The 133,421-nt window shown below is 33.7% G+C and overlaps 27 protein-coding genes, 4 long non-coding RNA genes and 2 pseudogenes across 36 annotated transcripts in view; 16 read left to right on the top strand and 17 right to left on the bottom strand.

The window, feature by feature from the left end:
* Positions 1 to 48, bottom strand: part of LOC106415361 (probable inactive purple acid phosphatase 2) — a 2,805-nt gene extending 2,757 nt beyond the window's left edge. The window contains exon 1 of the mRNA XM_013856039.3: positions 1 to 48. This exon is cut by the window's left edge and continues 755 nt beyond it. The gene's annotated coding sequence lies outside the window, so the exon portion shown is untranslated.
* A 279-nt stretch (positions 49 to 327) lies between these two features.
* LOC106414017 lies at positions 328 to 1,460 on the bottom strand. Its single transcript, XM_013854735.3, has 2 exons — positions 1,301 to 1,460; positions 328 to 1,210 (listed from the first exon to the last, which is right to left on the bottom strand). The coding sequence occupies exons 1-2, from the start codon at positions 1,333 to 1,335 to the stop codon at positions 400 to 402; spliced, it is 846 nt and encodes a 281-aa protein (XP_013710189.2). The 5' UTR covers positions 1,336 to 1,460; the 3' UTR covers positions 328 to 399.
* Positions 1,461 to 1,704: 244 nt separating this feature from the next.
* LOC106416326 lies at positions 1,705 to 5,316 on the bottom strand. Its single transcript, XM_022708914.2, has 3 exons — positions 4,837 to 5,316; positions 4,186 to 4,385; positions 1,705 to 4,093 (listed from the first exon to the last, which is right to left on the bottom strand). The coding sequence occupies exons 2-3, from the start codon at positions 4,381 to 4,383 to the stop codon at positions 1,811 to 1,813; spliced, it is 2,481 nt and encodes an 826-aa protein (XP_022564635.2). The 5' UTR covers positions 4,384 to 4,385; positions 4,837 to 5,316; the 3' UTR covers positions 1,705 to 1,810.
* Positions 5,317 to 12,838: 7,522 nt separating this feature from the next.
* On the top strand, positions 12,839 to 15,353 carry LOC106411583 (probable WRKY transcription factor 4). The gene is made up of 3 exons (XM_013852372.3): positions 12,839 to 13,462; positions 13,932 to 14,716; positions 14,787 to 15,353. The coding sequence occupies exons 1-3, from the start codon at positions 13,037 to 13,039 to the stop codon at positions 15,031 to 15,033; spliced, it is 1,458 nt and encodes a 485-aa protein (XP_013707826.1). The 5' UTR covers positions 12,839 to 13,036; the 3' UTR covers positions 15,034 to 15,353.
* Positions 15,354 to 15,460: 107 nt separating this feature from the next.
* Positions 15,461 to 18,339, bottom strand: LOC106414029. The gene is made up of 9 exons (XM_013854747.3): positions 18,233 to 18,339; positions 17,965 to 18,039; positions 17,497 to 17,851; positions 17,339 to 17,425; positions 17,004 to 17,273; positions 16,793 to 16,910; positions 16,032 to 16,527; positions 15,814 to 15,936; positions 15,461 to 15,732 (listed from the first exon to the last, which is right to left on the bottom strand). The coding sequence occupies exons 3-9, from the start codon at positions 17,768 to 17,770 to the stop codon at positions 15,622 to 15,624; spliced, it is 1,479 nt and encodes a 492-aa protein (XP_013710201.2). The 5' UTR covers positions 17,771 to 17,851; positions 17,965 to 18,039; positions 18,233 to 18,339; the 3' UTR covers positions 15,461 to 15,621.
* A 7,538-nt stretch (positions 18,340 to 25,877) lies between these two features.
* LOC106415597 (integrin-linked protein kinase 1-like) lies at positions 25,878 to 28,737 on the top strand. Its single transcript, XM_048765280.1, has 11 exons — positions 25,878 to 26,461; positions 26,552 to 26,626; positions 26,880 to 26,996; positions 27,143 to 27,237; positions 27,359 to 27,479; positions 27,573 to 27,652; positions 27,729 to 27,788; positions 27,871 to 27,992; positions 28,076 to 28,161; positions 28,243 to 28,358; positions 28,444 to 28,737. Exons 1-11 carry the CDS (start codon positions 26,144 to 26,146, stop codon positions 28,568 to 28,570), a joined length of 1,317 nt encoding a protein of 438 aa, XP_048621237.1. The 5' UTR covers positions 25,878 to 26,143; the 3' UTR covers positions 28,571 to 28,737.
* Positions 28,706 to 29,770, bottom strand: LOC106415596 (transmembrane emp24 domain-containing protein p24delta7). Its single transcript, XM_013856348.3, has 4 exons — positions 29,490 to 29,770; positions 29,199 to 29,408; positions 29,049 to 29,125; positions 28,706 to 28,979 (listed from the first exon to the last, which is right to left on the bottom strand). The coding sequence occupies exons 1-4, from the start codon at positions 29,694 to 29,696 to the stop codon at positions 28,835 to 28,837; spliced, it is 639 nt and encodes a 212-aa protein (XP_013711802.1). The 5' UTR covers positions 29,697 to 29,770; the 3' UTR covers positions 28,706 to 28,834.
* A 254-nt stretch (positions 29,771 to 30,024) lies between these two features.
* Positions 30,025 to 32,191, bottom strand: LOC106415812 (fructose-bisphosphate aldolase-lysine N-methyltransferase, chloroplastic). Its single transcript, XM_013856611.3, has 6 exons — positions 31,669 to 32,191; positions 31,556 to 31,584; positions 31,199 to 31,410; positions 30,996 to 31,118; positions 30,516 to 30,920; positions 30,025 to 30,418 (listed from the first exon to the last, which is right to left on the bottom strand). The coding sequence occupies exons 1-6, from the start codon at positions 32,145 to 32,147 to the stop codon at positions 30,209 to 30,211; spliced, it is 1,458 nt and encodes a 485-aa protein (XP_013712065.1). The 5' UTR covers positions 32,148 to 32,191; the 3' UTR covers positions 30,025 to 30,208.
* A 6,202-nt stretch (positions 32,192 to 38,393) lies between these two features.
* LOC106413920 lies at positions 38,394 to 39,516 on the top strand. Its single transcript, XR_001282707.3, has 3 exons — positions 38,394 to 38,558; positions 38,708 to 38,858; positions 38,951 to 39,516. It is a non-coding gene; the product is annotated as an uncharacterized LOC106413920 (long non-coding RNA).
* A 2,568-nt stretch (positions 39,517 to 42,084) lies between these two features.
* On the top strand, positions 42,085 to 47,644 carry LOC106415613 (phosphate transporter PHO1 homolog 3-like). The gene is made up of 12 exons (XM_013856367.3): positions 42,085 to 42,808; positions 43,418 to 43,787; positions 43,865 to 43,913; positions 44,002 to 44,073; positions 44,170 to 44,299; positions 44,390 to 44,510; positions 44,632 to 44,890; positions 46,274 to 46,378; positions 46,480 to 46,671; positions 46,753 to 47,034; positions 47,115 to 47,251; positions 47,361 to 47,644. Exons 1-12 carry the CDS (start codon positions 42,187 to 42,189, stop codon positions 47,458 to 47,460), a joined length of 2,439 nt encoding a protein of 812 aa, XP_013711821.2. The 5' UTR covers positions 42,085 to 42,186; the 3' UTR covers positions 47,461 to 47,644.
* Positions 47,645 to 51,547: 3,903 nt separating this feature from the next.
* On the top strand, positions 51,548 to 55,875 carry LOC106380931 (phosphate transporter PHO1 homolog 3-like). The gene is made up of 11 exons (XM_013820779.3): positions 51,548 to 52,288; positions 52,871 to 53,228; positions 53,307 to 53,355; positions 53,701 to 53,772; positions 53,860 to 53,989; positions 54,067 to 54,187; positions 54,286 to 54,544; positions 54,619 to 54,915; positions 54,988 to 55,269; positions 55,362 to 55,498; positions 55,590 to 55,875. Exons 1-11 carry the CDS (start codon positions 51,658 to 51,660, stop codon positions 55,687 to 55,689), a joined length of 2,436 nt encoding a protein of 811 aa, XP_013676233.1. The 5' UTR covers positions 51,548 to 51,657; the 3' UTR covers positions 55,690 to 55,875.
* Positions 55,876 to 56,619: 744 nt separating this feature from the next.
* On the bottom strand, positions 56,620 to 57,402 carry LOC106379271. The gene has a single exon (XM_013819276.3). It carries the CDS (start codon positions 57,286 to 57,288, stop codon positions 56,845 to 56,847), a length of 444 nt encoding a protein of 147 aa, XP_013674730.1. The 5' UTR covers positions 57,289 to 57,402; the 3' UTR covers positions 56,620 to 56,844.
* Positions 57,403 to 62,862: 5,460 nt separating this feature from the next.
* LOC106414634 lies at positions 62,863 to 65,095 on the top strand (annotated as a pseudogene).
* A 3,770-nt stretch (positions 65,096 to 68,865) lies between these two features.
* LOC106377871 (fucosyltransferase 6-like) lies at positions 68,866 to 70,775 on the top strand. The gene is made up of 2 exons (XM_022711930.2): positions 68,866 to 69,110; positions 69,197 to 70,775. The coding sequence occupies exons 1-2, from the start codon at positions 68,948 to 68,950 to the stop codon at positions 70,642 to 70,644; spliced, it is 1,611 nt and encodes a 536-aa protein (XP_022567651.2). The 5' UTR covers positions 68,866 to 68,947; the 3' UTR covers positions 70,645 to 70,775.
* A 6,048-nt stretch (positions 70,776 to 76,823) lies between these two features.
* Positions 76,824 to 78,875, bottom strand: LOC125591303. 2 transcript variants are annotated; one of them, XR_007327254.1, is made up of 6 exons: positions 78,219 to 78,875; positions 77,991 to 78,125; positions 77,831 to 77,916; positions 77,645 to 77,702; positions 77,172 to 77,265; positions 76,824 to 77,081 (listed from the first exon to the last, which is right to left on the bottom strand). It is a non-coding gene; the product is annotated as an uncharacterized LOC125591303 (long non-coding RNA). The 2 variants fall into 2 exon arrangements; XR_007327253.1 differs by having other exon boundaries at positions 77,831 to 77,925; positions 78,219 to 78,377.
* A 1,465-nt stretch (positions 78,876 to 80,340) lies between these two features.
* On the top strand, positions 80,341 to 82,304 carry LOC106414827 (probable fucosyltransferase 8). The gene is made up of 2 exons (XM_013855410.3): positions 80,341 to 80,649; positions 80,715 to 82,304. The coding sequence occupies exons 1-2, from the start codon at positions 80,559 to 80,561 to the stop codon at positions 82,151 to 82,153; spliced, it is 1,530 nt and encodes a 509-aa protein (XP_013710864.1). The 5' UTR covers positions 80,341 to 80,558; the 3' UTR covers positions 82,154 to 82,304.
* A 381-nt stretch (positions 82,305 to 82,685) lies between these two features.
* On the top strand, positions 82,686 to 84,221 carry LOC106414518 (annotated as a pseudogene).
* A 291-nt stretch (positions 84,222 to 84,512) lies between these two features.
* LOC106414697 (2-oxoglutarate-dependent dioxygenase DAO-like) lies at positions 84,513 to 85,666 on the bottom strand. The gene is made up of 2 exons (XM_013855302.3): positions 85,275 to 85,666; positions 84,513 to 85,110 (listed from the first exon to the last, which is right to left on the bottom strand). The coding sequence occupies exons 1-2, from the start codon at positions 85,664 to 85,666 to the stop codon at positions 84,537 to 84,539; spliced, it is 966 nt and encodes a 321-aa protein (XP_013710756.1). The 3' UTR covers positions 84,513 to 84,536.
* A 1,198-nt stretch (positions 85,667 to 86,864) lies between these two features.
* LOC106414671 (2-oxoglutarate-dependent dioxygenase DAO-like) lies at positions 86,865 to 88,716 on the bottom strand. Of its 2 annotated transcripts, XM_048765278.1 has the most exons (3): positions 88,610 to 88,716; positions 87,728 to 88,098; positions 86,865 to 87,645 (listed from the first exon to the last, which is right to left on the bottom strand). In XM_048765278.1, exons 2-3 carry the CDS (start codon positions 88,072 to 88,074, stop codon positions 87,078 to 87,080), a joined length of 915 nt encoding a protein of 304 aa, XP_048621235.1. In that variant the 5' UTR covers positions 88,075 to 88,098; positions 88,610 to 88,716; the 3' UTR covers positions 86,865 to 87,077. The 2 variants fall into 2 exon arrangements, with proteins under 2 accessions (XP_048621235.1, XP_013710739.1); XM_013855285.3 differs by lacking the exon at positions 88,610 to 88,716 and having other exon boundaries at positions 86,866 to 87,645; positions 87,728 to 88,200.
* Positions 88,717 to 89,515: 799 nt separating this feature from the next.
* LOC106413778 (mitochondrial uncoupling protein 3-like) lies at positions 89,516 to 91,188 on the bottom strand. The gene is made up of 2 exons (XM_013854520.3): positions 90,706 to 91,188; positions 89,516 to 90,370 (listed from the first exon to the last, which is right to left on the bottom strand). Exons 1-2 carry the CDS (start codon positions 91,096 to 91,098, stop codon positions 89,837 to 89,839), a joined length of 927 nt encoding a protein of 308 aa, XP_013709974.1. The 5' UTR covers positions 91,099 to 91,188; the 3' UTR covers positions 89,516 to 89,836.
* Positions 91,189 to 91,822: 634 nt separating this feature from the next.
* On the top strand, positions 91,823 to 92,982 carry LOC106380909 (photosynthetic NDH subunit of lumenal location 2, chloroplastic). Its single transcript, XM_013820748.3, has 2 exons — positions 91,823 to 92,476; positions 92,795 to 92,982. Exons 1-2 carry the CDS (start codon positions 91,997 to 91,999, stop codon positions 92,891 to 92,893), a joined length of 579 nt encoding a protein of 192 aa, XP_013676202.2. The 5' UTR covers positions 91,823 to 91,996; the 3' UTR covers positions 92,894 to 92,982.
* LOC106416344 (casparian strip membrane protein 6) lies at positions 92,897 to 94,047 on the bottom strand. The gene is made up of 3 exons (XM_013857206.3): positions 93,732 to 94,047; positions 93,530 to 93,653; positions 92,897 to 93,255 (listed from the first exon to the last, which is right to left on the bottom strand). Exons 1-3 carry the CDS (start codon positions 93,977 to 93,979, stop codon positions 93,040 to 93,042), a joined length of 588 nt encoding a protein of 195 aa, XP_013712660.1. The 5' UTR covers positions 93,980 to 94,047; the 3' UTR covers positions 92,897 to 93,039.
* Positions 94,048 to 94,707: 660 nt separating this feature from the next.
* LOC106411694 (KH domain-containing protein HEN4) lies at positions 94,708 to 97,297 on the bottom strand. Of its 2 annotated transcripts, XM_013852501.3 has the most exons (7): positions 97,144 to 97,297; positions 96,761 to 96,830; positions 96,189 to 96,682; positions 95,735 to 96,097; positions 95,413 to 95,667; positions 95,135 to 95,332; positions 94,708 to 95,048 (listed from the first exon to the last, which is right to left on the bottom strand). In XM_013852501.3, the coding sequence occupies exons 2-7, from the start codon at positions 96,786 to 96,788 to the stop codon at positions 95,013 to 95,015; spliced, it is 1,374 nt and encodes a 457-aa protein (XP_013707955.1). In that variant the 5' UTR covers positions 96,789 to 96,830; positions 97,144 to 97,297; the 3' UTR covers positions 94,708 to 95,012. The 2 variants fall into 2 exon arrangements, with proteins under 2 accessions (XP_013707955.1, XP_013707954.1); XM_013852500.3 differs by having other exon boundaries at positions 96,189 to 96,830.
* A 1,338-nt stretch (positions 97,298 to 98,635) lies between these two features.
* On the top strand, positions 98,636 to 100,503 carry LOC106413900. Of its 2 annotated transcripts, XM_048765277.1 has the most exons (4): positions 98,660 to 98,819; positions 98,923 to 98,976; positions 99,142 to 99,559; positions 99,622 to 100,503. In XM_048765277.1, exons 3-4 carry the CDS (start codon positions 99,295 to 99,297, stop codon positions 100,299 to 100,301), a joined length of 945 nt encoding a protein of 314 aa, XP_048621234.1. In that variant the 5' UTR covers positions 98,660 to 98,819; positions 98,923 to 98,976; positions 99,142 to 99,294; the 3' UTR covers positions 100,302 to 100,503. The 2 variants fall into 2 exon arrangements, with proteins under 2 accessions (XP_013710086.1, XP_048621234.1); XM_013854632.3 differs by lacking the exon at positions 98,923 to 98,976 and having other exon boundaries at positions 98,636 to 98,819.
* A 337-nt stretch (positions 100,504 to 100,840) lies between these two features.
* Positions 100,841 to 102,675, top strand: LOC106415883 (protein HOTHEAD). The gene has a single exon (XM_013856697.3). The coding sequence runs from the start codon at positions 100,970 to 100,972 to the stop codon at positions 102,545 to 102,547; it is 1,578 nt and encodes a 525-aa protein (XP_013712151.1). The 5' UTR covers positions 100,841 to 100,969; the 3' UTR covers positions 102,548 to 102,675.
* Positions 102,648 to 103,532, bottom strand: LOC106415885 (E3 ubiquitin-protein ligase MPSR1-like). The gene has a single exon (XM_013856699.2). The coding sequence runs from the start codon at positions 103,367 to 103,369 to the stop codon at positions 102,788 to 102,790; it is 582 nt and encodes a 193-aa protein (XP_013712153.1). The 5' UTR covers positions 103,370 to 103,532; the 3' UTR covers positions 102,648 to 102,787.
* A 32-nt stretch (positions 103,533 to 103,564) lies between these two features.
* LOC106415886 (50S ribosomal protein L18) lies at positions 103,565 to 105,216 on the top strand. The gene is made up of 5 exons (XM_013856700.3): positions 103,565 to 103,915; positions 104,000 to 104,088; positions 104,166 to 104,318; positions 104,626 to 104,784; positions 104,860 to 105,216. Exons 1-4 carry the CDS (start codon positions 103,804 to 103,806, stop codon positions 104,776 to 104,778), a joined length of 507 nt encoding a protein of 168 aa, XP_013712154.1. The 5' UTR covers positions 103,565 to 103,803; the 3' UTR covers positions 104,779 to 104,784; positions 104,860 to 105,216.
* Positions 104,740 to 105,972, bottom strand: LOC106415884 (ribonuclease 1-like). Its single transcript, XM_013856698.3, has 4 exons — positions 105,729 to 105,972; positions 105,486 to 105,641; positions 105,202 to 105,406; positions 104,740 to 105,136 (listed from the first exon to the last, which is right to left on the bottom strand). The coding sequence occupies exons 1-4, from the start codon at positions 105,828 to 105,830 to the stop codon at positions 104,865 to 104,867; spliced, it is 735 nt and encodes a 244-aa protein (XP_013712152.1). The 5' UTR covers positions 105,831 to 105,972; the 3' UTR covers positions 104,740 to 104,864.
* A 1,225-nt stretch (positions 105,973 to 107,197) lies between these two features.
* Positions 107,198 to 108,620, bottom strand: LOC106414419 (ribonuclease 3-like). Its single transcript, XM_013855077.3, has 4 exons — positions 108,257 to 108,620; positions 107,964 to 108,119; positions 107,678 to 107,876; positions 107,198 to 107,556 (listed from the first exon to the last, which is right to left on the bottom strand). Exons 1-4 carry the CDS (start codon positions 108,359 to 108,361, stop codon positions 107,333 to 107,335), a joined length of 684 nt encoding a protein of 227 aa, XP_013710531.1. The 5' UTR covers positions 108,362 to 108,620; the 3' UTR covers positions 107,198 to 107,332.
* Positions 108,621 to 119,239: 10,619 nt separating this feature from the next.
* Positions 119,240 to 122,193, top strand: LOC106377868 (probable apyrase 5). 2 transcript variants are annotated; one of them, XM_048765274.1, is made up of 9 exons: positions 119,240 to 119,387; positions 119,580 to 120,180; positions 120,405 to 120,517; positions 120,602 to 120,709; positions 120,933 to 120,975; positions 121,137 to 121,316; positions 121,409 to 121,506; positions 121,592 to 121,788; positions 121,892 to 122,193. In XM_048765274.1, exons 2-9 carry the CDS (start codon positions 119,592 to 119,594, stop codon positions 122,016 to 122,018), a joined length of 1,455 nt encoding a protein of 484 aa, XP_048621231.1. In that variant the 5' UTR covers positions 119,240 to 119,387; positions 119,580 to 119,591; the 3' UTR covers positions 122,019 to 122,193. The 2 variants fall into 2 exon arrangements, with proteins under 2 accessions (XP_048621231.1, XP_048621232.1); XM_048765275.1 differs by having other exon boundaries at positions 119,261 to 119,382.
* Positions 122,194 to 122,330: 137 nt separating this feature from the next.
* Positions 122,331 to 124,547, top strand: LOC125591302 (dual specificity protein phosphatase 12-like). The gene is made up of 6 exons (XM_048765276.1): positions 122,331 to 123,270; positions 123,370 to 123,422; positions 123,503 to 123,564; positions 123,655 to 123,733; positions 123,823 to 124,098; positions 124,174 to 124,547. The coding sequence occupies exons 1-6, from the start codon at positions 122,843 to 122,845 to the stop codon at positions 124,383 to 124,385; spliced, it is 1,110 nt and encodes a 369-aa protein (XP_048621233.1). The 5' UTR covers positions 122,331 to 122,842; the 3' UTR covers positions 124,386 to 124,547.
* On the bottom strand, positions 124,120 to 128,848 carry LOC111200398. Its single transcript, XR_007327252.1, has 8 exons — positions 128,437 to 128,848; positions 128,223 to 128,366; positions 127,969 to 128,139; positions 127,749 to 127,874; positions 127,515 to 127,665; positions 125,115 to 127,444; positions 124,821 to 124,963; positions 124,120 to 124,332 (listed from the first exon to the last, which is right to left on the bottom strand). It is a non-coding gene; the product is annotated as an uncharacterized LOC111200398 (long non-coding RNA).
* Positions 128,849 to 131,806: 2,958 nt separating this feature from the next.
* LOC125591301 lies at positions 131,807 to 133,038 on the top strand. Its single transcript, XR_007327251.1, has 2 exons — positions 131,807 to 132,649; positions 132,736 to 133,038. It is a non-coding gene; the product is annotated as an uncharacterized LOC125591301 (long non-coding RNA).
* The last annotated feature ends 383 nt before the right edge of the window (positions 133,039 to 133,421 follow it).

The following is a 133,421-nucleotide window of genomic DNA, read 5'->3' as shown; positions in this document are numbered from 1 at the left end:
AGACGAAGATATAAACACAATAGTACGACAGCGTTTTATCGTTCGATGTGTTTGTTGGATAGGATTAATGACGTATCACCTTCTCTCTATATGGGCCTGTTCAACTACCTTAAGCCCATACAAATGGGAAAATCTTAAAATTCATCTTTCGTATTCAACCACATATACATGTAGGAAAATAATAATAATAATAAGTAGGTATGTTAGAAACTATGTCGTATCGGTTAAGTATGAGCAGTGACTGTAACAACTTTCAAAGATCATGTATACTGTCAACAAAATAAAAGAATCTATTTTTTTTGTGTCTGATTATGCTAAACATTTAAGTGTTTATAAAACAAATTAAAATGATTAGTGAATGAAATACACGAAAACAGTTCAGAGAGAGTTTGGCTAGTATCAATCTAAGATTTGACCATTAATTTCATAAAACAGACGCTTACAAGAGTTATCCATAACCCTCTCAGTCCCACGCAAAATCTGATTACACCGTTCATGTCTAGATTCAGGCACAAACTCCACCAGCTCCACCAAAGGATCTGTTATCACAAGAGAGCTATCACAAAACCTGTCTCTCCCAGGAACAACATGCCTCTCCCAAAAATCAACAAGCGTCGGTTTCATCTCTCCCCAAAACACAGAATCTCTCTCGATCCTAAACAGACTACTCCCGTTAACAGTCCAACAATACAAATCCAACCAATCTCTCCCCACAATCTCCATCAAACCCTGAGCCTGCGGCACGTAATGCCACGGCACTTTCTTCCACGGACAACCCTCTCCGTACGGACACTTCACTTCGAGCATACCTTTCGACCCCTCGCTGACCAAACCGTACATGTCTCCGTCGGGAGAAGCTCCTAACCAGTTTTCGTCTTCTGTTAAAGTAACGAACTCGGGAAAGACGAAGTCGTGTCCCGTTAGAACGTGGTATCGATTGAGCGCTTCTAGCTCTTTGATCTTGGTCCAGCACGTGGCTGCGTTGCCTGAGAACGGCTCTATCGCTCCGATTTTCTCTAACCAGAGCTGGACTCTACGGTTTGGCCAGAACCCGATGGCTTGAGCGAAGGTGCTCGATGTTAATCGGTTCTTTCTTTGGGGGTCCCAGTTTTTACGCCAATGTTGCATACAAGACGCCTCTGTAAATGAATAGCTCGAGCTCGTGCTCATCGTCTCCTCCAACTTGCTGCTGAATCTTCTTTTTCCCCAACTGCAAATTTGATTAATTCAATTAAGAAATTTCGAAAATTAAAATCTTTACGAATTAAAGTTAGAAGAAAGGTGAGACTGAAAATTTGACCGTGAAAGCCGCCTGCAGGGGGTACGACGAAACATGGTTGTTCCGGAACGAAAGGAGACGGAGGACGATGCCTACGGTTTAGGGGTTTTCGAAGCGACTGAGAATTTACAGGCACTTATTACTATTATTGATCAATTGGAGGACGCAAAAGCAAAAAGGTAACTAAGAGATGACTTGACCCTATGCTACGCGACGCAACAACGTTGGGCCTTCTATTTGCAAAGTTATCCAAATAGGCCTATACATTGTTTGTTTACATTGGCCCATACATTATATACGTGAACCGAACCAAACCGAATTGGAAATTTTTTTGTATATAAACCAATTTAGAACTTGGTTTGACCTTAAAAATAATAAAAAAGTGATTATTTGAATAAAATATCTTCATCTAATATCACCAACCGGAAATTAAAAAACTCCCCTATGAAAATCACAGTCTTAGATATTATATCTCTCTATAGGAAAAAAAAAAAAATGGGACAGGAATGATATATTATGGTTACAAATACATCACGTGAAAGGCGCGTGACGTTGGTTACTAGTAGTAGTTACAGTAGAAGAAGGACAACGTTGTCTCCTCGGCCTTCTTGTCATTTTACCCCAACCTGCAAAGCTTCTATCTTCAATCTCACCATTGTTGTTCCCCACATGCTGTTGAACCGAAGGATAATAAACCGGTTCGGGGATTGTAACGACCCGTCTCGGTCTACCTCTTGACCCGGTTTTCTTCCTCGCTAAACCGGCTGGAGTCCAGGAGCTTCCCGTTGCTGCTCTCATGAACCCGTCAAACATGTGAATGTCTTCTGTCACTTCGTGTTTCGAAAGAGACACGAGTCCGGGGAGGATGTCTCTTTGGAAGTCTCGTCTTTGCTTTCCCTTTCTAGCGTTTCCTCTTCTTGGTCTTTGGCTCGTGATGACCGTAGAGGTTTCCTCTAATATGAGGTCTTCAGGGACTAATGGCTTAGGCGTGTACTCTTCTTCTGTGGTCTCAGGTAGTTGCAGGATCATTGACTCGAAGTAATCTATCTCTTCTATAGAACGCGCTTGGTTCCTTGAGACAGAAGCGAGCTTTTGGTCCAGGTTCTCTACTGTTTCTGCAAACCAGTGAAGGATCATTGTTTCTGGAGCAACAACAACTTCAACCTCTCTATCTAGGCAAGCTAAAGAGATGGCAACTATTGTTTCTGCTGCTGTTGTTTCTGTTTCTGACTCTTCTGGAGGTTTTTCTCCAGAGACATTGTCGTCTTCTTCAACATCAGACGCAGGAACAGTTTCCAAATCTATCATGATTCTCTTTGAGCTCAGTCTTGAACTGGTGGGAGGAACAGACCAGTTTTCATCTTCTTCGCTGACCGACATGTTCAAATCAATATGACACTTGTTACTAACCGAAACCTTTGTCCCTGTTTGTTCCTCCTCCGTTTGCTGATCTTCATCTGAAAGTGGCTCACAAGGTTCGTTGATGTCTAGCATCATCCTAACGTTATGGACTTTATCTCTTTCTGCATTGCATTCATCTCTAGGAATGTTGGAGTTAATGTTGATCTTCTCAGTCTCCACAGCATCATTACTCTTCAGATTCCATCTCCCATCAGCCACATCAGTGTTAGAAGCAGACTTGGGGGGTTTAACAAGCCATGGTAAAGTAGCTTCATCCTTTCTAACTTCAACAACACAAGTGTTTGATGGAAGTGTCACATTCAAGTTCAAATCTCTCACAAACTTCACCTCTGAGCCATTTGAATCCAATAATCTATTCCCCGGCTTGTAATCACTTCTTCCTCCGTTAGGATAACTATATCCACTCCCAGAGAATTTCGATTTCGACGAAGAAGAAGAACACTCATTGTAAACCATGTTGTGGTTGCTATATCTAGCGTTGCTTTCAAACTGTAATCTATCTCCCAGACACCCTTGTTTCTGCTCTGAAGCAACAACTCTCTGAGGGAAGCCAAAGCCAGGGTTTTGCCAAGAGGAATGCATATGGTTCCAAGGGACAGCAGAAGCTGGAGTGTTATATGGATACAAGTGGCGTTGCGGTTGATGAGAAGCAACTTCATGGCTAGTGTTAGTATCAGTATCAGCTTCTAGGTCAATAAACGTCCTTTCTCTCCACAAGACTGCCTTGCTTGGAGGAGGACCAGAGTTAGGTAAACCCATTCCTCTTTGTGAACTGTTCGCAAACACTTGCATAGCCTGAGATGATGAAACAAATGGCTTGGACGGTTGAAGGGATGGAGTAGCAAACTTATGTGTGTCACTGTAATGATCATTTGTTTCTTGAGCCTGCTTAAATGGTTCATTCAAATCAGCCAAGCCATTGCTTCTACTACTTGACCCATACCCAACTCTCAAACTCTCTCCACGAGTTTCAGTCCTCACATCTCCATTAGGAAGCTTTCCACAAACTCTATGATCTTTCAACTCAACAACTTCCTCATTGTCGTCAGCAGGAAGGCAAAGATCTATCATCCTTCTCCTGATTTTCGTCGGTCTAACCTCCAACGTTTCAACATTTTTAGAACTAGCTCCGTTTTGCCATGGAACCGGACCAACAACACCTTGAGAATAGCTTCCTTTCATGGGAGAATGGCCATTATCATCCACTACCGACATGGATGGTCTATCGTAAACCGAGTTTGCCAAAGGGAAACTAGGCATTTTCCATTTACGGAGATCATCATTGGTAGGTTGAGATGAGCATGATGCCTCGAATTCTTTGTTAAACTGTTTCCTTTTCAGTTCATCCATCATATCTCTCTGTATCCTGTATACCCGGTGAAGTTCCATAACCTGTAGTTTAAAGATGAAAAATTCACAAACATATTAAATCAACCAAAAGCTCAAAAGTCTAGAGAAAATTAATCATCTACTAAATAGCTAACCTGAGCCTTAAAAACAGCTTCGTGTTCGAGCATTGTCCTTCTCACCACATCTTTGTCATTGTAGAATTGATCATTCGCAGAGGCTTTATTGTCAGCATAGAACAATGGCCATCTACAACCGTTGGATTCGTTGTTGGGATCTCTCATAGAGTGATGATGTCCAGGGAATAAGCCTTCACAGTGAATCTTTGTTCCCATTCCTGCTCACACACAAAACAATTAAAAATAAACTTTTAGCATTGAAACATCCCCAAATCCAAAATCATCACAACTAGCATTAACCACCACATTTTACTCAGTAAAAACAAAAACTTTACAACTCCATGAGCTCAATCAGATTAGCCTTTTTCAGACAGTAGCTCAAAAGTCAAACACATATACATCAGAAGAAACAAGTGATGATGAGACTTTTCAGACAAGGGTCTTGACTCGGTGATAACTAAAGGTCGTTGATAGATAGTTCTTACGCAGACGAGTCAATTATAGGATCTCGAAACAAATAAAACAAAAATAACCAAGACAAAGAATCTGCAAAAAAAAAAATATAAGGACATTGATTGTACTAAATTGAGAATTGAGCAGATTCTAAATTGAACATCTCCAAATCATCAGACAAAAGTAAAAAAAAAAAAAGAGTATTTTTTTTTTTACCTCAAACGCACATCCTCTTATCGCCAACTCGTCTTCAGAAGATCAAAAAATGAAGACTTTACGAGGTTTCAACAAAGTGAAATTAGAAGGAAAATAAAGGCTCTGAATCAAAAGGCAAAGTAAGAAAATTTTGGAGTCTATATATTCTCTGTGTATATAATGGTTATAGCGAAAACACTATTAATGGAAGAAAATAAAATAGATCATCGTCATCTTCGATCTACTGGGCCACTCTTCTCTCTCTCCCTGTCTCACCAAACAAAAAAAAAAAAAAGAACTCTCCTTTGTTTTTCTTCTTCTTCTTCTTCGTCTGCTTCTTTTGGTTGTGTTTATAGAGAGAAAAGGAAAGATCCGAAAAATCACATAAACAAACGAGACCTGAATTTATTTGTCAACATCCCCCTCTTCTCTTCTCTTCCCTTACCTTTTTATTCTCTCTGCTTTTTCGTTCTCCTTTTTATTTTTATTTTTCTTGTATACTTTGTTTATAAATTATAATATGTAATAACTCTCGTCCTTTTTTAACATAATCTATACATTTAAGGAAATAAAAAAGAAATGGGTTTATGGTGACATATGTCTAGAATAAGTGATCTAGTTGGTTTCGACTTTTGAAAACTATATAAATTTTATATTTTTATGTATGTTGTATTTAAATGCTGTTTACCATATGGTATAATAAAATAGGTAAATACTAAATTGTAAATCCAAAACGGACATGTCGTCGTGGATAAATTTTCTAAATCCTTGGTCCATTAATTACGCAATCCTTTGTTTTTCTATTTTGTTGTTAGCGTCAATATTTTTCAAATATATGCTAATATAAAAAGCTGTAATTAATACTATACTATTGACAGCAAACAAATCGTAGGTCCCACCTAAAATCTGTACCTCTACTCGCGTTGGCTACTGTGGAATCAATTTTTGATTTACATACCAGAAGTTTTATTAGATTATCAGAAGTTTTATTAGATTATCAGAAGTTTTTTTTTTACCAAAAGAAGAAGTTTTATTGGTGATCGGAATTAATTTTTGATTATAAGAATTCGAAAGGGAGGCCGGGATACTGATGGAATCCAGGAGCATCGCTCTGGAGTTTCAAAGAATTATAAGGGAATAAAGATTTGTTTATTTTATTTCTAGAGTAATATTGCAACGAATACCCATACATTAGTTTATATATTTACAGAATAGAGATATCAAAATTATGTTGCTCTCACATATTGAATTTATAGCATAGATTCTTGTGTATTTTAACATATAGGAGTGTCATTTTATTTTTACTCCATTATAAGCTATTTTTATAATGTCATGTTATCTACTCAAAATTAAAACACAAAGCTTTGATAAAAAAACTCAAAATAAATACATAAATTATTCATAATATTTTTACAATTATATTTTGTTATCCATCTTAATTCTTAACTCATCATATAGTGATTAAGCAAAAACATGTTTTTAATCATGAGGCCCTTCGAGCATTAATTTCCATGGAATTCTGGGGGGTTTCCATAATTATTATATTAATATTTAAGAATTATTTAGCTATGTATTTTTTTTTTTGTAACACCATTTAGCTATGTATTTAAACTTGAATTTTTGGACTACCTAAAAAAAGATACATGATTTACGGGTCCATTGGTGTTATCTTAACCTTTTTAGTTTTTTTTTACGAGAACATGTTTTTATATTTTCTCATTCTTTTCCTTTTTATTATTTTATTCTTAAATTTCTTTTAGAAAATATACAACAAGGTTTATCTTTAGTTAAAAGGTCTTGTGATGTTGTTGCATATAAATTAGCTAATTTTGAGTGACAAAATCATTACACTTTTACGATCGACGTGACCGAACCTCTTTTAAAAAGGGTGTAAATATATGCAAGACAGTATAAATTCCTTATAATTTTCTTCCTCTCTTACAAAAAAAAAATGAAAATCTTCAAAAATATCTCTTCCGAAAAAAGTTCATTTGTGTTCGGCAAAAAAAAAAACTAAGCTACCCTCTTGGGCTCTTGTGTCTGAGGCATGGCATCATTTTGTTCTGTCTCTTATGTCACAAAATCACATGGTTAATTGCATATTTTCTTTTTTTTTGACAAACAATTGCATATTTTCCTCTCAATTAAAAGTTTTGGAATCCAAGAACAATACCAAACGCAAAAAAATAAAATAAATACAGGGATACAATATCATATGCTAGATCTATCTGTTTAAGTTAACAATATATAGTCAAACAAAAAATTAACTATATATTTATGAAAAGAAAAGAAAAAAGTTAACTATATTTTTTCTCAACAAGTTAATTAAGTATTACTTGATGATATCAGTATAATTCTTCTATTATAGTTTTTTTTTAAAATTGTTCTTTTAACTTTTTGCTATATTTTTTATTACTTTAAATAAATCTTAAACGCATAATTAAAGAATTACGAAAGAATAAACGAATTTAAATAGCATGATAATTAGTGGATTGTTAAAGATTCAACAACACGATACAAAATATCTATATATATAAAGTTACTAGGAGTCTTTCAAAAAAAAAAGTTACTAGATTAATTTTTTTTTTTAAACTCTTAATAATAATTCGAAGACTCAAATAGTAGACCAAGGCAATGTATTATTTTATTTGTAAGATATATATACATATATATAGTTATAATGCTTTTATTGGATTCAAGATAAGTTGGGAATAGACCTTAAAAGTGGTCCAAAGTATGCTTTCGGAAATGTCACTCTCATCAGAAAAATAAATTAAGATTTATTAGCTGAGTATTAGTCAAGGGTCCTATCATAGTTCTTCTGGTGTGTCCCACTAAATTGATCTCACTAAGAATCAGAGAGAAAACAAAATTCCATTAAAAAAAATACATATTTCTATTAAACTAAATTATATTTTCCTGTCAAAATAAATTTCTTACTATAGAAGTCTTTGAATTAAATTTAAGTGAGAACACTGGTGAATCGAAATTTAATATAAAGTGATATGAACCTTTATTTTTAAAATACAAAAATAATTCATAAAATATGATTTACAGAAATATGGTTTTTGAAACTTGAAACTATAAAATTATACTCCATGTTACTTTATCGTTGGTCATTACGCATATCATTAATCGGAAAATATTTGATCACTTGAATATTAAAAAAAAAAAAAGGTGTTTGAAAGGTAAATTATTTGCCACTCGTCTCCCACTAGCTCCTCTGCATCCCCTTTTACAAAAAAAAAAAAAAAAACTATTTAAAATCCGCTCTCGTCTTTAACGTCAATTTTTAGTCTACATTATTTTATTAGACGCTGGTTAAATAATTCCTTAGTTACATAAAGATAGTCCCTTTCGAAAAGTTTGCATCAATTTTTGAAAAGCATCTAGAACGTAGACAAACCATGCTTGTCCACACAAAGCAATGACCTAAACAATTAATTATCCTATTATAGCCTGAAAAAGTAAATTCCAATAAAATCTATAGCTAATCGAGATCCGTAACAATTTGTTTTTTCTTCTTTTATTATAGGCCAAATATTTGAGAAAATCAAACATGAGTCAATCAAAATGGGTTGTGCAATTGATAGTTGATATACAAACGTTTTCACAAAAGCCTATATTAAGGGTGAACTGATTCAAGGTGATCCATCTCAGAATGTTATGCGAACCATTAGTATTCAGTAGAACAAAAATATGCAATTAAACTGGACATAAATAACAACTGTACATGTAGTCTTTTTTTTTTTTTTTGGTAAAACATGTAGGCTAGTGACCAGTGTTCGAGTTTTCCAACCGTATTTTAGTATTGTGGATGTGTTATACAAAACTAATAATAATCAATGTTTCTTACATATTATTGTGGAATTAGTGTAAAATTTTAATTGATATGAAAAGCGTTGTTTACAAACAACAACAAAAATAAATCCAATCTAAAAATCATCTTGAATGCTTTCCAATCCCATGAAATGTAGAGTGAGTTATTGTTTTATTGATTATGTAGATGGTTATATAACAATTTTATTATTGATGGATTCTTGGTAAACTTCTTAGCATACAATCCACATGATTCTGTGTGTTTCTTTCCTTGACTTTTTTTTTTCCTTTTTCTTTTTCTCATTTGTAGTAAGATTGATGATAATAAGCCCATTGCCTAATATATATTCGGCCTTGATCACCGAAAAAACATTTGCTTTTTTAGCTTTCGATTTTTTGATAATGTTCGCATAATTATTTTTTTTTTTTATAACATCATACTTTATTAATCATAAATGTACGTTTACATAATCTTCATGTAGAAGATTTGTTATTGTTACAGGAACATAATTATGAAAAATAAAAGAAATTGTTTGTGAGCTTGTCTTTGCAAGCTTATCAGCCACCTTGTTTGCTTCTCTTGATATCCAACTAAATCGAACATCTTCAAATGTTCGCATAATTATATAGATACAAAATGTTCATACATAAACCAAAGAGACGTTGTTTAAGGAATAACCAGAGACGATGATGCATGGTGCTGGTGATTTATTTATGCTATATGCAACGCGAAATCATATTATATACAGTAATTTTTTTATAAATTAATAATATTGGAACTATATATTTTATTAATTTATAGAGTTATTAGTTTATAAAAAAAAATTATTTAAATTTTAATATTTTTGAATATTTTGTTTATAAAATAGAAAAATATTTATTTTACCATTTATACATTAATTAAAATTTAAGAATTTGAATTTTTGCTTTAATATATTATTTGGTGTAGATTTTTATGTTTCATAGAATCTAAATGTGGTTTTCGATTTAATTTTACTAAATATTATCAAAATATATTGAAATATTAAAAAAAATAGAGATATTTTCATTGTGAATATAAAACTAATAATATAATGTTTAGTTTGTATTTAAATAAAATGTATATCTAGATATATTATTAATTTATGATTTTATTGGGACCATATATTTGCATAAAAATTTCAAAAAAATATTATTTTAGTATTTTATCGATTTGTATCATATTTTGAACCAGCCCAACTCGAGACCGACAAATTTATTAATTTATAGTCTTTATTTATTTATCGAATATTAATTTATAGAATTTTTACTATATTTAATTAGTTTTTTCCCTAAATATTCTTAACGGCACAAGGTTTTGTCATGAAAACAAAAATATGTTTCGATAGTCTAAAATATATATTTAGAACCAAAGTTCATTTTGATCATTTTATAATAAACGTGATATTCATTTGGGTTCATTCTGTTTGAAATAGGCTAGTTCTGATTATTATATTCCATCGTTTTCACTGGCTCGTGTACGGCTTATTCGTGATGCTATTATTTCGAAATTGAAAGGACCAATCACCGAATGTTGTCGACAAAGACGAGTGAAAAGTGGAAAAGATGCTCTCATTCTCTCAGTAACCATGAGGAAAGATAATTTCGATCACTTAAATATCAGATGATGTAATTAACGTGTAAGTACGTGGTTTATTCCACATCACACATGTATTGAAGATTTGAAAGTGGGAGACGGAACCCTAGATTGTTAGTATGATATGAAAAGACATGAACGGTGGATGCGTCAAAGTTTTTTTCAACTTCAACGTGTGTGTTCGGTTGCGACTTGCGAGCTATGTTCAGAGTCGGTATAAGAGCAAAATCTCGTAGAAAAAAACCATCTAAACCGGAATGAAAAGCTTGAAGTGTATGGTTTCTACATGGTAGCAAACCTTAGGTTATATGCTTTTGATACAAAAATCCGTTAATAATTAACATACAATATCTTTTCTTATAACGTATGCGTATTGACAGAGAAGACTTATTATAATATCAAAAGTATTAGGATTAGATTAAATTTAGATTTACTAGAAGAAGTAATTAATCAAGTCAGATCATGTAATCCAACGGTAGAAAAAGAGCTCTGTTATCTCTAAGGCTTTAAGCCCATCTCAATCTCTATAAAGGCCTTCGTTATAAAAGCCCAGAAGAAAGCGCGCCGCCACCCTCGAGCCTTCTTGATCGTAGTAACTAGTAACTAACTTGGATCCGTTTCGATTGTGTTGCAGGTTGTTGAGGTTTCAACGTCAAAGACTGGGAAGCATGGTCATGTGAAATGTCGCTTTGTTGCTATTTGTCAGAATAAATGAAAAAGCTATCGAAGTCCCACATCGGATATTAGACAAGTCTAATATATATAACTGGTCCAATCTCACTTAATTTAAAGTTTTTTTGGGAGTAACGACCCAAAAACAAATCCGTGAGGGCTTACTCCCAAAGCGGAAAATATCATACTAAACAAGGGATTGGACATCTGGTGGCAGACATTTGCTCTAGTTGAGCGTCTGGCCTCCAGCACGGGCATCCGGTCTGGCTCTAGTAGAGCATCTGGCCCAGGAGTGCATCTGGTCCGTCACAACAGATTGGTATCAAAGCCAAGGTTCTGCGGTTCTTGGTTTGAGGGGAGGATTGTCAGAATAAATAAAAACGCAATCCAAGTCCCACATCGGATATTAGACAGAATAAAGTCTAATATATATAGCTGGTCCAATTCCACTTACTATGAGGCCTTTTGGGAGTAACGACCCAAAAACAAATTCGTGAGGGCTAGGCCCAAAGCGGACAATATCATACTAAACGAGGGATTGGACATCTGGTGACGGACATCTGCTCTAGTTGAGCGTCTGGCCTCCAGCACAGGCATCCGGTCTGGCTCTAGTAGAGCATCTGGCCCAGGAGTGCATCTGGTCCGTCACAACAGATTGGTATCAGAGCCAAGTTTTTGTGGTTCTTGGTTTGAGGGGAGGATTGTCAGAATAAATAAAAAGGCTATCCAAGTCCCTCATCGGATATTAGACAGAATAAAGTCTAGTATATATAGCTTGTCTAATCCCACTTAGTTTGAGGTCTTTTGAGAGTAACGACCCAAAAACAAATCCGTGAGGGCTTAGACCCAAAGCGGACAATATCATACTAAGCGAGGGATTAGACATCTGGTGACGGATATTTGCTCTAGTTGAGCGTTTGGCCTCCATCACGGACATCTGGTCTGGCTCTGGTAGAACATCTGGCCCAAGAATGCATCTGGTCTGTCACAACACTATTGACATCTTCACCAGCAAGAAGCTTCAAGATATTGTTCCTTCTTCTAACAGTTGTGATGTATGTTGTTGATAGCTTCTTTTTGATTCGAGGAAGTCACCTGTTTTATGAACCTTCTGTGTGACTGTTGTTTTGTGATTACTCTACTTTGGAAATTTGGAATTTAATACTTTTGTTACTAATGTCTCATCGAGTCATCGTCATCAACTTTTTCCTGAGACGTTTCTTCTTTTTGTTTGATTTTTTTGGCTCCTCAAATGTCAACCTCTCCCACCATGATTATTGTCTTTACGAGCGAAGTCGTGGCTCGTGCGTATAGTTTTAGAAACTTACGTAATGTATTGTATTGTGGTAAAAAATAAGAAAAGATTAGTACCTCTACGGCCTACGTGTGTCCCATATACTTCATAAGAATGTTTATAATAATATCTCTTGCTCTTCTAAAGTCAAATGTCGTCTATTCAAAAGTCATGTTGCTAGATTGCTTTATTTACTTTTACCTCACGTTTCCTCCTATTACAAACATATACCCAAAAGTCCACCTAAATAAAGTGATTTACAAAATCATTTGCTTTTCAAATGATTTTTTTAAAGAAATAATATGTAACCATCTATATTTGTATCGGCTAAAGAAATTAATTATAAGGTAATAATATTACTAGTATTATTACTTATCGCAGACATATCATATGATTAGTAGGCTTTTAAACGACAGCCCATTAAGACACAGAATGGGCTATCGAAACAGAATGCCAGCTGTCATTTCAGAGTTCAGACAACGTGGAGTAGCTGTGGCCTTGTCCTTTGCCTCTTCACTCCAGGTTCATCGTACAATCCAATACCGACGCTTTTGTAAAAAAGGCGTAACCTAAACTCAAATCAAAAGATCAATTTGGTAACTGGGACAACTTCGAAACTTGTTCTACATTTCTGCGCACTACTCAAATAAAGAAATCCATTTAATTAGTTTTAATTAAAAAATGAATTTCACTTTACACAAGTAAAAAGAAAAGAGTAGAGAGAGAGAGATTGTTTTACATATCTGCAGCGTGGACTTTTTTATACTGCGAGAAAACAAAAGTTTTAAACCTTTTTTTCTGTCTGATTATTTTGGGGATCGATGTCGGAGAAGGAAGAACTCCCGTCGACATCTAAGTCCACCGGAGCTCCGTCACGACCGACTTTATCTCTTCCTCCACGGCCGTTTAGTGAGATGTTCTTCAACGCTGGCGTTGGATTCAGCCCTGGTCCGATGACTCTGGTCTCAAACATGTTCCCCGAGTCCGATGAGTTTAGGTCTTTCTCTCAGCTCCTCGCCGGCGCCATGGCTTCTCCCGCGGCTGCAGCTGCTGCATCAGCCGGGGCGGCTAGTGAAGAAGGGAATAATAGCTCGAGCGGTGGTGATGTTGACCCGAGATTCAAGCAGAGCAGACCCACCGGTTTGATGATTTCTCAGTCACCGTCGATGTTCACCGTACCGCCAGGGCTAAGTCCGGCGATGCGGCTGGATTCACCGAGCTTCTTGGGTCTTTTCTCTCCCGTTCAGGTTCAAGATTCCATCAACATAAATTTTATTCTGTTTTTTTTTGGGGCTTCTTAAAAAGCTTAAAAATCTATTTATGGAAACTGAAAGTTTAGGGCTTTCTTTATTAAGCTGTTTTTGTTTGTTTGCATGTTTTTTTGTTAGCAAATCTATGCAAATTCCATTCCAACAGATCATAGACTTGTAATTACCATTTTGCTGGTAGATAGATATAGAGAGAAAAAACATTTAAATCAGATTATAAGTTTGAATTAAAAGGTTTATTAGAGACAGTTTGGAAACTTTGCAGCCCAACTGTATTAAAACGTATATAAACTTTCAGATAAGGAATCAAAATACTCATCAAGATTTTGACTTGCTCATAGGTTATATATATTTATATAAATCTTCATCAAGATTAATTGGTACCATATGTAAGAGGTTCTTCTTATTAGTAGGGTGATTTAGAATCTAACCGTGTTATAATGTGCAGGGATCATATGGAATGACACATCAGCAAGCTCTAGCCCAAGTAACAGCACAAGCAGTTCAAGCCAATGCTAATATGCAACCACAAACCGAGTACCCTTCTTCCTCTCAGGTTCAATCATTTTCATCTGGACCGACCACAGCTACAGATTCATCATTACCAGCTCCAAGAGAAACCTCAATTACAACCATCATTGAGCAGAGGTCACAACAACAGCCTCTAAACGTTGACAAACCAGCTGATGATGGCTATAACTGGCGAAAGTACGGACAAAAGCAAGTTAAAGGCAGCGAGTTTCCTCGAAGCTATTACAAGTGCACCAATCCAGGATGTCCTGTCAAGAAGAAGGTCGAGAGATCACTTGATGGACAAGTAACTGAAATCATCTACAAGGGCCAGCACAATCATGAGCCTCCTCAGAACACTAAGCGAGGCAACAACAACAACAAAGATAGTAATCTAAACGGGAGTTCGGTTAATAACAATAAGAGTAAGAGGGAACAACATGAAGCAGCGAGTCAAGCTACTACTACAGAGCAAATGTCTGAGGCTAGTGACAGCGAAGAAGTTGGTAATGGAGAAAGTGGTGTCAGAGAGAAAGCTGAAGACGAGCCTGACGCCAAGAAAGTTCGAGTTTCGGAACCAGCTGCTGTTGTTTCTACTTCACATAGAACTGTGACAGAGCCTAAGATCATCGTCCAAACGACAAGTGAAGTTGATCTGTTAGATGATGGGTATAGGTGGCGCAAGTATGGACAGAAAGTGGTCAAAGGGAATCCTTATCCGAGGTAATACACGAAAACGTTAGTTTTATTTCTTTAAAACATTCTTGTTAAATGTTTAATTTTTTATCCACAGGAGTTACTACAAGTGCACAACACAGGGATGTGGAGTGAGGAAACATGTAGAGAGAGCAGCAGCAGATCCAAAAGCTGTAGTGACAACATATGAAGGTAAACATAACCATGACCTTCCTGCGTCTAAATCAAGAAGCCATGCTGCTGCAGCAGCAGCAGCACAGTTAAGGCCAGAAAATCGACATGGCGGTTTGGCTAATCAGCAGCCTGTTGCGCGTCTAAGGCTCAAAGAAGAGCACATAGTTTAAGAGATGAGAACTCTGATCCTTTTTTTCATGAAAAAGCTTGCAACCTTAATGGAATCTTTTGGTTGAAGTTGAACAGGTCTCTTTCTGTTTACACTTGTCTGAGAAAATCTAGAAGTTTACATGAAAGAAAAAGAGTAAAACTTAAAAGCTTTTTAGGGTTTTTCAGATTTTCTGTAAGTGAATTCTTTTGTACATGAGGAAGCTTTTGTGTTATTGTAGTGCATAGGTTGTTATACAATTTGTGGATGAAATTTACCTGTTGTAACAACTAAACTGTTGTGTGTTTTTCTTTTGTTTATTATATTTACATTATTGATCTACTTGCTTTGGTTTATCTCTCATAGTCATTGCTTGAATGAAATTTACAAAGCAATCTCATTGTTATTTTCATGGGTTTTGAATTAATGGAGTAAGAACTTGTGACGTCTGTACAAATGAATATTTTTCATGAGATTAAAATATATCAGAGCAAATCTTGTTTCTATGGTTTCCAAAAAAAAAAAGACTGATTTGTATTTAATGTCTTTTTAATACAAATATGTGAAAGGTTCTTTGTTTTGCTTTTGTCTCTTTAGATGTGGAAACTCATCATTGTTTGTTAGTTAAAAGCGTTGGGATCTGTCCGTGATTCACGAAATCAATCTTGTTCAGCCTGACACAACATAGTACTTGCTCTGGAAGTTCCTCTGGTGATTGAGCCTGTGTCAGAAAAAAGGAACAAAAAGGTTTACTTGAGCAACACTCCAAAGCAAAAAGACCTAGAGATTGATTTCAATTTACCTGAATAGTTAAACCAAGATCAAGAACCCCATTCTTGATCCTATCCCTGAAAGATTCGAGTCCTTTCCTAGATATGTAACTGAACCTGTGTATATCCAAATCGATCTCAAAGTAGTTTGGTCCCTGTGTCCAAATAATAAACATACACACAAGAACATAACGTCACCACAAAGCTCTTGCAATGAAGTCTCAAAAATAGCTAAGATATGTGATTTAACCTTAAAGAAATCATGCTGGGGACGAGAAAGAACAGGTCTATCATTGTAAGCTGTGATAAGTTTTCTCTCGGTAGAACTTAGCTGAAGATCCTCAGGATTCACCAAACCGGCCATGATCTTCAACCTCTCTCTGAATGGCACTGTTGATTCTCTTGTGAATCCTTTGACTTTCTCCGTCTCATCATCCATAAATCTCTTGATGGTTTCTTGAAAGTGAGGTGAGATCTCTTTGTGATAATTCTCATTCAGTTTGAAGTATAAGACTAAGCTAAGTCCGTCACCATCATAGTCACCAAACATAGATGTTTGATACATTGGAAGCTGGATGTTCACAATCAAGAGATTAGGGACATCATATTCTTGTGATGACGCCAGTTTCAAGTTAGGTAGCTCAATGTGCTGAGCAATGTGGTTTATCTTCTTAGGACACGCGAAAAGATCGACTCCAATAGGAGTGTAAGGACTACAGTTTGGTGCTGGACTCTTTTGTTTGTCTCTGCACATGATATAAACAAAATATAATTACAATAGAAGCTATGTAAAATAATACTTTGTAAATTAATAGATTTATTTTGTTATTTTATAAAAGTAAATATTCTAAAATAGAGAAATTCTAAAACGATTGTTTTTGTAAATTAATAATTCTATAGATTAATAAAATATCATAGTCATAACATTATTAATTTGTAGAGTTTTTTTACTATAAATTGATCAAACAAAACTGTTTGTCTACTTTCTTTAACTGAACTTTGAATCCTAACCTGAAGAAGTTCAGTCCACGGAGCTTGAAACTCGATGGAGAAAGTTCTAACCAGCTTCCTTGGTTGGTCAGCTTCTCTCCCAAAGAACGTTGAATCACAGAACCAGCTTTTGGTCGGTCTGATGAAAAGTTATAAAGACATAAATAATCATGAGAAAGAAAACTTCAAAAAAAGGATGGAAACTTTAAGATAATTTGATCCTTTTTCTTACATAATTCAGATGATGTTGATTTTCTATCAATAGATGTTCTTCGAACCGAAACCATAACAACTTTTGATGATCTCTTATTGTGATCTTGATGTTCTTGACAAGTGGTAGTCTTGATGGTTTCTTGGTGAGATTCATCAGCAATTTGGTTTCTCTTTATGCTGACTTCATTCTTGCTTGAATATGTCTCAGCTTTGTTCCCATCTATTTTGAGGTAACTCTCGTAGAACTCTTCATACTGAATCACTTGTCCCATCGCAGAAGGGTTTGCATCTGCAAGAAAGATACATGTTACCATCTTCATTCACAAACCAATGTCTCAAGCTTTGATGTTTTACCTTCAAAAACACTACAGTTTGATCCATCATCAGACTCAGAGTCAATGTAACTAAAGGAATCATACCAAGCTTCCTCATGGGACACTCCTGGAAATAGAATCAGATTCAATAAAACATATTCAAGATCTTTGAGAGTTTTTTTTAAATGATGTTCTTACGGTTTCCATCAAATTGGCAGTTCCATTGAAGCTGAGTTAAATGGAAATTAGCATTTGTCATCTCAGCTCTCTTACACATCATCTTGGCTGCACCTTTTTCAAAATCAAGATGAACAAAATCCCTGACGCTAGCATTGCTCATGCGTTTCATGGGAACATCAGGCATTGAAGCCGAGATTTTGGACCGGCTTTTGCCAGGTCTGCCACCATGTTTATGCTTCTTCTGATGAAGCTTGTTGCTGATTTTTCTCTGTGAAGAAACGCACCCACCCATCTTTTTTTTTTGCTTTGGAGGGTTTCTACCACATTCACCGGCTAATAATAGCTCAAAGAAATCAAATTCTTTTTGAGGAATCTGAATCAAGACATGAAAAGAAAGAAATGATAAGACTATCACACACCAAATATGTATATATGTTCTTGTTCGAAATTAAAAAAAAAAAACAAATGCAAGAGAGAATCTTGTACCTTTTAAAAAAAAATCTTTTCAGAGAGGTCAACATTCATAACAATGGGATGTTGATTCATGTATATCTTCAAGACCTTCATCAAAGAGAAAAGGACAAAATCAAACCCTAAGAATGCAGCATTTGAGATTTGAAACGTGAAAGACAAGAAAATCTTGAATACAATATCATTTCTTAGGAGAGACGTGAATATACTTAGACCCAGTAAAAAGAATGAACCAATAATGTTTAAAAATGTAAAATTTATGTTTGAAATCAAGAAAACAAACCAGGAGAAGAATGAGAAGAACAGAGGAAGAAGAGGATCTTTGGAAAATCCTCTGTTCTGTTCGTCTTTCTTTCTTCTGTTGTTTCTCTGTCTTTTCGTGTCAAGAAAAAGTAAATATTTAATCTCATTAAATAAATAAGAGAGAGATCTTGACACCACTGATTCTTAAGTAACCCGTTTTCTTCGGATCCTTCCCAAGTCTTGTTCCTCGTTTCAATCTCTATCTGCTTTTTAATTCTTTTTTTTTGTATTTCTTGTACATTTTAATGATATTTTTATTACAGAGAAAGTGAGTCTGTTTTAGGGGTTGACCCCATGATCTTCTCGCGCGGGTAAGAAGCAACCGTTTTTAATTACAGAAGTCTTGAGTTATTTTACAGCATGTGTCTCCATTTAAGGCAAATTTCTTAACCTCGTTTGATATTTTTTGTCTTCTTTGTCATCGATGTCAACAAAACATCCACATCCATCTACAATTTTTTTTTTTTTTAATTTTCAAGTTTGGTTATTCTTGACGAGAAGACTGGAAAATGGTATGAGGAATAAAACGTATAAAGGCGAAAATATATTTGTATTCTAGTTCGTCAATGTGGAGTGTGGAAGTAAGGCATAATCTATTACATATGCAGTTATTGATAGAAAATGTCTAATCAAGATCGTCGAGACATTTGAAATAGCATAGTTTCAAAAGAGATTCGTATTATGTGAAGTTCTCGATGAGGACCACATGCTTTACTGTTATAAGCTGCATTCATCTATCATCGACCTATAATGCTTATTAATGCATGTTGATAATTAAATACACTGACCATATTTTTTTGGATCTTTTTTCAATTAGATGCACACTTCATACCTAGTACTATATATACACCATCAATTTGTATCTATAAGTAACTATGCACAGAGCTCTAGATCATATATACCTTCTCATTTTTACAATAAATATGGTGTGAATTAGTTTGCATAAAAGTGTCAAAATATTAATTAACGTTTGTATAATATATATACACATAACTTAGATATCCAAGGAACATTGTTTGTTTATAGAATCATGTCTTATGTCCAATTATTACGTACGTTGATAGGAAGTTGTATCATTATGTAATTTTACAATAATTTTTACTTTTGTCATTCATAGATTGTTTAGCTATCAAATCCGTCCAAGAATATAATAAACTACTTTCTTAAGAAGTATTATTGAGCTAAGAAGTGAATATAATCCTATTAGTTAGTTCAAAGTCCTTTTCGTAGGAGAGTATAATTTATTTTCTTACTTGTTAATCGTTACAGGCTCACAGCTGTTCATACCTGTAATCTTCCGGCTATACTGAATAGTAAGAAGCTACAAATGACTTAAAATTCCATTTGCACATATTCTCTTGCACCCATTCTTTTCATACATATAGTATAAGATCTTTTAGTTGTTAATGATATATGTCATTTAAAAGAAAAAGATATAACAATGGATTCTCCAATATATTTCATCTGTTCTATTAACGGCTCATATTATTTATTCTTAAAGGTTATGATTTTTCTTGATTTATAAGAATCTTTGGAGTCCAGTTAAGAGGCTTGAACAGCTGCAAGTGTGGTTGGCAGGGGCCGGCTCACTGGGGGACAAGCAGTGCGACCGTTCCGGACCCAAGTATGTGTCTCCCGTGTAATAATAATTAAGGGTCTAATTTTTTATAAATCTATATTTTTATATATAAAATTATAAATATAATAAATATTATTTATTCTTAAAGGTTATGATTTTTCTTGATTTATTAGAATCTTTGGAGTCCAGTTAAGAGGCTTGAACAGCTGCAAGTGTGGTTGGCAGGGGCCGGCTCACTGGGGGACAAGCGGTGCGACCGTCCCGGACCCAAGTATGTGTTTCCCGTGTAATAATAATTAGGGAGAATTTGCTCAGTAGCCAAATTCTGAATGAAAATTATGAAAATAACATTGATTTTGACGTTATTAAGTAACTAGCTTTTGTCTCATATTTTATCCGGTTATATCCTTTTCACTAGCAAGTCTCCGGTAAAAAAAAAGAGAGAGTGCATGACATCATCACTTGGTATTATGGATAAGAGTGAAACACCACTATTTCACCTTACATAAATCAGATACGTCAAACACTTTTTTACCTCGTATAAATAGAAATTTTTTTAATAAAGAGTGTATTCTATATCACTCATGTAATATATGAATCTAACCCCTATGTACTAAACTTTATCCCAACCACTAAATACTAAACCTAAAACCCTAATCAATAAACCATAAATCCAAATATAAGCCATAAACCCAAATATAAACTCTAAACCCAAATATAAACCATAAACTCACATATAAACCATAAACCCAAATAGAATAGAACAAAATAAATAGCATAGTACATATTGATAAAATTATGAAATGTCTATAATTCCATGAAATAAGTTAATGCTGACTCCAACCATACCCCCTCACCTTCTAAATACTAAAACCTAAACCCTAATCATTAAACCCTAAACCCACATATAAATCCTAAACCCAAATATCAACTTAAGAAAATTACGAACTATATTTATAAACAAATAGAACACTCTTTAGTAATCGTCAAGTGGAATGGAACATGCTAAAATAGTATTGTCAAATGGAATTGAACATGATAAAATCGTCAAATGGAATGGAAAAGAATTGCAACCGTGACGTACAGTAGTTAAGAGTATCTCTCGCAAAACGTACATGTGAAATCGAATCGGCAAGAGTTCAGTCATATCGGCGCCGCGCTTAGAATGATTCGTCGCATATGTAGATTTTCGAATCTTCGATGCTTCCCTTCCATCACCGCCAAAGACTTTGCAAACAATCTTCCCCTTCACAAAACTATAATGGATTTACCAAATAAAAATAATTTGCAAAACGTGCGTGAATGTTGAAGGCCACGAGTTACTTTTGTTGTTAATAATTATTAATGAAAACTGTTTTTGTTTGCAGATTTTGCCGGTAGAATAGAAGGACAAAATAACAATATTATATAAACGTCACATGGTATATCGATAAGTTAGGGTAATTAGTTATAGAGTGAATTATAAATTTTTTGTACGCTATACAATGCATTTACCCTAATAATTAAGGGTCCAATTTTTTATAAATCTATATTTTTATATAAAAAATTATAAATATAATAAATAAAATTGAAAAGGATCCAAAATTATTTGATATGTATATAGTTTTATTTTCATTACAAAATATATAAAATATTACTCATTAAATTTTAAGAATATTTTAAACATTATTTATCTATAAATTTTAGAGGATAATTTTTTTTTTTGGTCCTAGGATCCTTAGCACTGCTGAGTCGGTACTGCTTGCACGATGTCAATTTTTTTTTTGAATAATAGTAATATATGTACCTTTCTCTTGTATCGAGTTAGAAGCATAATCTACTTGAATGACTGGAATAAAAAGTTTGTTTGATGACAACTCGAACTGTACTAAACGGATTTACACTTAACTTCAATTTATTTGCTCTTTTATTCGTCTGGAAGAAAAACTGAAGTGAAATAGAATAAAAGTCAGGAAATTGCCACAAATACCACATTTATATTATCATTTTTATGTTTATACTAATCATTTTTATCCTCATTTTTAACGAAGAATAAAAAGCACTTATATCTATAGGGTTAACTAATCTAGACCGGTTTAGAGTTGAGGGGTGGGGTCGGGTTTTGGAATGTGAAATTTAGGATTTAATAAATATATAAATAAATACTTAAAAATATTTTTTTTTTTATGTTTATACTAATCATTTTTATCCTCATTTTTAATGAAGGGTAAAAAACACTTATATCTATAGGGTTAACTAATCTAGACCGGTTTAGAGTTGAGGGGTGGGGTCGGGTTTTGGAATGTGAAATTTAGGATTTAATAAATATATAAATAAATACTTAAAAATATTTTTTTTTAAAAAGTAGTTTCAAACATAATTTTCGATTTTCAAAAAGAAATTTTGAAAAAAATTAAAAAAAATCAAAAAAAAAATTATAAAAAATTCAAATTTAAAAAAATATAATTTGAAAACATAAAAAATGATTTTTTTTATTTTTATTTAAAAAGTGATTTATTATATATATAGAGAACACGGGCATAAGAGTTTTTTGCCACTTAATGAAGAAAATATTTTTGAAAATGTCATTTTAGTGGTGGTAAAGATGAAAAATGATACCATGAAAGTGGTAAACATGAAATTTTTTCATAAAAGTTCAGATAATTAATACTCCCTCTGTTTCAAAATAGATGATATTTTAGGAAGTTTTTGATGTTTCAAAATAGATGATGTTTTCATATATCAATGCACTTTTTTAATTTATCAAAAACTATGTAACCAATGATATTTTGTAATATGTTTTGTGATTGTTTGAATAACTTTTAATTTATATTTTAATGATATTTTAAATAAAAAATAAGTTTTTTAATAGTTGTGAACAATCTTAAAACTTTCATGTATTTTGAAAGAGAGGAAATATTAAATATGATTTAGATATTAATCATTTTTACCTCCTATACACGCGATTAACTTTAGACAGTAACAGTAACACAATAAGTATACTACAGTAGAGAAAACTAAACTATAAATCTCGATTATTGTCTAATTAGTTTACATAATATTCTGAATACTTCTTAAAACAGAAACGGTGCAGTTGGGTGGATACCAAATATATCATATAAGTTTCTGTATATAAAAATACAAGAGCAGATACGTTCCAGACAAATACTTGAACGTGTGTAGACCTCAGAGAACATTGCCATTTGCCAACTTTAGTCCACATTATTTAAATGTCTATAAATCTAGGGGTTGATGTCTAACGATTATTGGTTTGATATTGAATTTCATTTTCAAATACCAAATACCTAGATGTATGTCAAATGAAAACAAAAGTCTCTCTATACGAAGTTCTTTTACAGATCTGAATCATATGAATATCTAAATTACATAAATTTTGGTTTACAAAACTTTTCTCATTCGTTTTTCACCTGACTACATGATCACTTCTCATTAAACATTTACCCATTTCCACAACTCATATATCTAGCAAGTAGCTATGTAGTTATATCATGAATATTGTAAATCATAGACTGACAACTTTACATGCTATACTTTATTAAATGGTTCTTCAATTTTTTGACACTAATTAAACATGAAAGAGACATGTCATTCGGCTGCAAGAATACCTAATCAGACAAGCCAATATAAGTCATAATATATTATGATTATATAAATGTAGAGATATATAAAAAGTTCATTGTATACTATTTCCTTACATAGTTTATGTCGAAAAATTTCATATTAATTAAAATTTAATCATTATTTGGGATATAAGATTCAGGAAAGTATTGTCTCCCACTAACCGGAGGAGCGAAGGCAACCAACTCACTCAACAACAGCAAAGAAAAAAAAAATCATTCAACTAATCAACTGTGCCTGAATTTAAATGCATATATACTAAGTGTGTTCAAGTTGTCTGTGACTCTGTGACATACACTCTTTAATAGTAGAATTTAATACGATTTCCTTTTAGTTTTCCATAGGCATGGGCATAAAATCCGGAACCCGAAATCCGAACCGAACCCGAATCGAAAAACCCGACCCGTTATCCGACCCGAAACGTAAAAATATCCGAACGGGTCTTGTAGGATGGTACAAAAAATATCCGAACCCGAAGTGTTATTAACCGAAACCGAACGGATAACCCGAAAAATCCGAAATTAATAGTCAATATAAATATTTTGAAATATATATAAGTATTCCAATTATTAAATTCAATATTTGTGGTAATATTATATATAATAATAAATATAAAAATTCTAATAAATGATTTAAGTACACAATTAGTTATAAATAAGTATTTTATAATTTACTCATTGAAATAAAAAGTCTACTCTCTATAACACAATACATATTGTTTACAAATGATGTTTGTTTTCATGCTTGATTTAACATTTTATTGTTATTTTATTGTTATTTTATCAATTTTATATGTGATAGATTAATTTTTATTTAATTTAGATGTTTTTCTTTATGTTTTACTTCAAAAATTTTATTTTTTTATTTTGGTTATATCCGAACCGAACCGATATAACCCGAATCCGTACGATATATGATTACTTTATGGGTTTTATGATGCAATACAATTTTGAACCGAACCCGAAGTGTTATTATCCGAACCCAATCCGTACTAATAAAATTTTAGTATGAGACCTAGAAGCGTAAACCCGAAAATCTGATAACCCAAAAAACCTGACCCGAATACCGACGGGTATCCGAACGCCCGGGCCTAGTTTTCCATCTTGTTTGAAATGAGAAAAGTGTTATTATGAATACAAAGCAATTTATATAGTAAGGTAAGGACTGTGCGACAATTAATTACAAGCCTGCTACAGGCCCACTGAAATAGTGGCCCATATATCTACCAGCATTGCTTTCTCATCAATTTTCAAGATCCTAATTAGTGTGAATGTAGTTGGTCAAAATACTACAAATATTGAAGACGCCATGCACTTGGTAGTTGATTCTGTGACAATCTGCCGATTTGAGGTGACAAGTCTTGCATCAGAAGAGGTTGTGCTAATGAAGATACTTCAGGTCTTCTGGCATGCATGAAAAATAGAGCATCAGTTATGCTAATTAAGCAACCAGCTTGTATGCACTGTCGTCAACACTTGTTTTCGTGTTGTTCACCAAGCAGGAAAAAGGTGACTTATTGCAACGCGTTGCTCGCTAAACGATGCATGAACTAGTCATGGCTTCACGTTAATAACATTGAGCCTTGTACAGTTGTAGCTAGGCTGCTCGAGCTGTTCACTGGACAAGAATCTACACAGCTTGGTGATGACCAACCCGTCTTAAACCCTTGGAATGGCTTACCTTATCCCTAAGCTGGAGCAAACACAGTTGCTTAGTTAGTGTCAGTAACGATCATTAGGTGAGTTTTTGTATAATCTCTATACGTTTTTGCAATATATACGTGTTCCTAATTCAGGGATTAAAATTTAGTTGTTTTTCAAGACCTAGTTGGCCAAACATTTGCGAGTGTTTATAGTTGTCTATACATGATTAGTTGATTAAAACAAATTAAAAAGCTATATCTAGTGCATTGATTTTATATCAACATGAATGACTTTTTTAATCACATGAAAGTAGATGCTAAAGGCATATGCGTGTATATTTATAGCAGTCATGTGATAGATGTGATGCCATGTTATCCGGATCGTTGACTTAGTCCCCTTCACACCCAAGAACCATAACATTTATTAATATGATTCATATTGGCAATAATATAAAGCTTAACTTAGTTCTTCAAATATGACTAGTTCTTCAAATATATATGACTAGTTCTTCGTTTCAGTTTTAAGTGACTGTGACAAAATATGAATAGTTCTTTGTAAGTATTAACATCAGATTCTACTGTAGTTTGTAGGCAATAATATAAAGCTATAAGAAACTTAGATATGTATATTTTGAAACACAGATAATTTAAATATATATTGTTCATTTTTTTTATCAAATATATACTGTTCATAAAACTCAAAAAAATATCTCAACAAACATGAAAATCCAGTGGGAATAAATAAATGTGAAATGAGTCTGCCACTAAAATATAAAGACCAAAAGAAAAAGTCTGAGATAACGGTGACAGAGTTAACAAACTCACTAAAATAGACGGAGGAAAAAGTCTCCAACTTGACGGCTAAGTTAACGGCGACGTTCACACAAGAGAACAAGCTACAAGCTTCTTCATCGTCATCATCTCCACTGTAAAAGAATCGATTCCTCAATTACCCAAAGAAGCAAAATCCATTAAAAAAAATCCAGAATTCAAGCAATCAAGCCACTTTAATCGAAACCCTTTTTCCAAAAAATCTCATCTTTACGCTTCAGATGAGCTCCGATTCGTCGTCGGCGGCTGGAGACGGCGGCGAACAAGCCGTTTCCGCTGCGGGAACGAGCGCTGGGTACGACAAACAGAAGGAGAAGGCGCGCGTGAGCAGAACGTCTCTGATCCTGTGGCACGCGCACCAGAACGACGCGGCTGCAGTTCGGAAGTTACTGGAGGAGGATCCGTCTCTGGTTCACGCTAGAGACTACGACAAGCGGACGCCTCTCCACGTGGCGTCGCTTCATGGGTGGATCGATGTTGTTAACTGTCTGATTGAGTTTGGTGCTGATGTGAACGCTCAGGACAGGTGGAAGAACACTGTAAGTGTTTCTTTTTTCTTTTTTCTTTATTGTAATTCTTTGTTTTTGGGAACCTTTGATCTGAATGTTGTGTTGGTTGTTTGTTTGAAGCCTCTGGCTGATGCAGAAGGTGCTAGGAAGCAGAAAATGATTGAGCTGCTGAAGTCTCATGGCGGTTTATCTTATGTGAGTTCTTGAATTTCTCTGTGATCTTCTTTAGCTTCAGATTATTTAGAGGTTTTATTCTTAATGTACTAATTGGTATGGAATATTAAAAGATTACTGAATAATTTAGAAAATTTCATCTCTCTTTGAAATAGCTGTTTAAATGCAGTGTTGTTTGGTGTACTTGTGTTCAGAGATTTAAAGAGACATTTTCTGTGTGTGTGTGTGTGGATTTGTTAGTCTTTGAACGTGGCTGATTAAATTCTGTATGCAGGGTCAAAACGGGAGTCATTTTGAACCAAAGCCTGTGCAACCACCAATTCCAAAGAAATGTGACTGGGAAATTGAACCTGCTGAGCTGGATTTCTCTAATGCCGCCATGATTGGAAAGGTTTGTTTAATTTGAAACCAAGTTCTGATCTTAGTAATCAATAGTTTTGAGTTTAGTGTCATCCGTGTTTAGTTCAATGCAATGGAGCTCATGTAGTGGCTTTCTTTGGACTAATTGGGAGGTTGGTCACATTTTTTTTTTGTCAGGGTTCCTTTGGTGAGATTGTGAAAGCTTATTGGAGAGGAACACCAGTAGCTGTTAAACGTATTCTTCCGTCTCTATCAGATGATAGACTTGTTATGTAAGTTGTTATCTCTCTCTCTCTTTGCTATTAGCAGATGAGTTTCGTCAACGGATTTTAGCCCACACCATGGTAACAGTCTCTCCTAAGATTCTTGTGTTTCGTATTTGCTTTGATACAGTCAGGACTTCAGGCATGAGGTTGATTTGCTAGTTAAGCTTCGCCATCCCAATATAGTGCAGTTCTTAGGAGCTGTAACCGAAAGAAAGCCTCTTATGTTAATAACTGAATACTTACGCGGGGTAACTCTTTCCACTATCCTCTGTTTTTTTTATCTCTGCAATGTTTTCACCATGTTTAAAACTAGATATGATTAAAATCTATTTTTGTCACAGGGAGATCTTCATCAGTACCTCAAAGAAAAGGGTGGTCTTACTCCAGCTATTGCTGTCAACTTTGCCTTGGATATCGCTAGGTACTTTGAATCTTACCATTTGAGATATTATGTGAAAATTTGTATTTTTATTTTCTTTTTAATTTGTTGCTAACAGAGGAATGACATATCTTCACAATGAGCCTAATGTTATCATTCACCGAGATCTTAAACCAAGGTAACTAAAATTGCATAGCTCCTCGGTTGTATTTTAAATTTGCTAATTTGTAAAACCGGTTCTTGCATGTTATATTTTGCAGGAACGTTCTTCTGGTTAATTCGAGTGCAGACCACTTGAAAGTTGGAGACTTTGGTCTTAGTAAGCTCATAAAGGTTCAAAACTCTCATGATGTTTACAAAATGACTGGCGAAACCGGAAGCTGTAAGTGTTGTTCTATATTAAAACCTACATTGTCTTTCTTTTTTACTCTAGCTTCACCCCCTTTGTTACCTGCAACAAACCAGACCGGTATATGGCTCCTGAAGTATTCAAGCATAGAAAATACGACAAGAAAGTCGATGTCTTCTCCTTTGCTATGATACTCTACGAGGTACTAACATCTCTAACTACAAGAAAATCTCTGTCTCTCTACAAACTCTTAACCTTAATTTCATTACCACATTGTATCCAGATGCTTGAAGGAGAGCCACCGTTTGCGAACTACGAGCCGTATGAAGCAGCTAAACATGTATCAGATGGACACAGACCAACTTTCCGTTCCAAAGGATGCACACCTGATTTAAGAGAGTAAGCAAAACAACCTATGTGGCCCCCTATGCACACCGGTTATAGTCTTACCGATATAAACCTAACCAGTTAATTTTTCTGACAGGTTGATAGTGAAGTGCTGGGACGCAGACATGAACCAGAGACCATCGTTTCTGGACATCCTCAAGAGACTTGAAAAGATCAAGGAAACTCTTCCTTCTGATCACCACTGGGGCTTATTCACTTCATAAATACACACCAAATCCAAACATGAGATTAACATTATGTTTGCCTATTCCTATTCTATGTTTCTTGTCCCTTTTGTAAAGATTGTTTATTTGTTTTCCTCTTTTCATTTGTTTCACATTACACGACTAGAAAGGGTGTGACGAAAAAAAAAGGGCTTTGGTTTTTTCCATGGGCTGGATTGAGTTTGCAGGTCACTGAGATGTTAAGATCATATAATGCTTTAACGAAAATGAATATAGTTGTGTATATTAGATGGTAATGAGTCTTCAGATGAGCTTCTTCTTCTGGAAGAAAGTCTTCAAGTGCCAAAACTGAAGTCCAGCAACTGATAAACAAACTCCAAGCGACAGAAAACTAAACCATGCCATCTTCGTGTTTGTGGCTCTGTTCAGTTCCTGCATCTCTTCTTCCCTGCAAACATACCACAACACGATATGTCTTTGAGCCTTGAACCATTCTATTGGTTCGTGTAAAGTTTACCTGTCCCTGAGATAAAACATCTCATCATGGATGGATGTAACAGTGTCGAATAGCTTCTTAACCTCAAACTCCATCATCTACCCAAATAAAATCAAGATTAAAAGAAACAATCTTTAAGAACACTCTGTAATGAGTTTAGTTTGACTTTACTTCGACTTGGCTCTTCTTAGCCACATTAGACCAGTCCTTGGTATGAATCCCCGACCTCCAATCAAAATCAATGGTCATCATCGTCTCCGGTTTGTGATCAACGGCTGAGATGCAAGTTATGTAATCTCCCGTTTCAACAGCTGTTAACGAGAACTGTCCCGTACTCACTCCGTCCGCCTCGTGATACGCCGTTCCTTGCGGTGACGTCACCTATACACACACACACCAAACACATTTTGCATATAATACTTAAAATGACGATGAGATTATTCGGAATGTATTTGTTGTTACCCTGACGGTGATCTTGTGGGAATCGGGGAGAGGATGATCTTCGTTAGGGTTTACGATGCTGTACTTTCCCACGGACATTGCGTTGGCGTGAATCTCCTCGGAGATGCATTTCGTGTGGCCCGAGAGTAGCTCGTAGCGCATGGAGAGAGTCGCTGGAGATAGGATTGAGAGGATTAGTAGTACAATTGAGCTCCGACGATGATCCATGGCTGCTATGATGTTGAGAGACGGAGAGATCGATTTGACGAGTTTCTATGTGTTCGTTGTCTCTGGCTAATGAAGAAGACAAAGAAAGTCAACACGTGCAGTGCCACGCGTAAGTGTTTCATTCGTCGTAACACGTGGATTAGCTTTAGGCCTAAACAACAGTGGGCTTATAGAATTAAGGCCCAATAATAATGTTGGACTTTATCTTCAGATAAATTTTGTAATATTTTTTGCTAAATTCTTACTGCATAGTTGCTGATCTTGATTTATTTGTTTTTACTTCAAAAAAATTTTGATCAATTTTTTTTAACTTAAGTTAAGATGCAAGTAAAACAAGATTATGTCTCATCTTACGGAAATTTCCCAAAAAAAGGGCGGTTTTGGCAATAGCCTAACATACAGATGGTGGTCTCGTCTCTCTCAACTCTTCTGTCTCAATGCTGATTCAGTAAAGATTTTCTTTCTGTCCCTGAGTTTTGTTCTGTAAAGCTATACGAGCCATAAGCTAATTCTCATTCCCAGAAGATGATCTCCCCTTGCTCACCAACCAAACCAAGATCTTTGAGCCTTCTCTCTTGGTAATACTCTAGCACATCAAGCTCAAGCTCCCTATCCTTAAATATTTGGTCGATTTGCTGAAGCACCTTCTTCTCACCAATCCTTACCTTGATAGCCAGTTCCATCCTCGGATCAAGCTTCCCTTCTTCCAGAAGCTTCTCATCCTGCAAAAAGACAACAAAAGACAAATCATGAAAATGATGCTAAGTAGCTTACAAAGACATGAGAAGTTAAGAGTTCAAACATATATATATATACTACCTCTTCAATGGTGGTAGCAAAACCAGACAAGGCATACTTGCAGGCATCTCTGACAACACGGCATATAAGTTCCTCGTTGGAACGACTTACAGGCAACTCAAGATGGCCCCATATTGTGTTATTGAAGATAGATTCCAACAAGAAAGCATCTGAACCGCCAAGCGCCACAAGGCGAATGTACTGAAGCATCCCTGCAGGAAGAGACTGGCCTTCTACTATGTCAAAGTAACCGGTCTCAGCCATCCCGTTAGTCTCAGCGATATCCAACTTATCCCCAAAGAACGGGTCTGACTCTGGTATCTCGATTGTTAAAGTGTATGAGTTCCGGTTTGGGTTTGATTCCACAAAACCATAGTCCAGAGCAAGTTCTGCATTGCTTTTGTTCACATCATACTGAATGTATACCTGTGGAAAGAGATGGTCCAGATGGTACGCTCTTTGAGGGGTTAAAGTATATAAGTAAGAGTGGTTGAAGCTTACCTGCCCACCTGCTTTGACATAAACAGGGGATTTCAAGGAGAACAAGAGATCTCTAGAGAAGAGGCCAGCTCCTTTGATCTCATATGCATAATCTTCTGTAGTTATCTCAGGGTTATGGTTTATCTGTTGAAAAGAAAACATTATAGCAAGTGGATGAAGCATCATTGTCTTTGGTTAGTTGTATACAAGGTGGGAGGCTTTACCAAATCAGCAAGAGGGATCAAGACAAGGTCTTGGCCACGGAGGCGAGAAAAAGCTCTCGACCTGAGAATCCCAAACGCCCAGATAAAGTCATCAAGTGTTATGCCGGATGGGAACATATCTTTGTTGGGCTTTAGTATCTCTTGTTCCAGTTTCGAGATCTCATTCTCTAGATACTCTTTCGCACCCAGTGTGTTGCTCAACAGTTGAGTCCCTAAGCCAAACAAGAGAAACCACTCTTAGGGTTAACTTATCAGCCACTACTAGTGATACAACTGATCAGGCATTGCAGATTGAGAACTACACTCAAATGATCTAACTAAGGAAATGAGAAGAGCAAATGGGTAAAAAGATGGAACCTTTGAGCTCAGCAAGCTCCTCTTCTGACCTGTACTGGAGACATTTCATCAGACAAGTTTAGACAGCTATAAAGAAAGCTAATGATAATAGTGCAGACAAGGACAAAACCCACCAGAAGATGGTGGAGTCAGTAGACTCAGGAAGAACGTCGAGATAAACTCTCCATGCAGAATCTTCATCATACTTCTCTCTGATCAAAAACAGAGCAACCGAAACCCACGGCTTCAACCCGCCGCATAAAGCTCCGATCTTTGAAGCCGCCGCGGTCTCCGGGCTTATCCACAACCGCTTGGGAATCTCCAAAACGACCTCGTTTCTCCCGATATCGCGCCGGGCCACAAGTCCCAGACCTTCAGGCACCACCGCGGGCTCCGCGGCGGATTTGGCGGAGACGACTCCTTGGTCTCCGAGCCACTTCCAGAAGCTCCGAACGTTCTCCGGCAGCTCTGAGGTCGAAGCTGAAATGGGTCTCACCGAAGATTTCTTCGGCAGGAGGATTCTCTGACGAGTGAAGAGAAAGGAAGTGTTTTGAGACTTTGAGACTGACGGTGAACGGAGAAAACCCGTCGCGACGGTGACGGAGGCTGTCATGGTTGTTTTCTATTGGCGGGTAGAGAGTGTTGAGTGGATAATAATAATTATATCACAGATAGGAAAATCTAATATAAAAAGCCCATTAATGAGGCCCAATTTCTGTACAGATATTTTAAAGATGTACTCGACAAGTAAATACTATTGTTAATTGATTGACAAGTCCAAAATCCCAAGTCAACTTTAGTCATACAACTGGAAATTACAAACACATTTGAATTTTTTTTTTTTTTTTTTTTGAACACATACAAACACATTTGAATATTATCCCTTTTTCCAAGTGTGTTTGTTTGTGTGGTAATGTTGACAGTGGAAAATCAATACTTGTTTTCTTTATATTAAAAAAATCGTCAAATTTAGACAACGTGACTGTTTCACCTGTTAATTAGGCCATGACTTGGTTGCTGTTATAGTTTTCATTTTATTGTAGATTTTATTTGTTTATTGTAAAATTTAAGATGTAGTTTTTTGTGCTACAGATGTAGAAAGTTGACCATTGTGCACAATGATCGTAATTTTCAATATCCCAAGTAATAGAGATTTATTGATTTCGAAAGATACCAATCATCCCTTAGTTTCTTAAATTTATAATTTTGACTTAAAATTTTGGAAATACAAAACAACAAAAGATAAAGAAGACGTACGTGGGTAAAACATGATAACTGAGCGTATTTTTTTAAAATAAAAAATATTGTTATTAGAATATACGAAAAGAAGAAAAAAGAGACCATTCTCTTTTAGATGTTTTAAGAAGTATAACAAGTTAAATAACTTTTTATTATATAACTGATTTAGCTTCTATAATTAAAATTTAGTTAAACTGTTAGCATTATATGTCTAAGATACTTAGCTGAAAATTGTATTACTATTGACGTTATAATTGATAAGTGATAATTCAGTAATGCTCTAAAAGCAATGGCAAGTTATTAAAAACTGTAAGTTTATATAGTTCGATGCTGAATTTAAATATTTATGATTGACTTATACTCAGGGATGAAGGCAAGAAAAGTATAGTAAGATCACCTGATTCTTATGAATTTGATAAATAAATTATTTCTACTGTATGGTTGTTTAAAATTAACAAAATAATGGGTTTAAATCAGTTTTTGACCTCACTAGTTTGTGTTTAAATTTTCATAAACCCCGCTAATTCATATAATTTTTTTTGTTATAATACTATATACTGTATTATTTAATGAAAATATTAACTTTATATATGTGACCCCAATAAAGAAAATTCAATTTATACTTCTCAAAGTTCAAGAAGAAAAAATCTTAAGTACATGTTTTTGTTCCCCCCACATTATATGACTGAAATAAAAAAAAAGTCTGACAACTTTTCTCATGAAAACAACAAAATCCACCCAACACAACCTCAGGGATTGGTCAACAAAATCATGATTTTCCAATTAATTTTCTTACTTTTCTTCTTTTGCCAAATATATATGTATCTATTCATTATTATCTTTCTTCACAAACCCAAATTAAAAAGAGTATTTGCAGTACACACAAGTATTATACTATATTTAGGTATATACACATTTTAGTTGTTTCCCCACGGTTTTTTTAAGTTGCAATTACTATGTTGTTCCTATTGCTTAAATTAAATATGAAACACTAATTTCTCTCTCTCTTGCACAGTTGGAAAGCGGAAAAACCAAAAAACTATATAGTTTCCAGCCGCATGGACCACATCACAACTATTTTCAGCAACGTGTACTTATATGCACCATCATAAATCGCCTTCATTTTTTGGCTATGTAATCAATCTTCGTAAACAAAATCAAGTGGGTTAACACACAGATTCTAGCCGGATATATTTTAAATAAGTTTTACATTTCTTTAAAAAACGGAAATATATCTAATAGCATATAACAGTCTTTTTCAATTTTTAACCCGATAACATATTTAATATCATTTAACATTTTATATATTTTACATGTAATTTTGAATTAATTTTTAACTTCATTGTTATATGGCTAACATATTTAACTATATATAAAAAATATTTATCTGGCATATCTAATATTTTATAACAATTTATTTTTTGGTTTAGTCTTTTAAATTCAGTATTCAACGGCTAATATATATATATAATGTTGTATACTAATTAATTTATCCACCATATCTATTGTGAAATATTTTAAAAGATTGTAATGTAGTAACAATTAGTTTTTTTTGTATTTAAAAATTAACCGCTAAAATTTATTATTACACGACTAACATATTTAATAATATGTAACAATTTATTTATCCATTATATCTACTAATTTATAACAGTTTATTTTCGGTTTAGATTTGTAAATTCATTGTTAGACGGCTAATATATGTATAGTATTGTATACCAATTAATTTTTCCATGATATCATATCTGGAATTAATTCTAATATTTATTTCAATTTTATGGACATGTTTATCAAATACTGGGGATGTATTTAATCTAAAATTTGAGGTGATTTGACTTTTAATAAGGTTTTAGATGATTTTAAGGAATTGCAGAGAATAAAATGATTTTTGTTAAACCACTCTAGAATATCACCTAAAACCATGAGATTTGAGTTTTATTTTTTTTTAACTAAGAAACTCCACCCAAACACTGTAAAATCACTTGAAAACTTTAAAACTCCACAAATTCAAATATTTTCAATAATAGTGGATTTCAGAATATTTTATAAAATGTCAAGTTCAATAACACTGGATTTTAAATGAGTTTTTAAAATTCATGTTTCAATAACAGTGGATTTGTCATTTTGACACAAATCACTGAAACCGTCAATTGAATACAGCCCCTTAATATGAGTTCTACCTCGCGGAGTTCAACTTTTTCGTTCCTCTTTTGTTCGAAGATTCTTTGGGTCACTCCTTAAGACGATCAATACGACTCAGTCTCAGAACTAGTTTGCGCACAAACCGAGCAAAGATCCCGTGGCGTTTGTCCTGAAGAAAACTGTTTTTGTATTACATGAAAGTAAGTTCAGAATTTAGTGAATGTGTGTGTGTGTGACCAGTAATTATGTAGATCATTATCTGGAACACATCTTCTTCAATTTTTTAGATTCATCGGAAAAAAAAAGAAAAAAAACAAAGGAAGAAGATGGGAAAGAAGAAAACGATAATGAAAGAGAAAATGAAAATTTTATTTACTTTTAGAAATCGTACAATTCTTACCAGAGGGTTCTAAAAGTAATTGCACATATTATTTATGTACTGTAGTTCCTACGCATTTACTATTTTGGGTAGTTTTCAAATTTCTAACTTCTTTATAGATTTCTAGCTAATTGACTCAATTAAAAATGCTGATAAATTGATAACTGATGTTACTACTAAAACCGCGTAAAAAACCTTCAAAATGATAGTCACTTACACTTTAAACTCTGAAAATATTTCACAAGCATTTTAAATCTTTAAAGTGATACTTGCATCAAAACAAATCTTCAATCTCACTTACTTTTCAATCTCACTTACTTGTACATTAAGTCAAAATGATTATCGGTACTGTTCAAAATCGATGAAGTGTCGATTTCTAATTTTTTTTGATTTTTTATAAAACTATTTTATTAGTAAAATAAATATAAAAATACAGAAAATATAAAAATTCATAAAAAAATTCAAAACAACTCATAAAAATCACTAAAATTCACAAAAAATCAAAAAAAAATCACAAAAAATTAAAATTATCTTTTTTAATAAAATAAAAATAAAATACAGAAATTATGAAAAAATTCAAACAAATCATAAAAGTCACTAAAAATTTACAAAAATACCAAAAAATTAAATTATTTTATTAATAAATTAAATATAAAATCAAGAAAATATAAAAGTATTAAAAATTATAAAAAAATTATAAAAATTCAAAACAAATCATAATAATTATAATGTTTTTATTAAAAATTATTAAATTAGATACAAATTTTAAATTAATATTACAAATTATAAAACTTCAGTATTCATATTGGTAATCAAATTAAATTATAATATTTTGTTTCATAGTTTTATTTATGAGATGTGGATTTTAGATCATTTTTTCTATATTAATAATCAAATTAGGAAAGTTGAGTTTGAAATTAACATTTATTGTATTTGGACTGAAAAGACATCTAGTGGCATTGAAAGGATTATAAACAATTAGAACCCATAAAACGTCAACAAAATAACAATAGTGGAATGTTCTATCCGGTAAACTCGAACCATTTAAAACCGAACGAAACCGAAATAGAAAAAATAGTTTAGATTTGGTAGTATCAAATAAACTGAATGAATATTATTTTAAAAAAATACAGTATATGGATATGATTCAGTATATAAACTGAATGAACCGGAGAAACCGATTAATTAAAATAAATTAGTATACTTATATATAATTTTTAATTTTTATTTGGATCAATATTTTCAATAAGAATCAGAGAAACTGGTTATATTACTAGTCACTAAATATTAGATGATATTATCGGTATATATTGTTAATATCAATTGTTAATATTTATTTATTAATTGAATGTTCTAAATATCATGATGATTACATATTATTATTTTTTAAACAATAATATATAAATCTGTAGAATAGGTTAATATTTATTAATTATCTTAAATATCAAAATAAATATATATGTTAAAATAAAATTTTAAATAATAATATTAATTAAACTAGTAATTTATTCTAAAATCATATATAAGATGACAAGTAATAAAATTCACTAAAACTATGGAGAAGAAGACAAATAACCAAATTCAATTTATGGAAAAGATGACAAGTAAACAAATTCATTAAAGTTATAGAGAATATGACGAATATGAAAAAATACTTATAAAATAATGGTATATTTACTCCTACTAATTAGATATATCCCTCAACGAATTTTTAAATTCTTGAAGCTCTTTCTCAAAAAAAAAGGGGAATTTTGCATACGCTTGCGACGAGTTATTTAAGCCTAAATTGAGGCATTGTTCAGTTTCGTCCCCGAAGAAATGTAGTAAAAAATAACCAATATAAGAAGCATCTATTTATATTTGAAATTGTATAGAGTACTGAATAATATATAATTATAATTATTAGAATATAAAGCAATTGATTTTATTTGGGAAATTGCATCGTGTATCACGTTCAATAAAATTATAATTCACTCTATGGACAAAAATCCTATCTTTTCACTGTATCACATGCATTTTATATAATATTACCATATTATCCTTGTTCGTAACCGGCAAAACCTTCAAAGTAAAACAAATTAAATTATGTATCTATCTGAAGTTGTTGACGTCATCTCTTTTTCAACCACACAAATGTATTTAGTTCAGAAGCATATTCTTCTTTCCATTTTAGATAGTATAATTTAATAGTACAAAATATTATATACTATTTTCATATCTTAATTTTATTTAAAATATTATAACTATAAATCATATTTTACATTTGAGTTTGGATTTCAACTTTGGAGTTTAGGATTTAGTATCTAGGAGGACTCGAATACTGTTTAGTATTTAAGGATTATGTTAATTGTTATAATATTATACTACTTTGGATACATGAAATATAATATTTACTTATCACAAAATGGAATAGAACATTTGGGGTGAGTTTAGTATTATGGTTTAGTATTTAAAATTTGCGGTCGGTTTTTTATTAGAAAATTTTTCTAGGACAGAACCTAAAAATGTTTTTGTCATAAATATAGATTTTAAAAATAAAAATGACCAAAATAGACTTAAATGTTTTATCAAAAGAAGTAAATATACACTTATATCCATAGGATTAATTAATCTAGACATTAGGGTTTAGAGTTAAGGGGTGAAATTTAGGATTTAGGATTTAGGGTTTAGAGTTTAGGGTTTTGGGTTTAGAGTTGAGAAGCAGAGTTTAGGGGATAGGATTTCAAATTTTAAAAATAAAATAAAATTTAAAATTTTCAAAATAAAAAATGCTATTTTGGTCACTTTAGATTTTGAAATATATTTTTGTGACAAAAACTTAAAAAAATGTATGTGAGAGAATTGTCTTTTTTACTAAGGGGTCGTGGGTGGGTTAAACATTATAAATATATATTATAGTTTATATTTGGATTTGGGTTTAGTATTTAAAAGAATCTTATACTTTTTCGGTGATATGAAATACCTTTAAAAAAAGAAGGAAAATATGGAAATAAGGAACAAAAAAAACTTAGCTATTGTCCTTTTAGAATAATTTTACTAATCTTTGTCCTCTTAGTACAAACTATAAGGAAAACCCACTTTAGTCATTGGTGTTTACTATTTAGATTTATAAATATAATAAAAACATAAGTACTAATTAAATATAGTTATAATATGATATTAGTAAGTTTTAGAGTATAGTAGAAAGTAAATAAAGTTAAAAAGGTCCAAAATCCAATCGTCTCCAACACTTCTCCAACCCAGGCTCTCTGCGAACATCACCAGGTAAACCTAAACTCACTTATGTTGCTGATAGATTTGTCTTTGTGTTAGATTTAGTTGATCAATTGTTAACTAAAGGCTGAAGCTTTTAATCTTATAAAGCTCAACTCTTCCTCAATTACCTGATTTGAGTGCTTGATTCATGTGTTAAGGTTCAAGACAGAAGAGAAGGAGAAGATGTTGTACATCATAGGTTTAGGTTTAGGAGACGAAAGCGACATAACCCTGAGAGGACTCGAGGCCGTCAAGAAATCTCAGAAAATATCGCTTTTCTCGTTGTTGGTGAATCGGTGATCCCTTTGGGTAATGTTGAATCTAGTTAGACGGTGTCGTTTAGTTAGTTAGATACTGTCTGAATTGTTTTGTTTTTGTGTGTTTTTGTTTGTTTGTTGCAGAGCTACAACGCATAGCGATCTTGTTGTTAGAGCTAAGAAACGAGTGAAGGAGCCTACTTTCGAGTCTCTTTGCAGAGGAGGGAAGAAACAGTATGAGCAGCTGCTGGAAGTTGAGCAGAAGCGTGGAGATTCTGTGTACTCTGAAGAGACAGAGTGTGTGGGTTTTGCGAGGCTTGGCGCTGCGGACCAGAAGATACTTTCGGGGACGATTAAGCAATTGGAGAGTGTTGATTGTGGAGCACCGTTGCATTGTCTTGTGATAGTAGGCAAGACACATCCCGTGGAAGAAGAGATGTTGGATGGAGTTTTACAAATACGGAACTGCAAATTAAAAGACCACATGACTGAAGAAGGCTCAAGGGGGACGCAGGAACGATCAAGATGTCTCTCTGAGTAAGAGATTGAAACTAGGAACATTTTTATGAGCTATTTTTATATCTACTTTCAATAAAGCTCTAGTGAGCCCAATCTAGCTTGTTAAGGATTTGCTTTCAGACTGTATGTTTGTTTTCCCTTCAAACTGAGGAAAAAATATTATTATCCAACTTTGGTCTTGCTCAACACTACCACAAATTTTAAAACCTGACTTTTCAACAAGAGTATTCCTTTCCAAGTCATTTTCAAAATTTGAAAAAGAGAAAGAAACAAAGAAGACTAGGATAAGGCGTATGCGTACGTGATGCACATATAATGACGTATGGTTACTTGCGTAACGGAGGCTGATGGATTGTGAAATGCATCACAACCCGTCCACTATTCAGAAAAGACATGGAAGATTGTGTCTGGCTAAAACTCCCTTGGCTTTAAGCAGCTAAATATTAGCCATACTTATGCTAGTTTACATATGATCTTACAAAACAGCCAAAAACTAATGATAAACATTTAAAAAAGGAAATAAAAAAAGATTTAGGGAATATCTGGTAACCGTTTTTTTTCCTGAATTTTCGGATTTTGTTTACAAATCTAGTAGAACTTACATTCTACCAAAGTTAGAAAAGAGAAGAAGTGGTAGATGCAAAAAACTGAGATCGTAAATAAAGGAAAAGTGGGAAGAAAATATGTTCTGTCAGGGCAGATATGAGAACTTTTATTATGTCGTATAATCTACCAAATATACAGAACATAGGAAGAAATGTAGATTTGTTATTTTAGTAGGTCAAAATGTTTTAGGTGTATTGTGCCTTCTACGTATAGTAGATCATTTTGTCTTAGGTAGAATCCATATTCTAAGTCGTCGTAGATGGTAGATTTGATATTCTAACACATTTAGTCCATTTTTAAAGTTACTATTATAAATATTTTTTTAATCCAAAAATATTTTTCATATATGCACATGCTTGATAACTTCATGTTTTATTTTTTTATTTATTTTTTTGTATTGTAAATATATTAAATTAATCTTTATTTACAAGAAGGGTAGTGAAAGTCCAAAAATGAAAAATTTTGATTTTGTACTAAGGAGACAATAGCTAAGTTTTTTTGTTCCTTATTTCCAAATTTCCCACAAAAAAATTCTATGTTATCTATTTATTTTACTATTTATAGTGACTAAGTATGAGGTAAATAATATTGTGATGTTGGTTTTTTATGTGATGTGCTATTAAGTAATATACATTCATTTTTGTTCATAACAAAAATACATCAACGTCATCCACTCTATACATACGTAACCTTCTACTCGCTACTATTAAGGATATAACCGGATCAAAAATATATTAAATGTTAATTCTTACATTATGTCAAAATTAGTGATATTTACTTAATTTCTTTTTCAAATATGATTAATTCACAAATAAGACCTTTTTATTTTGTTATAAAATGTCTTTAATTAGCTGAATGAAAATGGAATATACATATATTACAGATTAACTTTACTTGTGGTTACATATAAAATTGGAGGAAATGATAAAAATGTAAATGAAATATGTAATTGTATGTTGAAGGCCTGTAGCTAAACCATCACATCAGCCGACAAAAAAAAACCCATCAGATCATTCTAATTAATAGTTATATAGATTTTTACAGATTTTAAAATAGTTCCAAATAACAGAAGTTCCCATGCAAGTTCCTGACTGGATGATTAATCCGGGTTCTTAAGATGTGGTTCTTATCGGAAGTTAAGAAACAGTTTCTTAACTTCCGCTAAGAATCTCACTCTAAAAACTCCGGGTTAGTCATGGTCTGATGACGAAATCCCAAACGTCGTTGAAACTGTGTGTGGACGTTCGGTTCGGTTCGTATCGGTTCTTTCGGTTCTCGAAGTTTGGTAACCATTAAGGAACCATGAAAATCTCGAGTCAGATCGGGTCGGTCCTTTCAGTTTTCGGTTCTTTCGGTTTCTGAAGTTTAGTAACCATATTAGAACCAGAAAAAGTTCCAATCGGATTCGGTTCTAAATAGTTACGTTGTAGCCATATTACCCAAATTAATCAGATGTAATTGCAAATAAATGAATCAAAACCAATACCAAAATAACATTCAAACGATTTCCTCATTAAGAAACCAAAATCCAAACTGTGAGAATAAAACATCCAAAAAACACGAGGTTCTCGTATAAGCTAAGTGTTGATCAATAAAAAAGGCAAGTGTATAAAGTATAAACTATAAAGATATAAATGTATACGGTAAGTGTATAAGAATTTTTCATCCGGTTCTATATGGGTTTTATTCGGTTCTCGGTTCAGTAGAGGTTCGGTTCCGGTTCTTCAAGTATAAAATTTCAGTATCCGGTTAGGTGATTCCTAAATTTGGTTTGGATCTGTTCGGTTTGGTACTTGGGTTCCGGTTTTTTTGTCCACCCTTAGCTGAAAGACATGAACATCCACGTATGATAGCATCTGCATCAGTGAACTCCATGGAGAGTTCACACAGTTTTCGAAAAAAAAATATTAAAATAAACAAAAGAAGTGAACCTGTTTCCTGCAGGGTCACTGCACTGAATCCGGGTCATCAATGTAGCGCGGGCCCCACGGTACGTGACGGCCCGCGATTGGTCCGATTAATTAATTTTTTTCTTTTTTAAAACAAAAATCAAACAAAAAAAATAATAAAAAAATACTCTGTGAAGTTCAGTGACGCAGATGCCCTTACATTTTCTATATTCTTAACTCGACCCACTGAACTGGTATCAACCAACTTACCCTTATAAATACGAGTCCTCTGGTCTCATTATGGAAACATAATATATAGAATCCAACAAAAATAAACAGAAACATTATTAGATATCAAGAACCGAAATGAAGTTCGGGAAGGAGTTCTCGTCTCAAATGGTGCCAGAGTGGCAACAAGCTTACATGAACTACGGTTCTCTCAAAAAGTGTCTCAAAGATATCATGGCATTCAAGCTCAGAAGCAAGCATGCAGCTCCTCGTGGTGGCGCCAAGAATCACCACGGCGGAGGATTAAGCCGCAAAATGACGTTGTACCGGACGTTTAGCGGCTTAGTCTCAACTCCGGGAAGACATAGACGCGGTAATTCTGACGACCTAGAGGAAGGTGTACCATTGACGGCGACGTCGGGTCCCATTCTAGTGAACACCACCGTGGATCACGGTTGCGTTACGACGTTTCTGATGACGACGGAGGAAGGAGGAGAGTACGAGCTGGTGTTTTTCCGGAGACTAGACGACGAGTTCAACAAAGTGAGTAAGTTTTACAAAGGGAAAGTGGCGGAAGTGCTGAAAGAAGCGGTGGTGCTCAACAAACAGATGGACGCTTTGATAGCGTTTCGTGTCAAAGTTGAGAATCCAGAAGGGTGGGAAGAGGATGAACGTGCGGTGGAGATCACTCAACTGGCTTCCGATATAGCTTCTTCTGCGGCGGCTATCTCCGCTTCTTCTCCCGCCGGAGCTAGATCTAGTAAGCAATCATACACATGCCTATCTACTTTAATTTCCTTCAATTTTTTTGTTAATCTATGAACTCATTATTTTATTAACAGGGCCCCTCATAAATTATTTTTGGACCCTGTTCAAAAAATATTATCGATATGTTTAATGAAACAATGATTACTTTTAAAAATTTACTGCTCAGTCTTTATATATTTAACATTTTTTGTAGTTATAAGCATAAAATTAAGAAGTATATAATAAGATTTTAAGTTGTAGTTATAAGCATAAAATTAAGAAGTATATTTTAAATTTCAAGTTGTAGATACTGTATTTATAAATCTAAATTTTTAAATTTCGATCATGTTCGACCACTCCATTTCCATATGCCAAAAGATGGCCAAGTTTATTAATCTGTGAACTTACTATTTACTAATTTTTAAAAAATGAAGAAATAAAATTGGAGTTGAAAAGGGTTACTTGGTCTCAAATTTTATTTTGCTATTAGACCTAGATTGAGCGTCAGATTCATGGACTAAATTTACTATAATACTAGGTGTTTTTAACGCGTGCATCACTTAATTTCTTTTATTCATAAATGTTTTCTTATTCTTACCAAACCGATATTTCAAATTTGTAGTAAACGTTAGTACAGCTCATCTGGAGGCTATACAGGAAGGAGGGTCAAGCAGAGCTGGACGAACGGAAGATGTTGTTCAAGAAGAAGAAGAACAAGAAGAAGAATCAAATGGAGCCTCGGCGTGTAACACAGCTAGAGACGTGAATACGACCAAGATGAGAGCAATGAGACCAGCTCCGCTATATATTCTTGATCGAGTGTGGTTAAACGACACCAAAGAGACGCCTCGTTCCACCATCAAAGGATTTCTCCAGATAACGAAGCAGACCGATTTAAAATTCAGCAGAGAAAATCTGATGATGGTCGAGGCGAAGCTGCGGCAAGCTTTATTCGTGTTTTATCAGAAGCTGAGGCTTCTCAAGAGCTACAGGTGCGTATGGTGTGTACTTGTAGGATTTTGATTTTCTTTTTAATATGTTTAATGAGTTTTAAATCATGTATATGCAGCTTTTTGAATGTATTGGCGTTCTCGAAGATATTGAAGAAGTACGATAAGGTAAAAAAAAAAGAAAGAAGATTATAGACTTTGACTTGGCGTTATATTTTATATAATTTATATGACTGAAAATGTGTGTTATGTATAGATAACTTCTAGGGATGCAATGAAGCCTTACATGAAAATGGTAGATACTTCACACCTTGGAAGCTCTGATGAAGTAAGATGTTTATTAAATTTTGATCCAATAGGAAAAAAAATCCTCTGTTTTTATTCTCTCCAGTATTGAACTTCTCTTGATTCTCTGTTGTGACAGGTTGTGCGACTCATGGAGCGTGTTGAAGCTACTTTCATAAAGCATTTTGCAAATGCTAATCGAACAAAAGGAATGAATATTTTAAGGCCTAAAGCGAAACGAGAGCGACACAGACTTACATTCTCCACTGGTATAAAATATACGGTCATTAACTCGCATCAGAAAAAGAAAAAAAATTGAAGTTCAAACTTTTTGGTGCTTATGAGGATATTGGTTCCAGGTTTCTTGGGTGGATGCATTTTCTCTCTTATCGTGGCTCTTGCAGCGATTATCCGCACTCGAGACCTCTTGCAGCAGGAAGACCAAGAGCAATACATGAATACTATGTTCCCTCTTTATAGGTAACAACTTAGTATTCTTGTCCATTCTTCTTAAGTATTTACATCGAGCATTTGTGTTGTTACAATGTTGCTTAGTTGTTGTTGTTGTTGTTGTTGTTGTCTTCTCTGATGTTTCTTGCAGCTTGTTTGGGTTTATAGTGCTGCACATAATAATGTATGCTGCTAATATATACTACTGGAAGAGATACAAAGTAAACTATTCCTTCATATTTGGGTTCAAGCAAGGAACTGAACTTGGATACAGACAAGTCCTGCTTGTGGGTTTCAGTATCGGAGTCCTTGCATTGCTCTGTGTTCTTGCTAATCTTGACATGGAGGCAGATCCCGAAACGAAAGACTATCAAGCATTAACCGAACTTCTTCCTCTTTTCCTATTTATTGTAAGTGTAAACCCCCTTTTATAATTTCATATAGGTTTGGTTTTATTTAACCATAATAATATATCTTTAAAAAAAAAGAAAAACTAACCTTGATCCAATGATCAAATCGGTTTGGTATTAGATCCATTCACCAATTGATTTTTCTCCCCTTATACCTTTAATTCCTTAGAAATGAATTTTGATGGAGAATATTACAAATTTTTATTTAACTATTTTATGTGGATGTTAGAATTTATTTTTGTTTTTTTCTCAGAGATGTTAATGATTCTTGTTTTTATTCTATAGAAGACATCACATTAACAATCACACCTTTTCTCATTTTGTAACCACCACTTCATATGCCTATATGGATTATATATTTTTTATAGTTATGTTTTTGTAGTTTTGTCCATAATTTTATTGAAGTAAATACTTTATTAAATGGCAAGGAAACATGGTTAATTATTGGAGAGAAGATACCACATCGAAAATATGAAAAGGACTCGAGTAATATATAAGGGACTTGGGTCAATCCACTAATTGCCAATAGGTTTTAAGTTGGAAGCCCAGGAAACTTATCATGGTATCAAAGTCGGTCCAATACCCTGACCCATTAATCCGGCCCGAACAGTGGCTCGATCATCCCATTAACTGATGGTCCATAGAAGGCTCAGTTCCGCCGAGATCGCTAGAAAATAAAGCATGATTTCGGAGGGGGTATGATGGATTCTGCGAGATTAATGGTTATACGTACCATTATCTCGAGGGAGGGTATTGGAGAGAAGATCCCAAATCGGAAATATGAAAGGGACTTGAGTAATATATAAGGGACTTGGGCCAATCCACTAATTGCCAATTGGTTTTAAGTTGGAAGCCCAGGAAACTTATCTTGGTATCAGAGCCGGCCCAATACCCTGACCCATTAATCCGGTCCGAACAGTGGCTCGATCATCCCATTAACTGATGGTCTATAGAAGGCTCAGTTCCGCCGAGATCGGTAGAAAATAAAGCATGATTTCGGAGGGGGTATGATGGATTCTGCGAGATTAATGGTTATACGTACCATTATCTCGAGGGAGGGTATTGGAGAGAAGATCCCACATCGGAAATATGAAAGGGACTTGAGTAATATATAAGGGACTTGAGCCAATCCACTAATTACCAATTGGTTTTAAGTTGGAAGCCCAGAAAATTATCATTAATAATACACTACAATTCTAATATATTAATCGAAACCGAGTCATTATGGTATCGGCTTTTATAGCAGAATCCTTAATTTTAGTGTGAACTTGATTCTTATAATTAAACCAAAAAGACATATATGTGATATAAATATAAAAAAATCAGTCATTAAACACAATGTCATAATAATAGCTGTGGTACATTTGTCTTCCACTTTTACAGGCTATGTTTGTGGTTCTTGTCCTGCCATTCAAGTTCTTTTACGGCTCAACTCGCCTTTTCTTTCTCACCAGTTTGTTTCATTGCCTAGCCGCTCCTCTTTACAAGGTAAAGATCGAAAAATGTCATTGACCAAAGAGACTGTTGTAAATTCCTATTGTAGTAGGGCTTCAACCAACCCTCCACTTCTCGTCTTTTTTCTCCTGCAGGTAACATTGCCTGATTTCTTCTTGGGAGATCAATTAACTAGCCAAGTTCAAGCTCTTAGAAGCATCGAGTTCTACATCTGTTACTATGGTTGGGGAGACTTCAGACACAGAAAGAACACTTGTAATACTGGTAGCTACAAGGCTTTCATCTTCATTGTTGCTGTTATCCCTTATCTCTCTCGCCTCCTTCAGGTACATAGTTTCTTCTCTCCAAAAGAAAAAGTTCAACATCTCTAAGCATTCATTCAATAACTAAACTTGTACTCAATGCAGTGCATGCGACGGCTGTTTGAGGAGAAAAATCCGGAGCAAGGGTGGAATGGACTCAAGTACTTCTTAACTATAGTGGCGGTTTGCTTGAGAACTGCTTACAGTATCCAGAAACATCAAGTCGCTTGGAGGGTCTTAGCCGCTATCTTCTCAGTTATAGCTGCAATATTCTCTACTTGGTGGGACTTTGTTCATGATTGGGGTCTTCTAAACCGAACATCCAAAAACCGCTGGCTTCGGGATAAACTTCTCATACCTCAAAAGAAAGTATACTTTATCGCCATGGTGAGTCTCAAAACCATTAAAAAAAATATTACATCAAAACATGTTTCATAGCAACTGATGTTTTAAGAACATGTATTCAGATCTTGAATGTCCTGCTGAGATTTGCGTGGATCCAAACGGTTCTGGATTTCAAATTCTCCTTCATGCATAGGGAGACGATGATTACCGTTGTTGCTAGTCTTGAGATCATTCGTCGTGGTATATGGAATTTTTTCAGGTAAAAAAAAATACTTCAAAACTCATATCATTTTTTTGGACAGGAGGCTGTCTTCTGTCTTTAGTGACTCTCTGTGGTTTTGTTTCTTGGTCTGGTTCGTGGAAAACAGATTAGAGAATGAGCATTTGAACAATGTTGGGAAATACAGAGCCTTCAAGTCTGTCCCATTACCATTCAACTACGATGAAGATGAAGATAAAGATGATTAGAGTTTCATTGAGTATACTCTTTAGCCACCAAAGTCCATCAAACTGTTTCATTTTTGTTGATGTTTTGGGATTTTAGTTGTTTATTAATTTAAGTGATGTTTTCAAAATTCTATGCAAATTTTTATGTTATTTGGTGGTTTCGACTATTTATATTCTATAATAAAAAAAATTGTTGGTTTGATTAGTTTTAGTTAATGTAATTTTAGGCAAAATGAATAAAAGTCAACAATTTTTAATGTGTGCATAAACCTTAAAGATCAACTAATTTGAAACAGAGGAATATTTTTTTTTTTTCTAAACATATAAACATAAGGTTCTACCTCTAGTCTGAGTATTGAGATCATTCGTCGTGGTAGTTCACATAGTCCACCCAATACTATGGGTGATCCTGGAATGGAATTAGTCAACAAAATTCCTGATTTTTCAGTTTTTCTTTCTTATTTTTTTCCCATGAACATATGCGTGTTTGAATGTTCAATTAATAAATATGGTCAAAGTGGATCAACAAAACCTTTTTTATTAACGATTAACTAATTACCCTTAGACTTTCAATATTTTTCTATTACCATTAAATAGTCAAATTAACAGGGTTACTATTCAATTAATTAATAGTCTTTTCTAAATTTATTCAAGAACTATTTCCCACGAACATATACGTGTTTGAATGGTTGATGAAACTCGAATAGTCAAATCTTATGCTAATAGTCTATATATTAACGGTCAACTCGAATATTTTACACACATCCATATTTTATGTATTTATTTACATATGAAAGATCCCCCGATAATTCTTTGTTTCTAGATGACTGCTGTACTGATTCTGATCACTCCAATATTTTGAATAACAAATAGCTATCTACCTCACGATTGTTCAGCAAAACTAAACATCATAGTTTATGATTCATCTTTTTTTGTGCACTTATAGTTTATGATTCATCTATATATATATACTAGGTGATTCACCCGCGTATATACGCCGAATGAATATTTATGAAAAAACTAAATTGCAACAATTATTAATATTTAATTTTGTTTTGTTTAGTTTTACATATTTTTTGAGTTATTAAGTTGTGATGTTTTGATGTGTTTGATTTTAAAGAATATTTAACTTTGCGATGATATTTGTTTCTAAAATTCTAGTTTGATTTTAATCTAGTGCAATTAGTTTCTTATTGTTTATATGGTTTTTAATTTTGGGTTTATATTGGAGTTTTTGAATAGTTGAAATTTTATAATCACTTATAAAATTTCTAACTAATAAAATTCCAAAAATAAAAAAATATTATTTAAGACCAGTCTGAAACTGCATTATTTAAAATATAACCTTACAATAAAAAAGTTACACATTAACATAAACTCAATTAAATCTACTTAATATTTAAGAAAACTTCTTTGTAAACAACATATTTGTTTTTTTGGTGAAGACAACACTAAGTGAAAATTGTATGCACCGCATACTAAACTGAAGTCTTATTTTTGACGGAGTAAAAAACATTATAAGTATTAAAACCCTTAAATGACGATGTTACAAGTCAAAAGTTATGACTTGATAAAATGTGTAGCTAACTGAGTTATTTGAAATCTTCTTCAGTTATATAGTTGTTTATGATATTCACTTTGATTTTCATCGATTCAAAGATGAGTAGATTTCTACAACAAAGACGATGAATGTGGTTTTTACAGAGTAAAACATGATTTTTAGTGGATAAAGTTAAATTTTAGATATTGTACATCTATATTTTTTAATATCTTAAAACAATTTCCGACTGATTTGATATATTTATTTTATTAATGATATAGATATTTTTTATCATAATTAGAAAACTAATTTAACCAACGTGATTTAGGATTTTTTTCCATTAAACATGTTATACATTGATATTAATTCATAATTAAATACATTTCCTTTTGAATAATACATTTTTTATATATAATATAAAATATATTTTTATATTAAATTATAGGGTTTAGATATAATTTTCATACTAAAGATATTATCTTTTATATTATATTTCTTTTGATTTATAGAAAAATCGTTTTTTATCATTTACATACCTTAAATAATAAAAATTGATGTAGAAAATTCATTTTGAGTTATATAAAAGGAAATTCGTTTTTGAAGATATTAACCTTTTCTATTAAATTTTTTGTTGAGCAATATAATAGAAAATTCGTTTTTACTAAATATATGTTTTAAATATAAAGTATTATTTACATATTTATAAAGATATTGCTTTTTTGATGATAAGGTGAATTGGAAACAAATATAACAAAAATTTAAATAAAAATAATTAATAATAATATCTCAAACAGTATTTTACATATAGATATATATATACATATATAAAGTTTGATTAGAAAGGGAAGAAGTTTTTTTTGATAAAAGGAAGAAGTAGATAGTATCGTAGAAAATTTTATAGTTATCACCTTAAGTTTATAAAATATATATCAAAATTGATTAGAAAGGGAAGAAGTTTTTTTTTTGATAAAAGGAAGAAGTATAGTATCGTAGAAAATTGTATGGTTATCACCTTAGGTTTATAAAAATATATCAAAATTGAATATCAGAAAATAACAAAAAGGTAATTAAATAAGAAAAAATGATAATTTGTATAATTCTAGCTTCCTTATAAACCTTACTAACTAAACATAGTTTCCTTTTCTATTAAGAAAATAACTAAAATAAACAAATTGTTTAATGTATGAGGAAATATGTAAATTGCTTATAGGTCACCCACATTATAATATAATAATTAAGTTAATATGTAATTTACGTGAGGAAAATCTATTAAATCACATGTTATAAATATATAAAATAGTTATAAATATAAAAATATGGCTTTATTATAGATAGTTCTCTTTTGATAACAATGTGCTTAAAAATTCATTAAAGATATCATGGTAATTAACTACCGTGAAAATTAACGTGAATGCGCCACATGAGAAAGTAATTTCTCAAATAGTATTATAGATATATATATATAGAGATGTTTACGAACACAAACTACATCTCTCGTACGTTCATCATTTATACTGAAACCAATGGTTCAATATACAATGAAACTAGATTATAGGTTCAAAGGGATAAGCAACTAAAGATGATGGACATTGTGAGTTGGCTTTACCGTCGATGAATATCCATCACTCGAGGACTACAATCAGTGTTGATCTTACAGTCTTACAGATAACTATTCTTGTCGCATATATCAGAGGTTTTAACCAAAAAAAATCTCAGAGTGATTCTATGAATTGTAACTCCCGGGTCGTATTGTATCACATGATTTTTTTTCTTCTTTTCTTTGCACGTACGTACGTTTTTACGTAGAAAAGATCAGTGCAACCTTAATTTTTGGTAAAACGTGCAACATTATTTTTTGGTAAAACGTACAACGTTATTTGAGTGATATCAAGTAACTAATTTGTTTTTGTTACAAAGAGTTATATGAAATAATTAGATATGTTCGATGTTCCACAATGAATTACTTGCATGTAATCATTTTCATCAAGGACTTATTCAAATTGATTTCTCTGCTTTTGAAATGACAATTACCAAATAAAAGACATTAAACATTGACCTCTAGCCGGTATATGATATGGGTCTTGAAAGAATGAGACTAGGGTCGTCCACTATGAATATATAAATAAAGAGACGATAGTGGTTAATGGATTCAGCTAAAATCGAATATGTTAAAAAATTTTGAATTTTTGTGCTACTTTTTCAAGATCAACGTGATTTTTTAACCGAAAATACGATGGTGCAATTATACTGTAAAGAAAACTTGTTAAACGAAATGCTCGGCTTCGTATTCCTGACAACTTAAATATATAACTGATGGTAAAAATAAAAATCGAATATTATTTACCTATATATGAACATATAATTCCTCACGCGCTCTAAAGTTGAATACACGTTAACAAGAATTCAATAAAGATGATGAAAAGCTATAAAGCACTCTTATTATGATAAAACTTTTTTAATCATAACTAAATCGTGTTTTGCAAAAAAAAAAAAGAGTCATAATTAAATTACACAAATGTTAAATTAATCATAACAACTCTCGTTGTCTCAGTCTCTCTCCTTGACCTAGGTGTATATATAAACGAACATGAGTGCTCTGGTCCTCATCAGAGAAACACAAGACATAAACCAAACATTAAACAAAAAACTAAGTACATAGATTAGCGACAAGAAGCGAAATGAAGTTCGGGAAGGAGTTTTCATCTCAGATGGTGCCAGAGTGGCAACAAGCTTACATGGATTACGGCTTTCTCAAAACCCTGCTCAAAGAAATCATCCGGTTCAAACGCAGAACCAACAATGCAGCTCCACGTGGTGGCGCCAAGAATCACCTCGGCGGTGAAGGACTAAACCGGAATATGACACTTTACCGCGCGTTTAGCGGCTTAGTCTCAATTTCAAGAAGACAAAGACACGGCAACTCTCACGACGTCGAGGAAGGGGTGCAGTTAACGACGACTACAACTACGGGGCCGATTCTTGTGAACACCACGGCGGATCGCGGTTGCGAGACGACGTTTCTGATGGCCGCGGAGGAAGGAGGAGAGTACGAGCTGGTGTTTTTCCGGAGACTAGACGACGAGTTCAACAAAGTGAGTAAGTTTTACAAAGAGAAAGTTGAAGAAGTGTTGAAAGAAGCGGTGGTGCTTAACAAACAGATGGACGCTTTGATAGCGTTTCGTGTCAAAGTTGAGAATCCAGAAGGGTGGGGATGGGATGAACGGACGGTGGAGATCAGCCGTTTGGCTTCCGATATCGCTACTTCCGCCGCTACTCTCTCCGCTTCTACTCCGGCCGGAGCTAAGTCCAGTAAGCAATCATACACAACTCACCTTTCTACTATTCCACCTAACTCACTCACTCATTCACTCACTTCCCGACAGAAAACGACAAAAATTTAAAGGTTTCTTTATGTCCGGTCACATCAAATCTGATAGTACTAAACCGGTTATTTTATTTTCGTCCCAATCTGCTACAAAACCGGACTTGAATTGGTTCAATTTTCCCCGGTTCGAGCAGTAAACCACGAATTAATTGATCTACTGAATTCTGTTAGTTTCATTTTTGGACTACTTAAATACTTTGTTTCCTATTAAAATTCATTTTGATTTTAAATTTTATTTTATTTTATTTTAAGTGTCATTCTAAATTTAATGCATATATTTATCAATTTTTTTAGTTTTCTATTTTTCATTAATTATCAAATATAAATAAAAATATTAATATGTGTGAAAAAAAATAAGGAGTACTATAACTTTACTCTTAGCTTTGTACTGTACCGGTCAGCGTAAACCACTACATCCAAAGCGGATTATAATTGGTTCTGATTAAGCTCCGGTTCATTAAATCGTATTGTCACCTAACTTACCAGACCGACATTCAAATTTGTAGTGAAAGTTCGAAGTCAAGCTCATATGGAGGCAATACAGGAAGGAGCGTCGAGCAGAGCTGAACAACTAGAAGATGATGTAGAAGAAGAACAAGGAGAAGACAATGCAGCCAGAGAATCAGTCAATGAAGTGAAGACGACCAGGATGAGAGCAGTGAGACCAGCTCCGTTAGATATTCTTGATCGAGTGAGTATCAACAACACCATAGAGACGCCTCGTTCCACCATCAAAGGAGTTCTCCAGGTTCCGAAGCAGACCGACTTAAAGTTCAGCAGAGAGAATCTGATGAAAGTCGAGGAGAAGCTGAGGCACGCTTTCATCGTGTTTTATCAGAAGCTGAGGCTTCTCAAGAGTTATAGGTGCGTATATGTTTATTTGTAAGACTAAGATTTTCTTTTTATTTTTGATTGATTGGTTTTGAATTTATGTATATGCAGTTTCTTGAATGTATTGGCATTTTTGAAGGTATTGAAGAAGTATGATAAGGTAAGATTTGAGACTTTGACTTGAGTTCTTGAAGGGTTTTTGATCAAAAAAAAGAAGGGTTTTTATATATTTCCTCAGTTTCATATTATATGATCGTTTTAGTTGTTTCAAAATATATGATATTTTGACTTTTTAAGGTTAATTTTTTAACTTTATTGGAAACTGTCAAACCAATAAAATTTGACTATCTTTTTATAATTGGTTAAATGATTTCAAAATTATATTTTAAAAAAATATTTTTTAAAAGAATATATATTTTTTAATCTTCTTGCACTAAGCCAAAACATCAAATAAAAAAAACAAAAAAACTGAGGGAGTACTATATAACTGAAATGTGTTTAATAGATAACTTCAAGGGAAGCAACGAAGCATTACATGAAAATGGTTGATAGTTCATACCTTGGAAGCTCTGATGATGTAAGAGGTTTACTTAGTTCTCTCAAGTCCTCTTGTTTCTGTTCTCTAGGTATTGATCTTCTCTGGATCATCCTCTGTTCATTTCAGGTTGTGCGACTCATGGAGCGTGTTGAAGCCACATTCATAAAGCATTTTGCAAATGCTAATCGAACCAAAGGAATGAACATTCTACGGCCTAAAGCGAAACGAGAGAGACACAGAATTACATTCGCCACTGGTAAAAAAACAGAATATGGCATCATTTGATTTTGGAGTTCAAACTTTGTGATTTGCTTATGAGAATACTGTTTTCAGGTTTCTCTGCTGGATGCGTATTCTCTCTTATAGTGGCTCTTGTCGCGATCATCCGCACCCGAAATCTCTTGCAGGGGGATGGCCAGAAGCAGTACATGAATACTATGTTCCCTCTTTATAGGTAACAAGTTTAGTAAACTTGCTTTTCAAAAAAAAAAAATGGAACGATGTTTGCTTAGTTGTTGTTATTGTTGTTGTCTTCTCTGATGTTTTTTGCAGCTTGTTCGGGTTTATCGTGCTGCACATAATAATGTATGCTGCTAATATATACTATTGGAGGCGTTACAAAGTAAACTATTCTTTCATATTTGGGTTCAAGCAAGGCACTGAACTTGGTTACATACAAGTCCTGCTTGTGGGTTTCACCATTGGTGTCTTTGCATTGCTTTGTGTTCTTGCCAATCTTGACATGGAGGCAGACCCCAAAACCAAAGGCTATCAAACATTAACTGAACTTCTTCCTCTTTTCCTACTTATTGTAAGTTCTAAAACCTTGGATAATGTGGAGTTTGTACTAACAAAATGGCATAATAATATTTTCCACTTTGGCAGGCCATGTTTTTGGTTCTAGTCTTGCCATTCAACTTCTTTTACCGATCAAGTCGCTACTTCTTCCTCGCTTGTGTGTTTCGTTGCCTCGCCGCTCCTCTTTACAAGGTAACATTGCCTGATTTCTTCTTGGCGGATCAGTTTACTAGCCAAGTTCAAGCTCTTAGAAGCATCGAGTTCTATGTTTGTTACTATGGTTGGGGAGACTTCAGACACAGAAAGAACACTTGTAACACTAGTTTGTACAACAGTTTCTTGTTCATTGTTGCTGTCCTCCCTTATGTCTCCCGCCTCCTTCAGGTATCTCCAAAGGAAATTAAAGTTCAACATCTCTAAGCATTCATTCAATAGCTGAACATGTACTCAATGCAGTGCCTGCGACGGCTGTTTGAGGAGAAGAACCCGGAGCAAGGGTACAATGGACTTAAGTACTTATTAACTATAGTAGCCGTTTGCTTGAGAACTGCTTACAGTTTCCATAAAGGTGATATCGCTTGGAGGATGGTAGCCGCTATCTCCTCAGCTGCAGCTGCTATATTCTCTACTTACTGGGACTTTGTTCATGACTGGGGTCTTCTTAACCGGACATCGAAAAACCGCTGGCTTCGAGATAAGCTCATCATTCCTCAAAAGAAAGTATACTTCATCGCCATGGTGAGTCTCAAAACCAAAAAAAAAAAAAGAATATTCATTCCATCAAAACTGTTTCATAGCAACTGATGTTTTAAGAACATGTATGTATTTAGATTTTGAATGTCCTGCTGAGATTTGCGTGGATTCAGACGGTTCTTGATTTCAACTTCTCCTTCATGCATAGACAGACGATGGTTACCACTGTTGCTAGTCTTGAGATTATTCGTCGTGGTATATGGAGTTTCTTCAGGTCGGAAAAATACTTCAAAACTCATATCACTGATCCTACAGATTGTGTTAGTAACACTTTGTTTTTTTTTTTGTTTGTTTGTGGAAAACAGATTAGAAAATGAGCATTTGAACAATGTTGGGAAATACAGAGCCTTTAAGTCTGTTCCACTACCATTCAACTACGATGAAGATGAAGACAAAGATGATTAAAGTTTCATTGAGTATATATACTCTTTAGCCACCAAAGTCCATCAAGCTGTTTACACAATCTCATCTTTTAAATCGTATTAAAAACATAATAGTATTAGACTATTTGTCAAAGTTCAAACTATTTACTATTTAGTTCAGTTGCACCTGATTATTTTCTTTATATTCAACTTGCCTCTTTGAGCCTTATTTTTTATTTTATTTTGGTCAATTCCCCTCTGTGCCTATTTTTTGGTCAAATCCCCTTTGCGCCTTATTTTTGAAAACAACTCTGACACTTGTTTGCATGAAGTCGTATAACAATAACAAGAAAATCATGAAAATAGAAAAGATATAGAGAATGAGATGAGTTTTCAAACTAGATTTTTTTTTTGAGAATGAGATTCTTTATGCTCAATTTTTTGCTCTAATCTGATTTGAACCGACTTTGATCCTAGTTTAATTTTTGATGAAAAATAGTTACAAAGGTAAACCAGAGACAATGCTGGCCTTTGAATTCTCTCATTCAAATCAAAGAATCTTCAGATCAAAGCTAACAAAAGAATAAGTCAGTTATTCTAGGCGGCTAACAGCTAACTCATAAACATCATTGTCCAAAGCTGAACTAATAATATATGAGTTAACATGACTAATCAAGGTAACCAAATAATCATATTCTATGGAGGCTGATAACAGCTACGGATGAGACAAAGTGAAACAACAAACAAGTAAAACTTTAACAAAAACGATCAGACCTTGACTGGTTCATCAGGCACCAAATCACATTCAAATGATAGTAAACCACAAAAGAACCAAAGTTGTCAACTGGAATGAATGTTCATGGGCATTAACAAAAGTAATGACCTTTAGATCAAATTATCAGTCTTAAACTTTAATCACTTAAATAAACAAACTTTAACAAAAGGGCCATTACAAATAATCAAACAAGTAAGCTTTAACAAAAAAGATATCAGACCTTGACTGGTTCATCAGGCACCAAATCACATTCAAATGATAGTAAACCACAAAAGAACCAAAGTTGTCAACTGGAATGAATGTTCATGGGCATTAACAAAAGTAATGACCTTTAGATCAAATTATCAGTATCACCATCCATCAATGGTCTTAAACTTTAATCACTTAAATAAACAAACTTTAACAAAAGGGCCATTACAAATTTTATCCCTGAGCTTGCTTCGTCGCAGCCACTTCCTCTTCAGAGATCTCCTCTTGGTCGACCTTGTTCTTCTTCTCGGCTTCAAACTCCTCCTTCACCTGTTCTGCAGCAGCTTTGTTAGCGAGAATGGGCTTGTAATAATCGGAGTGAGCGTCCATACATTTAAACAAGGCACTATTGACTTCCATACACTTGGTGAAGATATCTTCCTTGTTCTTCTCAGCTTCCTGCATGCACACTTCCCACGCCGTGAATGGTTCTCTGCAGCCGCCTCCTTTCATGAACACGCAGAACACGCACTCTCCTTCCTCCTTTGGTTGATCCGATTCTTCTCCCTTTGGGGATCCGGATTCTACCGGATCTATCCAAACGGTTGACGAATCTCCGAGTTTCTCTGATGGAGGCTTGGAATCGGTTGCATTCTCCGTTGATGACGTGATCACCATTGTTACCTCAGCAGAGATCGTAACTGAAATCGATTTGGTGGCCAACGCAGCTTCTACGTTAAAATCCCCTCTAAAACCCTTTTAAATTAATTTTTTTTTTATTACTAGAATTACCCTAATTCATCAGTTCATCACTAGAATGACCCCAATTTTATTTTAATTACTAGTTTAAATTTTATACCTATTTTACCCCTAAATCTTTTATTATCAAAAATAATAATTACGAAAATGACATTATTCACAGATTTATTTTGTCCACATTTTAGGTAGCCACAAACTTATTTTTTATTTTTCTTTGGCGACATATTTATCTTAAGTTCTATAGACTTAATTAGATTTCTACAGATTTTTTTTTGATATATCTGCCATGTTTGGTCACAAATTTATTAAATATTTACAGATTTAATTAGATTTAATTTCTTTGACCACAGATTTACTTATTTTTGACAGATTTATGTAAGCTTTGATACATCTGTTCTCTTTGACCACCGATTTTTCTATTTTTAACAGATTTATTTGAGTTTTAACTGATATATTATCTTTTGACCACCAATTTACTTAATTTTGACAGATTTAATATGAATTTGATAGATTTGTTTATCTTTTGACCACAGATTTAATTACAATTTGACAGATTTTTGTTTACTTTTGCTAGATCTAATAATTCTTTGGCCACAAATTAACTAAATTTTATTTAACCGAACTGGTTATTGAAAACCAGATTTAACCATTAAATTCTGATTTTTTTTAAAACACATATTTCAATTGAATTAAACCAAAATATTTCTAACTAACAAATTAAATTAAATAAACCGAAATAAAATAAGTAAACCAAATTGTAACCAAAACTTAAGCAATCGCAGCACCGGAAGCACGTAAGCAATGCATCATATCTCTTTGTCATCCCTACTATTATAGCTCATACTTCTGGAGCGCTTATTCCACTTCTATAATGCTAAGCTTCACCGGTTCTAGGAAATATCACAACAAAGATTTGTTCCACTTCTATAATGAACATTTCTCTGTCTTTCATGTTCTGTTTCTTGAGAGTTACTTTGTTTCTCTTCTAGCTCTTCTTCTCACACGTGCCTTTCTGTTTTTATATACTTTGCGAGTTAAAACTTTTGTTCGGTATTGGTACTCCAAGTATCAGAGATAATTGAACGAGGTTATATGTAACAATAATTAGTAACTCTAGTCAATAAACCAAATCGGAAAAATTCTAAATCAGAACATACGGCCTTACGATAATGATGAAATTCAAAGGAAAAATGATTGATGACTACATGAAATATTGGCCATCACATGATTAATCATGCAAACTAAACTAATGTTACCTAGCTACACAAAGTATATGTTATGCATGACAACATCCCTCAATTTGATGAAGTTATGTACAGTATAACCTCTTTAAATTAATATTCTATAAATTAATATACACTAAAAATCTCTATAAAATAATATAATTTTATAGTCACAAATTGAGTTTTTGGTTCAGTTAGTATATCGATAAATTAATATCTCTATAAATTAATAAAAAAATATAGTTTTGGTGTAGTCTCAATATTATTAATTTATAGAGGTTTCACTGTAGTTAACATCACGATTTTAATTTCATTCATCTAAAAAGTGATGTGGATGTGAGACACCATTTATATCTCCTGTTTTATCAATTAAAATATGATGTATCTGACAGTAATATAACTAAAATTAGATTTTGACCCGCGTTTTAAAAGTATAAGAATGTTTTTAACAAAATCTAATTTACAAAATCACTATGTTTTATAAAATTTTGGTAAGTAGTTATAGTGTTTTAACATTTTTATTTTAGTGCATTTGAAAACTATATAATTGTATTATTTTACTTATATTAAATATGAAAGTTATATAAGATATTATTTAATTTTGTTTTTTAATTATTTATTTTTTTTAATTAACTTTTAACAGATATTTCTGTAATTCATTTGATTAGTTGTATGATATATACTTATTTGATTAATTTTTTATTATAAAACTTATTTTATGTCAATTTACTGATTCTAACATTTTATTTGTTTAACATAAATCAATTAAATTAATGAATTATATTATTTATATTTTTATGAACAAAAATTGCATTCATTTAAGCTTAGTAAAACTTTCATATTAGATTCTTATTCTTAGATTATTTTTATTCATAAAAGTATATAATTAATAATTATATATGCGAGATTGGTTTAAGTTGACATCAAATAAGTTTTAAACAAATAAAATGTGAAAGTTAATAAATTGACGTCAAATAAGAATATAGTTAATATAAATAAAAATAATTTAATTATATAGTTTTCAAATACACTAAAATATAAAACACTACTTATCAAAAAGTGTTTAAACATATTGATTTTGTAAATTAGATTTTGTTAAAAATATTCCTATGCTTTAAAACGTTGGATAAAATCTAATTTTAGTTAAATTACGGTCCGATTGATCATGTTTTAATTGATGAAACGAGATATTTAAACGGTTTCTGACAGTTACATCAGTTTTTGGATGAATGAAATTAAACTCGTGATGTTAACCAGATAACATCATTAAATTGATGGATGTTGTCATGCATAACATATACTTCGCATAGCTAGATATACATTTGTTTAGTTTGCATGATTAGCCATGTGATGCCAATACTTCATGGAGTCAGCAATCATTTTTCCAACTTCAAATTGTAGCTGAAACACATTTTGATACTAAACGTTCAATTTACGCAATAAGACACGTTCACTAATAAAATTCACGTTGCGCAAATAAGACTATACATTCACTAAGAGAATCTAAAACTGAACGTAATACTTTGGTGAATCAAGAAATAAATGAATGATTCGAGGTTCTCTAACAGCGTCTTAAATCTCAGCAGCTAGCTTCCGTCGAAGATCCTGAATGGTTTCGTCACGTAACCCTTTAAATGTGCAACCAATCGCAAGACAATCAATGTATTTTATGGTATTAAATACTACAGTACCAGGGACCATATCTGAATTGTTTTTCATTCTTTTTCTAAACAGTACCAGGGACCATATCACTCATGATGGACAGAATCATCATGACAAATAGCTATAATAGCTCATGTTCCTAGGAACTTTTCATTTACTGTAGAATATACGCGGATAGTTTTTCTTACGGCTGGAACAGATAGTTTTTTCTTACTGCTAGAAGAAGCCATATCTAACAATGAAAAACAAAAAAAAATTGCTACCACGCAGTTCTAGTACAAAAGCGAGTGGTAGTTGAGCTACTATACAGTTGAGAAGTGCTTGTTACACTCATTCTCTTACAAGAACCCACCAAGCATCAACTCTATACAAGCAACTATCCAAAAATTATCATGTACCTATCATTGAACAATGCATAATCAAGTATGAGATGCATATGATTCGTTGTTGTAACAAATATTCTGATCTATAACACTTAACACCAAATCAAAAGCTATCCAAACTCCATGGAAATTTCAATATTCCAGAAAACAAAATTTATTAATCGGAGGAAAACGAAATACAGATTCGAAACCATGGAGTGACAGACGTAATTGACGGGTGAAGAGATGGTGGTTCTCGTCGTCGGAGTGTTTGACAGCGGAGATAACAAGAGGCCCTCCCACTGGCGAAGTCGACACTACTCGGAGGAAGAAGATTAAACTGCCGGCAATTTTAAAAATTAGCATCTTCGACGAAACAATGGTTTTGTTTTCAGAATGTTTTTCTTATTCCGGTCGACTATGGCTAGGGTTTCAATTATTTTTCACCGTTTTAATTTTTTATTTACTAAGGAATTAAATGAATAATGGCAAAATTGTAGTAAAGAAGAACTATTAGGGTTAATTGTCTTTATGTACATATGTTCCATGTAGAGAGTTTCTCAGCCAAACTCTACATAAATATGTTCACATTATGTACTTTATGTTTTTTTAATATAAAACTCATATGACTGGTTCTTCTTTACGTTATTTTTACCGTCTACGAATAGAGCTGGACAAATTATTCATAAATTTTGATTCGATTCGTTATTCGTTTTGATTCGAACCGAAAAATCCAGATATCTGTTACTCTACGAACCAAATCAAATAGTAAAATGCAATATCCGTAAAAAAAAAGCAAATCACAAATATCAATATTTATAGGAACGAATATCTAATTTGATCCGTTATATGCACATATATATACATATATTTAAAGAATTATATATAAGTTATATATTATAGTTTATATAAATTTTACAATATTTTTGTTTTTAAATAATTTTATTTTAATAATTTTATTTTTCATGTATTATTTTGAAAAAAAGTCATTTAATATTAATTAACAGTATCTTTATATATTTATCAACCATCTTTATATATTTTTACATACGCATACATGTGCACATTGAGGTGAACACGTTATAACTAAGTATTTACTACAACTGAAATATCTAATTTTTTGGAAGTTAAAATATTATTTTTAATGCTTCTTTCACTATCGACCAAACTGTAGCAAAATGATTTGTCTTAATAATTTTTTTTTCTTTTTTTTAACTATTATCTGTTTAGAAACTATAATATGAAACCATTGGTTCGACATCACAACTATGTAAGATTCATAACATGAAAACAAACAAATAATAATAATTTTTTATTATCACAGAAAAAAAACAAAAACATCAAACATTTTAACCGAACAAACCAAATAAATACTAATTTAAAATGATAGTTATAGTTATGTGATTAAAAACAAGCTAAAACCGAACTGATATCCAGATTAAACAGATTAATGTCTCCTTATTAAAAAATAATGAAACTAATAATCACATTCCGCGCTGCGCGGATTATTACCTAGTGTTAGATTATATTGATTACACAAGGTTAAACTAGTAATTAAGTAAAAGATTAGAGTTAATCTGAGTAAATTTTTTTTTTTATAACAATTTCCCTTTTTCCAATTTTTGCATCATTATTAATTTGCTGCGATAATTATAAAACCTGATTTTACTTTCACAAAAATTTAACAGAATAATAAAGTGTTTTTAGTTTAAGTTGAATTTAACTTCAGCCCTAGGTTTTGATGATGAACAACAAATTTGGTGTCATGTTTATACAATTATCAAAAAGATTTATAACTTACGCAACAATTTCATTGTATTGCATGCATGGTAGTTACAATTTCGTTAGAATTATTTATTATTATTTATTTATTTTTTGCTAAAAGCTAGAATTAAAAAGTTTTCCCTTTGCTTTCTCATTTAGACAGTTTGTGAGTCGGTTGAATTTGATTATAACTAGTGGAAATATCAACAGTACACTGTTTCCTTTTTTTTGACAACCAAACAAATTGTTAGTTCATATCATGTTATCGTAACATGTACATGAAGTAATCATTCAAAAAAAAAAGTTGTATTCACGGTTTGTCGATTTTCACAGCAGAAACATTAAAAATATGTATAGACGTACACGTTTCTTTGAATTAACTCACAATAAGAGTTTTGAACTCTTGGATAACTCATTTATAACAATTGATACTAAAAGTCCATTGAAATGTCAGTATGTATCATCAACTATGTCAGATCTCCAATGAAGTCTTCACTTGCTTAGTACTCTGGTCGGTGATGTTAGTATCATTCTCAGACCTCTTCTTCACACACCAGCTTCTTGGCACTATAGTCAACGGTATATGGTCATTTATCGTTTTGATTTCTTATACAGAATGATTCCTTTGGACTTAAATATTTCGATTTTGTTGTTGTAGTGATAGTGGATTCCAAAGAACCTAAGGATAAACTACTAAGAGGGATTTTAACCGCTGATTTCGATGAGGATTCTTGCTTGAGTAGGCATCAGTCTTCCTTGTATCGCAAGCCTTTGCCTTACAAGCCTTCTGAATACCTAATCTCTAAGCTAAGGAGCTATGAGATACTTCACAGGCGTTGCGGTCCAGGAACAAGAGCTTACAAGGAAGCAACAAAGAATCTTGGTCATGATGATGATAACTATGCAAGCAAATCTGTTGGTGAATGCAGATACATTGTGTGGGTCGCGGCTTTCGGGCTTGGAAACAGAATACTAACGCTTGCCTCGGTTTTCCTCTATGCTCTCTTGAGTCGTTCTTGTTGATCAAAGCAAAGACATTAGTGATCTTTTCTGCGAGCCGTTTCCAGGTACTTCATGGTTACTCCCTCATGACTTTCCACTGATGAAGCATATTGATGGCTACAATATGGGGTACTCTCGTTGTTACGGAACAATGTTGAATAATCATGCCATTAGTGCCAACTCAACTCCACAACATCTATATCTTCATATCCTACATGATTCAAGGGATGTAGATAAGATGTTCTTCTGTCCAAAGGATCAAACGTTGATCGATAAAGTCCCTTGGTTGATTGTCAACGCCAATGTCTACTTTGTCCCATCTCTATGGTTTAATCCAACTTTTCAGACCGAACTAGTGAAGCTCTTCCCGCAGAAAGAAACCGTCTTCTACCACTTGGCTCTGTATCTTTTTCACCCCACGAATCAAGTTTGGGGTATGGTCACAAGATCCTACGATGCTTACTTATCAAGAGCAGACCAAACACTAGGGATCCAAGTACGTGTTTTCACCAGACGAGCTAGTTATTTACAGCACTTGATGGACCAGATCGTTGCATGCACACAAAGAGAGAAACTGTTGCCTGAATTAGCTACACAAGTCAGTAATACATCAAGAAGCAAGAAACTTAACGCGGTTCTTGTCACATCTCTGCATCCAGAGTACTCCAACAACCTAAAGAACATGTATTGGGAAATACCAACTTCTACAGGAGACATTGTGCAAGTTTATCGGCCAAGTGGAGAAAGGTTTCAGCAAACAGACAAGAAGCTACACGACCAAAAGGCTCTCGCCGAGATTTATCTTTTGAGTTTAACTGATAACATTGTCATAAGCGCAGGGTCAACGTTTGGATATGTTGCTCATAGTCTTGGAGGGTTGAAGCCATGGTTACTTTATCGGCCAGTTAGTGGCAGAGTTCCTGATCCACCATGTGTTCGTGCTGTATCCATGGAGCCTTGTTACATTACTTCTCCGAGTCATGGATGTGAGAACAAAAAGAGAATTGACTTGGCTACAGTCTTTCCCTTTGTAAGACATTGTGAGGATACTAGGCATGATGGGGTTAAACTATTTGATGGTACCAAAGATGAGTTATAGATCTTATTCTATTGAAAGTTGAAACAGAGAGTTTTTTATGAATATTGATTGTATGTAAAGGCGACTGATCACAATATCATATGCACAAGTAAACAAAACAGAGGAAAGTTTGTAATATATATATATATATATAAATAAACTGACCATATATCTTGGCTTGCTTTTCATTTAGAATGTAAATGATTTTGTCTATGTTTACAATTTGTCTATGTTAAGTCTAAATAGTCTATGGTGTCAATTACAAATGAAGATGCTTCACTGTCTAAGTTGTTTTTATTTGGTCATTTTAAAGCATTTTCGATATGAGTTATGACAGACTGGAACTTATATTTACAGATAAAGAAGATCTTCCAAATCGAATAATATCATTGATTTATAACAATTTATTTTGTATTTGTAATCAGAATAATTAATTAGTGAATTTTAAAAATATTTTGGAGTTCGTTGATGGTCACAATAATACAAGATTTCTAGAGCAAAGTTTTGTTAACTTTAATCACAACTTAGATCTAAGCACACATACATATATGGGCCCCTACATATATTAACTGAATCAAAGTAGGAACCATTCTTCCTTGTATGGCAAGCCATCACCATACAATGCTTCTCAATATCTCATCTCTCATAAGCTATTTGATATTGACTCACAAGCGCCCGGTCCAGGAACAGATGCTTACAAAAGAGTACAAGAGCATCTTGGTAATGGCAACGAGGATTATGCAAGCAGATCTAATGGTGAATTATGCGAATACTGTAAAAGCCGGAAAACCGGACTGACATAAACGATAGAATAAAAGCGATGTTAAGGAAATAAACGAATGTAAAAGACGAATACAAGAACGATAAGAAATCGTATTCGCCAAGAGACATGGAGTCGAGATATGATCTCTTTCCTTAACTCAAAATATTCGCTCCGTTAGTGAGACGGGACTATACGAATATAGAGTCCCAGGATACAACCATGGCAGACGAATCACGTCTCACTCGTGATCGCCCTATCGAACTATAAACTCTACGAAACACTCTCTAGACTTACGTTGAGGGATCTGGTGATTTTTTGTTGCGTAAAAACTTAAAGAAAAATGAAGGAGGAGACGAGTTTATAAAGAAGAAAAGACGAGCCATGGATCTCGGAGACGAGGCGTTACGAAACTTCCTCCGCAAGATCTTTTCTCGTTTAAACTTATCGTCAAGAAGAGAGACAGCGTGTTGCTTTTAAACGAACTACGTGTTGTTTAAAATAAAATGCATGTCGTTTTTCGGGAATTAAATGGCAAAACGTTGAGCTTAACTTGGTCCAAAAAGAATATTCTTATCGGGCCGGAGACCCTCCACCAAGGCCCAAGGCCCAAGGCCCAAGGCCCAAGGCCCAAGGCCCAAGGCCCAAGGCCCAAGGCCCAAGCCCAAGGCCCAAGCCCAAGCCAGCCGGACGGCGGCGGCGGCGCGCGTGGGGAGCTCTCTTCCTCTGAGCTGTTTAACCTCTCATGTCATGGAGACATATATATACTCCTCAAAATCAACTCTCCCAACCAATGTGGGATGTTGTTAAATTCATTTCATTAAAGCCAACAAAGCTTTTTATAAGAATCCATAGGCCCATTTCATTTTCACATTTTGCCATATATTATTTGAGCCATTAGGCTTAATAATTAGGCCCAACAAATACATGGTGTGAGTGCCACAGCGTGGGCTGGGAAACAGAGTTGAAGAATCATGCTATAAACTCCATTACAATCCCATCGCACCTTCATATTCATATTCTCCATGACATGGGGATTATACTAAGATGTTCTTTCTGCGGAAACAATCAGAGTCTCATAGGAAAGTCCCATGAATCATCGGGATTTTATTTGTTTTATTGTATGGTTTTAAAAGACTAAGGGGGGTGTATTCAATTTAACATTTGATTTTTAATGGGGTTTTGGATGATTTTAATAAGTTGCAGAGATTTAAGTGATTTTTGTTAAACTACTCTAGAATATCACTTAAAACTATGAGATTTGAGTTTTAATTTTTTTAACTAAGAAATCATACCCAAACACCCTAAAATCACATGAAAACTTTAAAACTCCACAACTTAAAATATTTTCAATAACAGTGGATTTCAGAGTACTTTAAGAAATGTCAAATTCAATAACAGTGAATTTTAAATGAGTTTTTAAAATTCATGTTTCAATAACAGTGGATTTTTCATTTTAATACAAATCACCTGAAATTCTCGGTTGAATACATCCCCCTAATTGACTGATATTTGATATAGAGTAAACGCTTATTTGACGCGATTAATTTAAGCGTAGCTTTCTATAACAAGTAACAACATATCCCTTTCTGACCCTTCATAACTAAATTTCTTGCATGCATTGCGTGGATATTTTTGTATTTACTAAAAATACGGAAAAGTCATTATAAAAATAGTCAACAGTCACAACATTAAATCTACATTTTGATTCCAATTCCATAGAAATCAATTGGTATATTAATTAGTGAATATTGATTCATATTATAGTGTGTATATATATATTAACAAAAATATGGAAATAGGCATATTACATTGGTCCTAGAAAATAGTCAATATTACCTTACTTGTTGTTAATCGACGTTATTAAAATATAGTAACATGTTTTAGCAAATTGAGATCTTTTTCTTTTTTCGACAGCATATTGAGATCTAATTAACATCAATCTTAATACGTGTGTATGTATATAAGAGCGTTTCAGTTTAATCTCTCTCTCTCTCTCTCTCTCTCTCTCTCTCTCTCTCTCTCTCTCTCTTTGTTTAAGCCAAAACTTCCTGCTCTTCCAAATTTTTTCAAAAAAAAATTCTCTGCTCTTTTGTTTACTCACCTCTTTGTTCTTTTTTGTTATTGGTATTCTGTTCTTTTCTTTTGTCTTGGTTTTTCTTGTTTTTTTAAATAGTGTTTTTTACTAAACACATGATTTACTATCTTCATCATTGTTTATTAAGTTATTTGTGTTTTCAATAAAAAATACATTTTCTTTTTGAACAAATTCCTTTTCTATTTGTTTGTTGTTTGATGAACACTATGGATTCCAAACAATCATCTGGTTCATATGATGGAGAACGGACATATTATCAAAGATCAATTCAACCAACAACATATGATCAATTCATAAAGGTACGTACGTTATGAAATATTTAAACGTTTATACCTTTTGTTCTCTGTTCATATTTAATCTCACATTCAATATATAATTACTGTCTTTATACCTAAAACATACGTTTAAACAATATCAGTTAAGAAAAAGTAAAAATCTATTTTAATAAAAGTCTGCATGAAATATGAATTAAAAGTGATATCTTAGTTTAGATGTCTAAATATTAAAATTTTATTCACTTATTGAAATATGTTTTACCTTTTAAAAGTGATAATCTATTAGGTGAAGTGAAAACCTTAGTTTTGAGGCTGGTTTAATTGTTGATTTCGATTGGTTAAATGGCACGAAGGGCTAGGCTTGTACCTATTAATTTTGGGCCCAGTTGTTAAAGGCCCAGTGTCAACAATTGTTTTATATTGACTGCTTCAGATTTTCTGTTTCAAACCGTTGGTTACAGAGTAACGACTCTGCTGAGGTCGTTAATTATTTATTTATTTTGGTTTTAGGAGTAGTTTGTTTTCAGAGAACGAAATCTACTAAAAAACCAATATATAAGTTTTGCATGGTACATGCATTAAGATTTCATCACAAATTAAAAATTCATGTGTAATAAATTTTATTTTATTTTACGGTAGTTGCGGTAAGTTTTCTCTAGAAATACTATATAAAAGTCATCATTTTAAAATAGGGATCTCTTTTCTAATACTAGTTGTCAAATGGTAAAAGCATTAAGAAAAACCATGGTCTATTGAATTGATATGTGAAGGCTCAAGTTAGGCAATTCTTCGAAACTCGTTTTTGGCCTATCAAGTTTGTTTACTTTTTATATTCTCTCAGTCAACAACGCGAACTTGCGCATCTGAGCCAAAGATTATTATTAGTTGAATAAGTAAATGAATATGATTTGTCAATTCAACAATAATTCATGATTACAGAAAAGATCAAAGATCACATAATAATACATGACATGTGATGTATTGTATAGATTCCAAGTTTTTGAAATAAATTACAGCTCTTGTTGATTATTCAAAACAATTCTCTCATTGGCCATTTCCTTGTTTGTTAAATCCACTATACAACTTGATGATTCGTATAGATCGAATAAGAAGACTTTATATGCATTAAACAAAACTTGAGTCACGTTCGGGGTTTGTTGATGGGCACAACATAACAATGACACATTAGAATATTCAAACTTTTATTAATAAATATCATGCTTCGTCCACTTTGGATCACTAATAAGAGTTGTAGACGTAAGATATACACACACACACACACACACACACATATATATATATATAACTCCTTTTGAAGCATCTCTGACCATAACTGATCAAAGTAAAGTCAACAATGTATCACCTGTTTCAGATCTCCAGCGATGTTCTCAAAACTTTGGGGTTGAAGATGAAGTTTATGATAACATTCATCTTTACCAGCGTACTCATTGGTTCTATATTCTTACTATCACCCCCAAACAACTTCAACGACCAACTTCTTTACGCTACAATCAACGGTAAACACACAAGAAGACAATTTAATCTTTTGAATATGTTTTTTTCTTGAACTTATATTTATTTTAATTTTTCTTGTGATTAATAGGTTCAAAAGAATCCAAAACACCTCAGGATAAGTTGTTAGGAGGGCTATTAACATCGGATTTCGACGAACGCTCTTGCGTGAGTAGGTACTATAAATCATCCTTGTACCGCAAGCCATCTCCATACAAGCCTTCCGAGTATCTCATCTCCAAGCTAAGAAGCTACGAGAAGCTCCACAAGCGTTGCGGTCCTGGGACACAAGCTTACAAAGAAGCAACAAAGAATCTTATTGGTCATAACGACAAGAACTACGCAAACAAAACCGTAGGTGAATGCAAATACATCGTGTGGGTCGCGGTCTACGGTCTCGGAAACAGAATACTAACTCTAGCATCCGTCTTCCTCTACGCGCTATTAACAGAGAGAGTCGTTCTCGTTGATCAAAGCAAAGACATTAGCGACCTCTTCTGCGAGCCGTTTCCAGGTACTTCGTGGTTGCTCCCACGTGACTTCCCCTTGACGAGGCAGATCGATGGATACAATAAGGGATACTCTCGTTGTTACGGAACGATGTTAAACAATCACGCCATTACCGCGAACTCCACCCCGCCGCATCTCTATCTTCATATCCTACACGATTCAAGGGATGAAGACAAGATGTTCTTCTGTCCGAAAGACCAAACACTGATCGATAAAGTCCCTTGGTTGATTGTTAAGGCCAACGTCTACTTTGTCCCATCTCTATGGTTTAATCCAGCTTTTCAGACAGAACTGGTGAAGCTCTTCCCGCGGAAAGAAGCAGTGTTTCATATCTTGGCTAAGTATATTTACCACCCGACGAATGAAGTTTGGGGTATGATCACAAGTTACTACAAGGCGCACTTAGCTAGAGCTGACGAGAGGCTCGGGATTCAGATACGTGTCTTCAGCGGCGGCGCGGGGTATTTAAAAAACGTCATGGACCAGGTCTTGTCCTGTACGCAAAGAGAGAAGCTACTACCTCAAGTAGTGGTTACACAAGAGGTTAATGTAACTCAAAGTCAGAAAGTTAAAGCGGTTCTTGTCACGTCTCTGTATCCAGAGTACTCTGATCGTTTGAGGAACATGTTTTCGAACAAAGATAGTTCGAGAGGAGAGGTCATCAAAGTTTATCAGCCAAGTGGAGAGAGGTATCAACAAACAGACAAGAAGATTCACGACCAAAAGGCTTTAACGGAGATGTATCTTCTGAGTTTAACTGATAACGTTGTCACGAGCGCGAGGTCCACTTTTGGATACGTTGCTCATAGTCTCGGAGGGTTAAAGCCTTGGTTGCTGTATCAGCCGAGGGATGCTTCGGTTCCTGATCCGCCGTGTGTTCGGTCTACTTCGATTGAGCCTTGTCATCTTACTTCACCGTCTCATGGGTGTGATGCTGATTGGGGAACTGACTCGGGGAAGGTTCTTCCGTTTGTGAAGCATTGTGAGGATCGTGATAATGATGGTCTCAAGCTGTTTGATGAGTTGTAGTAGTTCGTTCTTTAGCTTTTATTTCATTGGATTATTTTGAGTTACTGAAACAGAGGATCATTGTTTATCTATCTTTTGATTCTTGTCTATTAATAATTATTTAAATGTTTGATAGAATATTTTACGTAATTGTATCCTCTGTATCAATATTTTAATGCATAGAACCAGATTTTTTTGTGATAACTTATAAACAAAGTTTCTACCTTTATGGCGGCTCCTCTGTTCTCAAGCATAGCAAAGCTGCGGTTCTGTTTTTGTATTTTTCTCTCTCTGGCTCTACCTGTTTCGTTCTTAAGAAGTGAAGCACTGATGATACTTGTATCACTGTATGAATAAGTGTATTTACATGAACATTGAGCACAAATCCTCATTACACTCATGCAGATCTTAAATTTTCTTGTCAACTGATGAACAGAGGACTCTGTTTTCAGTATACTGTGTACGTACCTATAACTAACCGTGTCTCCACATCGTCACCTGAGCTTTTCATAGATTATTGTTGAGATTCGAATCTCTTGATCTGTAATATAGCATGGTGTACTGTAGACCGTCTCTTCAGTCTTCAGTGACCATGTTGTGTGTAACGAGTGGGCTTTTACATGTCGATCTTCCATTGCTTTTGGGATTTTGAAGCATTTTCTGCGTAACCATTCCTAGCTAATCCACCGGGAAGTACGTCGTATGTAACAATATCACTTGTCTTACATTTTTATTCCATTTCAATAGTCAAATCAAGGGCTTGGTCACATCTACCTTGTAGATAGCAACCACCTGTTAAAGTCAGGAGCTACTATTTCATCCCTTCATCCCTAGGCTCTAGCAACAATTCTATAGTTTCCTTGACTTTGTGAAGCTTAATCAAAGCATCAAATGCGACGTTGTAGCAAACCCTATCAAGTGAAATGTTCATGTCTCTAATTTCTATAAACTTATGATAAGCTTCCTATATGACTAGGGATGTTAATATGGGCTCAACCTAACAGGGTTAGCCCTAACCCTGCAAACCCATTTGTAACCCTAACCCTCATTTTTTAAACAGGGTTCAAATAGGGTTGGCCCTAATAGGACCAGGGTTTAAATTCTAACCTTTTTATTTTGATTCACACAACTATTATACAATATTTAATAATGTTTTTCATCAAAAAAAACTTAAAGTCGAGTTTTCTCGCCAAAAACTGAACAACGAAATTTTCCGTCGAAACCGCAAAATCGAGTTTTCAACTAAAACAACAAAATCGAGTTTTCCTTCCAAAAACGCAAAATCGAGTTTTTCGTCAAAACTTCGAAATCGAGTTTTCCCGCCAAAAAATCAAAATCGAGTATTTCCCCAAAACCTCAAAATCGAATTTTCCCGTGAAAACGTAAAATTAAGTTTTTCTGGAAAACCCGTAAAACTCAATTTCACGGTTTTGGCGGGAAAACTCGATTTGCCGGTTTTGTAGGGAAAACTCGATATTGCGGTTTTAGTTTTGGCGGAAAAACTCAATTTTGCGGTTTCAGCGGAAAAACTTGATTTTGCAATTTTGGCGGGAAAACCTGATTTGCCGGTTTCGGCGGAAAACTCGTTTTTGCTGTTTCGGCGGAAAAACGCGATTTTGTAGTTTTTGGCGGGAAAACTCGATTTGCCGGTTTCGGCGGAAAAACTCGATTTGCCGGTTTCGGCGAAAAAACTCGTTTTTGTGGTTTTGGCGGAAAAACTGGATTTTGCGGTTTTGGCGGGAAAACTCGATTTTGTGGTTTTGGCGGAAAAACTAGATTTTACGGTTTCGGCGGGAAAACCCGATTTGCCGGTTTCGGCGGAAAACTTGATTTTGTGGTTTTGGTGGAAAAACTCAAATTAGGTTTTGGCGGAAAAAAACACAATTTTTTTTTTGACGGAAAAATTTTATTCTTAGTTGTGTAGCAAAAACTCGATTTTGGGAGGAAAACTTTTGATTTTGATGCTCAAAAAATTGGAGGAAAGAATCATATCATATCTTAATTTTTTTAGTTTTATCTTTAAAATTTAAGAACAAAAATAAATAAAATATTTTTTTCAATTAAATGAGTTAACCCTGGTACCAGCCCTAACCCTTGATTATAATAGGGTTAAAATAGGGTTGAGTTAAAATAGGACTGGGCTTATAATAAACAAAAGAGGGTTGGACCCTAACCCTGTGGTTAACATCCCTGTATATGACAGTGGCCATGTAGTTCAGGGGCGGACCGAGATCACCTCTCTCTCACCTAGGTCCGCCCCTACTGAAGTTTCTAGCTTGCTATCGTTAATAAAATGCAAAGGGTTAGGCATATTCATGTTCTTGCGGTGTCCTTCCATTATTGCATAGTAACCACACACATTCGGATCAGTCCACACACATACATGTGACATTTTGTCTGTCTCTGCGTGTGAAGTGTGGACCCAACATTTCTCCACTTTCTAATCATTTTCGAGGGAAATGTATGATTGAGAGTTGAGACTTTAAGACTTTGATAGAGAGAAGTTATGAAATGGTATTTAATTATTTCAAATTCTATATGAAATTTTAAAAAGGGAAAAATATGGAAGATTTATGAAAGGTTTATAAGAAAATTTAAGCATAACTGAATGGGAAAATTCCGTAAAAATGTGTGAATTAATAATGAACTAGGTGTTTTGCCCGCACATGCGCGCATAATCGTCTTACAAATATTTATTAGTTTATATTTTATTAATTCAAACGTCCCAATAAGTTTAAATCAAACATCAAATTATTTATATACGTAAAAAAAATTTCATCAAAATATATATGTTTATTATTGAGTCTTTTTAACTCACATATTAAAACTATTTTAGAAAATATCTTTATACAAACATTTTTTTAATTAATATTTAATTATAAAAAGAATTATCTTAATTTTTAACTTTTATAATACAAAAATATTATTTCCAAATAACAACATAATATATATAAGAATTATCTTATTTAAAAAATATAATTTTTACAATAAATAAATAAATCTACGAATGTTTTGAAAATATTTAGGAGATCTCTTATGTTTTAAGATATTCATTTTTTTTTTGCAAGTTTGATTTTTGTATTTTTGTCGTGGGACATGTAATCATGTATTGCTTTTGTATCGGTAAAAAAAAATTATCTTAATTTTAAAAATTTATAATATAAAAATATTATTTCCAAATAACAACATAATATATATAAGAATTATCTTATTTTGAAATATGATTTGAAATAAATAAATAAATGTACATATGTTTTGAAAATGTATAGGAGATCTCTTACGTTTTAAAATATTCATCTTTTTTAATTTGCAAATTTATTTTTTGTGGTAACCAGTTGGTGGTAACACATATTAGAAAACTTTACAATTGTTAGAGGATGTATTTTTTTTTAAAACTAAACACTAATAAGTTAAAATAATAAACTGCATATGCTATTGATGAGCTTATATTAACAATAAAATATATAATCTTTTTGATACCAAAAATAAATATATAATCCTTTCATGACATATAAGAAAAAATTCTTCTTATATAATATTAATAAGATAATATATCAAATATAAATATTATTAAAACTATCTATTAAAACAAATCATTTTTTTCTTAAAACTGTTTATTATCTAATATAAATGTTATTAAAATTATCTATTAAAATCATTGACTCACCTAAGAAATTTTTATATATAATAATAAATAAGATAATATCAAATATTTGTATAGATGATATATTGTAATTATCATGTTTTCAAAACTGTTTATTATTAAAATATATAATAAAATATTTATAAAAACTACTGAATAAATCAAAATTAGGGAAAAGATGAAAAATCAGCAAATTCACTTCTCACATAATAGTATATATGACATTCGGTGTGTATATTTTTAAAATAACATTGCATTTCTTATATTGACTTCTCAAAGAGAATTGTCAGTCTGTCTCACCAATAAATATAAACAAAATCCTTTATCAACATAAATTTCAAAATTATAGTTCAAATTATTTGAGATTTTACGAAAAAAAGAGTATTAAAATCCATTTCTCATTTTTTTGAGGATTCTTGCCTAAATAGGTAATAAGTTGAAGGTTTGGTGTATATTCTAGGATTTTTAACGTTAAAACCCCTCAACTAAGTTTGTTTTGGATAAAAATCTTCAAACTAAGTATTTAACGTAAAAACTCTCAAACTAACTTTATTTAATGAATTAAACCATGGGTGTTTTTCAAAACCAACCCATTTTTTCAAGTCAAACCTAAAACCAACCCTTTTTTTTGTCATTACTATTCATCAATGAATTTTCCATACTATCCTTATGTTTTTTGAATTATTTACAAAATTGCCATTATAATTAATTTTTTTGTTAATTTCGAAATTAACAAAAAACCAAATATATCCTAACAATTTCTTCTTATTTACAATAATTCCATCATCATCAATTTTTTCAACCACTATGAACCACCATTTTTGAACTCTTAAAGCTCTAAAATTTAATTTTCAACCACTTATCTCTCATTCTAAACCAATAAATCTTCATTTCCTTTCATTTGCTCTACATCTCCATCTAAAAATCTCTCATAACTTTCATTTTCATAATCACAAACTTCATATTTTCGAGTTTCTTCATCAGTAAATCGTCAAAAGTGTTTTTTTTTGCTTATGTTTGGAGTTTGGACGGTTGAAAATGTTGGAAATGAGCTTTATACCGGAAAAAGGTAACTATTTACATAGTTTTCGTCATTTTTCAGATATGTGTCGCGATAGTAGACTGTTTTGTATGTCTACGCCTATGTGTAGACTTACGATGCAGTCTACTTGTCAACGCACAAGTCAGTTTTGCAATTGACCAAAAGAATTTTTTTGGTAACAGAGACTTTCCTAGCAGTCTACGTCTTCACCTTTGGCAACAAAAACAAAAATTTAGGTAGACTTACTAAAACGTCTACGCAAAAGAGGTTAATTTTACATTTGACCGAACTTTTGACTTTTCAAAGTAGACTTCACCGGATGTCTACAAAATGTAGACTGCCCGAGAAGTCTACAAAAGGTCAGTTTTGCATTTGACCAAAACTTTGATTTCGTTGAATAAGTTCGTTTGTGTTTGACAAAAAAGTTTAAAAATATTTCAAAAATTTATTAAATTGTAGACTTCATATGCAGTCTTCTAATATTAGAAAAAAAATGTAGACTGCATGTAAAGTCTACTTTTTTATTTTTGTCAAATGCAAAACTAACCCGTCGGATTTGAAAGAGACTTCATGCGAAGTCTTCACACTTGTAGATGTTCATTTCAATCTACTCGTTGAAAGTCAAACATGGTCAATTGCAAAACTAACCTCTTTCAAAAAAATTCAAACATGCAGACTGCATATGAAGTCTAATTCTAAGTCAAATCCTAAGTGAATTCTGGTCAATAGCAAAAACTAACTTGTTTAAAGTGTAGACTGAAAATGAAGTTTACTTTTATGAAATCACAATTTTTTTTCAAATATAAAAAGTAACTCGTAAAATTTGCAATTGCAAAAACTAACCCAAAAAGTAGACATATTTGACAGTCCATACTAGTAAACTGAAAAGAACGTCTACATCTCCTTAGACTGAATATGGTGTCTACATAGAAAAATATATTAAAAGTGAATTTGTGTATTATTCATTCAGTTTTTTAAATTTTTTTTTGTTTGACAGTGTGTGTTAAATAATCCTAATGGGTTTGAGTGATTTTGAAAAAAAAATCTGTTATAGTTACGAAAGTATAATACATTTCATTTGACTATTTTGTTAGCTAATAATTGTAGACGTATTTGTAAGTCTACGTTTATGATTTTATCAAGCATGAAATATTTGTTCGCTAATTATGTAAACCGTATTTTTTACAGAAAATAGTTCATTTACGGAGAATAGCTGGTGAAAGACTATTTGTGAGAGTTTGGGTAACTGTGTTGAACTTATGAGATGTCTTATTGCTTTGGAGTTGTCTTATGTGTTAAAGTTGTGTTGATACTCCTATGAGTGCCACAAATGATTGCAATGCAAGAACTTGATCAAGTTATCCAAGACATAATGATATATTAATTTTTGAATTTGTGTATGTTGAAAATATCAATGACGAATACAAAACATCAAGTGTATTAACCAAGTCTACTTTATGCTGAGTAGACTTCAATATTAGTCTTCTTTTACATAAAATTATAAGATAAATCTCCTAGAAGCAAACTACACAAATTTGTTACACCAACAATACATCATTCTGATACAAAATAGTTTACTCAAATCTTTTTTGAGCTTTTCTGATTAAGTAAAACAAGACAACTCAGTTTTCATAAATAACAAACTCTACTGCTTAGAAGACGATATAAAGACAACTCTACTGCTGATCTCCCAGTGTCTCGGTTATTGTACTGATATCAACATGAACATCTGTCACATACACGATTGTATTTGACCCATGAGCTGTTAAAACCCTGGAAATTTTTGAAAGAACCATTAGTTCAGCCATCATACTGAAACCAAAGAGACAAATCCTTATAGAGTAAGATGATTGCAGAGCTTACCTACAGTTTTCATGAATTGGGAGACATGCTTCATGAGTATTGTTTGTGAGACGATCCTTTTGAATCTCTTCGGTTACTCTATATTCAAACTTTCCTACAACACAAAAAGGACAAGGAGTTAAACCCATGCCATACTCCATGTTCTTTGGCTGTAACAATCACAAAATTAAAAAGATGAAAATAATTTACTTTTATGTTCCTAACATCGATGAACCCATTCTCTTTGATTCTCTTAAAGTAATCCTTAACATGTTCAATGAGCATAAACTCTAGATTTAATCTTTGACAGACAGAGACTTTATGTGAATCAAACATGTGAATTAGTTTGCATAAGAAGTCACCTTCACAGTCAATAAAAATCTGAAACACTTATGACCAAAATATATAAAGAAACCAACTGAGATACAATCATTAAGAAACCAGAGTCCAGACACAACAAAATAAAAATAGATCGAGACAATTGATACACTTACAATGTCGTCCTCAGCTGGTTTGTGGCAGTTATTCATCAATGCCCAAGCCTTAACGTACCTGCAAACAGAAATGTACAAGGCACAGTCATTAATAAAATCATATTACACGAACCAAGGAGCAAAAGACAGTAGAAAACTATAGAATAGAAGGTATTTAATCATGTTACAAGAAGAAGAAGTTTTTACAGTTTTGGAAAATGTGGTTCAGCAGCTATATTCACTCAGGACACTTCAAGCTCATGGACACGACCCCACCCTCCGTCGCACCGCGTCTTCGTTTCCTCCATAATCAATTACAATGAATCAGAAATGAAACTGAATCTCAGAAAGAGGGTAAGAGACTTACCTTTGAATCCAACTCAATCTCATCCCTCGAGTTCGAACACACGGAAGAACTCCATGGAAGTCGAAGTTAAGCTCTGTCTCCTCACCGCCGCTACTCATCTCCGGCTCACCACTGTCCTCACTCCCGAGACTCTTGCTGAAAAGTAATCGGACAAGAGGTGCTTACATTGGATTGTAAGGAAATACCCGAGCAAATAGAGAGAGAGAGAGGTAAAGAAAGAGATATTACAACAGGAGTATAGGAACGGTAGTGACGAGGTGGAGATGGCTGAGAGATGAACAAGGACGGTGGTGATGGTGATTCGGAGAGGACGGCGAGTGGGAGAAGAAGGAAGAGAGAGCCGCAACGGCGCTAGGTTCTGTGTTTTTACCAAATTTCACAAAATAAAATGTATTTATATGTTGGGTACTACATCCGGTTAGGTTAAACTTTTATGGTTTAATTTTGGTTAAGTTAAATTATTTTGGTTAAAATCTGGTTAGGTTAAAATATTTACGGTTTGGTAGACATATTTATAAGTCTACTAGAATTTTATTTTTCTTATCTTTATTATTTAAAATATAATATGTAACCTTTTTATGATTTTTTTCTTCATTCCTTTAATAAGTTATTGTTTTATTAATTTTAATATATAATTTATTAAATTTATTTCTTTATTTTAATAGTTAAAATATAAAATGACATATTTTTATCTTAAATAACAAAATTTAATTTTAAAATATTTTTTTTTGTAATACCGAGTAAAGTAGACTGAAAAAGCCGTCTATAGTGAAGTAGACTTTATTGTAAGTCTACTAAACCCTAAACCACAAATCACAAACCCTAAATGTTTGCTTGGTAATAAAAAAAATCTCAATTATTGGTTCAAATATCCAAATATACAAAATATAAACTACTAATCATTTATATATAAATTTAAGTAATAAAACAAAAAAAATCTCAATCTAAAATCTAACCCTTAGAAATCTAATAAGACATAACATGTTAGAACCTTTTGTTTCTAAACTATGAACATTGTCTAACACATGATAACCAAATTAGTATATATTCTTCAAAATTGTTCAATTATATGAAATTTTAATTTATTTACTTCATATTATCCATTATATTGATGATTAGTTAAAAATATCACAATAATTATTTTTATACATTTTCAAAATTAAATTATTAGATCAAATTAGAGTGTAGACTCCAAAATAAGTCTATAAAGTAGACTTCGTAGGAAGTCTATATATATGTAGACTTCTTTTATTACGTGTAGACTTCCGAAGGATAAAAACGTAAAATATATTTCTGTTTTTTTGTTTGGTCATAAGGGTTAAATAGTACTTTCACTATCCCTTTAGGTTGGCTTTGCATTTGACTGAAAGTGGGGTACACTTTTAGTTTTGACTTGAATATTTAGGTTGTTTTTAGCAAATGTCCCTTAAACCATAGCATGTCATAATTATCATTACTACTTGTAAATCTTTAGTTTATGGGTTTCTACATTAAGTAAACATAGTTGAGGGGTTTTACCATTAAAAATATAAAAAATATAAAAAATTCAAAATTTTATAATATTATCTAAAAATTAGTAACATAAAATTTTCAAAATTAGCATTTTTCATTTTTTTTGTAAATATATGAGTTTGATGTGTTTTTAACATTAACATTATATATGTATAAATTAAAAATCTAGAAAATATAATAAAAATTATCTAAATATTTATTATTACATTTTTATTAGATAAGATATAATTTTTATTACATTTTCTTGTTTTTTACATTTCTAATATTTTAGTAATTTTACTACAGGTAAATATTTAAATAATTTTCTTGTTTTTTATATTTTTAAAAATTATCTAAAGATTTATTATTACATTTTTATTAGATAAGATATAATTTTTATTATATTTTCTAGGTTTTTACATTTTTAATTTATACGTATATAATGTTGATGTTAAAAACACATCAAACTTATATATTTACAAAAAAAAAATTAAAAAATGCTAATTTTGAAAATTTAAGCTACTAATTTTTAGATAATATTATAAAATTTTGATATTTTTTAATGTTACAACCTCTCAATTAAGTTTACTTAATATAAAAATCTCTAAACTAAAGATTTACCGGTAGTAATGGTAATTATGACCTGTTAAAGTTTAATTCATTAAATAAAATTAGTTTAGGGGTTTTTTCGTTAAATATTTAGTTTAGGGGTTTTTATCCAAAACAAATTTAGTTGAGGAGTTTTAACGTCAAAAAATCATATATTCTACAATGTTCACTTATCAACCGCAGATAATAGACTTGTGGTTCACGTTTAGTGGAAAAGGCAGGTCCCTTCCATCATTAAAAAGGTAGGTCAAAAATATGAGATTGTGATTGTACCAACAAAGAGACAAGAAGCTTCACCGTCACCTACAGTGACAGCACACTTACTATAACAAGTACAAGATTCTTCTACCAAAACTAAAATTAGTCTAGTAGTCACACTTGAACTCTTTTGATATATAGCTCCACATAAACATGTTTTAGTAAGTAGCACCTAATCTCTGGCCAAGTTTCTGAGCTCTGGATTTGAAGATGAAGCTGACAACAGTTGTCACTTGCTTTCTACTTTCATCGATGTGTTTACTAGCATTATTCACCTTCACCCATCAGCCTCTTGAAAAAGGTAAACTCATCCATCTTTTTGGTTGTGTTAAATCAAGAATGGTCCTCTTGACTTTTCTTGCACAGGTCAAAAGTATTCAAGAAGACCAAGGGATAAACTGTTAGGAGGGCTGCTTACTGAAGAGTTTGATGAAGAATCTTGCTTGAGTAGGTACCATTCTTCCTTTTATCGCAAGCCATCACCTCATAAGCCTTCTCAATATCTTCTCTCCAAGCTTAGAAGCTATGAGATGCTTCACAAGCGTTGCGGCCCAGGCACAAAGGCTTACAAGGAAGCAACAAAGATTCTTGGGCATCATGACAGCATGAGTAGATCCGTTGGTGAATGCAAATACATTGTGTGGCTTGCTGTTTATGGACTTGGAAACAGAATCCTTACTCTTTCTTCTCTGTTCCTCTATGCTCTCTTGACTGGGAGAATCATTCTTCTTGACCAACGCACCGACATAAACTCTCTCTTCTGTGAGCCTTTTCCAGGTACTTCTTGGTTACTCCCTCTGGATTTTCCATTGACAGATCAGTTAGATAGCTTCAACAAGAATGGTTCACATTGTTATGGAACAATGTTGAAGAATCATACCATCAAATGGACTACGAGGGATAATAACATCCCATCTTACCTATGTCTTTATCTTATTCATGATTATGAGGATCATGATAAGATGTTCTTCTGTGAAAGAGATCAAAACCTCATCAGACAAGTCCCTTGGTTAGTCTTCAACGCAAACCTTTACTTTATTCCATCTCTATGGTTGATCCCTAGTTACCAAACCGAACTAAACAAACTATTCCCACAGAGAGACACTGTCTTCCACCATCTAGGTCGCTATCTTTTCCACCCTACAAACAAAGTTTGGGGTATGATCACTAGATCCTACAACACTTACTTATCAAGAGCAGACGAGACACTTGGGATTCAAGTACGAGTTCTAACCAAGCCAGCCGGTTACTTCCAGCACGTTATGAACCAGATCTTAGCCTGTACCAAAGGAGAGAAACTCTTACCTGAAGTAGCTGCAACAGAATCAAAAGTTACTAATACGTCAACAAGACCGAAACTCATATCCGTTCTTGTCACATCTCTTTACCCGGAGTACTCGGAGAATCTAAGGACCATGTACTGGGAAGGCCCGAGCTCCACAGGAGACATGGTCCAAGTTTACCAACCAAGCCAAGAAATGTATCAGCAAACGGACAAGAGGCTTCACGACCAAAAGGCACTCGCTGAGATTTATCTGTTAAGCCTAACTGATAAACTTGTCACAAGCAACTCGTCTACGTTCGGATATGTTTCTCAAGGACTCGGAGGATTAAGGCCATGGATACTTTACAAGCCAAAGAACCAGAAAAATCCGTGTGTTAAAGCCATATCGATGGAGCCATGTTTCCTTAGAGCTCCGATCTATGGTTGTCAAGCTAAGACAGTGAAGATCACCCGCTTCGTTAGGCCTTGTGAGGATCGGCTCACAGGGCTTAAGCTAGTTGATTCAGCCAATGAACTTTGATTGTAAGCTCATCATTGTTGCCAAAAATCTATAAATAAATAATCACCAAAGATTGTTATAACGTCATTAAGTTTTGTAAGGATTATATTACAGGAGTTAAGCTAGTTGGTGAATATTGATTTTAATCCTTCACCAACTTCTATGTTCATCATTGTAAATCCTAAGAAATCGAAATAATCACCAAAGTATGTTTGACTATTTATATCTTTGTGTGTGTGTATGGTTGTATACTACACGTCACACACTGAAGTTTACCTTATATAATCAGAAAGAAATAGAGTAACGATTTAGTTGATAAAACAATCCAAAAACGTGACAGGCCAACTGCTAAATTTAACATGACAGTGATTACAATGGTTATAAACAGGCCTTCTTACTAGTTTAGTAGTGAAGTTGAAGGTAATGATTTAACCATACCTCTTAGATCACGTTTCCCTTAACCTCTTAATGGTCATATAACATGACACTCCATTCTCCATCATCCTGAAACCAGGATCAATATTTAATATTTACATGCAACAAAATTGAAATAATGAAGAGAGCTATGCCGTTTATAATCTCTGGGATGATGAAGCTCACGATAGGAATAGCCACTTGCTTACTACTACTATTTTGCTTGGTGCTACTACAACAATCCTCTAACATCTTCAACCACCACAAGTCCGTTTTCACAAAAGAACTTGATGAAGATTCTTGCTTGAGTAGGTATCCGTCTTCCTTGTATCGCAAGACTTCACCTTACAAGCCTTCTCAACATCTCATCTCTAAGCTAAGACGCTACGAGATGCTCCACAAGCGTTGCGGTCCAGGCACAGAAGCTTACAAGAGCGCTACAGAGAAGCTTGGTCACAATCATGTAAGCAACTCTGGTGATGAATGCCGGTATGTGTTGTGTGTGTCGCCGTTGTCAGGGTTAGGGTTAGGAAACAGGATGATCTCTATGGTTTCTATGTTCCTATATGCTCTCTTGACAGAGAGAATCATGCTTGTTGACCAGAGGATTGATACAAGCGACCTCTTCTGCGAGCCTTTCCCTGGTACTTCTTGGTTTCTCCCTCTTGATTCTCCGTTGATGGATCAGCTTGATAGCTTCAACCGTGAGTACTCGCGTTGTTATGGAACAATGTTGAAGAATCATTGCATTAACTCAACTACAATCCCATCACAACTTTATCTTTATCTTTTCCATGATTATGGTGATCATGATCAGATGTTTTTTTGTGAAGATAAACAAATGATCATAGGGAAAGTGCCTTGGCTGGTCGCTAAGTCAAATCAATACTTTGTTCCATCTCTATGGTTGATCCCTAGCTTTCTGACCAAACTCATCAAGCTGTTCCCACAGAAAGATACTGTCTTCCACCATTTGAGTAGGTATATTTTTCATCCAACAAACCAAGTCTGGGGCATGGTTACAAGGTCTTACATTGCTTACTTGTCAAGAACAGACGAGAGACTTGGGATCCAAGTAAGAGTTTAAGAAGTAACAAGTCCTCCTCCCATCAAGCATGTAATGGATCAGATTGTAGCCTGTACTCAAAGAGAGAAACTGTTACCAGAAGTAGACACTCATGAGCAAGTCCCCACCACGGAGAAAACCTCTAAACTCAAAGCTGTCCTGGTCACTTCTCTGACTTCTGGATACTAGGGGAGTCTCAAGAGTATGTATTGGGAACATCCGACTTTAACAGGAGCCGTAGTTGTAGTTCACCAGCCAAGTCAAGAAGCGCATCAGCAGAGTGACAAGAAGCTGCACAACAAAAAGACCCTTGCTGAGATGTATCTCTTGAGTATGACAGATGAAGTTGTGATCAGCGCTTCGTCTACGTTCGGATACGTAGCTCAAGGTATGGGCGGGTTAAAGTCATGGATACTCTACGAACCAGTAAACCACACAGTTCCTGACCCACCTTGTGGTCGTGCCATTTCTATGGAGCCGTGTTTCCATGTCCCTCCTGTTTATGGCTGCAAAGGTAAGACCGGAACCAACACAGGAAACATCGTCCCTTTTGTGAGACACCGTGAGGATAGAATCTTGGGAATCAAGCTAGTTCAAGATACCTCATGAGTTTTAACTTCTATGAAAACTAAAGCAAGTGAGAATGTTTGCATAAACTCAAAGAGAAGTGTTGCATCCTGTTAATTTTTAAGTGTCTGGCCACATTGTTTGACCGTAATGGGTATTTGCCTCAATTCGTTTAGCTCTTTTAAAAGTTTTTTTTCAAGGTTAATTCGCGTTTGTTCACAATACATCCACAAAGATAGATGTTAATGTAAAAACTTATTTATGTATTGAAGATCCATAGTTACATCTTTACTTCTCTATCTTAGGGACACTAAACAAAAAGTATAAAAGTTTTTTATGGCATTACATCATATTCATTCATTCATAGGATATAAGCTTGAGAGCTTCTCCATCATGTAAATTCGTTGCCATTCTAAGACTTCGATACCCTTTGTGACTAATAGCCTTGTACAGTCGCGGATGTTCAGCATCCACAAACTCACTTGGAGCTTCCAAATCTGTATCCATTGGTCCCAACAAGAAGGAAGCGATAGAGAACCTTGTTTTAGCTTCGTTGCATTGCACTCTATGCTTCACATTGCATAACCTTCCATTGCTCCATATTGTAGCCATGTCCCCTAGGTTGATAGCAAGTGAATTTGCTAACGGGGGTAAGGGAAAGAACGTTCCTGAAGAAGGGTCCATGGCTTCAAGTCCACTAACGTTTTCATCATCTTGAAGTATCGTCAAGAACCCCCAATCTGTGTGTAAATTCACACCAGAAGGTTTCCCAACTGCCTCGGCTTTGAAATGATACTTGTGTATACGGAACACGCTTGGCCAAGATTTGAAGAAGTTGGTAGTATCAGCCAAACCATAACTCTCTGCTAGTCTCCTTAATAGATCTTTTGCAAGCCCACGAATAGCTTCAGCATACTTCACCATAATCTCCCTACAAAATATCAACACACAACTCAATGTTTTTTTTTTTAATTGGTCTTTGGGTATTTCGGAGCTATGAAAGGACAAACTAATCCTCAAGGAAGATGTAGCCTATGTAACTCAATGTTCCGTACCCTTTTGAGATCAACAAAAAACACAAGAAAAAGAGAAAACCTTTGTTCCGCAGAAGCCTCGAGCTGGTCACAAAAAGTGTTGACAGCTTGAGGAGAAGCCGTGTCGTAGAGACCCAATGCTTCATTATAAGGATTGATTTCGCTTTGAGCCGTGTAACCACTCCATTGTTGCACATCAGTGTTACGCATTTTTACCTCGTATGGACGCTCAAAGAGATCCATAATGGTCTTCTTCATGTCAGACATCAGAGACAAAGAAACTCCATGGTTAATCACCCTGTAGCATCCCCATCTCTCGCTGGCTTCACGGAGTTTCTGATTCAAGATCTCATCAGAAACCTCTCCCAAGTCTATTGTCGGAAAAATTACACTCGTGGCCGGCATTATCTTCAATGTTGAGTTTGAGAAGAGAGGTCTTTGACTACTCAACATAACCAGAGTCCAATGTTATATAAAGAAGTTCAAGAATCAGAAGAAAACGTACGAAACTTCTCATCCTAAGATTGATTAATGATAAAACGTGTCTTAGAATAAAATAACGTTACTCTTTTTTGGGTCAATTGTAATGGATACACTAAGCATTAAATATATGAAAAAAAATCATAAATTTAATAATATTTTATTTCAGTTAGATATACACCAACATTTATACACTAAATCTATGCAAAAATCACAAATTTAGTGATATTCCATTTTAGTTAGATATACACAAACATTCATGCACAAAATATATGAATAAATCACAAATTTAATGATATTCCATTTCAGTTAGATATACCCCAACATTTTTTTTCAGTGTCAACTTAAACAAACTCAATACACCAACATTCATACACTAAATATATGCAAAAATCATAAATTAATGATATTTTATTGAGAAAAAGACAAAAATAGTACTAAATCAAGTTTTTATTCCCAAACTAGCACTCAAGGTCAAAAGTCACAAAAATAGCACTTAATGTTTTATCAAAAGTCACAAACTTAGGGTTTAGAGTTAAAGAGTGGAGTTTAGGATTTAGGGTTTAGGGTTTAGGGTTTAGAGTTTAGGGTTTAGGGTTTAAATTTTAGGGTTTAGAGTTTAGGGCTTAGGGTTTAGGGTTTAGAGTTTAGGGTTTAGGATTTGGGGATAAGATTTCAAATTTTGAAAAATTAAAATTTTCAAAAGATAAATTTAGAAATGTCTTATTTTGGTCATTTTAGTTTTTGAGTGTTATTTTTGTGATATAAACTTAGAAAGGTGCTATTTTGGAGATTTGTCATATTTTATTTCTGTTAAATATATATACCAACATTCATGCACTAGATTTTGATTGGTAGAACGGATGATAAAGCAACAGTATAATGTTATATAGAACTAGTATGCTTGCATAAGATGTAATTGCTAGACTATATATAGTTCAAAAGTCTTGAAATGTTATCCACATCTTATTACATTTTCACTTCATAACAATTTAGTTAAGAAAAGGTGAAAACTGATATGAAAACTCAAGGAACCTAACCAATTCAATGGAGCCGTGTTTCCACGTCCCTCCTGTTTATGGCTGCAAAGGTAAGACTGGAACCAATACAGGAAACATCGTCCCTTTGTAAGACATTGTAAGTATAGAATTTGTGGAATCAAACTAGTTCAAGATCCTCATGATTTTTAGCTTTTATATGAAAATTAGAGCCAGTGAGAATGTTTGCATAAACTCAAAGTACAAAAATCTTTTATTTATATAAATTGCGAAGATCCATAGTTTTCGCATACCTTAAGACAGAGTTACATCTTGACTTCTCTATCTTAAGAACACCAAATAAAAAGTAGAATAGTCTTTTTATGTCATTACATCATCATGTTCATTCATTCATAGGATATATGTTTGAGAGCTTCTCCATCAATCAAGTTCGTTGTCACTCTGAGACTTCGTATCCCTTTATTACTTATAGGCTTGTATAGCCGCGGATGTTCAGCATCCACAAACTCACTCGGAGCTTCCAAATCTGTATCCACTGGTCCCAACAGGAAAGAGACGATAGAAAACCTGGTTTTAGCTTCGCATCGCACTCTATGCTTCACGCTGCCCAACCTTCCATTGCTCCATATTGTCGCCATGTCCCCAAGGTTGATAGCAAGCGAGTTTGTCAACGGGCTTAAGGGAAAGAACGTTCCTGAAGAAGGGTCCATGGCTTCAAATCCACCAACGTTTTCATCATCTTGAAGTATCGTCAAGAACCCAAAATCTGTGTGTGCCTGCACACCAACTTTCCCGACTGTCTCGGGTTTAAAATGACACTTGTTGATACTAAACTGGATCGGCCAAGATTTGAAAAAGTTGGTAGTATCAGCCAACCCGTAACTCTCTGCTAGTCTCCTTGATAAATCTTCTGCAAGCCCATGAATAGCTTCTGCATACTTCACCATAATCTCCCTGAATATTATCAAGACATTAATCAATGTACCATACCATTTTGAGACCAAACAAAAAAAAAACAAGAAAAAGAGACAAAAACCTTTGTTCAGCAGAAGCGTCGAGCTGGTCACAGAAAGTATTGAGGGCTTGAGGAGAAGCCAGGTCGACGAGACCTAACGCTTCATAATTAGGATTGGTTTCGCTTGGACGAAATCTGTAACCACTCCCTGGTAGCACATCAGTGTTACGTACTTTCACCTCGTAGGGACGTTCAAAGAGATCCATAACGGTCTTCTTCATCTCAGACATGAGAGACAAAGAAACTCCATGGTTAATCACTCTGAAGCATCCCAATCTCTCACCGGCTTCACGGAGGTTCTGATTCAAGATCTCATCGGAAAGCTCTCCCAAGTCTATCGTCGGGAAAACTACACCGGTGTTCGACATTATTTTCAAAGGAGAGGTCTGTGTCTACTCAACACAACCAAAGTCAAATGTGATACAAAAATATTGTGAGTAGTGATAAAAAATGTAACTATACAAAAAGGGTAAGTAATGATAAATGATAGAAAACGTTACAGATGACAAAAAACGTGAGTAATGATAAAAAAACGTTACCAGTGACAAAAAAAAAGAGTAATGACAAAAAAAAATTACTAATGACAAAAAAAACGTGACTAATGATAAAAATATTATTAATGACAAATATGTTAGGACAAGAGAATCCATATTAAAAATTACAAAACAAAATACGATGATTACGATAATATAAATTGGTAAAACATCAATGTAAAAATAAACGAATATGTGGAGTCATGATATGATCAATTTCTTTAACTCAATTGATCGCTGCTAGATGAAATGGTTTATGCACGATTATGGAATTCCAGGATAAAACCGCATGAAATTGACATACTATATATTTTGCATCACTCAAAATATAATTTGCGAACTTAACAACTACACTACTCTTGAGACTTACTTTGAAAGACTTAAAACGTTGCTGGAACTTTGTATTTGTAAGCTAATCTTTAAGATTTGTATATGAAAGCTAATCTTTAAGATTATTATCTATGAATGAGTTAGTTTAATTGAGAGATTAGATGTTTATTTATACGAAAAATTCACAAAATTTAATCATAAAGTAACTTGGACATTTATCACTAAGTTTACTAAGCTTTAGTCATTTGTTATTAAGTTATCTTAGTTAGTCACCAAGTGTAATTTAGTATTGCCATTTGTCATTAAGGATCCGACTGTTTTTGACTTGAGGCTTTTAATTTTAGGTTGGCTGTTAAAACTTTTGGCTTTTAAAGATTTGAAATGGCTTTTAATCTTTTGGCTTTTAATTTGTGGCTTTGAAAAAAACAAGTCACATTAAGAATAAAGTTAGTTACTTTGGTTTTGAGATTTTTTAAGGAGTCTTTTAGGATTTTAGAGAGCTTAAAGTCTGATTGGTAAAAAAAAACTTTAAAGATTTAGAATTAAATAAAAGCTTCTAAAGCCAACAAAGTTAAAATCCCAATCAGAACCTAAGTTGCTTAGCTTAGTCATTTACATTCAGTCTGTTTTTTTTTTTGATCAAAACATTCAGTCTGTTTACTTATGACATTTGTCACCAAATAGATTTTGTTTAGTCACCAAGTTACTCAAAGATTTTTTTTTATTGTCTATAGACAATTTCAACATTTTACTCAGTCCATATAAATTTCCAAAATGTGGTGGTTTTTCTCCATATAAAATACAACATTTACTTCGCATTAGATTAAATTTTTATCCAACTCAATAAACTTATAAAATTATATTCACATATACTTAATTTTTGCTTAGCTCAGTAAACTCGTAAAAATAGTTCCAACAAAATATATACCAACATTCCTGCACTAAATATATGACAAAAATCATAAATTTAATGATATTTCATTTCAGTTAATATACACCAACCAACATTCACGACACTAAAAATATGCAAATTTTAATAGAATAAGTACTTGAATTTTTACATATCTTTTCACTATTTCACTTCATAACCAATTTAGTTAGGAAAAGATGAAAACTGATATGAAACCCCAAGGAAATTAACCAATTTATTTAAAACTAGACTTGAAACCAAACTGGTATTGAATCTTACCCTAATGGGAAACTAAGAGTAAGATGTTACTTTTTCAAAGATGTTTCATTAACCTCCAAAGCCTCAAATTAGCTTTTACTAGAAGGAAGAGAGACCAGCAAGCTGTCTAAACTTCTCGTAAGAGACCCAAAACACAAACTGCCACGGTCCAAGCCTCCCCCACGTCGGCAAAAAGCCTTTCCACAAAGCTCTTACTCCTTCAAACCTAACCGTCTTCACCAAACAGTCATACGAACTTCTGTACACACCTTTCTCACCCTGATTCATCATCCTCGTCTTCACCACATCTGCAGGACAACTCAGAGTTGTCGAAGCAAGACCCGACATGATAGACGCAAGAGTGTGCGCGTAAATGTTATCCCCGCCCGAGATCTTTTTATCGATGACAAAGTGTTTGGCGTGATCGTAGCAAGCTAGCTCACCCATATTCACTAGAAACGCTCTCTGAATGTTCGGAACAACACCTTTCCATAACCCTTTCACTCCTTCTGATTGTAGGATCCTGGTGAAAGCTTCGATTGGTCCAGAGTACCTCGGTTTCAGACCTTGGCTCACCAATCTACCATCTGCTTGCATTCTCACTTTCACCAAATCAGCTGGGCTAGCCACTACCTGGATTACTAACAAGAACACAACACAGGAAGCATCTTAGTTTGGTGTAGAATAGATAACACTCAAAGCTCAATCCGAAAGATATAAACAAACTTAAAGATCTCATCTTTATGCCATCGTAGTACTAACAAGAAGCAAGCAAAATGATATAAACAACACTAAAGATCTCAGCTTTATGCCATCGTAGAACTAAGAAGCAAGTAAAATGATATAAACAAACGTAAAGATCTCAACTTGATGCCATCTTAATACTAAGAAGCAAGCAAAAATGATATTAACAAACATAAAGATCTCATCTTTATGTCATCGTAGAACTAAAAAGAAGCATTCTTTACCTGAGCCATTACACCAGATAACCCTCCGAGGAGAGCCTTTGTGGCCAAAGGAAGAGACTCTCCGTTGATAGCATCGGATCTGACTACGAACCCTTTCAGATTCTCGTAGCCGATGATTCTGATCGGCGTGTAGAAGAGGTGTCTTATAATCGCCGGAGAGAGACCTTTGTAGAAACCCATCATCCCTTCCTGCCTCATGATCTCAGACACCACTCCGATGGCGCCGACCCGGTGAGCAGCCGAAGCGGATCCGGGAGCATAACCATGGAGCTGCATTCTGGTCTTTGTGAGATCAATCGGAAACGTAACTGACTCTGCGACCATTGCCGATAGTGATGCGAGCACGATCCTCTTTTGGGTTGGCGCTTCTCCGGTTACTCGGCGCCGCTCCATTTTCCACCGGCGGGTAAGTTACGAAGTCGCAAAGTTTAACAACCCAAAAACTGATTTCGCTCGTCTATTGTCTATGAAACGACATCGTTTTGGTTACACTAAGACAGTATTTCTTAACCATGGGCATTCGGTTCTCGGTTTGGCTCCAGTACGGTTCTTTCAATTCTTCGGTTATAAAAGTTTATGATCTGTTAGGGTATTTAGAAAGTTCGGTTCGGTTTCAGTTCAATTATTTTGTTTTTCGATTTGGTTCCGGTAATAAAGTTAAAAACAAACTTATATCTGAAATAATTTCTTATTTCAGTCGGTTCCAGTTTTGTTCCGATTTTGGATTAAAAAGTCAAAAATCCAAAAATTTTGTATTAAATATCAGTTTTTTTTTTGTGTTTAGATAAAAATTTGTATAATTTTAAATATTTTGGATAAAAATATTCTAATAATTTAAGTTTTTGGATATTTTGACTTACAAATAATACTTTTTAATTATTTGATTATTTTAAATTTAAATATAGCTAATAATTATAAATATATAAACTATATTATAAAAATTCGAATATCCATCCGATTCTCAGTTTGGTTTTGGTTCGGTTTTAAAAATATATGATCCATTTATGATTGATAGGATCCAAACCCGAACCAAACCTTATTTTTGGTTCGGTTCTTCGATTTCGGATAAATGTGTCGAGGCCTAATATTTTCCATGTAACCATGTTCACTCATTTTTATGTATATTTCATATTTTAATAAAAAAATATTAGGGATAAACATGCGGTTGACAAATAAAAAAGCCATTGCCAATGTGGCAAAAATGAAGATCCACTAGACAGTATTTTCAGCTCCTCCCATTTCATATCCTCAAAAACAAATTTTTAAAAAAGAAAAGAGAAACGAAAATCCGATGAGCTCCTTCACCACCAAAACTTCACCACCGTATCTCCGCCGGTCAAACGACCATCGCCGTATAAATCCACTAATCTCCATCATTTGCTCCGTAGGAGAATCCCAACAAGACAGCTTCACTCGCCGGAGAACCCTGACATCGCTTATAACACTCACGGCCATCGGGGCCGGTGCCATCGCCACTTCATCAGCATTAGCACAGGAGAAATGGGGAACGAGGTCATTCATTAAGGAGAAATATTTCCAGCCAGGTCTATCGCCGGAGGATGCGGCGGCGCGTATAAAACAGACGGCGGAAGGATTAAGAGACATGAGGGAAATGTTAGACCATATGTCGTGGAGGTACGTCATCTTCTACATAAGACTAAAACAGGCTTATCTGTCTCAGGATCTGACCAACGCCATGAACATCTTGCCGGAGAGTCGCCGGAATGATTACGTTCAAGCGGCAAATCAGCTAGTCAGCAACATGAGTGAGGTATATAAGCTACGTAATTAATGCTTTATATATAAAAAATGTTTAAACATTGGTGTGTTCGTTTCTATATATATCATTGAGGTAAATTACATAACTATTGAATATATGTTTTATAAAATGTATATAATGTTAAAACGGTTTAAATTATCTGGAATTCAAATACCACAATATTATTCATCTAAAAGTTATATTATAATTACAAGCTGAATGAAAATCAAACCATACGTACACGAATACTTGTATTTTTATATGGACATGGTATTCCATATTTTTATCAACGTTTTATAATAATTTTGTTAAATGTTTTTGATGAAATAGTTGGATTTTTACGTACGGACGCCGAAGGTGTATGAGTCGTATCTCTACTACGAGAAGACATTGAAATCGATAGACGACGTGGTGGAGCTTCTTGCCTAAATGTTATATCTTCACATGAAATCTCTGTACTCATTACATTACGTTACATTGCATTACAAGTTTACATTATATATAAACTTAAAAGATCATATTGTAGATTAGATACACATTTCGCCACGATTGTGATGCTGAATTAGATAAATATCTTAGTGGCGCGAGAGAGAGATACCGGAATTGATAACAACAAGCATGAGCAAGATCACTGCGCAGAAAGAACCGATGAGAGATCCTGAGATGCGTTCGCAGAATCCGTCAAATTGCTGGCAAATCGGCGGCCAGTTAGCAGTTGTGTTCCCCTCGTGAGCTAAATACACGGTTGCTGTCGCTGCAGATGCACCACAGCTCACCAAAGCCAACATCACCTTGTTATATATACATAGAATCAAACTTTTTAAGTATTCGGTTTGTTAGATACAAAATTACATACATGGATTTATATAAGACATAGGTTTTCTTGAGATAGAAGTTAATCGTCTTGTGGCACACGTTAATTTGCTATGTTTATGCTTACGTGCTGTTGTCCTATTGAAGCTCACGAAATAGTAGGTGTAGTGTTATAGAAGAGGAGTACAACTATATACTTTGAGCTCATGAAAGACTAGCTATAGGTGCAATTTTAGAGTAACTAAAAATTACCGTATCGATGGCGAGCAAGATGATTCTTGAGGTTTTAGCTTTAGTACTGATGATATGAAAGATACTCACAGGTAGTGAAAGAACCAAATATCCACCAGCAACCGCGTTTGCAACCACAAAGAACCTATGAAACAGACCAATATGGGTTATCTATGGAAAAAATATACCAAACTAACGTAACTGATCTCATTGAGTATATTACATGAGCGTTGGTAAGTCGCTGTATTTAGCTTTAAGGAGTACAAGCTGAGTCAAAGAGACAACTGATTCTTGTGTTGTTCCCATGGCGAGTGCGCTTCCTATAGTTCCGAAAACAGCAAATAACCGAAAAACAAATCCAAGAGTCGATATTCCTTTCTTTATAACCAGCTTTGGCTCCAGAGTTATAACTTTTCTAGATGGTGTAGATGAGGAAGTTTCCCCAACTTCAATTTGCTTTGCTTCCTCCATTTTTTTTATCTGTGGATGTTACACAAAAGGGTCTGTCCACAATTTATATGGATGTCCACAGTGAATAAATTCAAGAAGTGGTTAAGACTTTGAATAGTTGATTATATAGTGAAGAATATAAGAAAATTGTAAAGCATAAGTGTAGTATTCATATAAAGACAGAGAAATTAGGTTTTTGCTGAGGACATACAATGAGCAAAGATTAATTTGTAATCTTGTGTATTATCTATCCCCTCTTCACCTGCTCTGATTTGTTACATCCAACAACAACCAATAAGAGTTCTATTTTTTGGCATTATACTCATGTCCTTAATTAGCTATTAATCTAAGCTATAAATTACTTCAAAGTGTTTGCTAATTTGACTGCAGTTTATCTGAAAGTTTGAACTATAGTGAAATCATTTTTTGTTTTTTTTTTTGTTTTTACTGCAACTTTGTATGTAGAAAGGAATAAAAACTTAGTGAAATTTTTAGAAAATCCATATGTTATAAGAGCAAAGGAAGAAAATATTCAGAGTATCCTGACACAAATATCAGGCATAATGAAAGAAAGTCAAAATATTGAGCCTTCATAGAGATTTGTAAACTGAATCCAAATCCAGTGATTGGAGTTTCGACTATGTAATCTGTAATTCATTCTCACACTTAGATGTTGTAGGACCAGTTATAGCTCGTGCGTTGTGTCATGCCATGCTTGTTTGTAATATAGTTTACTTAGTTACCAAAAATAGAAATGAAAACACTATTGAAATTCAAATAGTATAGCCAAAGTAAATAACAAATAAATAAGCAAAGGAAAAGATGAAAAGACACCCTCATGTTTACATATCTTATGTGAATTATATAGACAAACTTTTTTATTTTAATTATTACAAAGTAATAAAAAATTACATCAACATATAAGTTCTGAAACTGTGGAACACTCCCAGTCTTGTTGTCTCTTGAATAATATTTGAAAACCATAAACCATTACCTTTCTTCTTCTTTTTTGTGCTAAAACCATTATTACCTTTATAAGATGAGCCTTCTCGCTTTAAGAAACATAGTTTCTTCTCTTGGAATTTGAACTCTGCAACAACAAATCATATACTTAAGTTGAATATCCTGATATAAAGATCGATACCTAACATTTTCTTCATTGTTACCAGTACGTACCAGTTTACTATAGTCTTGATCTCGGGAACCATCACGCTTTGCGTATTTGGACCTCTTTGAAGATTCAGTTGCTTGAGGGATATATGGGAAAGATGTTGGTAGCAAGACAAGTCCATGATTCATGTCGAAAGCGTTAGCTCTTAATCGCAGTATTACTTGCGTAAGAGCTTTCATAGCTGCATCAGGACTTCCAGTAATCTGACCACAACAAAGCAAAATATTACCTTAGTTTTTACAGCAAAGGGTTCTAATAACACATTTTAATTATGTGTGTTTACCTGAACCATCTCCTCATCTTCACGTGCAATTTTTGGTACATTTTCCTTTTGAAGAATACGGATATTAGCTCGTGTTACACTCCTCATCTCGGATATAACAGCGCCACCTTTTCCAATGAGGCACCCTATATGGGAGCTCGACACAAGTAAACGAGTGGAGATTGTTGCATCATTTGTATCTTTACCAACTTTCTCACTGCATCTCTCTTGTAAACGTATGGCTGCATTCACCGTTGGTGATTGATCCTCATAGAACTATACAAAAAAAAAAAAATCGTTTATTTAAATAATAAGATCTTTATATGAGATTTCTTTTGGTTACCTCTTTTGATGAAATGAAAATGATGCTATCATCTTCTTCAGTTTCTGAGGTATTAACTCTAATGGTTGCACCAGTTTCTTGCCTGATCTGATTAATGAAACCACCCCCTTTCCCTATTACACCTCCAACATTTTCAGCTGGACAGATGAAACAAACACAAAACTCAGTCGAGTCCGCTAGGTCTCTCCGTGCAGTGTAGTTTCTGTGAGAGCCTGTTAATGGTGCACACATCAACATCCCTCCAGGTTGATACATTGTACTTGGAGAAGAAAGGAGAGAGTGCTGAAACCGTGACGGATTATCATGAAGCAGAGAAGCAACTTGATAAAGAGCCTCTCTAACAACCAGAGGCTCTCCAATAATCTGAAAAGAAAAAAAAATCAACCAACAACACACACACATGAGCTAATCTTAGAAGTCATATATAAAGACTTGTGAGAGTGTATTCTATCACCTGAAGAAGCTCATCATGGCTCAAAGTCAAAGCACAGGGAGGTAGGTTATCTTTAATGACACGAATCTGAGCATTGGTTTCTGTACGCAGCTTCTGGATGACTTGTCCGCCTTTCCCGATAACGCAACCGATCTGGTCTGAAGGCACAAGCATCCTCACAGTAACCATTTGTTTTCCGACAAGATCCTCATCATCATCATCATCATTGTCATTAGTGTCTGCTACAACCATGTCATGAACCTTGAAAAGAGCATCCAAAGCAGGGCAAACAAGCTCTCCATCTTCTCCAAAATGATTCAACTCATCGCTAGTGGAATATATTGTAACAACACGCTCCTCGCAACCGGGCAAAGTTTCGTTGATCCTCATGTTTGACTTTGTCTCGGACCTTATCTGCTTTGCGATCTCACCGCCTTTGCCGATAATGCTCCCAGTCTTTTTCACAGGGCACAGGTAGCGATACACAGTGTCTTCAGAGCCAATAACGTTGTGATCTGTATCATCATCATGAAGATTTCTTCTCTTACTTCCTCCATTTCCAGGAAACTCAGATTGGAAGTTAGATCTCTTACCATGGATGTTCCTCAGAGTACTAGCCATCTCAACAGTGACGAGGAAGTAAAACCACAATGCCTGAGGAAGCTGGATGGAAACAAAATATAGAATTAAGAATGATCAGATCTCAGCAGCACAATAAGGTCTAGTTTCTTAATTTGGAAATTTTCAGACATAAACAGCTTGACTCCATCGGTCAACTATTCTAAATCAGGAAACAAATAGACATTATATCACATCTGTATCCAGAAACTAGTTTTCTACGAAAATTGAGCTCACGAGAACCATTACGGACCCAACCGATCAAGATCAGTGACACATCACCGACCAAGATTAACCAGTTTACATGATGAACTCCATTTTACCAATATTTAGAAATTTGAAACATGCAAATACTTACCGGAGAAGAATTATTCAACCGTCCGTCTTGCCGGAAAAAAAATGTAGCCGCTTATCTCTTCGCTTCTGCTGCTTCTACGGTGTGTTTTATTTTCGGTTTGAAAGCAGAGAAAACAAGTAATGGGGCCAACGTTTATAAATGTAAACAAACATCTGTAGGTTAAGCTTGACAGGTGGCTTTTTAGCTGTGTAATTTAACTGTTCTTCGGGACGTGACGGCACGTATCAATAATGGGCTCTAACCATCATTTAAATAAATAAAATACATTTACCTGAAATTAGAATAAATGATTTATTTTCGTTATATTATTATTTATGACGAAATAATTATTAAGACTTTGATAAACCAATATGATAAAAAAAAAAATTATTTTGTACTTCCAAGGTCAGTGATGATTACTTGATTAGTATTTGATTAAATGGATATAAAAATGAAATTCTTACAAGACTTTAATTAATATCACCAGCGACAAGCATTGGAAAGTAATGTTCAACCATCATTATAGTTTGGTGAACTAATATTTTGAATTGCTAACGACTGCATAAATGTTGACAAAAATGTAGCAATCTTTATTATAGCTTTAAGATGTTGCATTTTATAGTGTTGTTTATATAAACAGTTGAAACTTTTGATAGATTGATTAACACTAACAATTGATGAAAAGAATAGAAAATAAACTAAATTATTATTGACTTATAATTTTCTTATTCAACTTGTGTCTGGTGGTGGCATAGGATTATTGTGTAGCTGGGGCTGTGAATTATACATATCTTGAAATAAAATTACCCAACTAGTCTGAACGAACTTGTCTTTGGTTGGCATGTGCTAGATTGAGACTTTCTTTTTTTTTTTTTTTTCTTTTTTTTTGGTCAAAGTGCTAGATTGAGACTTTCATATCTAACTTTTATAAAGAACAAGAAGAGTATATTATCTGTATATAAATAATGATAACAAAGGCAAACTAGTATAGTTAAATTATCCAATCGGTAGGCTGTAGAAACTAGTCGGCAGATATGCGTAGAAATTTGATAGTCAACGTCGTTAAAAATTGCTAATACTATTCATTAACTCAATAATCGGTTGAAATTTGAAAATAACCAAAAAGCGGTAGTTCAAAACATTCAGAGAAACTAACTACGCCTATTCACAATAATAGAGCTCAAATGATTTTTTTGAAATATTAACATTGGTATTGAAAAATTTATAAAAAACTCTAGGAGTCTCTCACCCATACTGTAATTCAAGCTGTGCAACTGAGAATCTCTAATCCTTCACATAAATATTCGATAGATTATTTTAACAATCTCTTGGTAGTATTATTAATCTTCCTTGACAAAATTCAGTGAATTCATTTTTTCATACAAATTAAATGAATTATGGCTTATTCTTTGTCAACAAATGCATTCAACTTTTGGAGTAGACTAATTAGTGATTTTGATACATATATCCTTTGTATAAAAGTTTCCTGATAATATAGTACAGTATCATTTAAATAAGATAGAACAAAAGCAAAAGGTAAAGCTTACAAAAACAAAGAGTATACAGTAAAGAAGAAGAAGAAGCAGAGTACCTCTCCCCATTTCCAATAAATTAGGGTTTCTTCGATCGAATTGGCGACAAGCAAGATCATTTTCTTCCGACAACAGTCCAGATTTGTCTCTCCGAGTTTCGAAACAGTAAGCCCTTTACTTTACTTCACTTTGTGTCTGCAAATCTTCTAACTGATTTTGCTGTCATTTCGAAATTCATAATGCATCTGCAATGAAATCTCTTGTTTAGAAGACAATGTGGGGTTCGTTGATCAATAACATTTTGTCATTTTGAAAGCTAAAGGTAAGATCTTTGCTAGTCATAGGATGAGTGGGAGATTATTGGGTGTTGGGTTGATTAGTTACCTTCCATTAGTTTCAAGATTTTAACTTTCTGTGGATTGGTTCTGAGTAATGTTTGTTTTTGACGATTGAAAGTTTGAATCTTTTGGTGCTTTTTGATTTTCAGAGGTGTGTTAAGCTAAAGGACAAGGAACATATCCGAATCCGAATATGTTTTTTGCGAAACGTATCTCATAGTTTATGTAGTTGGAGCGGTGTTTAAGCTTTGATTTGGAGAGTCCTCAGACATATATAGAAGCTAAGCTGTTGTGAGCTTCAGATGGGTTCGCTCTGTTGTGTGGCTGCCAAATCAGACAGATCAAACTCTCCAAGTCATGACTTTTCCTTTGGCCCTCATGAGCCTTACTGGAGGACTAACTCAAGTTTCTCTCCACCTTCATCGAGATGGGATCTCCATGGTGTAACCGATGGTGTTAGCTTCTATGGATCTTCCACATCATCAAACGCTAACGTTCTTCGTAGTCCTGACCTTGCACAGACTCTTCATTGGACACCCAGTGACTTTGAATCTGCAACAAGAAGAGGTTTGCGCCACATTCTCATTATTTAACAAAGCTTCTTTTTCTTGACGTTTTGCTTCTCGCAGATCAAACTCCTAAGCGATTTTCCCTGTCTAAGCCGGTTCATCCTATACTGCATCCTTCTGATAACGCTAGAGAAACAACGTCTGACTCTGCGGATGCCTCCAGCTGGAGCAGCGGGACACCAAGCAGCATCGATTCCACGGATGTTCCCGAGCCACTTCTTGATGCACAACGAGTGGTGGCCTCAAGTACGTTTAAATGCGGATTGTGTAACAGATACATCTCGCAGAAGTCTCCTTGGGGGTCACGGTCCATCATGAGGAACAGAGACATGCCTGTCACAGGAGTGCTTCCTTGTCAACACGTCTTTCACGCTGAATGTCTTGACCAGTCAACTCCAATGGCTCACGGTAGTGACCCGCCTTGTCCGATATGCACCAAGCAGGAAGGAGAATACTCCAACAAATCACATAACATTGTCCAGAGGCTTAAACCGCTTTGTGAAGATGGGGCGTCTACAAGACAATGGGGATGTGGTCAGGTTGGTGACTGTGTTGAGAGTGCTGTTAATGTGCCGCCGAGAAACACCATGCTGATGATAAACAGGAACAGGATAAGGAAGAACCTCTCTTTGAGAGGAAACTCAAGCAAAGATTCTCCAAGAAAAATCAAGAAAAGTAACTCATTTGCCTTGGAAAATCAAGTGTCGCTTGTGCATAGAGGGAAACAGAAAGCAGCTTAATGGTAGCTGGAGAACGTTTAACCTTTTGACAAGACTGATCTTGGAAGATCATTAAAGGACTGTAAAATATTCATTTTGGGAGATGTGTAAGCAAATTTGTTTAGGTCTTTGATTGTTATCTATCATGTAATCAGCTAAATTGAGTAAACCGGTTTGTGATTCATTTAACGGTTAAGTTCTTTCAATATTTCTTTTCTAATTACATGACTTGAATGTGTCTGTTTCGTTTTTTGGTACAGTCCCACCATACATTACTTTGACAATGGAGGTGGTCGGTTCTTTTTAAACCTCTAATGTTGTTAATTTCTAACTAACGTTGTTGCTTTGTCCACTCAGAGTTTTAGTTGGAACAGCAAAAAAAAAAGTAAAAACCATCATTATCCAGAAACTGACTTTAAGGCATGGATATATGATTATGAAAGGAAAATTTCATAATTATTCCAACAAAGAGACCATTATGATCTCTAACCATGCGCTCTCCTTAGCACCAAACTTTATTTACTTATCTATGTTTGTTGACCATTTTCTCTGATCATTATGTCTACACTGTTACTGCCTTAAGAGACACAAAATCATCACTTGGGCAGTTAGGCTCACAACCTCTTCCATTATAAACCAAATAATCCTTTTGCTTCAGACAAAAACTCCTGTCTTTGATTCTTAAAAACATGTCTCCTCTTGTGTTTATCTTCATCATTTCTATGTTCATTAACTTGTCACAAGGAGCAATACAAATGCCTTACATGACCTCTGATCCCAAAGAAGTCTCCGGCAAGTCATTCGATTACATCGTTGTCGGAGGTGGAACTGCAGGATGCTCCTTAGCAGCAACACTCTCTGAGAAATTCTCTGTTCTTGTCATTGAACGTGGTGGCTCTCCCTTTGGTGATCCATTAGTAGAAGAAAAAAAATACTTTGGATACTCACTGCTGAAAACAGATGAGTACACATCCGTTGCGCAAAGTTTCACCTCAAGAGACGGAGTTGAGAACTACAGAGGACGCGTTCTCGGTGGATCTTCTGCCATAAACGGCGGATTCTACAGCCGAGCTAGCGAAGAGTTTGTGAAGAAAGCTGGTTGGGACAAGGATCTGGTCCAAGATTCTTACAAATGGGTTGAGTCTAAAGTTGTCTTCATGCCGGAGTTGACTCAATGGCAATCCGTTGTGCAGTTTGGTTTTCTTGAAGCGGGGTTTTATCCTTACAATGGGTATAACTTGGAGCACACGCAAGGGACGAAGATTGGTGGAAGCATATATGATCAGTGTGGGAAGAGGCATACATCTGCAGATCTTTTGGGGTTTGGGAGACCAAACCACATCACTGTTCTTCTAAACGCGACTGTGAAGAGTGTGATCTTTGATGGTAATAAGACACGTGCGGTTGGAGTTAGGTTTATGAAGAGTGATGGGAGCTCAAGTAAGAGCTATAAAGTTCACGTTGAGAAGCGTAGAGGCGAGGTTATACTCACGGCTGGAGCTTTAGGTAGTCCTCAGATTCTCCTCTTAAGTGGAATAGGACCTGAGGACCATCTGAATGATCTCAACATCCCTATAGCTGTCAACCTCAGAGATGTAGGGAGAAGAATGTCGGATAATCCAGCGATTTCTCTTCTCGTTGATAGATTCTCGCAGAACCGAACACTGGAGCCACCTCAAGTGGCAGCTATAGCAGAAGGTTACAAGTACATACTCGAATCAGAGGTTCTTCCAACGAATATCACCACAACAAGGATCTCCATAGCGGCGAAAATCGCGTTCCCCAAGTCCAGAGGAAGGCTAAAGCTTAACAGCACAAACCTTAGAGAGAACCCTTCGGTGAAATTCAATTACTTGGGAAGCAAGGAAGACCTTGAGGCTTGCTTAGAGATGGTTCTCCTACTTCAGCACGTTGCGAGGTCAGAGACCGTGACGTTTTACCTAGGGTTGCAGAACCGGGAGAAGCTTTTGGCTGGTGATGAGGAGCTTAAGAGCTTTTGTAAAGACAATGTGAGGACTTATTATCATTACCATGGAGGTTGCGTTGTGGGATCTGTTGTGGACGAGGATTATAGAGTTAGTGGTGTGAAGAGGTTGAGAGTTGTGGATGGCTCAACGTTTGAAGAGTCGCCGGGAACAAACCCTATGGCTACGGTTTTGATGTTGGGAAGATATCAAGGAATCAAAATGCTTAAAGAACGAGAAGCAGAGAAAGAAGGAGATGGGAGTTTTCTTAGTCCCCAAGGAAGCCCACAACCACAACCCTAGTCACTCTTACCCTTCTCAGACAGCAATCACTTCAACCCTATAATTGAAATCTCTGTTTTGTGTTGTTTGTGCAATGAATCATGTTCTTGTAATGAATCAATTTCAGCAAACGAATTCTTAAATGAAAACTGGAAATATCTTTAAAAGAAATAAATATATACACAAACACAAATCAAAAGCCTTGAACCTAAGCCTCTGTTTCATCTAGAGGGGTTCGAATCACCATCGTCTTCTCTGTACCTAAGCCTCTGTATCATCTCGAGGGTTCGAATCACCACCGTCTTCTCCGTCTCTTCTTCCACCGGTGCTAACAGATAGCCCAATCCAAACCCCAACTTTCTTCTCTCCCTCCACTTCCTCAACAGGCATCTCGTACCTACACAACGGACACGTGGCGTGCCTCCCCAGCCACTCCTCCACACACTTTGAGTGAAACTCGTGCTTACACGGCATCTCCGCCGCCACGTCACCATCCGACCACTCCTCCAGACAAATCGAACACCCTCCTCCTCCTCCTCCTGCTCCTGCCTCCTTATCTCCTCCGATCACGACACGTGGCATACTCTCCACCGACGATTTCGACGCCGGAGATCTCCCCTGTTTCCCTGACCCGTCGCCGTTCAAAAAATCCTCGAGTCCGACAGGCGATCTGATCACAACCACTCTCTGGATCACCGAACCGCGACGATCGGTGGATTCTCCGCCCTCATCGGCTTCTCCGTCGGCTGAAGCAAAATTCACCGGTAAGAATCCACCTTCTTCGATCCTCCTGCGGAACACAGCCGCTAACGCACGAAAATTCGCCTCCGTATCCGTAGACATCACTCTTGAAAGGAGAGATCTTTTTGAGAGAGAACAAGAGAAATGAGCTAACTTTCTCGGAGGAGAAGGAAACTGAAAAGAATAGATGCAAATCGGAGAAGGAAGACTAAGAGGTTATATATGTTAGCGGACATGTTTTACAGTGAAGCTGGCAAAAAGGTTAGAGAAGAATCTAGAACCACTGTTGTTCAAATAGTCTTTAACTTTTTTAACATTTTTAAATTATTTATTATTTTTAATATTCCGACTCCTTATCCTCTTTCATTACCGGACAAAAGATGTGGGAAGATATTTTTACTACGATGCAATGCCAGTTTGGTCAAAATAAAATCGCTGCAAATATTTTAAAAATCCCATAAAGAGTTTCATATCCGCACAGAAGGTGTTCGATTAAATTCCGCTGAGAGTGTTTTTCGACTTTCGATGCTTCTGTAATGGTATCTCGCATGGCTGCTTTGACTTCTCTTTCTTCAGTTCAGTTCAGACTCACCGACATTCTCGGAACTCGTCTCAAACCTTGTCCCCTCTTTCCAGTTCGAATAACGAGTAAGTAGTTTAACTATTATTACTCCCATGTAATTGTCCTCTGTCTTCCTTGTTTGGTTCACAAATTTCGACCCTTTTGATCAGATATGCCCGTAAAACCATTAGTGATTGAAGCAAGAAACAATTCTCGAGTTGAGAGCCCCAAAACCAGGAACCGGAGGAGCAGGAAGAAGGTAACTTTTCTAAAGTTTGAATCTTTGGTCAAACGATGGCTGAAGTTTCTTTTTTTTTTGTTGTTGTTCTGTAATAGTTTAACGGCACACAAACGAAACCGAGACTCTCGGTGTTCTGTTCAGACAAGCAACTCTATGGTATGTTGGTGGACGACTTTAACAAAAAGTGTTTGTTCTACGGTAGTACATTGCAGAAGTCTATTCGTGGTGATCCTCCATGTACCGTCCTTGTAAGTTCATCCACCTGAAAAAAAAGCTTGAGACTTTGATAGTGTTAAGCAGCTGAGATTACAGTTTAGTCAGACTTTGGTTATTTTTGGCATGGTTTCTAGTATTCATGGCATTGTCTCTGCTTAACTATTCATGCTTTTGATTTATTGATTGAGATAATGATAACATGTCTCAGAGCTAGATTAAAGACATTAGTCTAGGACTAGATAAAGTTGTTTCTGGTCATGTTTGAAGTTACATTTTTGTCTTTGGTCTGTACGGGTTATGTAACCAAGGCGAGTATGTTCATATTAATGTATTTTTCAGGAAGCAGCGAAACGGGTTGGAGAGGAGCTCATCAAGGCTTCTATAGACCTCAAGATCAACGAGATATCATCCTATGATCGAAACGGAAATGCTCGAGGCGAAAGAATGCAAGCCTTTGAAATTGCTATAAAGCAACACGGGTTCTTACCATAATAGCAGGTTCTTAACTCTGTTTTCTTACATTCACTCTCTTATTGAAAACACAATACACTCTTCATTCTCTTGGTTACTTAGGTAGTTTAAACAGAAGATATCACACTTAGAGACTCGCCAAGAGAATCTTTCTTTGGGAACTTTGGAAACTTGATCTTGGAAGCACATGATCTATCAGGCACATAAGGGCATTCCACAAACTCTTTTGCGTAGTTATCAAGACATATGTAGATCTGGAAAAGCTGCTTTGTCCCCTTTACATCTTCATTGCATTCGATACCTGGTGCAAATCCTATAGCACACTTGATGGCGTTCTTGATCTCATCTAAACCGTATAATCCACCATCCGGTTTTATTCCTACACAAGAACAAACAAATGATTATAGAACTTTTGTTTAAGGATGTTGAATCTTTGATATATACCTTTTTGTTTAAGTATGTTGAGGAGATTGAGTTTTTGTCTAAATCTGAGATTGGTGAGGAAGTAAGAGTGTTGGTCGAAGACAGATTGAACACACGTGCCGTGCTTGTCCCACTCGTGTTCCCATAGCTTAGTCTCGTTGCTTGGACACGCCCAAACACCCCACTCTGTCCACTTCTTCTCCATTTTGCTTACTAGATCTGATACCTGTTAAGTTTTCATGTGTCAGTATCTTGCATATGTTTTCAATACTAGTTTTCAGTTTTAATTCAAATCTACATTACACCTTGGAGATATCGAAGAGATTGGTTTGGTCGCAAAACGCAGGCCAAGTGCCATTGTTGAACTGAGGCCAGAGTCCATGGATCATGAAATCTGACGCCATATTACCTTTTGGTGGAGGACAACATCCTTTCTGGCTATCGCATATTGCTCCTGGCCACTACCATCCATATATACGTATAAAAAATACAGTAAGCAAATGTAAGGTACATGTATAATAAATGTATGAGTTGTTGGAAACACAGACGTAGGTGACCCAGTAGAAGAAATTGAAGTCCGGTGGTGATGAAGACGAAAACACGACAAGACTCTGTAATATTAAGAAGCTTGCGATGATGATTCCTCTCATGTGTTCTTTCTTGGATTTATTTCCCAGACAAATTATGACGGTAGTTGCTTCCTTATCTACTACATAAGACGTTTATCTACATAAGGCGTAAAACAATATTTTTAGTTTACTTTTACATTATTCTCAACTTGTTTCGTATAAAATAAGAACAAGGTTGGGACATTGAATATAGCACCCTTAATGATGGCAGCCTGGTAGGTCACTCGGCAAGTTATTCCACGTGGAACAACAACACTCTCTTACCAATTACCATAGTTAGCTCACTCAGATGGGCCTTTCGTAAATTTTATGGGCTTTTTGTAGGTGTTATACACAAAAACTTTCCGCGAGAAAAAGTACAATCGATTAGGTTACCGGATGAAGACAATGGCTTAAACCGGAAGCAGACCGGTCCATGCAAAACCGCAAAGGTAGAGTTGGTACGATTTGCTAAAGTTGGAGTCACTGGCACTTAATCCAAGGATCTGTTTATTAACGAGGATTCACCGGCCAATAGTATTTCATTATTTCAAATTTCATATCTTTTAAAAAAAAAAACAAAATATTATCAAGTTATATTATGTTTTTAAAATAAAAAAAAAAAAAAATAGCAGCTACAGAAAAAAAAAATTTAAAAAATATTTTTAACGTCGTCAGCAAAATACTAAACCCTAAATCCTAATCCTTAAACTCTAAATCCTAATCCCTAAATCCTAAACCCTAAATTCTAATCCCTAAATCCTAAACCCTAAACCCTTAGGTAAACTCTAAATCTTTGGATAAACTCTAAACCTTTCGGTAAACCCTAAACCCTTGGATAAATCCTAAACTCTAAATAAAAACACTAAACCCTAAAACTCTAAACCCTAAATCCTAAACCCTAAACCCTTGAGTGTTTTCGTGTTTAGTGATTTTGATTTAGAGTTTAAGATTTATCTTAGAATTTAAGATTTATCCTAGAGTTTAGGGTTTACCCAAGGGTTTAGGGTTTAGGATTTAAGGTTTAGAGATTAGGATTTAGGGTTTAATGTTTTGCTGACGACGTTAAAAATATTTATTTTGTAATTATTACTATTTTTTATTTATTTTTTTTTACCTTTTAATTTTAAAAAGATAATATAATTTGACAATATTTTGTTTCTTTTTTTTAAAGATATCGAATATGAAATAACATAATCCTATTGGTTGGTGAACCTCTAGGTTCAACCTAGGGGGTGAACCCAAGAATAAGTCGATCTGTTATGCCCTCAAAAGAGACTATTTCAGTTTAAGAAATCAAATAAAGCAACTATCCATTTTGTGACGCCACTAAAAGTTGTTCCTTAACATGTATTAGGGTTGAAGTTTCATGGAACGTAAATCATGCATTAGAATATTACACTTCAATATATCACACCAAAGCTTGTATTATTAAATTTTCGATAAATCAGGTAACATGTAGAACATTACATTTTAGAGTCTGGAAATAGAGAGAGAAATTAGAAAAGGTTTATAACAGAACACTCAAATTAAGAAAGATATGATTAAAACTTAGCAAACTGGAGATGAGAAGGACATCTATCTCTAGGGATAATTGGACATTCGATAAACTCGGTTCCTGATGTATCAACGCAAAAGAAGATCTCGTGAAGCTGACTGTTTTTCTCCGGATCTTTGTTACAGTTGATTACTGGAGTAAACCCAGTTGCTTCTTTTATCGCCTTTTTAATGTCTTTAAGTTTATAGAATTCGTCATTTGGTTCGATTCCTATATAGTTACCACACACATACAAAAAAAGGAAAAAATATATTAGAGTTTAAGCATATGTAAATGAATACACTGATTAGATCTAGTGTCTTTATTAATTAATTAGTGTATATATCTATACCAGCGCCTGTGAGGATTTGAAGAAGATTGACTCTATCTCTGAGTGCAAGAGTATTCTCAAAGTACTTATGTTGATCCATTACGGATTCGGAACACGTGCCGTGTTTTTCCCACTCGTGTTCCCAAAACTTGAACCCTTCGTTGCTCGGACACGATAATGTTGGCCACTTCGTTTGCAAAGTACTTACCAAATCCGATATCTACATTCAAAAATGTATTTTTTATTTTTATATAGAAATAAAAAACGTTGAAGGAATCTCACATAATCAATACTATTACATATATACCTCAGATGGATCAAATTCATTGTCAGGATCGCAGTTTGATGGATACGAACCGTCTTTGTAATTGGGCCACAGACCGTGGATGCCAAAATCTGCCGCAGGTTTACCGGATGTTGGATAGCAACAAGCACGTTTTGTATCACAATAGGCTCCTGGCCACTGCATAATATATTTTAAAACAAATTATTTGGCTTTTCATTTCTAGTTTTGTACTAACATCAGAATTACAAAATTTCACAGGACTTTATATATACATGATTGTCAAAAATGAGTTAAATCCGAGTATATTTATATACCTGAAGAACAAAGTAGAAGAAATCAAAGCCTGGATCTTGAGGAGGTGAAGTGAAAAGACCTTGAAACATTAGAAGCTTGAGCAAAAACCAACCCTTTCCTCCCATTTTGTTCTACTCTTGTTTTCGCAATGCATATAGACTTGAGACCTTTCGACTTCAGATTTATAGTCAAAGACAGATAACATATCCCTTGATACCAACTTTTTTATTAATGCCTCGTGATTAATTAAAGAAATGAAAAATCGATCCCATGATCTTTCTTGAAACACTTAATATAAATCTTGGCGGAGGGGGGAGTTATATATCTCTGACGTTTACTCTACTAGTAGACAATAAGCTTAAACTTTTTGATTAAACTGAAATAAAACGATTTAAATTTTCATCAAAGTTAAAATTGTAGAGTACAGCTTTATTATGTAGAGTTGGTTCACGATAAGTTATGAATAGTTTTACCATGTCGCTATTTAATTGTTTTATTTTAGTTTTGATAAACAATGAAACTAACATATCTTTTAAATTTGCTTTTGCAATGATTTACGATATTTTTTTGATAGAGTGAAAAGTCTTCATCATAGAACTTCAAATTTGCGGGATTTTAGTGTATGTATGTTCGACGAGGTAGCGGAGTTTGATTTTCCTAATGCCTTATGTGTCCAAGGGTTGTGGACCAACCATTACTATAATCTAAAGCCAAGTAGGAAGATTGATCTAAGTAGAGAGAAAAGAAAAAAAAACAAAAATATTTTTGAGGGTATATCCATTTCTGATATGCTTAACTAATTGACAATTTGGGAAGAAAAGATACTAAACGTACACGTTACAACATGTGATCATGTGAACCAAGTCCAAACTATTCATACATCTATAGCCAGCTAATGTACATGTGCGAACAATTAATTATTCGCTAATGAATGCTTTGTAAGAAAGAAACCAAAACTCAAATTAAAATCATAACTAATTGTTAATTTAGGATCTGTCCACGAATAGTGTTAAACATGTTATGCCATTAATTTTGAAACTATCTTTTATCAAACGAGTTACTTAGGAATGAATACATATTAAACACTTTAACCTTGATTAGAAAAAACACTTTAGCCAGAAAACAAGCAACATGGTGAGCATAGAAAATTCTTGAATAATAGAGGAGAAGGTACATGGAACTATAGTGAGCAACCACTACTAATCCACTTCCCGTTAATACACCTACGATACTGCTTATTGTATATTACTGGTCAATAGTCGTAGCTTAACATCGTAATTAAATTATTCGTTTTCTCCTCTTTTTCGCCAGACAAAGGATATTAATATACTATTACATTTTTTTAAATTAACTAAATTGAAATAGTGTATTTTGTAAATTGTTGCTTGTATATATAAAACACATTTATACCTTTAGTATAAAAAGCCAAGTCGAAAGATGGATCCAAAAGGATAAAAAAAAAAGATTGTGAACTGAAAATATTGACGAGAGATATATCCATTTTATAATATGCTTAATTAATCATAAAATGACGAAACTATACTATTACAAATTTACAACTTGCGAACCAGTTTATATATATTTAGCTCACCGATGCATGAAAGCGTGTGCAAGGCTTAAGGACACTAGTGACCGGGCAAACAAAGTTTAAGGACACTGCATTCATTCACCACCATATTGCCGGAAGGAAAAGGTAAAGAGCGTTATTGGTGTAGCTACATATCGTTGCTCAGTGTTAATTGTGTTCATAATCTTATGTGCGCAGCTTTGGTATTTTTGTTGTGTACGGAGAGTTGTGCTCATAAGCATTAATTGTTCTGTTGGATCAACATTCACACCCAATCTTGGAGGAAGTTGTTTGGCTACAGAATTTCTTCCACACATCAAAGGGATAAAATCCTTCTTCTTTTTTTTGTCACTAAAAGGGATCAAATCCTATGAATTTCATATTTGTGAACGTCGACAGTCTACAAAACACAAAAAACGCAGAACGCAAATACATATTGAAGGCAGATACAAAAAAAAATACATATTGAAGGGGTTACTGTAATTTATGAAACGTTACAGCTATAATATAAAACCATCATCCATCCATGCCCTATCTTTTCTTTGTTCTAGGGAATATTCGTAATAGGTATCATCTTCTATACCGAGTTTATGTCCATGTGTCGTAAATAAAGCCAAATTGGAATGTGTGACGTGAGCGTTCCGTAATTTGTTCATTAGAACTAGCCCACGTATTACAAATAGACCTACGTGGGCCTCGGTATGCACATGTTCTGAATATCTGACCCGACCCGAGTAGGAAGTTTTCAAATATATCTTCTCCGTTGAGCAACACTCCTGTGTTGCTAGTAGTTTAATTCTTATCAACAAAATTTATAGTGCAGTTTTCAGTTTATGTGGATTTGATACATAATTATTCTAATTACTTTTCTACACTTGCAATTTGATTGAATAATTATGGATAAAAAAAATGATAATCGTCGTCTGACAACATGAGCAATTTCTATGGGTCCATAGATCTAAAAAAAATACAGTGTTATTTTATTAATTAAAAAATTTTATTTTTTTTTGTTAAATATCAATTAGTTGATACAATTATAATAAAAAGTTTATGATTAACTAAACCTAATTTAAATATAATAAAAACAAAAAAAATGTTAGCTTGCACCATTCTCAATTTTTTATTAAAAAAAAACTAATTTACACACAAAATTTTATTTTTATTTTTTTTTCTTTGAATACCATTTTTTTCTTGCTTTAATTTAAGGAAATGCAAATAATGGTTGAAAAAAAACTCATAAAGGGCTTTATCTTATCTTTTGCCTAAGGTCGTTAATCTTTTTGAAAAAAAACTCATAAAGGGCTTTATTTTATCTTTTGCCTAAGGTCGTTAATCTTTTTAAGACGGTGCTGATCGTCGTACATCCTTATGTGTTTTGGTTGAAGGACCAAACATCATCTTGAGTTGATAGGACTTAGGAGTATGACTCATTTTAAGCCCTAACTTCTCTACAATAACTAGAACATAATATTTCTCACTAAAACCAAAGTCACATAAGAACTGACAAATTTTACTTCTACAATTTTGGATAAGAAAACAAATTGTCCCCTCAATGGAAGGTTAGAAATCACTCCAGAAGAGTTGTTTGAATCATTATAGAACTCTGGATAGTTGTTGAGATAAACCCTTAAAGTAATCACTTGAGTTTCGGTCAATCCATACAGCTGCAAAGTCTACAGGGGAAAGAATAGTTACTGATCCTTTACTCCTAAAGGTTACATTTTCGTCAAAAGTTCTAGCTCGAACTGCTGGTAAGTTACTCAGAATATTGTCCATCCGCTACATTTGCAATGTTGCAGGAAGGTAAGCGTAAGAGCTTTATTGGTGCTAGCTATATTTACTCCCTGAGACACATAGAAACGAACCTAGAGACACCATAGAAATTTTTTAGTAGATTCAACTCCAAATAAATCCCTGATATCATAAAACGATATATATTCCACACGGCAATAAAAAAAATCTGATTTGAGTTTTTTTTTGAAAGACTCATTAAATCACTGATAAGTTTGTAGAGGAAAAAGTTTCCTAAGATTTCAAGATTTTTTTTTCTGTAATTACCGATTCAATAATTAATTTCCTAGGATACCTTACGACCTATATGAACGCTTTCTGGAAACAAAATACTATACTACTTTATTCTTTAGAAAAAAATTATTATTTTTCACGAAATATTAAGACATCATGATTAATTGTCTTTCGAAAAAAATATCTCGAGTGTGATTGAAATCTCTTAAACAACTATCCGTTAATTAATTTTGCGTTAGAGCTTACCCTAAGCGTAATTCCAAACACCGTTCGTAATACAACAAAATCGGAAAAGTATTGTAGGCCTTCCGTTGGACCACGTTGAGGTAGACATATATGGCTATTAGCAAATCACGTGAATCACACATCTAATATGAAACGAACCCCAAGTCTAAAGAGTAGGTATGCTAATTAAACTTGTACAGACACAGTATGTAAATTGGCGCTCCAGTGACCAAATTCTTCTCCGGTACCAAAAAAGGAGACTAGATAGCCGCGACGAGCTTCTCTCAGTCTTGAACTACGTCGATTATAACTTCGAGTTATAAAGTTTGGTTACGTCAGTTTTGAAACATACTTTCATAATTTCATTGATATTTCATACAGTGTTCTTCGGTCAACTAGCATTGATATGGTGCGATACATATGATCAATAATGACTTTGTTGATGTAATAATAACAATAGAACACAAAAGGTGTTGAAGTTAGTATTAAAGCTTACATATTTGGTGTAATATTACATTCCTCAAATTATATAGCACTATTCAAATCACTCCACGTCTCCAACTAACGTACGTAGGATACTTAAAAAGGTTTTTCTCACTATCTTCTGATATATTATAGTATAAGGTGGATACTTATTATTATTTATTCTTTTCAAAAAAAAAATGACTATTTAAGAAATCTTCAAGGACCAAGATCATAAAACGAACTTCGTTACCTCGGATGAAGATATATCAAAAGTGAAATTATCTCGGACGAGTTATCATTTTCTAATGCAGGACTTCTCGTATAAAATACGCATCTTGTCTTTTGTAGTTTGTTCTTTTAGAGGGGCTCGATAAAACACCTTCAGTGGAAGCATCTAATCTTGAATCTCTTAAAATATTAAGAAACACACACTAGAGATTTTCATAAGAGACTTTGAAAGATTCTAAAACAAAAATTAAAAAAAAAAAAATCTGATATAGATTTCTTATAAATTTTAAAATACCAACCAATTAAATATTAACACATACTAGATTTTGACCCGCGTTTCGAAAACGCGGATTTTTCGGCTAATAACAATGTTCAATATGAATTAATGTTTTGGTTTTAATGTACATTAATAAGTTCCAAAATGGTATTATATCAAAAACGGAATGATTTATTGTCTAAAATTATATATCATTTGATTTGTTTGAGATATCGCAATGTATTTTTTTATTTTCTTACAACTGAGATATTGTATGTATATTCTTATGTTACAACAATATTTTTATATTTTATGTGCATTTTATAAAAGTTTTATTTGTTGAATTGGTAAGATAGAAGATTTACTTGGCAAATTTGAGATAATTTATCAGCATAGATTTGTAGGTTTTTAATAGTTTTTGAAATATTTTTGTACCAGGCTCAGATCCGCGGTTGAGCTGGTAAATCCGTTAATCCGAATATAATACAATCTGGATTTAGTTAAAATCTAATATATAAAAACTTGATAAAACCCGGTAAAATCCAAAATCTCATTATTAACCCGCAATTTGATACTGGTTGATCCGATACAATCTTATATGAATCTAATGATATTTTTTTATTGTTAAAATTTAATATTATTGAGATGAGTTAGTATTTTGGAATTGTTAAATATTATTATATTACAAAGTTATATTATATCGAAAAAGGTAGTTTTTAAAAATATTATATAATTTATAAATTAGTTTATTTGAGAATTTGTATGTACAATTTTTGTAATTTTCTCTCAGGCATATACATTTTATCGAGACGAAAAAATCAAACAGAAACTAACCAAAAGCCGAACCAAACCTTTGGGTCCTAGGCAAAGTACCAATAAAGGCTTGGTTCAGCTTCGGGTCAGGTAAAGTACCAATTAGGTATTTTTTTTTGAACTTATAGGTCTATGTTTGAGTCTGTATCCTACCCAAGAACACATAGTACCTAAACTGTTTTATGTATATTAGGTATATTTGTGTATTTAAGATACATTTCGATATTACATATATTTTTTATGTTTTGGGTTTAGGTTTTGGTTATAGTTTTGGATTTTTTGGTAATTAAAATTAAGATTATAATTGTATCAATACGCTCAAGCGGGTGTTTTGTTTTTATTTTTTTATAAGTAAATAATTTTGAATTCTTGTAATAACAAAAGAATATTATGATATAAGGCTTACATTTTCTGTAGAAGATTTTAAAAATGATTATATTCTAATAGTACAAATATTATGATATAAGGCTTACATTTTCTGTTTTCTATGTATAATATAAACTGTATTTCTCACGTCGGCCAATGGTTAAAATCAGTGAATATTATAAATATTTAAGGAAATTTTATGAAATGTAAAATTAATTTTACTAACATTAAGAAATGTAAAACTGAAGACGTGAGGTGTATATTGGTTAATATATATTGAATTGATGCAAGAATTGGTAATATGAACTTAATCAAAACTTTTTTTTTAACTTGTTCAATACTTAAAAAATATGAATGATATAGTATACAGTTTATCAGACTCCATCCTGATTTAGTAATATGAATCTAATTTTGGAATATAAACTGGTAATTGAATGGTTATAGAGAATTAATAATAACTCGTTCTTTTTCATATGTTTATATTCTATTTATTTCATATTTGAATAAAAGCTATGGTAGGTGTCGTATATTTGTGAATGTCAATATAAGACTTACATTTATTGTGGGCCATTAGGTATGCTTGGATATAGGCAATTATTGTAATCCATGAAATTAGGGATTTTCGTTAACTTTTGACAGTAACACAAAAGATAAATCATCATAGCTAGAATAAATAAATGTATAGTTAGAAAAAATATAAGGTAATACCAAAAAAATAGTCAAGTTTAAAACAGAAGTTACAGCTTTGATTTATGTGTAATTTTTTAGAAAATGGACTTAATAGACCTAATACTAGAAAATCATGTTACAATTAGTCTCTAATTTTATCTATTAAAATATAAGTATGACTCATTTATTAGAAAATCATCAAATTTAATGGTTTCATCATTTTCCGTATATTTTACCAATTAATGCAAAAGTATTTAACCTAGATTTACCTACAATCTTGCTGTTTCATACTTTCTTCTCCGTTAACAATAGTCAACTAATATTCTACCATATTAGATGCAAAAATATTAAAACAATATTTACCTACTCTTTCCTCTTCATTAAAAGAAATGATTAATAAGGTACCAACGTATTTTTTTGGTAAAACAAGGCACAAACTTCCACTTCTTTTTTTTGTTCAATTTTCTAATGAAAACTAAAGCTTGGTTTCTCTTTGTTCAATTCTTTAATTACAAGAATCTAAAGCTTGATTTATAGCATTAATTTTCAAACACATATATTTACCAACACATGAAATGTTATGGTTTTCATATATTATGTTATATCTTACTTATAATTTCATAATATATGTTTCTTTATCAGCTCATATATAATCACCAAAATCAAATTTATATAATACTCAAATATAAAAAAAATCTCTATTCTTGAAATCTATATTTGTTTCAGATCTAACAATGTTTAAATGTACCTCACTATTGTTATTATTTATTTACTATATATCTAAAAAATGGTACAATAAAATCTAAAATATTTTGAAAAACAAACATATTTCAGAATATGAAAATAGATTACAGTTATTACGGTTAATACATTCAAATAAATAGAGATGGTAAATAAACATATTAACTCATTCATATCTTATATATTAAAACAGAAGTCACAACTTTGATTTATGTGTGTTTTTTTCGAAAATGGACCTAATGGACCTAATACTAGAAAGTCATGTTACAATTAATCTCTAATCTTATCTATTAAAATATAAGTATGACTTATTTATTAAAAAATCATCAAATTTAATGGTTTCATCATTTTCCATATATTTTACCTATTAATGCAAAAGTATTTAAACGAGATTTACCTACAATCTTGCTGTTTCATATTTTCCTCTTCGTTAACAGTAGTAATATTCTACCCTATTAGATGCAAAAATATTAAAACAAGATTTACCTACAATCTGCTGTTCTACTCTTTCCTCTTCATTAAAAGAAATGATTAATAAGGTACCAACGTATTTTTTGGTAAAACAAGGCACAAACTTTCGCTTCTTTTTTTGTTCAATTTTCTAATGAAAACTAAAGCTCGGTTTCTTTTTGTTCAATTCTTTAATTACAAGAATCTAAAGCTTGATTTATAGCATTAGTTTTCAAACACATATATTTACCAACACATGAAATGTTATGTCTTTCATATATTATGTTATATCTTACTTATAATTTCATAATATATGTTTCTTTATCATCAGCTCATATATAATCACCAAAATCAAATTTATATAATACTCAAATATAAAAAAAATCTCTATTCTTGAAATCTATATTTGTTTGAGATCTAACAATGTTTAAAATGTACCTCACTATTGTTATTATTTATTTACTATATATCTAAAAAATGGTACAATAAAATCTAAAATATTTTGAAAAACAAACAGATTTCAGAATATGAAAATAGATTACAGTTATTACGGTTAATACATTCAAATAAATATAGATGGTAAATAAATATATTAACTCATTCATATTCATATTAAAACAACCTTTGATCAATACAAGACAAGTTAAAAATGAATGATCTCATTTGAGTTATAAATCATTAGAAATACGACTATAAACAATTTAAAACAAGTTTAATAAAATAAAAATAAAAATAAAAATAATCTGGTTTTTTTGTAAGTGTAGATCAAAATTTAATATTCATCATAATGGGATATGAATAATGAACCTAATCACACAAGATATTATTAATACTTTAATAAAATAACATGAATAGTATTTTAAAAAAAGTTTCCAAAATCGTCTACTATTAATATATTACTAAATATAAAATAAAATCAGTTACTAATTAAATATTTTTAAAAATACTAAATAATTATTTATTTTAAAATTTTCATAAATATAATTAAAATTACTAAATAATTATTTATTTATTTTATATTTCAATTTAAATATAAAATATACATATGTAAATATTTAATAAAAATAATATATAATTTAAATACAAAATAATTTTCGCATATGTTCTGTCATTCATATATCAATTAGTTTAATAATCAAATGCAAATCCAATAAAATAAAAATATAATAAAAATGAAAAATACATGTAACAGTTTGAAACAAGCAACTAAGTATCATATAAAAAATAATTTTTTTATGTTTGAAAGAGTCATATACAAATTTAAATATACAATTAATGTTAAAAATATATACTGCTAATGATATATATATACGTGAAAATAAATACTCATGCGGTTGCACGAGTCAAAATCTAGTATTTATTAAAACTCTTTCCCTTCTTATATATTAAAATAGAAGTCACAACCTTGATTCATAAGTGATATTTTAAAAAATTGACTATTACTAAAAAGTCATATTTCATTTATTTATTAATAAAATTTTGACATCATTACTAATTCACCTCATATATTATTGACTATAATAACTACTTTCATATAAGATTGGAAGGAAGTCATTAATGTGTATTTTAAGAATCTTGACCCGTGCATTTCAAATTTCGAATTATCCGAAAACACATGTATACAAAACATAAAATATACTCCTAAGATCATTATTATATTCGTCAAAACAGTAATTGTTATCTAAAGTCAAATCTAATATTATAAATAAATATAAACACATCTTATGTTTTTTTTCCAAATTAACCATATAAACAATCTTACATATGAAACTAACTTATAAGCTATTGCATAGTAATTTTCTGTTTTGGTCATAGTTTATGATAAGCATATATATATATCACAAGTAGCTTTTTTTTTGTTTTGGTGATAGTTTATGATATTTATATTTCTATTTTATTGTTAATGTATTTCTTCTATTTATTTATAAGTAAAATGTATAAAAATAGTTGTTTAGGTTAGATGGTTAAATATCGTAATTTTTTTTGTGGTAAAAATGTAAAGAAATATCTTAAATTTTAATATTATTAATATAATTCAATAACCACTTCTTTTTTTTTGAACAAAACCAAACCATTTGGATTGATAAATCCTTTAACCAGATGGTTTGGAAATATATTTTGGTTTGGTTTAGATCGGTTTGAGTTTGGTTGGGTCAGTTCGGTTTGGTTTGGTTCAATTTTTTTGCTCACCCTATTATTGGCCCATTTATAAGATATATAATGTTTCAATAGATAAGATTTATATATTGTTGTAAAGGCTTATTTAAATTTGTATATGTTTGAATTACATTACATATAAACTTATATTTTAATAATATACCTTCAATTGTAACTTTTTAAAAAAATTATCAATGTTTTTTTTAAAATTCATTAGTTCATTTTATCATATGTGCTAATAACTAATATTAAATGCTTAAAGATTAGTGTATACGAATGTTTTTTAATTGTTAAAACTATCAAATAAAATTGTTTATTATTTAAAACTTAAATAAAAAAAATACATGTAAATTTAATTTTTATAATAAGATGTTAAATATAAAACAATTTTAATTTTTTTAAGAAACTATATATTATTTTTCTAATAATTAAGCAGAAATCCAATAAGATATGTTTATAATAAGAAGAAACAAAAATACATGTGGTGGATTCAAACAATTCATTTAATAGAAAAAAATATAAACAACAAAATTATTGGATTTGAAAAAATTATACTCCCTCCGTTTTATAATATAAGTAGTTTTGGCTAAAAGCACGAAGATTAAGAAAATTATTATGTTTTTAAAAAGTATTTTATAATAAATAGGTTAGATATAATTTAACCAATAAAAAATAAGTCTATTTAATTTGATTGGTCACACTGTATTCAATAAATGTAAAAGTTACCTAGAAATACGAAAACTACTTACATTTTGAAACAAAAACATTTCTCTAAAACTACTTAAAATATAAAACGGAGAGAATATAATTTAATATATATACATAAAAGTGAAAATATCCGCGCAAGATCTAAGTTTAATAGTATTGATAGATATTACTAGATGTCTCTATTGTAGGTTGTATTTTAGAATCCCCATGGATTTATGTCCATCAATATGGGGCCTCGCTTTGTTAGTTGGCTCTGTCGTTTAGAGGGGCTTGTGAATCACGTTTTGAATTATAACTAGACCCTACCCGACCTGACCCGAAAGTCAAGGAGTTAGGTGTTCATAAATATGCCCTCAATGATTTCTTCTTCACTACAAAATACAGGAGACTGAGAGTACGTAGTGTAGCCGACGAGCTCCATCGCCGGCGGTCTTCGAACTGCCGTTTCAAACTCCGATTTGCACCATTAAAAAAGAGTCAGGTTCTATATTAAATAAACGCATGAACTTAGGATTCACAAAGACAAAGAAATTGCTATTCTCTATATTATAGTTTTGTTTTTTTTCATGTATGTTATACTATACGTTCAGATCTCATGCTTATCTTATCTAGTTAGCTTTCGTTGCGGTTACTTAAACGTCGTTGATGCGAACGATCTCATGCTCGTTTTCAGGTTTGAAAAAAAATGAAGTCGGAGATGGATCCTCTCATGGTTCAGATTTCACCAGACCACCACCAATCATTACCATCGGCATACACTTTCACTAAGCCCAAGTCGAAACCCTCCATACCATTTCTCCTGTTAATCCTCACTTCACTCGTTTCCGTGGCTTTCACGTTAGGGTTAATATTTCTTCTTTATCCAATCCTGTTCTCCGGATGGAACTGGACAATAAGCTCGTACCGGTATAGCGTCGTTATCGATGCCGGGAGTTCAGGGAGCAGAGTTCACTTGTTCCGGTACTGGTTCCAGTCAGGGAAACCGGTTTACGACTTCAGTGGAGACAACTACGCTAACTTGAAGCTGAATCCTGGTTTGTCTTCGTATGCTGATCATCCGGAAGAAGCTAGCGTGTCAGTCACGAAACTTGTGGAGTTCGCCAAGGGGAGAGTTCCGAAGGCAAGTTTGAAGAGGAGTGACATTAGGTTAATGGCTACTGCTGGAATGAGATTGCTTGAAGAAGATGTTCAGGAACAGATCTTAGATGTTGTCAGAAGAGTTCTTAGATCTTCAGGGTTTAAGTTTCGTGACGAATGGGCCTCGGTTATCTCTGGTTAGTAATGCCATTTTATATTAATTAGGATTAGGGTTTTTATTGATGGCTGACCTGCATTGAGGCATTAAGGCTTGAGAGATGTTCAAGTTTACTTCTTGTTAGTATTATTGGAGTGGTTTGTATTTTTCTTTTTGTTTCTTTCTGTATATATCAAATGTGCCAATCTATTAGGAGTTAAATAATTATTAATTAGAAATCTTTTGGAAAACATTTTTTGGCAGGATCTGATGAAGGTATATATGCTTGGGTAACAGCAAACTATGCACTTGGTTCGCTTGGAGGTGATCCTTTGAAAACAACAGGGATTGTTGAGCTTGGTGGGGCTTCTGCACAGGTATAATCTCTTTTCCCTGTCAATTTTGAGATTAACCTCAACTAGGTGGTGAAAATGGTAACTTTAATTTGTGAATTTGTTTAGGTGACATTTGTGTCAAGTGAGAATGTGCCTCCTGAGTTCTTGCGTACGTTATCTTATGGAAATGTTTCGTACAAGATCTATAGTCACAGCTTCCTCCACCTTGGACAGGTCACTTATTAGAGCAGACCATTTTTCTTTGAGTACTATTCTTTGGATCATTCATTTAAAAGTTTTTTTGAAACTCGTGTAATTGTTTGTCCTTATTTGTTTGCTGCTTATTGATCTTGTATATACTATTATAATTTATTTTAGTTTCATCAAAAATTGTATAACATGCCACCAAACACTAATGTTGATGTTGAAGAAGCTATTAACTTTTGTCACCTTGCAGAATGAAGCACATGAAAAGTTATGGGCATCACTCCATAACTCAGGTACTTGTTGATAAATCTTTAAAGAGTAACAATTATCAGCTTACTTAAATTGTTTTTTTTTTTAATGAATAGTCAGCTTACTTAAACTGGGGAGTTACCTTTACGCAAATTGAAATAAGCTTATTTATCTCAAAACTCATACAGTGTTTCAATCCTTGCAGCTGCAAATTCTCCAGAAGACGTAGTAGTTACTGACCCTTGTACTCCTAAAGGTTACAACCTCGACAAAAATTCACACATGGATTCATTCGAGGAAGGCAGATTAACAGGTTCACTTCAAGCTGCTGGTAATTTCACCAAATGCCGATCCGCAACATATGCAATGTTGCAGGAAGGAAACGGTAAGATAACTTTATCAATATAGCTGAACATCGTTGGTGAATGTCAAGTTTCTTTATCAGGATTCAGCTTTGGTACGTTTTGTTATGTACAGAGAAATGTCCTTATGAGCATTGTTCAATTGGATCAACATTCACACCTGATCTACAAGGACATTTTTTGGCGACATCAAATTTCTACTACACGTCCAAGGTATAATATAATCCAAAAACTCATATCTGCATGGTTGGGTTTTTTTAATGGAACATTGGTCGACTAATGTTTATGTATGAATCAGTTCTTTGAGTTGGATGAAAAGGATTGGCTAGCTGAAATGATTCCAGCTGGAAAGAGGTACTGTAAAGAAAAATGGTCGGAACTGAAAGCAGAACACCCAACAACAAAAGAAGAGTATTTGCTTGGGTACTGCTTCTCATCAGCATATATTATCTCAATGCTTCACGATAGTCTTGGTTTTGCTCTTGATGATGGAAGGTAAATATGTTATCGCACAAATTCAAGAACGGTCTTAACAATCAATGTTGAATTTTTAGGTTTCGATAAATAAAATAAAACTGTGTTTGTTTTGTCTTTGCAGAATTGAGTTTGCGAGTAAAGCAGGAGAGAAAGACATACCACTAGAATGGGCATTAGGAGCTTTTATCTTGAAAACTTCCTCAGCCACTTTTGACTACGCTGGTTTATCAAGAAAAATGCTTGGCTGAAATAGCGTAGCAAAATAAAATAAAATAAATATGATATTGATATGCTATAAAATATCATGTTTCTAATCAAGCACGTTAATTGTGTTATGTATTTTACGTTAAAGTTGTGTTTGGAACTGTTGTCGTCGTTTTCTCTTAATGGAATAAAATTAGCTACTATGTTTATTAAAAAAAATGAATGTCAGACTGATTTAATAGAATATTTTATACGACATTCATTGTCGGTAATATATGTGGCGATATGTTTTTCGTTTCGACATATCATGAACATACCTGCGACCTTTGACTGTCATTAACCCAAAATTCTTTGAGTTGGATTCTTAACAAAAGTTAAGAAACTGTTTCTTAACTTTTAACTAAAAAAGTTAAGAACTGGTTCTTAAATTTTTATTTAAAAGTTAAAAGTTAAAAAACGGTTTCTTAATTTCTGGTAATAATCTCATCCTAATCTAAGATGTTCTTACGATTTACAACACTGTACTTTTAAAAAAAAACTTTACTATCTTTAAGCCCTTTTTCAAAAAAAAAAAAAATTTACCATCTTTGAACGATCCAAAAGTCTATAACAAAACAAAGGATGATACCAACCGGGGGATCCCCACTAACCGGTATTATAACAAAAGTGTCCGTAATTATTTTTTATTTTTTAAAGTGTCGGTGATTTTTCTTTTTGGTTTTGGATTAAAACTTGAAACCCCCTCTAGATAAGTCAGAAGGTTTAAAAGTAAAAGGAAATAAATACAAACCAAACCTCATCGATCTCGCGTTCCTCTTCTCCGACTTCGACTTCAGCCTCTGTTCGTCCAGGGTTCTTCTCATCGACAATGCAGAAGCTTGACCTAATTAGGGAGAATATATACCTCGGCGATATTTGTGCCGCTGCTGAAGTTCTCAAGAATGGTAGCTCCGAAATTTCGCACGTTCTTACAGTTTTACACTGCCCTTCCATATCTGTGTTCGAGGAATGGCGCAACGTGAGACTAGACTCAAAAGAAATCAAGGAAGTTTATGTTGGTGATGATGATCATCAAGGCAGAGAGTTTGCGACAGAGAGTGCGTTGCCATCTGGGAATCTTCTATATTCACTTGAACATACTGGCAAAGATCTCAAGTTTACTAGAATGGCTGTGTTTGCCTACGATCAAGAATGGGAGAATTTGCTTGATTTTTTCGATATTTGCTTGGATTTTATTGATGCTGGCCGCAAAGAGAAAGGTGTTTTAGTTCATTGCTTTGCAGGAGAATCTCGAAGGTAAAATCATTTAGTTTTTTTTTGTTGTTTTCTTTATTACCTTCAATTAACGTTTGAAGCTTTCTCTTGACTATAACTATTACGTTTTTTTTTTTTCAGTGCTTCTATGGTCATTGCGTATCTAATGAGGACCGAAAAGCTTTCTTGTCAAGGTATGTACTATGATTTTTAAAACACGTTTTTCATATCTCTCATGATTCCCTTTAATTGATATGTTGTTTTGTTTTTACAGATGCGTTGGCATCACTGAAGCAAAGTGCTCACGCTAGACCCAATCTTGGCTTCTTAAAACAGGTGAACACTAAATTATTTGATATATATAGTTTAGTTAGAGCTCTGTGAACTGATGTGGATGTTCATAATCAATGTTTTCACATCTTGCAGTTGGATTTGTTTGAAAGAATGAACTTCAAAGTTGACCGTTCCAGCCCTATTTACAAGCATTTCCGTCTAAAAACTTTAGGTTTTGATTTATTTCATCACAATAATTAATTGCATTCACGTTTAGTCATGTATCTGATTATATGATGTCTTGTTGTTTTGTCATACCAGGTTATTTATACAGCAAAGATAAGAGATTTGACAAACTAAAGTTAAGGGCTGATCCGGGAATGTCAAATGAGGGTAGTGGTAGTACGTACCAGTGCAAGAAATGCAAAAATGTTTTGTTGTTTCAGGAGCAAGTCATTGATCACACTCCTGGTGAAGCTGATTTGGAGCTTGATGACATGTTTAAAAACATGATGGGAGAAGTTCACAACAAGAATCCCGGTGATCAGAAAAAATGTACTTCTAGTTTCGTAGAACCTCTCAATTGGATGCATGAAGGTAATACTCTTAATCACGCACATTGTAGATCTGTAGTGGTTTCTTGATTAGTCTGATTTTCTCTTGCTATGTCAGCTGTAGAAGATGATCTGCCTGAAGGAAAGTTACTGTGTCCTAAGTGTAAAGCGAGACTTGGAAGCTTTGACTGGTTAGGAAGTTTTTGTAGCTGCGGAAGCAAGATTGTTCCGGCGTTTCAACTTCAGATGAGCCGTGTGGATTTTATCCCTGTGAAAGCTGACGTGAAGAAGAAGAAGAAGAATATGAAGCATGAGAAGAAAATAGTCTAGAATGTTGGAGGAGAAAGCGCACTTCAATGCGCTGATGATTTTATTGGAGTTTGTATTAGAACTTAGGGATGATGACTGTAACAAAAATTAAAATAAAGAAGACAGGATGATTGATATAAAATTGTATAGTTCTCGTAAGTGTGTTTTAACTTTTTTGCTTAATCAGATCTAACCAATATACCCTTTTAAAATAGTCTAATAACTTTTAGTTGATGATATTATTATGATCCTGACGGGTTTGGTTTTTATTTATGTACCTCTGCAATTTAAATATAAAAAGAATTATGATTTTACTATTATTAAAGAAGTTTCAACTATGTATGCAAATGTTTGTATATTATCCATTGTGTATTTGTTAATTTTGTTGGTATAGTATTAGTAGTATTGTAATTTTGTTGGTATAGTACTGTAATTTTGGTATATATGCATAGGTACCTTGGTTTACAAGATCTAAGCAAAGAGGGAGTTCACGTTGGAAGACATGAATCTTGAGACGTTCTTCTTCAAGAGCTTCCATGTATTGGCCACATCTCTCCCGTTTCTGGTTGTAATCCATATTGCTTAGCCTCTTGATCATGCTGCTTTTGGACAATTTTAGAGAAAACGATGAATACATTTATATGGCAATATAATCACTATCTTGAGAGAGTAAAGAATATATAAAATCGACCCGTAACGGGACGAATCTTGCGTCTCTACTATTCAAGACCCAGTAAAAACTCAACTTACTGTGTTTATAGCTCTGATGTAGCAACTGGCTATGGAGTTTGAGATTTCTTTTTTTTTTCTCCTCTCAAGAGAATCATTGCTTATGAGCGTGACCAAATGCATGTGCTTAGGAAGACCTTTATCCCCTGGAAGTGACCGTGCTTGGTCTATCATCTATTTCATCACCACCTTTATTCCAAACAATCATGTCATCACCACCTTTTGGGATGCTCTGCTGTTTTCTTTGCCATTTGATAATGTTAAAAGTTTAGTTAAAGACTCAGAACAAACGGATCTTCTTCTTTTTTTTGTAAAACAAACTATCGGATCTTCTTCTTAATGTATCACTATATAAACACAACGTTGTATATCCACAATTACAGGATGTCGTTTCTGGTAGCTGACGCTTGCTTAATCGCTAGAGCTAAGAAGAAAATATAGTAGTAGACATTAAGGACCATAATCTTTAATGTCTACTACTACATTTTATTTACTAAGTTTGTATCTTCACTACCTGCTCACAAAGCAAACCGCTCTCTGGTTCAAGTCATTTGTAGATGTAAGAAAGAAAAGAGGTGGTGGCATTGTTACAGTACTTCTGTTACTCTTATATGTTTTGCTGGTTATATATATGTCTACGCATTCTATTTCAGGATAAGGACAAGACTTTTATTTTGGGATTTAAATAAGCCCAAACCTGAATAGTAAACTTAAAAAATTATCTTACCAAACTTTCAGATTTATAAATAGATAATTTGTCTAGACCCAAACAGTTGTTAATAATGAATTAGTCGAATAATGCATTAGTCGAATTATTCATACTAAAACGGCCTATTTAAACAAGCCCAAACCTGAATAGTGAATACTCAGTTTATATTAATAATCGGTTAATAACTGATGGCTTTTAAAAGCCAGCCCATAGTTGGAATGAGTTTTTCTTATATAGTTTCAAATCCTTGTATATTTCATTTGGATAAGTTTATTGTTTTCAACGTATGTAACCATTTACTTCAGTGTTGACAAAAAAAACTGCAAATATACATACGATAATACTAAGTGGTAAAAATGTTGGGGGTATGTTAAATTTACAGAAGCAAGGGATTCCGGCTTTCAGAAATATATATATATAAATTTTGACCAAACTTTTCCCAAAATTCATTTAGCTTAGTAGTAAAAATGTTGGGGGTGTGTTAACAACCTGAGTTCTAGAGGTGGGTATGTTAATTTTGTCCATTTTTTACAAACTGCTAAGGATACTAACATATAGTTTGCGTGAACAAGAATGAAATATTAAGATGTTACGAAACTAAATCGTGTATTTTGTAGAAGATTCAAAAGTAGAGATCAAAAAGAGAGAAGGATCAAACATATGATCTCAAGTTGAAGCAAATTTATCGGATATAAAGTGTTCTCTGAGGTGGTTAGAAAAAAAGTTGTACTTGGACTTAATGTGTATATACTTAACAAGGACTTGGTGTCGGCTCGGCTTTGGGTGGGGTTTTAAAATCTGTCCACTGAGAGAGACGCTGTGTTATGGAACACTACGGTATTCGTCTATATTCAAATGGGGAATATGATGCCACGTTTTAGAAGGATAGGCAAATAGTGGAGACACTGAAGCTTGTGAAAGAGTTTTGGAGAAAATGCTGGAGAGAAAAAATGGCATATCAAGTTGGTCAAAGCTTGAACCAAGACACCCGGCTAATTTTGTGATGATCTCAAAGATATATGGAGATCATTCTCGGGAGACATAATGATGCTGCTAGGCTTTGAGAGATACTGGCTTAAAAGAAAGAAGCAGATGTTTCCTAGATTGAGACCGATGATGGGCTATAATCTTGAGGAGAGAAGCATAGTAGAAAAGAGGAATTACAGAGGTTGATAGAGCTTGATGGACTTCGACACTACTGAAGAAGCTTCTGGTTAAGATTGGATTTGGATCCATTATAGGAATAGCCGTGAACACATTTCTGGAATGTAGATTTTGATATGTCTTTAGTTGCTAAACATCAAACACTAAAACAACATAACACATTCAATATCCAGACAAAAGAAAAGAAGGTTTGCATAGCACACAAGTTTTTTTTTTTTTTTTTGGACAACACATTGCACAGAAGTTAATATCATAAGCACGTCTTCTCCTCAGAGAGAGACTTCTACTCCCTTCTTCTGCTTTCCCTCCCTAGTCTCACTCTTCTTCTTCTTCTGAATTCCCTCCCTGGTCTTGCTCTTCTTCTTCTTCTTCTTCTTCTGATTTCCCTCCGATGTATCACTCTTCTTCTGCTGTCCCTCAGTAATGAAATATAGATTTGGATCTTCTATCTGCTCCCTAGTGAAGCGAGTTAGGTTACCTAAAACAAACAGACAGACGAATCAATGAAAGGTTAAAAAAAAAAAGAATAAAGAATCAAATTTACGTACTTGGGTGAATGAAGCCAGACATGGGTGGAGTGGATTTTCTGGAAGTGGATAAACTTTAGTAACTACAAAATTCAAGCCTTCCACAGAACGACCACTAAGTTCCAGAGCCTTGTCTACAGCATCTGGACCTCGGACATAAATGTAAGCTTTGCTGTCAACTCAAAAATAAGTCACTAGTTAGCAATGGATAAATTAAAAAAAAATATATACTACTGCGAGGAAGAAGACACAAACGTTTTGATAGCACCAGAAGCGGTTTCATCTTGGTAAACAAAAGAACCATGTGAAGAGAAATATTTCTCTAGCTCTATCTCGATATCCTCGACAGGAAGGGAAGTGTCATAACCCGTAACCTTCAACCTAATATTGCAGGAGTATCATATATATTATCAACGTGACACAGACACAATTCCCAAATAATAAATAAATAATCAGAAAGGAAAGAGTAATTTACGTCTGTTGTGGCCAATAGACTTTGACGTCTTTCATAGGAGCCAAGTCATTCTCAAGGTGATTTTCGTGAAACGGGTAAGACTTAATTTGTAAAATCTGTCATCCCATGTCATTTCCATCAAGCCTCAGCGCCTTTTCTACATCTTCTTCATTAACATAAACGAAGGCATATCTGTAAAACAAAAGAAAACAAGTTAATTATATAGTAAGAAGCTGTTAATTTGAGGGAAAGAGCTAGAGGAAGAAGCCTCGAACCTGCAGAGAATAGTCTCTTCATAGTTTCTGGGAATAGAAACATGAATTATTTTTCCACATGAAGCCAAGTGTTCTCTCAAAGCATCATCGACATCCTCCATACGAAGGGAGGTGTCGTATCCCTCAACGGAAATTCTCCTGATGCTGTTGCAAAAGATATTAATTAATCACCACGACACATGATCTATCTATCTAATTACAGATACAAACGAACCTGCTTTTTCGAATCTCTGCATCACTACCCTTCGATTCCAGACCCTACGTTACAAAAGATCTAATCCTACGAAGAAGAAACTATAATCCTTCTCGTTGGGTCTTAAATTTAGTTTAAAGCCTGGATTAGGCCCATTGACTAATAATCCTCTTCCGAAGCATAAACATTTCGAAAGAAGGGGAGAGTGATCATTGAAGGACTGTTTTGCGCTCAAGTCAGCACTTAGCAGGCTGTCATGTATTGGTGCTCGAGAAATCTTCAAGATATTTCACCTTCTCGAGCAGGAGGCGTTGCTTCAAACAATGTTTCCTTGGAGTAGTTTTTTTTTTTTTTCTTTCTTTGGAGTAGTTTCTTGCCATTCACAACCCCCTTTTTTTTTATGAAAAAGGGTTTTTGCCTTTCACAACTTCACAAGATAAATAATTAATGATGATCCCCTTATTTAGTTATCCCTATTGGCATCTTTTTTCAAAGCTAGCCTAACCAACTAAGCATTTCTTAGAGCAACTCAATCGGTCATAAACCATATAAAAAATGCAGATAAAACACATTTGTTAATTTTCTTCACAAAATCACACATCAACTACCACATCATTTAATTTTGCTAATGTACGTGCTACGTAAACTAATTTTACTAACTAGTATGGCACTTGTACAATAACTTTATTAAAAATAAAAATTAATATCTTGTTTTAGAAAATGTAAACATTTATATTTTTGACATCTTAGAAATTTTATTATTTAGTAATATTAACGAAACTTAATTAAATAATAAAATTTTAATCTTATCATTCCTTATAATTTTTCTATCCTATCAATTACTCTTGTGTTAATCTTGGTTATGTGTTTATATATAATTTTCTTAGATATGTTGTGTAATCATGCGAATAATTTTGTGCAATGAGATTAATAATTTATGATATGTTAACGTAAATTCTTTAAATGTAAAAACATAACTAAATTAATCGAGAGTAACACAAATGCAACACTAGTATTGAATTTGAATCATTACAACACATATACAACTCTTATAAAAACGGTATTGTTATAGGAATATAAGGTCGAAACACTTTAATTAATATATCTCTTATATAAGATTAAAAATTATTATTTAATTATTTTTAATTTTAATAGTAATATAAAATTATAAACCTTTAAATCTTAAATCATTTTAACGAAAAAAAACTATTTTTTATTCTTTAAAATACATTATACATATGTCATTTTCGTTAGCAAAATTAACCAATAGAGAATTCACGTTAGTAAAATTAGCTAATGTGGCAGCCGATCTGGCGACTGGCATATGATTCGCCAGAAAAATAAACAAAATGTATGTCATTTAAATTTTTCGAAAATCTATGTATGTTTTTGCACGGTATAAACTGAATATATCGCAATAGATGATTGTTTCCCTTCTCTCTCCTAATTTCATTATTTTTCTTTTGAAAATTTAAAAGTCAATATTTTTATTTAGTAAAAGCAATTGTCCAATGAAAAAACCATGTGGATGAATGTTTCTCAAAAGTTTGAGAAAATATCTCTCTTATAAACCTTATCAAATTATTTCTCTTGTTTTTATTGGTTTTTCAATTTTATATTCTTAAAATACTCGCCGGTTATTCTATGAGATGCTATGGATGAAGCTGCCCTAATTAAAGTTACATACTATAATATATAATATAAACGAATAATTAATTGATATAATATTTCACAGATCTAAAAGCATGTCCGTTGGTAAATTCTAAATAAGTATCTCATTAATTAAAAGAACCAATTGAAAATATATTTTATATATTTATATGTTGCATTAAATAATATGTTTGTTTTTCTAATAGAAATTTTTATTCTAATGTATTAATATCCTTTCAATAAAAGAAACATTTTTCTTAAAGACCCCACAAATTTGTGGTCCTCATACCAATATTTCCACCTATCCCCAGAGGCCCGGCACTGCTTGACACATTGATGTCCGCACTGCTTAAAAGTCAGAAGACAATCCACTTTCAGTTCAGTGATCAGTTTCTTTTCATTTTTTGAGAGAAACTGAAAAAAAAAAGATCTTACAAAGCTTATCTTCTCCATTCTCCACTAAGTCTTTGACATTCCTACTTACGCCTGCACATTTTAATACCAAAACACTGTAAGACTATACCAAACGCAATAGGAAAGTCAGAGACAATCAAATGAAGAACCAAAGCTTAAGTAATACCCTCAAAACTTTTACTCTCATTTGAGGACTATGGTTCATTACTGCTCGTAACCGGCTAACTCTTACGAAACAACATACACAAATGTTCATATGCATATCTGGTCTCGACTTTTACTCACATCTGAGGACTGCAGCTCTCAACTGCCTTTCAATGTTGTAGGTTCTTTACTGATGAGGTCATGGACAATGCTTAGCTCGAGCCTTGCTCGTCCCAGATCACCTAGGCATCAAATTCAAAGATCTGTTTTTTATCAAAACTTTCTAACTGACGAGCTCTGTTTTTCCTTTTCTCAAAGAAAAGCTCTGTTTTTTATCTAGAAATTTCTAACTGACAAATAGCATGACTCACATTTCTTGTAAAAAAGAATGTTGTCATAGCTATTGCAACATCAGTTCCTACTTTCCAGCTGAATTTGTGGAAGGGGTAATGATAGGTCAAAGTGATGCAAAGACTCTGACCTGGTAAGAGGATTTTCGGTTATAGATACATATAAATAGAAGGGCCGTTTAATCTTCTTCCTTTATGCAATTATAAAGCATCTGAGAGAATGACAGGACGATATCTCGTGAGAGGTAGCTAATCTTCTTGTAGTCTGTGAATCACAGTTATTGGAGCTTGGATCTTATCGTTCTCGTGTTTCCATACTTTGAATATAAACATATAGAATAACCAGGTTCTTGACGTTGGTAATACGGCAAGAAGTGGCTTCAACCATCATTTTCTCATCTTCGAAGCTTCAAACTCTTCATTGTTGACACAAACAATTAATCTGAGCTTATTGTTAGAACATGCTTTGTACATTAAAAATTCAAAATTAAGATTCAGTGAATAACTTAGTAACTGTCTGAAACCAGACCCTGCAATATTAAAACATATCTCATGTGTTTAGTGATCGTCGAAACTCTGATTAGTTTCATAATCTTCATTACAAGTGTTGGCGTTGGCCATAAGACGCTCAGTTCAAAACAATGAAAGAAAAAAACTCTGATTGTTTTAATCTCATTTGGGCAGAGAGTTAAAAGCAGAGCGAAATGATCGCTAGGAAACACTGGAAGCTCTAACTTCTTGATCGCCCCCTCACCCTCTTCCCTTACACATAGGATAAACCAAGAATCGCCTCTTTCCCAACCATCTCGATTCTCCAAGCCCGGACAACAGAAAAACCAGTCTAACCATACGGGTCAGTTACAACAACCACAGGAATTTGACAAATCTACAAGCAAAGAACCACAATCTTTACCAGCATGCAGAATTAGCCACGGTGATTGAGTCGCATCTACTGAGAGAAAACAAGTATACTCTTTCCAAGAAAATCTCATCTATCTCAGGGATAAATTTTTACAAGAGCACACAAAAATCGCATGTCAAGCTGCTTCCAAATCTCGCAGATGGAACTCACCTAATGTCATATGAGATGAGAAGAGTGAAGTTAAATAAGGTGACCGATACTCAACTAAAGATCTTCACGCAAGAGAAAAGTGCTCTCGAACCAGAAGCTATTCCACAATATTAAGAGTTTCAAACAAAGTAAAGAACAACCATTAACGAGCAAGGACAGACACACACATTTAAGGAGTTTTAAAAATCCGACCTTTCGTTTCAATTTCGTTGATCTTCTTCTCCGAACCACCATGGCGTCGTCAAACATGACTTATCTGTGTTAGCTCAAGTGCTACAAGTTAATGGGACTCTTCTTGACCGCGACTGTCCACTCACAGAAAGACTTGATCAGGCTCCTATCGATGATTCTGTAAGTGTATTCATTTTCTTGCATTTTTTTCTGTCATCATCAGCTGTTTTCCTTTTTTTTTTTTTTTTTGCAGAATCTGCAGAAGTTCATTCCTACTAAAGTTCGTGTTCATTCGATTTATCCAAAACGATACAGCAATTTTAGTCAAAGGAGATCTGATGCCATGAATGCCCAGCTTGTTAAACATGTGAGGGGTGGTTGTGTTGCTGCTCGTATTGTAGTCTATCCATCTTACCTTAAATTGGAAGGAAAGGTAAAATCTTCTTATATCTATATATATATATATATATATGAATATATGTTTATGTCCACTGTACTTATCAATCATACTTTGAACAGGATATCTACTATCCCACTAAGTATGAATTGGATTGTCTCGAGCCTGGTGGACACGTTGTTCTCTTAACTCATTACGCTTATGATGCTAATCGACGTCTCTACTACCAGTTTCAAGAGACTGCCGGTGTAGAAGTCTGTGATGAGGGGGTATGTATGCATACGTTTATGCCGATTTAGTTACCCATTTTCTTGAGATCGATGCGTGATATCTGTTGCTTTTTGAATTTCTATTCTACTTGCACTAGAATGTTTCAGGTCTGTGATTTTTGAATGTTGGATTGAGACCAGGAAAAAGCCTTAAACCTTCTCTAGAAGGTTCTATAATTAAAGGACTTATTAAAAAAGTATCAATCTAATTTATTAATTATAGTATAAAATTATTGTCAACACCCAAATGTTGATTATAGTATAAAATTATTGTAATTGTAGTAAATTCTGCTCCGATTCGAGCATATTCGTCCTCTTCCGGGTCCTATTCAAACTGCATAAGATTTGTTTTGACAATATCGTTCCCAATGTTGATTATAGTATAAAATAATAATAATTATAGTAAGTTGCTTCTCGGATTGGAGCATACTACTCGTCCTCTCCCGGGCCCTATTGTTTATCATGATAAGACATTTTTGTTGTTATGTGACTGAAAAATATAAATAAGACATGATAAGACAGCTTCCGGCTGTACATCT

Source organism: Brassica napus, chromosome C8 (genome assembly GCF_020379485.1).
Source record: "Brassica napus cultivar Da-Ae chromosome C8, Da-Ae, whole genome shotgun sequence".
Taxonomy (NCBI): Eukaryota; Viridiplantae; Streptophyta; class Magnoliopsida; order Brassicales; family Brassicaceae; genus Brassica; species Brassica napus.
The sequence above is the reverse complement of the archived record's forward strand: the minus strand, read 5'-3'. Positions and strand labels throughout refer to the sequence as shown.

Bases quoted from the DNA above. Each gene is read 5' to 3' on its own strand.
- LOC106414017 (XM_013854735.3), bottom strand. From the start codon at position 1,335: ATGTTTCGTCGTACCCCCTGCAGGCGGCTTTCACG. The intron at 1,211-1,300 runs GTCAAATTTTCA...TCAAATTTGCAG, and splicing joins CCCTGCAGGCGGCTTTCACG to TTGGGGAAAAAGAAGATTCA.
- LOC106416326 (XM_022708914.2), bottom strand. From the start codon at position 4,383: ATGGGAACAAAGATTCACTGTGAAGGCTTATTCCCTGGACATCATCAC. The intron at 4,094-4,185 runs GTTAGCTATTTA...TTTAAACTACAG, and splicing joins AAGCTGTTTTTAAGGCTCAG to GTTATGGAACTTCACCGGGT.
- LOC106411583 (XM_013852372.3), top strand. From the start codon at position 13,037: ATGTCGGAGAAGGAAGAACTCCCGTCGACATCTAAGTCCACCGGAGCT. The intron at 13,463-13,931 runs GTTCAAGATTCC...TATAATGTGCAG, and splicing joins GTCTTTTCTCTCCCGTTCAG to GGATCATATGGAATGACACA. The intron at 14,717-14,786 runs GTAATACACGAA...TTTTATCCACAG, and splicing joins AAAGGGAATCCTTATCCGAG to GAGTTACTACAAGTGCACAA.
- LOC106414029 (XM_013854747.3), bottom strand. From the start codon at position 17,770: ATGGGTGGGTGCGTTTCTTCACAGAGAAAAATCAGCAACAAGCTTCAT. The intron at 17,274-17,338 runs GTAAAACATCAA...TCTTTCTTGCAG, and splicing joins AAACTGTAGTGTTTTTGAAG to ATGCAAACCCTTCTGCGATG. The intron at 16,911-17,003 runs GTAAGAAAAAGG...ACTTTTCATCAG, and splicing joins ATCAACATCATCTGAATTAT to ACCGACCAAAAGCTGGTTCT.
- LOC106415597 (XM_048765280.1), top strand. From the start codon at position 26,144: ATGAGCTCCGATTCGTCGTCGGCGGCTGGAGACGGCGGCGAACAAGCC. The intron at 26,462-26,551 runs GTAAGTGTTTCT...GTTTGTTTGAAG, and splicing joins AGGACAGGTGGAAGAACACT to CCTCTGGCTGATGCAGAAGG. The intron at 27,993-28,075 runs GTAAGTGTTGTT...GCAACAAACCAG, and splicing joins GACTGGCGAAACCGGAAGCT to ACCGGTATATGGCTCCTGAA.
- LOC106415596 (XM_013856348.3), bottom strand. From the start codon at position 29,696: ATGGATCATCGTCGGAGCTCAATTGTACTACTAATCCTCTCAATCCTA. The intron at 29,409-29,489 runs GTAACAACAAAT...GTGTGTGTATAG, and splicing joins CCCACAAGATCACCGTCAGG to GTGACGTCACCGCAAGGAAC. The intron at 29,126-29,198 runs GTAAAGTCAAAC...TTATTTGGGTAG, and splicing joins CTAAGAAGAGCCAAGTCGAA to ATGATGGAGTTTGAGGTTAA.
- LOC106415812 (XM_013856611.3), bottom strand. From the start codon at position 32,147: ATGACAGCCTCCGTCACCGTCGCGACGGGTTTTCTCCGTTCACCGTCA. The intron at 31,119-31,198 runs GTAAAGCCTCCC...TCTTTTCAACAG, and splicing joins TGATCCCTCTTGCTGATTTG to ATAAACCATAACCCTGAGAT. The intron at 30,921-30,995 runs GTAAGCTTCAAC...CTCTTTCCACAG, and splicing joins ATGTCAAAGCAGGTGGGCAG to GTATACATTCAGTATGATGT.
- LOC106415613 (XM_013856367.3), top strand. From the start codon at position 42,187: ATGAAGTTCGGGAAGGAGTTCTCGTCTCAAATGGTGCCAGAGTGGCAA. The intron at 44,074-44,169 runs GTAAGATGTTTA...CTGTTGTGACAG, and splicing joins ACCTTGGAAGCTCTGATGAA to GTTGTGCGACTCATGGAGCG. The intron at 44,891-46,273 runs GTAAGTGTAAAC...CCACTTTTACAG, and splicing joins TTCCTCTTTTCCTATTTATT to GCTATGTTTGTGGTTCTTGT.
- LOC106380931 (XM_013820779.3), top strand. From the start codon at position 51,658: ATGAAGTTCGGGAAGGAGTTTTCATCTCAGATGGTGCCAGAGTGGCAA. The intron at 52,289-52,870 runs GTAAGCAATCAT...TCAAATTTGTAG, and splicing joins TCCGGCCGGAGCTAAGTCCA to TGAAAGTTCGAAGTCAAGCT. The intron at 53,773-53,859 runs GTAAGAGGTTTA...TGTTCATTTCAG, and splicing joins ACCTTGGAAGCTCTGATGAT to GTTGTGCGACTCATGGAGCG.
- LOC106379271 (XM_013819276.3), bottom strand. From the start codon at position 57,288: ATGGTGATCACGTCATCAACGGAGAATGCAACCGATTCCAAGCCTCCA.
- LOC106377871 (XM_022711930.2), top strand. From the start codon at position 68,948: ATGTATCACCTGTTTCAGATCTCCAGCGATGTTCTCAAAACTTTGGGG. The intron at 69,111-69,196 runs GTAAACACACAA...TGTGATTAATAG, and splicing joins TCTTTACGCTACAATCAACG to GTTCAAAAGAATCCAAAACA.
- LOC106414827 (XM_013855410.3), top strand. From the start codon at position 80,559: ATGAAGCTGACAACAGTTGTCACTTGCTTTCTACTTTCATCGATGTGT. The intron at 80,650-80,714 runs GTAAACTCATCC...TTTCTTGCACAG, and splicing joins CCATCAGCCTCTTGAAAAAG to GTCAAAAGTATTCAAGAAGA.
- LOC106414697 (XM_013855302.3), bottom strand. From the start codon at position 85,666: ATGTTGAGTAGTCAAAGACCTCTCTTCTCAAACTCAACATTGAAGATA. The intron at 85,111-85,274 runs GTTTTCTCTTTT...GATATTTTGTAG, and splicing joins GAGGCTTCTGCGGAACAAAG to GGAGATTATGGTGAAGTATG.
- LOC106414671 (XM_048765278.1), bottom strand. From the start codon at position 88,074: ATGTCGAACACCGGTGTAGTTTTCCCGACGATAGACTTGGGAGAGCTT. The intron at 87,646-87,727 runs GTTTTTGTCTCT...GATAATATTCAG, and splicing joins GACGCTTCTGCTGAACAAAG to GGAGATTATGGTGAAGTATG.
- LOC106413778 (XM_013854520.3), bottom strand. From the start codon at position 91,098: ATGGAGCGGCGCCGAGTAACCGGAGAAGCGCCAACCCAAAAGAGGATC. The intron at 90,371-90,705 runs GTAAAGAATGCT...TTAGTAATCCAG, and splicing joins TATCTGGTGTAATGGCTCAG to GTAGTGGCTAGCCCAGCTGA.
- LOC106380909 (XM_013820748.3), top strand. From the start codon at position 91,997: ATGAGCTCCTTCACCACCAAAACTTCACCACCGTATCTCCGCCGGTCA. The intron at 92,477-92,794 runs GTATATAAGCTA...TTGATGAAATAG, and splicing joins TAGTCAGCAACATGAGTGAG to TTGGATTTTTACGTACGGAC.
- LOC106416344 (XM_013857206.3), bottom strand. From the start codon at position 93,979: ATGGAGGAAGCAAAGCAAATTGAAGTTGGGGAAACTTCCTCATCTACA. The intron at 93,654-93,731 runs GTAATATACTCA...TCTGTTTCATAG, and splicing joins AGCGACTTACCAACGCTCAT to GTTCTTTGTGGTTGCAAACG. The intron at 93,256-93,529 runs GTAATTTTTAGT...ATATATAACAAG, and splicing joins TCTTGCTCGCCATCGATACG to GTGATGTTGGCTTTGGTGAG.
- LOC106411694 (XM_013852500.3), bottom strand. From the start codon at position 96,788: ATGGCTAGTACTCTGAGGAACATCCATGGTAAGAGATCTAACTTCCAA. The intron at 95,668-95,734 runs GTAACCAAAAGA...TTTTTTGTATAG, and splicing joins TTTTCATTTCATCAAAAGAG to TTCTATGAGGATCAATCACC. The intron at 95,333-95,412 runs GTAAACACACAT...TGTTGTGGTCAG, and splicing joins AAGATGAGGAGATGGTTCAG to ATTACTGGAAGTCCTGATGC.
- LOC106413900 (XM_013854632.3), top strand. From the start codon at position 99,295: ATGGGTTCGCTCTGTTGTGTGGCTGCCAAATCAGACAGATCAAACTCT. The intron at 99,560-99,621 runs GTTTGCGCCACA...TGCTTCTCGCAG, and splicing joins TGAATCTGCAACAAGAAGAG to ATCAAACTCCTAAGCGATTT.
- LOC106415883 (XM_013856697.3), top strand. From the start codon at position 100,970: ATGTCTCCTCTTGTGTTTATCTTCATCATTTCTATGTTCATTAACTTG.
- LOC106415885 (XM_013856699.2), bottom strand. From the start codon at position 103,369: ATGTCTACGGATACGGAGGCGAATTTTCGTGCGTTAGCGGCTGTGTTC.
- LOC106415886 (XM_013856700.3), top strand. From the start codon at position 103,804: ATGGTATCTCGCATGGCTGCTTTGACTTCTCTTTCTTCAGTTCAGTTC. The intron at 103,916-103,999 runs GTAAGTAGTTTA...CCTTTTGATCAG, and splicing joins CTTTCCAGTTCGAATAACGA to ATATGCCCGTAAAACCATTA. The intron at 104,089-104,165 runs GTAACTTTTCTA...GTTCTGTAATAG, and splicing joins ACCGGAGGAGCAGGAAGAAG to TTTAACGGCACACAAACGAA.
- LOC106415884 (XM_013856698.3), bottom strand. From the start codon at position 105,830: ATGAGAGGAATCATCATCGCAAGCTTCTTAATATTACAGAGTCTTGTC. The intron at 105,642-105,728 runs GTCTGTGTTTCC...TATGGATGGTAG, and splicing joins TCTTCTACTGGGTCACCTAC to TGGCCAGGAGCAATATGCGA. The intron at 105,137-105,201 runs GTATATATCAAA...GTTCTTGTGTAG, and splicing joins CAACATACTTAAACAAAAAG to GAATAAAACCGGATGGTGGA.
- LOC106414419 (XM_013855077.3), bottom strand. From the start codon at position 108,361: ATGGGAGGAAAGGGTTGGTTTTTGCTCAAGCTTCTAATGTTTCAAGGT. The intron at 107,877-107,963 runs GTATATATGTAA...TTTTGAATGTAG, and splicing joins ATGAATTTGATCCATCTGAG to ATATCGGATTTGGTAAGTAC. The intron at 107,557-107,677 runs GTATAGATATAT...GTAACTATATAG, and splicing joins TCAAATCCTCACAGGCGCTG to GAATCGAACCAAATGACGAA.
- LOC106377868 (XM_048765274.1), top strand. From the start codon at position 119,592: ATGAAGTCGGAGATGGATCCTCTCATGGTTCAGATTTCACCAGACCAC. The intron at 120,976-121,136 runs GTACTTGTTGAT...CAATCCTTGCAG, and splicing joins GGCATCACTCCATAACTCAG to CTGCAAATTCTCCAGAAGAC. The intron at 121,507-121,591 runs GTATAATATAAT...TGTATGAATCAG, and splicing joins ATTTCTACTACACGTCCAAG to TTCTTTGAGTTGGATGAAAA.
- LOC125591302 (XM_048765276.1), top strand. From the start codon at position 122,843: ATGCAGAAGCTTGACCTAATTAGGGAGAATATATACCTCGGCGATATT. The intron at 123,423-123,502 runs GTATGTACTATG...TTGTTTTTACAG, and splicing joins CGAAAAGCTTTCTTGTCAAG to ATGCGTTGGCATCACTGAAG. The intron at 123,734-123,822 runs GTTTTGATTTAT...TTGTCATACCAG, and splicing joins TTTCCGTCTAAAAACTTTAG to GTTATTTATACAGCAAAGAT.